The following is a 144,179-nucleotide window of genomic DNA, read 5'->3' on the forward strand; positions in this document are numbered from 1 at the left end:
GCAGACTCCCCACTGAGCAGGGAGCCCAATGGGGGACTCGATCCCAGAACCCTGGGACTATGACCTGAGCTGAAATCAAGAGTCAGATGCTTAACTGACTGAGCCATCCAGGTGCCCTACTGTTAACCTTTGATATATATCCATCCTACATTTATTAGTGTATATACTGAAAAAGATGGCATCATACTACAATAATTTTTTTCTAACAATTTACCATGTTCCATCTTTCCGTGTCTATGAACATTCATCTACAGCATAGCTTTTAAAAGCTAAATGATGTTCCATTTTATGGATGTGCCATAATTTGATCAGTCCCCTTATTCTTGAGCATTTAGGCTATTACCAGTTTTTCACTATTACAAACGGTGTTGTAATAAGCGTCCTTGGCATTAAATCTTTTTTCTTGTCTTTAAAATTTCCCCAATAATGGAGTTGCTTGTTAAAAAGGCTGGCATGCATGTTTGGAAGGCTGCCAGTCTGTCTCCCTGAGCAGCTCCCTCCCCAGGCTTGACAAGAAAACCCTATATCTTTTCGGTTAATGACATTTTGAAGGCAAGAGGGCAAGAGAATTTTCTCTAGAACACTGAGTTGCTCTTTTCCTAGATCTAAAGTGTAGGAGGCACTGGTTTCCTAAGAATGCCAGGTCAGTTAGTAATGCAGAAGCTCAGGCATGAATCATGTTCCTGGGGCAGAGAGGGAGCTGTTGGGTTTCCCAAGGAAGAGATATCTGGACCAAGGAAGGGGAATGTGTATCTGTGAGAGGGAAAGTGCTAACTAGGTGAGTCAGACAGTCCAGAGGGATCTCTTAGGTGAGGTCTGTTAAAAGGGTTTGGGGAATAACAGATCATTAGTTCTTGGCTGCTGTTAGGACTATAATCCATATCCCCAACAGCCTGCCTGTTAACCTCCATTTAAGTGGGCTGTTTTCTCTGTGGGAAAGAGAATAAATGTCTGGAAGCAGATAGAAGGACTTGTGCCCCTGCCCACTCCTTTGTTGAGCACTCTACAGAGAGGGGGGGCTTATAGAAAGAAGCTGATAGAGCAATTCAAGATGGACACCCCAAGATTCAGGGCAAAACAGAACCACTTAAGGGCCCAGGTGATCTGTTGTAGCTTAGAAGCAGCCAATTCCGTCCCCAACCCCCAGGAAACACTCTGCCCCGGGGGCCTCTCACGATGATTGATGTGGAGGTGATGCTTTCCCAAGGGGATTCAGGAGCCACAGTCAGAAAGTGGTGCTAAAAAGCAAAAAAAGGCAAGTAGCTGCCTAGTGACCACAGAGGGAGGCTGGTTTGTGTGCCCTTGTGAGGCTCCTCTCAGCACCTCCCAGAAGGACCTGGGGCACTCTGAGGGGGGCAGAGATTCCTCTGTTGCACATGTGGGGGCTAAGGAGGCTGGTAGCTGCCCTGCTCTAAAGTGGGCAATCCAAGAAAGAGCGAGAAGCAAGCTGCATGTCTCTTATGACCCGGCCTCATGAGTCACAAACCAGCACTTACACCAACCATTATACTTGGTTATGTTACTGAGTCCAGCTGACACTCAAGGGGAGAGGAATTAAATTCCACCTCTTGAATGGGACAGTGTCATGGATATGCACATATTTTAAAACAACAGCAACCAACGGTACATCCTCACAGTCTGTACCTCTAGAAAACATTACTGGGAGTGGGGAAGAGAGTTATTAGTTAATAACTGTTGTTATGAGAACTGATTAACCATTTGGAAAAAAACACAACAAGAAAACAGAAACTTAGATCCTTACCTCACATTTTACACTAAAATAAATTCCAGATAGTTGAAATATTTAATTGTGCAAAAGTATTGGAAGAAAATTTAGATAAATCGAAGTAGGATGGGTGTGGGAGTCCTTAATTCTGTCATGTTCAAATTACTGCAAACTCAAGCTTTTAAGGGACGTGTTGATGGATTTATAAGAAATGACTTTCATTGGTTAAAAAAATGAAGTAGAGGAAGATATTGAATCATTGAATCATGGCATCCAAGCTTAGGCAACACAAAAGAGATGATTAGTCAATAGGATCACATGTGAAAATTAAACACATCAAAGGAGAAAAACCAAGCAAAAGACAAAGGAAAGCTGGACAGAAATTTTTGCCAGTTATAAGGCAGACAAGAACTAAACCCTTAGTAGAAAGAGCTTGTACAAATTCATGTGGGGGAAAAAAAAGGCTCTAAAACATGTCCCAGAAGTATGTCTCTTCTCCTGGGTGTGTGGCTAGGAAGTGTGCAGGGAGAAGGCGAGTGTCTGCACTTCCACGGGCCATTACACGGGGCCGGGATGCAGGGACAGTGAGTCCGTTGATTACAGCTCTTTATTTCAGTTCCAAAAATGTCTGCACATTATTTCTGTGCCTCACCCTTCAGTTCTCTCCTCTCTCGCTCAGAGAAAGCTCGTTCAGATACTTCCTGTGCAGTTTGTGACTCACAGCTAGATTATGGCCCAAGTAGTGCTGATTTCAGCAAGAAATCCTCCCACAGCATAAATTGGGTCCCTGTGATGCCCAAAGAGTGAATTGGAACTAGAAAGCCTGGGCTCCGTTCAGCACCTCCTTCTTATGCCCTTACTATGAATCTGGAGCCCTTTTTCTTTTTTTAAGATTTTATTCATTTATTTGAGAGAGAGAGAGAGAGCACGAGTGGGGGAGGAGGGGGAGAGGGAAAAGCAGACATCCAAGCTTAGGCAGCACAAAAAAATGATTAATTGATAGGATCCATGTGAGCAAGGAGCCCAATGTGGGGCTGAGCAGGGAGCCCGATGTGGGGCTCAATCCCAGGACTCGGGATCATGACCTGAGCCGAGGGCAGATGCTTAACCGACTGAGCCACCCAGACGCCCCTGGAGCCCCCCCCCCCTTTTTTTTTTTAATCTGAGTGCAGATAAGAAGAAGCTGGACAAGAAGAAAAGGCATGGCCTGGAGATCCAAGTTTGGGGCCAGCTCTGCTACTTTTCATCTCTGTGACCAGACAGGCCCCCCTCCAGCCCTAGACTTCAGTTGCTTCCTGTGTAAAATGAGTCGGGGGACTGGGTGATCCCCACAGGGTCTTCCAGCTGCAACATCCAAGGACTCAGCTCATTTTCTCTTTTTCACATGTGGGCTCTGATAGCTGTTTGACTTTACTTGAGAAATTTTGGAAGTCCCTTGAGAGTCCTTCACCGATTTTGGAACCCATTGAGAGTAAAATAGAAAGTGCTTTCAATTACTGAAGTTTTCCCTCCATTTTCTAAAGAAGATTCCATTCCACTCATTTGGAAAAAGTAGAATTGCAACAGAGCCAAATGACTAAGGAGGCGATAGTTAGGTTAGGTGGTGAGTCTGACAAGGTCCCCATCTTCTGATCTGGCCATGGACGTGGGTGTGGGAGCCGGGGGCAGCCAAGAACTTTAGACTTCATTTTCCTGGACATGTGATTGATACAAGGATGGCATGACATGATTCTGGGAGAGAAGGTGTCTGTCCCTAGGTCTTAAACTATTCGTGGTGCTGTTAAGCTGAGAAGCTGTAGGTCTGAGCACCGGGCAGCCATCATTCTTATACATGGAAAGAACCTGATGCAGAAGGAGGCCAAGCAGAGGCTACTGAGATGAGAGGTGGAGAGAGTGTCATGGAAACAGGACATCAAAGAAATAAGAAACAAGAGGGAGATTCAGAGGGGAATGGAGAGAGAGAAAGAGAGAGAACTTCACCTTGAAGCTGAAGCCTTGGTTCCTATAACTTCCCCTTACAGTTTGTAAGCTACCTATCTTCCTAGCTACGTGAGTAAATACATCCTCTCTTTTCTTCAGATAGTTTGAATTTAGAAGTGTCCTGAATAACGTACTTGTGTATCTCCAGGAAGTTCTTCTTAAATTGTAAATGTGTTATCCAGCGGGATGACACATGAAACCAGTAATGTAGGTTAGGTTTTCAGATAAGCTGTGATTACTACATAGAACAGAGATACATTTTGACAAAGAAGATAAAGCAAGAGTATCGCTAGAGAAAAGAGGTATTGCTAGAAAAGGGGGGAATCCTCATACGCTGCTGGGGGGATGGAAAATGGTGCAGCCACTGTGGAAAACAGTTTGATACTTCCTCAAAAAATTGAACATATGGGGCACCTGGGTCGTGTAATCGGTTAAGCACCTGACTCTTGGTTTTGGCTCAGGTCATGATCTCAGGGTCGTGAGACTGAACCCTGAGATAGGCTCCGCGCTGGGTGTGGAGTCTGTTTAGGCTTCTCTCTCTCCCTCTGCCCCTCCACCCCCGTCCCCCGCTCGCACACTCTCTCTCTAAAAAACAAAACAAAAAAACCCTTGAACATATGCTGTGGAATTTAAGAAACAAAACAAATGAGCGAAGGGAAAAAAAAAAGAGAGACAAACCAAAAAACAGACTCTTGAGAACAGACTGATGGTTACCAGAGGAGAGGTGGGCAGGCTGGGGGTAGGGCAGAGTATGGGGAAATAGGTGATGTGTAAAAAGTGCACTTGTTGTGACGAGCACTAGGTGATGAATGAAAGTGTTGAATTACTATACTGTACACCTGAAACTAACATAATGCTATATGTTAGCTACACTGGAATTAAAATAAAAATTAAAAAAAAACCTGAACAAATGTTATCTCACGACCCAGCAATTCCACTCCTAGTTGTATACCTAAGAGAATTAGAAACGTATTCACACAGAAACCTGTACATGAATGTGCATAGTAGGATTATTCATAATAGCCAAAACCAATTTCCATTAATTGATGAATAGATAAACAAAATATATCTGTATGATGGAATATTACTCAGCCATAAAAAGGAATGGAGTTCTGATGCATGCAACAACATGGACGAACTTTGAAAATATGCTAAGCGAAAGAAGCCAGTCACAAAAGGCAACGTATTGCATGATTCCATTTATACGAAATATCCGGAACAGGCAAATCTATGGAGACAAAATAAATTAATGGTTGCCAGGGGCTGGGGTAAAGTGACTTGTACACTTTAAAAGGGTGAATTTTTTCCCAAGAACCCCCCAAAGAAGGTGAATTTTTGAGGTGCCTGGCTGTCTCAGTCAGTAGAGCATGCGACTCTTGTTCTTGCGGTTGTAGGTTTGAGCCTCCCGTTGGGTGTAAAGATTACTTAAAAATAAAATCTTTAATAAAAAAATAAAAATAAAAAATAAAAGGATGAATTTTTGGTGTGTGAATTACATCTCAATTTTTATAGAAGGATTACTCTTATCCTGGTCATTCCCATCTTTATATCGTACCGTGGTTTGATACACATTTTGTGGTTTGACTCTGATTCTCCCCCAGACATCCCTCTTCTAGTCCCCCATCCCACTTCAAATCCTCCACAATATTTAGAACCCCTGGAACACTCCCTGGTATGAATAGGAACTGGGGCTTGCTTCCCTTTCAAAAGAGCTACAACCTTTTGCTTGCACAGTTATTTTGTTGGGTAAAGGACCAGTCTTATCAACTCAAAGGGGATAGACAGCAGGGGACTGAAACTAATTCACAATTTTGTTTAAATTTATTTGTCAAAGGCAGAAATATTCAATTTCATGCATACTCCCAATCCCCTGCCCTGGGAGCAGATTTCCAGGAAGCAATTATGTAGAACAAAATGTAATGGGTAACAGGGGGTGCCTGTGAATTATTCATAATCCCATAATGATTTTAACCCATTTTTAACATTACCTGCTATTGGTGTTAGCTTCTGGAAAGTTCCCAAAGTAAGCAGCAGAGAAGCTTCCTTTAGCTCTGCTTCTATAACCATAAACCTCCTGCCTTTCCCCAAACCACCTGAATACTTAAAATTAAAGGAGGCCTGGGATCCCTTTCCTCCCTGAGTCTACAAAGCAAAGGTAAATGCTGCGTTACAGACTCCATCTTGCTCACCCATCAATCCTCCTTCCTATCTTCCAGGATGGTCGGCGTGGCATAACGCCCAGCAGAGTGCCTCGCTCCGAGAAGGCACCCAATATTTACTTGGTTTGGATTACTGGAATGAATGAACGATGGAAAAGAATGAGATATTTGTAGTAAAGAATACCTGGGCTAAGTAGTTTTGCGATTTACCAGCTGTGTGATTTAGGCAAGTGTCCTGCCCTCATTTTTTTTGTTGTTGTTTTCATCTGTAAAATGGAGAAAATAATACCCGCTTTGTGCAGAGTTCTTGGAAGAATTTGAGAGCATGATAATAAGTGTTCAGTAAGCAGTAGCTGTTATTTTAGTCTTTCTTTCTACTAGCAGTCCTGTAACTTCCCCACCTCTGGTAAACAATAGGGAATCAGCCAAAGCTTTCTTAGGATCCAAAGGTTACCACACCTGAGTGTGTATTGGAATCACCTGCAAAGGTTTTTTAAAATATACATTTCCAGATTCTGCCTCTGGAGATTCTGATTTAGTAGGAATAGGACGGGGCCAGAGAATATATATTTTTGGTTTTTTGTTTTTGTTTTTTAAGATTTATTCATCCATTTGAGAGAGAGAGAACACGCATGCGCAAGCAGGGGAGGGAGAGGGACAGGCACACTCTGGGCTGAGCATTGACTCCGACGTGGGGCTTGATCTCATGACCCTGAGATCATGACCTGAGCCAAAACCAAGAGTTGGATGCTCAACCGACTGAGCCACCTAGGTGCACCTTGGTTTCTTTTCTTTCTTTTTTTTTTTTTTTAATTTGAGAGAGAGAGAAAGAGAGAGAGCACATGAGAGGGGGGAGGGTCAGAGGGAGAAGCAGACTCCCTGCCGAGCAGGGAGCCCGATGCGGGACTCGATCCTGGGACTCCAGGATCATGACCTGAGCCGAAGGCAGTCGCTTAACCAACTGAGCCACCCAGGCGCCCCTTATCAAATATTTTAAATACAAAAAGATAGAAACTTTAAAGATTTTTTTTTTTATTATTTATTTGAGAGAGAGAATGAGATAGAGAGAGCATGAGAGGGGGAAGGGCCAGAGGGAGAAGCAGACTCCCTGCTGAGCAGGGAGCCCGATGCGGGACTCGATCCAGGGACTCCAGGATCATGACCTGAGCTGAAGGCAGTCGCTTAACCAACTGAGCCACCCAGGCGCCCTCTTTTTTTAAATTAAGGTAAAATTTACCTACAGGGAAACGCACAAGATCTTCAGAGTATAACTGGGAAAGTTCTGGCAAATGTACGCGTACAGAACATTTCCATGGCCTCAAAAAGTTAAATCAATCCCCATCCTGCATAGATCACCACTCTTTTGATTTCTATCGCCATAGATGGGTCTTTCCTGTTCTTGAATGTCATATCAATGGATGTGTCTTGTTTCTTTTTTTCTTTTGCTTCTCATAAAGTTTTTGGGATTTATCCGTGTTGTTGCATGTATCATATTCATAGTTCATTACTTTTTATTGCTGAGTAGTATTCCACCCTGTGGCTGTACCTCAGTTTGTTTCTCTCTTTACCTACTGATGGGGCTTTTGGCTATTATGAATAAAGCTGCCATAAATATATTTTCATTTATTTTTTAAAAGATTTATTTATTTATTTTAAAGTGAGAGAGAGAGAGAGCAAGCGAGCGAGCAGGGGGTGGGGTGGGCAGAGGGAGAGAGAATCTCCAGCAGACTCCCTGCTGAGTCCGGAGTCTGAAGCAGGGCTCTATCCCACTACCCCAAGATCATGACTTGAGCTGAAATCAAGAATCAGCTGCTCAACTGACTGAGCCACCTAGGTGCCCCTGGTGTTTTTATTTATTATGGTCAAATACCAAGGAGTGCGATCGCTGCATAATAGCACAGGGATGTGTTTAATTCTACTTATAAAAGCCTTTCTTTTTTTTTTAAAAGATTTTATTTATTTATTCATGAGAGACAGAGAGAGAGAGAGAGGCAGAGGGAGAAGCAGGCTCCCAAGGAGCAGAGAGCCCGATGCGGGACTCGATCCTAGGACCCTGGGATCATGACCTGAGCCGAAGGCAGACGCTTAATGACTGAGCCACCCAGGCGCCCCATAAAAGCCTTTCATGTGATGCTGATGATCACCCAGATTGGGGAATTCCTGAGGTAGGAGAGGATCAACCCTGATGACTGATGTTTTGTTCAGTTTTTATTTCATTATACAGGTGTCCTTCTTTTACCAGGGAAACGTTATCTATTCTCTCTCTCTCTCCTGAGGAGCCCAACCCTCCTCTCTCTTGCTTGCCAGTACCTTACCAGAGAAGAGAGTTCCTAGCCAAGGATCCCCATGAGTCTCTTGAATTGTGTCATCCAAATAGTTCCAGGAGGCGGTGGGGGTGAACGGAATCAGAGGAGGCTGCCCACTGACAAAACTTGCTCTAACCTTGGGATTGCTTGCTTAGGATGAAAGGCCAACCCTCCAGTCACTTGGAAGGGTTATCTGTTTCCAGGGGGCCACAGCAGTTCCCCCACCTGATACAGGGGCAGGCCTGGGGCACTTTGGAACCGAGGTCTTTGGTAGAGCATGTGCAACTCCAAGGGAAGAGACGTGGCAGAGTCCTGTAGGCTGGTCAGGCTCAAGAAATTGGAATCAGAGTTGGGAAAGAAGAAGTTGTCAAAACACAACCATTTTGGGGGTGCCTGGGTGGCTCAGTTGTTAAACGTCTGCCTTCGGCTCAGGTCATGATTCCAGGGTCCTGGGATCGAGCCCCGCATCGGGCTCCCTGCTCGGCCGGGAGCCTGCTTCTCCCTCTCCCACTCCCCCTGCTTGCGTTCCCCTCTCTCACTGTGTCTCTCTCTGTCACATAAATAAAAAAAAAATCTAAAAAAAAAAAAACACAACCATTTTGTTCCAAGGGTCATGCTGGTTCTTGGCTCAGGAATGATATATATATTTGTTCTTTCTGAAATTGCTTTTCCTTTGGGGGATTATTAGAATTTCACAATAGGGGTGAGGACATTTGGGAACCAAAGTGATGCTCTAATTCAATGTTTCCCAAAGGGTGGCAGATGTGTATGGTACTCAGGACGGTTTCAGGGATTATACAGATGAGTAAAATTAAAAATAAGTATTTGTGGGGCGCCTGGGTGGCTCAGTCATTAAGCGTCTGCCTTCGGCTCAGGTCATGATCTCAGGGTCCTGGGAATGAGCCCCGCATCGGGCTCCCTGCTCAGTGGGAAGCCTGCTTCTCCCTCTCCCACTCCCCTTGCTTGTGTTCCCTCTCTCGCTGTGTCTCTCTCTGTCAAATAAATAAAATCTTAAAAAAATATATTTGTAGAAAAAATAAAACTAGCACATTAAATATGTGATTTCATGGATATGTTGCTTATTGTGAAGCCAAGTTAAAAAGGTAATTCAATTTTCAGAAAAATGTTAAGTATATAATAGTATGGGTGATACACAGGGGTGTTTGGAGGTAGAGATGAGAGGCCAGGGTTTAGAAAACTGCCTTTGTTGAACCATATCTTTGATGGATGGAAACCCAAGGCCCCAGGATGCAAGTGACTTGCACGAAGTCACACTTCATCAGAGCTAGGACCAGATCCCCAAACTTACCTGGTCCCTGGCCCAGGGCTCATTCCACTAACCTATTACTTCCCTTTTGTAAGAACGGGAAGGGATGTCAATGACCATGTAGCCTAGCCCCTAGATTCAAAGGCAAATACATTTGCAGAAATAGCCTACAGTTTGATCAGACCACAAAGGCAGAAGGAGTGCATTAATAGGTCCAGGCTCCAGGAAATCTGAGGTAATGAGAAGGAACCAGACTTCTAAGGAACAAACACCAAGATCTTTGTAACTCTCCTCACGTGAAATCTTTGGGGGCAGAAGGGGACAGAAGCAGAAGGACAGCTCTTTTCCCCATCTCTGCCTCCCATCCCTCCAGAACATTGAAAACGGCCTCTAATAGAAGGTGCTAGAGCCATGCTGTGTGAGTGCCCTACGTGGGCAGTTTACCCGTGCACAGGTTTTTAGAGGCCATAGAAAAAGAGCTCTGATTGTTCACTGAAATAGCTTCAGGCATCAGGCAACGTGTAAGGGCATGGCTTCCCAGATGACCGTCATCTTTGAGTCTTTACAATCCAGCAGGGAGATTCAGAGGCGGCAACTCTGTCAGAATTCTAGCATTTGCTGACCCCCACCCCAGTGAGAGTGAAAAGGGCAGGCGCTGGGAATGCAAGCACAGATTCGAGCTTTCTCAGCTGGAAAATATAACCGACAGTGGGCGTGGCCGAGAGGGTCCACCTTACCCTTTCTCTTCTCAGAATGAGATCTTGTGTCCCTTGCTGAGGCATCCCCGACCTCTATAGTCTGGGAGCCGTTCATTCTTCCTCTGTGTCACCCTCAGGGTGTTGGACTAGTATGTGACCTGCGGAGCCGATCCCTCAAAAGAAGTCTCAGGGATCCAAGCATGAGACCCCATCTAACGTCAGAAGAGATGTAGTGGGATATACCATGTGCAAGTTGTCCTGACTTACAAGATCTCAGCACCGAGGGGGACAGCACTTATCCTGGGGCCAGAGAGGAATCTGTGCATGGACCCCTCTAACCCCACCTCCTGTCCTCGCTCTGGCCGGTGGAAATAGGAGCCCTAAGAATTTGATAGTGGGTAAGTTAAGCAAGTAATAAATACAGTACCATAGCTTCTCCTGACTTCTGTAGGCTCAGAATGAAGGTTCTTTTATTTAGCAAAGCACCTTTATGTGTTTTTAGGATATGCCAGGGTAGGCTCAGGAATCTGATTTGAGTGGAGGTGGAAAGCTGAATACCTCTGCATTAGAAAGTAACAAGGAATTTCACGGTTCCTGCTGGGAGCTCCAAGAGAAAGGTCAAGGAGGGAGGGAAATCATGTGATTTCCTTACAGTGAGCACTAAGGATAGAAAGCAGTGAGAACTGTTTCTATTTGTGGAACATACCATGGCCTTCTTCTGAGCTATGGCGTGTTCCCCATCTGTTACCCCCTAGATCTTCATAAAACCTGCTGTACCCAACAACTTTGAGTCATGCATGGGGTGGGTGGGACTACACATGAGGGTGACAAAGGTGAGGTGGGCAGAGAAGCCTCCAGAGCAGAGGGTGACCTTGAGCTGGGACTGAACTGGGGCATAGGGCCAGGTCTCAGGAACAGAACTGAGACCATAAAAGTAAGAAAGCAGAAGTGCAGGTGGGTCAGGATGAGGGTGAGGAGTGGAGGGGCACACACTTAGATGGGTCTCCCTCTGTAAGGGGGGTCTGGACCCTGGAACTTCCTGCCTTTCCCCACCACAAAGAACTAATGGGGAACTCAGGAGCCTCCTTATTAGTCCTCTGATCCCATCCCCAGCCTTTGCTGGTGAGTCGAGCTGGGAACTTTTGACCTGGGCCAACAAGTGGCTTCCTTTGGAGTTATGGTCTTAGAATGGGAGAATGCTTGAGATCAGGCTGGCTTCCATGACTGCGGCTCGGAAAAATAAAACTCACAGGGTCTGTCAGCAGCCACACTGCCTGTCTTGTGGGAAAAGCCACTGGAAGGAGAAGGAGGGAAGCTGACTGCTGGGGAGAGGGAAGAGATGGTGATGGAGTCCAGACGACTATCAGGCCTCAGACCCCCAGCGGCGTCACTGCCTGAAGATCCTTTTCCCTTAAGTTTAGCCTCTGCCACTTGCATACAGAAGTGCCCACTGGGCACAAAGCATCACTCCCTGCCCCCCTTCCTGCTGTGTGGAGTGAGGTGAGGAACTTGGATGAAGACAGAGGAAAATGTCCCTCCTAGGATCAGAGCTCCTCAGCTCCTTTATCTTCACCACACTTACCACTCCCCAAATCATGTTTATCTGTTTACTTTTATCACCCATCTCCACTAGGAAAATAAAGTTCCATGCTGGCTTAGTAGGTTCCATGCTGGAACATAGTAGGTGCTCATGAGTCACTGAACGACTAAATCAGGCTTAAAATCGGGCCACCGTAGAGCCCCTCCAAGGTCACAATTACAGCAAAAAGATCTCAGTGCCAGACACTGAGTCCCGGATGTCCGAAATGTGCGTGTCCAAGTTATCTGCCCATCAGGGTGCCCGAGTATGCTGGGGGCAAGGCTGGATACACAATCGGTGCTTCAGAAAGCACAGATAAAGAGCCAGCAGCCGAGGGGGACGAGGGGCTGCTGGGAGGGGAAGTTCGAAGCAGATTACAAAGGCTTCATCAGGAGCGGGGCACTGGAAGGCAGCTGTAATGAGAAAGCGTGGGCATTCGCAGTTGCCCGGAGGTCAGAAGGGCGGCCCGGGCCGGCGGCGAGCGCGGCCGGAAATGGGCGCGGAGGCGCTGCGGTCCTGGCCTGACATAATTGGACGGAGACCGCAGCCCGTTGCCATGGTAGCAGCCAATCCGAGGAGCAGCTTCTGCGGGCGAGGACTCAAGGTTCCTAAAGAAGGGGCTAAAAGAGCCGCCTTTGTTCCCACTCTGAGCTACTTGCTGTCAGACCCCGGTGGGGGCGAGGTGGCGCCGCGCCAGAGCCAGCAACTGCGGGCCACGGTGGCCAGGAAGGGGGGCCGCGTGAGGACTCGCGGGGCTGGCTGGCCTTGGGGAAGCAAAACGTGTCGCTCCATGTAGCGGTCTGTGCCTCCCGGGGCAGAGCAGCGGCCAGTGGCTTGCGTGTCAGAGCCTGAGAGCGCGGCTCGGCCTCCTGGCAGCGGTGTGGCCCCGGGAACGACCAGGCCTCCGGCTCCCTACGTGGCCAGAGGGACTGTGCTAACTTTCAGGGTGGTCGTCCGGGTGGAGACAAGGATGCGCGCCACGTACTCAGAGAGTGGCAAATACTCTCGCCGTTGTTTTGACAAATGATACAAACGGCTTCCCAGCAGCTCCCTCAAAGGGCTCTTAGCTCCCGGGGATTAAAAGCCAGGTTTCGCTTCTCTAAGGGGACCAAGAAGATAGCCAGCAGAGACTCAAAACCTCCAGGAGGTGACCGTTCGGACTAACAGAGTTGTATTTAAAAAGAAAACATTCTTCAGACTGTTTTGAGAGCTGTGCGCCATCAGAGAATCCTTCTCCTTTGTTCTTCTGGCCAATTTTGTGGGCCTGGCCAGGATACAGAGATGAGGCTTTCCTTCCACAGCGGGAGAGAGAAAACAGAGGAGAGGACTCTGAAGGGAGAGCTTCCTCCGATGCTCCCGGGAGGTGGGGCTGCAGGGGCCAAGGAGGGCGCTTTGCTTGCCCCGGGACAGGCCAGAGGCAGACAGAGCAAGGGCACGGCTCCGAACCGAGCCTCCCCTTTTCCTCGCCCTCGCAGAAGTGCTGGGAGATGCAGACATCCCTATTCGGACTCTGGTGCAGTCCTCTGTTGCTATGGCAACTCAGTGGGCTCTCTGGTGGGTGGAAGAAGGGCAGCGGCTCTGCCCCTTTGCTGTGGCAATCAAGGCATTTCTGAGACATCCCCTCTCCCATCTCCAGCGGCCCTGGGAAGCCCTGGGGCCCTGGGGGCCTCCCTCCTTGCTCCAGCCTATACCCGTCTCATTGAGGAACCAGGCTCCTGTATGGAGAGACAGCTTCCTTGGGACCCTCACTCAGAGTGCGTCTTCCAATCACACGTTCATCTGGAGGTTTCCTCTCCATTTTCTTTGTAGATGTGGTCTGTTCATTCCTTCAGCCAACTGGGGACTGTGGGCCTCCTGCGCAAGGCGCCGGCTGCAGAGCAGTGAACGAGACCAAGTGCCTGCCCATGTGGAGCTCACGGTTTTGTGGGGCACAGACAGGAAACACATGCACACAGAGAGAGACTTGGGGAGGTAATACACAGGGTGGTACGAGCCGGAGAAATTGGAGGGGTGGGCTGATTGGCGTGGGGTGCTCCAGGAAGGCCTTTCCTGCCCTGCAGTGGGCAAGCTGAGAAGGAGCCACTTCTCCTTCTCCTTGTGGGTGTGAGGAGTGTTCCAGGGAACAGCCAGCGCAGAGGCCCAGGGCGGGTGGCATGGTAGTTAGAGGAGGAGAAGGGGGGTGAGTTGTGAGGCCACAGAAGATGCAGCTGGAGAAGCAGCAGGAGGGAATTGGACAGAGTCTTACCGGCTTTGCCATGGAGGCTGGGTTTCACTCTGAAGGCAATGGGAAGCACTGATGGGTTTTAAGCAGGAGAGGGAAGTGATCTGGTTTGTTTTCCAAGGCCTCTGCTAGCGTGGTGGCTGATGGACTTTGGGAAGGCAGGCGTGGAAGCAGGGGGCCAGCTGGGAGACTGCCGCAGTGCCCTGGGGGGGAGCTCATGGTGGCCTGGCCCAGAGTACTGGAGTGGTAGAATTTGTAGGTAATCCCAACTGGACTTGCTGGGCATCTAAGGGTGGGGTAAGGGAAGGGTGCTGTGACCCCTCTCCTTCACCCACCAATCTCAGTGAAATCGTTGGTTTTGGAAGAATATAGAAAGAATAGTTGAAATGATGAGCGTGGAGAGAGAGGTGAGAATAGAGAAGCCCCTAGTGGATTTGAGAACAAGACAGGGACAGGACGTGACCAGGAAAACAACCTTGGAATCTACAGAAATCTTGAGGAGGGAGCTGCCTTGCCATGTGCTGTGAAGGGGAAAAGAAGCCAGTTATTTGAATGTTGAAAGATTAGGAACAACCTCAATGCTCATCAAGAGGAAGATCCTTGCATAAGCTATGGTACATCCATACAACAGAATCGTAATGTGATGGATATAAAGGACAAAGTGCCCACTCCATACCCTGAAGTGGAAATAGGGCCAAGGCAAAATGTTAAATGAGCAAGCAAGTTGTACAGTACAAAGAATATGATCCCACGTAGGAAAACACAACAATCTTCCCCACAAAGCAAAAGGCTTAAAACACCCAAGCTACGGTAGACACTTCCGGGTAGAGAGTTGACATGGGTTTGGGGAATCAAAGGGGATTTTTTTACTTCAAATGATTTAGTCAACCTTTTTTTTTTTTTTCTGCAGAAATATACTCATGTATTTTCTATGCAATTAAAAATGACTTAAAAGCTCTAAAAAGAAACAAGGGTCCTGAGTGATGTGCAGAGGAAGCCTGGTGCTGATTGTCTGACCGCAGGTACTGCCCAGTTGGCCCCGGACACCAGCTGCCCTTCCCCAGGTGATGAGCTCCAGGGTCAGTAAATATGAATAAATATGGGCCCAACTCCCCAGCCCCAAGTCAGACAGTTTTGTTTTAGCGGGGACAAAACCCCTCAGGCCCATGAAGAATCCCAGGGACACAGCCCAGCCATGGTTCGTGACAGTCACATGTAATGAACCTGGACCTCAGGATAAATTGTTCATTGAAAAAGCAAGGTGGGGGTGGGGCGAAGCAAGGCAAAGGACACTGGGAATTAATTCCACTATTTGAATGAAAAGAAAAACTGAATATGCAGGCTTATGTATGCATAGACTACTTTTAGAAATTAGTGATTGCTTCTCAAGAGGGCAGCAGGGTAGCTGAAAGACAGGGGTGGAAAGGAGCCTTAATTACAGGTATTTTTGTACCTTTGGAACTTTGAAATATTATGTGTTGCCTAATTTAAAGTAAGTGCTTTTTTTTTTTTTCCTGAAAGTTTGTACCTCTTGACCCCCTTCACCATTTCGCCTGACCTCCCACCCCCCACCTCTGGCAATGATCATTCTTCTTTATCTGTGAACTTATTTTCTTTTTTTGTTCTGTTTTGTTTAGATTCCATCTATAAATGAGAGCATATGGTATTTGTCTTTCTCTGACTGGCTTATTTCACTTAGCATAATGCCCTCAAGGTCCATTCATATTGTTGTAAATGGCAAGATTTCGTTCTTTCTTATGGTTGAATAATATTCCACACAAACGCATTCTTTTTCTCTATCCACTCATCCATCCATAGACACTTGGGTTGTTTCCGTGTCTTGGCTATTGCAAATAATACTTGCAATGGACACGAGTTAGTGTTTTCATTTTCTTCTGATAAATACCCAGAAGTGGAATTGCTAGGTCCTATGGTGGTTCTATTTTTAATTTTTTGAGGAACTCCCACACTGTTTTCTTTAGTGGCTGCTCCCATTTTCATTTCTACCAACAGTGCACAAGGGTTCCCTTTTTCCCACATCCTTGTCAACACTATTTCTTGTTTTTTTGATAATAGCCCTTCTAACACGTATGAGGTGATATCCCACTGTGGCTTTGATTTGCGTTTCCCTGATGATGAGTGATGTTGAGCACGTTTTCATGGACCTGTTGGCCATCTGTATGTCTTCTTTGGAAAATGTTTATTCAGATCCTCTGCCCATTTCTTTCTTTCCTTTTTTCTTTTTTCCTCTGCCCATTTCTTAATCTGATTTTTTTTTTTTTTGCTATTGAGTTACATGTATTCTTTATATGTTTTGGATATTAATCCTTTATCAGATATATGATTTGCAAATATTTTCTCCCATTCAGTGAGTCGCCTTTCCATTTTCTTGATGATTTCTTTTGCTGTACAGAGGCTTTTCAATTTGATGTTGTCCCACTTGTTTATTTTTGTTTTTGTTGACTTTGCTTTTGGTGTCAGGTCCAAAACATCACTAACACTAACGCCAAGCACTTACTGCCTGTGTTTTCTTGTAAGAGTTTTATGGTTTCAGGTCTTACGTTTAAGTCTTTAATTCATTTTGAATTAATTTTTGAGTATAATGTAAGATAGCCGCCCAGTTTCATTCTTTTGCATGTGGCTGTCCAGTTTTCCCAACAGGATTTATTGAAGAGACTGTCTTTTCCCCTTTGTATGTCTTGGGTCTTTTATTGTAAATTAATTGACCATATACATGTGGGTTTATTTCTGGGCTCTCTCTTCTGTTTGATTAATCTAAAAGCCTTTTTTTCCTTCCTGTATATCTGTTTTAATGCCAATACCATACTATTTTGATTATTATAGCTTTATAATATAGTTTAAAATCAAGGAGGGGCGCCTGGGTGGCTCAGCTGGTTAAGCATTTGCCTTCACCTCAGGTCATGATCCCAGGACCCTGGGATGGAGTCCCACGTTGGGCTCTCTGCTCAGCGGGGAGTCTGCTTCTCCCTCTCTCTCTGCCCCTCCCCCTACTTGTGAGCTCTCTCTCTCTCTCAAAATAAATAAATAAAATCTTAAAATAAAATATAAATACATAAATGCATAAAGAATAAAATCAGGGAACATGATGCCTCTGGCTTTGTTTTTCTTTCTCAAAAAAATAATTACTTAAAATACATATTTTTAAGTTTTTTATTTATTTTAATTTTTTAAAAAGTAATCTCTGCCACCAGTGAGGGGCTGGAACTCATGATTCTGAGATCAAGAGTCATATGCTCTACCAACTAAGCCAATCAGGTACCCCAAAATACATAAAAAAAAATAAAAAATAAAAAGAAGTATATTAAACCACGAAGGAAAAGCGATCAGAAAGGGCCTTTTTTTCTAAATTGTGAGGACATGATTGGGGGAAGCCCCCTTGACTTAGGACCTAGGGGCCAGTGCTGGGGTAATATTGACACACAGGCTACTGTGTTAGGTAATGACTCAGTTTCTCCTAATGCACCTGGGAATGCCCTTTCAGTGATCCAGAAATCGTCTTGATGCTGTGGAAGAGCACCTCTGCCGGCATCTGTGCCTCAGTTTCCTTTCAGAGTTTTTAGGATAATAAAACGCTCTTTTTATTTTACACTGTGGTTGGTTCACACCACAGGACTGATGCTTCCAAGACATAGCTGGGAAAGCATGCTGCCGCCGCTTGCCCAGGAGACATACCCTATAGACCCGGCCACGGCGGCTCCTTTGTGGAATGAGGCAGGACCTGAGCAAATACACCTTGCTGTGTATCACGGGGAGCCCATAGTACTGTCCTGTTCCAGTTTAAAGATGGTCGTAAGCCACCCTCCTTTGGGAGAGTGTCCGCACACACGGCCACACGCGCCCACACACACTTCCTCGCCATTAAGTGCTCCTTCCTTCGGGAACTAAGGACAATGGGGAGCTGTTGGAGGGTTTCCAGCCGAGCAGTGACCTGATCGGACCTGCGTTATTCAAAGATGGCTTCCTGCAGTGGGGAGAGTAGAGGGGAACAGGGTGAGGCCGGAGCTGAGCAGGGGAGAAGAGGTGGGGGGGGGGGGGTTGCTGCCGCAGCGGGCCAGGCTGCAAGCGGTGGTGGTGCGGAGCAGCGGGGCGGGTGGGCTTGGTGAGGTGACAGAAGCGCCGCGGACTTCGTAAGGTGCCTCCGTGCAGACGCCCTGTGACCACCGTACCTCAGGCCCCGGCCGCTCAGTGCAGGCAGAGGCGACAGGTCCCCCTTGGAAAGAGCTGAGGAGGGCGCCTGGGTGGCTCAGTTGGTTGAGCAACTGCCTTCGGCTCAGGTCATGATCCTGGAGTCCCGGGATCGAGTCCCGCATCGGGCTCCCTGCTCGGCGGGGAGCCTGCTTCTCCCTCTGACCCTCCCCCTCTCATGCTCTCTCTCTCAGTCTCTCTCTCTCAAATAAATAAAATCTTTAAAAAAGAAAGAAAGAAAGAAAGAGCTGAGGAGCGAGGAGGAGGGGTCACGCTCAGGTTGCCCCCTCTCCTGCAAGTCTCAGGGCGCCAGGAGGAAAACCTGAGTCCCCGGCACCTCTAATGTGTCGCTGACAACAGGGCTTGTGGAAAAGCTGTGTAGGGGAGGGCGCAGCGGGGCAGAATTTCAGACGGAGAGCGCTTCTTCGTGCTTGTTTGAGCCCCGACCTCACGCAGCGCTCCTCTGGAGGAGTCCCCGGCGAAGGCCCCGGGCAAGCTCTGCGGGGCGCTGGAGCGGCAGCGCTGGGGGCTGCGACACCCCGCCCCGCAAGCAGGGGGGACGGGGTGGGGGCGGGGGAGGCCGGCTTCTAGGCTTGACTTCCTCCTCCACCTTCTGTAGGCAGCCTTATCAGGCCTGTCAGGCTTGTCACTGAACTTCTTGGGACCTCAGTCTTTGTGTCTGGGAAAGAGGCATTATCATCCTTCTTGTGGAATTGAACATGAACCAAACAAATTATTAAATGCCGTTCTTGCAACACGGAAAGCAACAGTCTCATATAGACTTTTTTTTTTTTTAAGATTTTATTTATTCATTTGAAACAGAGAGATAGAGAGAGCGAGGGAGAGCATGAGCAGGGGAGAGGCAGAGGGCAAGGGAGAAGCAGGCTCCCCGCGGAGTCAGGAGCTAGACGTGGGGCTCGATCCCGGGACCCCGGGATCATGACCTGAGCCGAAGGCAGATGCTTAACCATCTGAGCCACCCAGGCGCCCCAGCAACAGTCTCATAAAGTGATGATTTTCGGGGTGTGCTCCTGGGGCCACTGTAAGGAGGCGGTGGGGTGGGGGGTGGGACTCCAGACATCCCACTTCCCTGTTCAACAGGACAGCTCCACTCTTCAAAATGTTGGAATTTGAGTAAGATTTCATTTGAACAAATGAGGGGTCTTGCTGCTAAAACAGTTTAAAAACCACTATGGTGGGGCGCCTGGGTGGTTCAGTCAGTTAAGCACCTGGTCATGATCTCAGAGTCCTGGGATCAAGCCCACAGTGGAGCCCCCAGTGGAGCCCTCCTCCAGCTGAGGCTCAGTAGGGAGTCTGCTAGTCCCTTTCCCCTTCGCTCTACCCCTCCTCCTCCCCCACCCCCTGCTCATACCCACATGTACTGGCACTCTCTCAAATAAATAAATCAATAAAATCTTTTTTAAAAAAGATTTTATTGATTTATTTGACAGAGAGAGAGCAGGAGAGTATAGGCAGGGGGAGCGGCAGAGGGAGAGGGAGAGGGAGAAGCAGGCTCCCCGCTGAGCAGGGAGCTTGATGCAGGACTCAATCCCAGGACTCTGGGATCATGACCTGAGCCAAGGCAGTCGCTTAACCAACTGAGCCACCCAGGTGCCCCATAAATAAAATCTTAAAAACAAAAAACTCACAATGACACAGCATTCCTCCCTGGGCACTTCAGATGTCTGACCTTAATCCAGGGATGGCAAATAAATCACCCACCACATATGAAGCCTGTGCCTGTGGCAGACATAACTAATGGATCACAGGCCCTTTCCTGCTGGACTTTAATGAAACCTCAGAATTATTTGCAACGCAACACTTGGAGCTACCAGTTCCATCCATAAGCATGTGAGATGAAACTGATTTTCCACTCTCTTGAATTTTCATTGTAGGTTGACCTTGAGCATCCAGTTGAACTGAAGACAATAGCTGCTCTAAACTTCATTTAGATAAAAAAAGTTTGAATACAAAGTTTGCTTTTGTCTTAGTCAGTTCGGGCTGCTATAACAAGATACCACAGACGAGGTGGCTTAAGCATCCGTCATTTACTTCTCAGAGTTCTGGAAGCTTCAGGTCCAGGATCAGGGTGCAGGCAGGGTAGGGTTCTGGTGCAAGCCCTCTTCCTGGTTTACAGATGACACCTTCTTGCTGTATCCTCATGTGGCAGAGAGAGAGATTGTCTCTCTTGACTCTACTTGTAAAGGCACGAATCCTATCATTAGGGTTCTACTTTCACGACCTAATTACCTCCCAAAGGCCCCACCTCCAGTACCACTGGGGATTAGAGTTTCAACATACGAATTCTGGGGAGACACGAACGCTCAATCCATAGCAGCTTTCAGAGATTTGTCTTACCAATGTGTATTTAAGAAACTAAGATGTTCCTTTTGATCATTTACAGAGGGCCCTTCATCCTCACGTGCCCCACCTACGTCTCATTTTACATGTGCAAATCATACTCGTCCTTTAAATTCTTTTTCTTTCTTTCTTTCTTTCTTTCTTTCTTTCTTTCTTTCTTTCTTTCTTTCTTTCTCTCTCTCTCTCTTTCTTTCTCTCTCTCTCTCCCTCCCTCTCTCTCTCTCTCTCTTTCTTTCTTTTTAGAGAGGGAGGTGGGGAGGGGCAGAGGAAAAGAGAATCTTAAACCAGATCCACACCCAGGGCAGAGCCCAACTCCGGGCTCCATCTCACAACCCTGAGATCATGACCTGAGCCGAAATCAAAAGTCAGATGCTTAACCAACTGAGCCACCCCCTCTTCCTTTAAAATCCTAAATCAGATGCCTCCTAGTTACCTTCTCCCTGAAGGTGAATTTTCTTCTCTGAATTTTCACAGCATTCTATTTGCTTTGCTCATGGCATTTAATACCTTGTAGTGTTGGGTTTTTGTTGTTGTTGTTGTTGTTGTTGTTGCTGCTGTTGCTGTAAATGCCTTGTGTTTCCATTTAGACAGTGAGCTCTGTTGAAAACATGACTGCCATCTGGATAGATATTTGTATTGTTTCAGAGTAGCCCAGTAGATAGTATTTGCTGAAAGAATGAATTGACATGAGGAAGTCTGAGGGCTAGCCCAAAAGGCTATTTCATTTTGTTAAACTACAACTTGAAGCATACTTGAGGTCTATTGGGAACTGAAAGCAGTTGCTGAAATGTAGATTCTAGGGGCGCCTGGGTGGCTCAGTTGGTTAAGCATCTGCCTTTGGCTCAGGTCAGGGTCCTTGCTCAGCGGGAAGCCTGCTTCTGCCTCTGCCTGCCGATCCCCCTGCTTGTGCTCTCTCTCTCTCTCTCTGACAAATAAACAAATAAAATCTTAAAAAATAAGTAAATAAAAAATAAATAAAATGTAGATTCAGGAGGATAGGTGATCTTGGTTTGTTTATGGCTGCTTGCTTCACTCATGGCTGGAACAATGCCTGGCATAGAGTAAGCCCTCCCCTCAATTTATTTTAGTAGAATGAATAAAAGAATGAACAAATTAGGGTTTGAGAAAATACTGTAGCCTGGCAGTGACTTCTCTTGTGTTTATCTCACATGAGGTAAGGTATTAAATGATTAACAGGGCTTAGCCACTTTTGAAACCAGCTGGACAATTGCCTGGTTATTTCTATGGAAACGTGCACATTTCACATTTTTCCACACAGGTAGGAACTGACAGGAGGATGTTATGTAATTGAGATTGACTTCCACCTCTAACTGGGAACTTATATACTCTTGCCTTGTGGAAATCTGAGTAGATGCGGTCCTTTAAAGGATGAAAATATTCTGCATATTTAAAAATTTATAGTTGTTATCAAAATGGCTCCTGAAAATTCTCTTATTTTTCCTGCAAATGAAGAGTTCTATCTTTCAGGACCATTCTGCCAAGAGAGATACTATTGAATTTTCAATTTCTCTTTGCTATGAGAAATTTTTGGGTAATTTGCTGTCAAGTAGGATTGTTGAGTACTTTGATAGTTTGCTTTACTGCTGATTGTGCAGAAACTCACTGATGGAGAAATCCACATTCGGCGTGATATGGTAACATTCCCAATCTCCAGGCAAAATACTGTCATCAGAAAGGTGGCTTTTTTTTTTTAAGTTCTCCTGGTTTTATGAGCTCTCACTTTTTTTTTTTTTAATTAACATATAATGTATTATTTGTTTCAGGGGTACCGGTCTGTGATTCATCAGTCTTACACAATACACAGCGCTCAAGAAAGGTGGCTTTTTAAAGCCTGATATTTGCAATCCACTGTTTGGCACATAGTAGGTGCTTGAGTAAACATCAAATTTGTGCACTTAGTAATTCAACAAATATTTATCCAATGCCAGCCCTCCACTTGAGGTTACCAACATTAAATTCAGGTCCTAAGAACATTATTGGTGTTGTCTCTCAGAGTCAAGTTGGCTAATTAATGTGGGCACGCTATTATTTTCTTGACTGGCCTAGTACTGCCAAATGGCTCAATTAAAGCAATAAAACTGAAGAGGGCTTGATCTTCCTTTAACATGTATCATCAACAGGGGCTCAGTTCTGTGCTAAAAAGGCTTGAGTAAAGATTTTATTGGGCCCTCTGCCTACTCAAACTAGTCTATAACCATTAACTAGTTAATCCAAATAGGCCCTCAGGGAGGCCTGGCAGAGCCATTATCTTTACATTACTGAAAGCCAGGTGGCTTGTTCAAGGCTGCGGAATAAAGTCAGAGCTGGTTTACACTGGGGGCAGAGGAGAGTCCAGCCCTTCTTTGTCAGGGTTGGTCAACTGCTTCCTCCCTAGGCATTTGCACATCTGTCTTTATTTTTCCCACTTAAAAGGAGCTCCATTTTTGCCACCTTGCTCCCTTGCCCTCATTTCACTATCCTCTCTTCTCAGACACCTTGCCCCAAGAAGTCTTCACGTGAAAGTTCTGGTCCCTGGAGACTCGGATGGCCTTCTATTTCAGAAATTACCCCAAACTGATATGCAGACCTTAGCAGCTAAAGCTTTGGTGTCAGGCAACTTAGGTTCAAATCTTAGATTTATTGCTTAGTAACCATGTGACTTCAAGGCAAGTCACTTAACATTTGTCAAACCTCAGTTTCCTCCTTTACAAGATGGGGGTGTTAATTATAGTACTAACCTATGATGTTGCTACAAAAATTGAATAACGTAATGTCTGTAAGCACTTAGCACATTGCCTGGCACACAAGAAATGCCCGATGTATAAGTAGCTATCAATGTACTAGGCAGCCATCACAAATTGCCTCTAGACAAAAAAATAAGACTTCTAAACCAGTCACATCTTGTCTTTTCAACCAAAGTCATCTGAAAAATCAATAACCAGAATAGAAACCAGCTCTCCAAGTGAGATGGAGTAGATCTAACCTGTATACAACTGTGTTGGCTAGAACTTGGGGGAAAAAAATGAAAAAGAAATACGCCTTGTACTGCTTATTTACCTGGATGCAGCGAACTGAAGAGAAAGCAGATACTCTTTGGAGAGATGCATTTATTACCTTTGGGAGGCTGAGCTGAAGTGCAGCTGAGCAGCCAGGATTTTGACATTTATCTGTTTTCCCGATGCTTTATGGACTCTCTATAAAACCAGTCTAATGACCTTCCTACCAAGGCTGAACAATTTGCTGATGGAGCTGTAGGTTTCTGTGGGCCTTTTGTGTGTGTGTGTGTGTGTGTGTGTGAGAGAGAGAGAGAGAGAGAGAGGCTTTAATTTCATTTCTGGAATAAAGGAAGTGCAAAGACATTAAACTCTGGATCCATCAAAGAAAGAACTCTGTAATTGCAATTTGGCAGCAAAAGTGCTTGTGCTATGTGCACTTTGAAAGCCAGTGATGATTAATCCTGCACATTTATCAGAGCCCAAGAGCAGATGCGCAGGAATGACAACTGCGTCAGGCGAGAGAATGTTGTTTGATCATTACGGACTTGGACCTGCTGGGATGTACATGAGTAGCAGCCTCAACCAGATCTCAGCCAAGAAGTCTCAACCTGCCTGTCCAGCATGGCAGCCACTAGCTGCCCTTGAAATGTGGCTGGCCCGCATTGAGATGTGCCGTAAATAGAGATTTTCAAAGCTGGATTTCAAAGACTTTGTATGTAGAAAAGAATGTAAGATATTTGTCAATTGCATATGTTAAAGTAATAATATTTTGGATATGTTGAGTTCAGTAAAATAGATTATGAAAATTAATCTCATCTGTTTCTTTGTATTCCTGTAATGCATCTGCTGGAAAATGGTAAATGACATATGCGGCTCACATTTGTGCGTCACGTCATATTTCTGTTGGACGGCGCTGCTCTAGTCAGAGACTAGCAGGTGAGGCAGACACATCTCCGGTTTGCTCCCCCCGCTCACAAAAATTCCTCTTTTTCAGGCGACTGCCTTTGTCCCCATCGCACAGTTGAGTGGTCTCCTCATTGCCATCATGCTGGGGTTTTTTGACTCAAGCATGGATGCCTGACTCAAGTCTGTCAGTCAGACTGCTTCCCTGGGAAGCTGGCCTGGGAGCTGGTGCTGGGAGCTGCAGCATGTCACATGGGCGGCCATGGTTTCTTGCTCCATGTGTCAGAAAAGCACACGGAGCTGATCTTCAAGGAGAAAGTTAAGAATGAAGCACATGTGAGGGCGCCTGGGTGGCTCAGTCGGTTAAGCGGCTGCCTTCGGCTCAGGTCATGATCCCAGGGTCCTGGGATCGAGTCCCGCATCGGGCTCCCCGTTCTGCGGGGAGCCTGCTTCTCCCTCTCCCTCTGCCTACTTGTGTTCTCTCTCTATCTCTCTGTCAAATAAATAACTAAAATCTTAAAAAAAAAAAAAAAAGAATGAAACACATGTGTAGGTTTAGAAAGAGACAAAACACGGGGAGTCCTGCTTGGGTTTGAGACTCTGGTTGCAGTGTATATTTGGCCCAGCTAGGTTCTCATCCCTGGGTCCTATGAGATATCCCAGATCCTTCTCATAAATGTCAACTTTTTCACTCCCTCTACCTCAGGTGGGTCTCTGACTCCCAAAAGAGTCTGTATGTCAAATCTACTTTTCTCTATCACCCCAGGTCCAACCTGAAATAGATTTCCTCTGAAGTTCGTGAAGCTTAAGCCTTAGAGCCACTCACCTCCCTTGCAAAGCTTCCTTCCAAAGCCCCATGTTATATATGTACGTTAATATTCTTTTCCTTAAAGAGGGCCCCCCAAACTGTATATGTCTCAGGCAGTATAAAATGTAGATTTACCCTCTGTATGCATTCCTCTCTGTGCTTGCAAATTTAACCCTTTGGGGATTTCAGGAACATTATTCCTTCATAACAACAACTCATACCTACCTTCTTAGGACCTTTGACAATCCTCCCTTTGCCAGCCTTGTTCTTCCCCAGACCTTTGTGGAGTTGGCTCCTTCTTATGGATCAGGTCTTACCTTCAGTGTTACCTCCTCCAAGATGCTTTCCTTGGATAGCCCACCCAGGGAACTCTGTGTCTCTATCACATCATCCTCTTTTATTTTCATGAAATTTCTTGTGTATTCATTTATTTGCTTATTGTTCATTTCCTCCTGTTCTTTCTAAAATGCAAGTGCTTTAAGAGCAGGAATACCATCCTGTTCACTGCTGTAATCCCAGCATCTAGAACAGTGCCTGACACATTGTGGACATTCAGTAAACATTTGTTAGGATTTTATTTATTTATCAAATATTTATAAAGTGCTTCTTTTTAAAAAAAAAAGATTTTATTTATTTATTTGACAGAGAGAGACACAGCGAGAGAGGGAACACAAGCAGGGGGAGTGGTAGAGGGAGAAGCAGGCTTCCTGCCGAGCAGGGAGCCCAATGCAGGGCTCAATCCCAGGACCCCGGGATCATGACCTGAGCCGAAGGCAGATGTTTAACGACTGAGCCACCCAGGCGCCCCTATAAAGTGCTTCTTGTCTGCTGGGCATGATTCTAAGAACTTTACAAATGAATGAATAAGTAAAGTTCCCAACTCTCTGTTACAGTCTGTGCCATAGACTATATTTTCGATTTCTGATTCCCTCTTACTAGGAAGAAAATTAGAATTCATCAACAAATAATTCATTAAGTTATTCCTATGTTCCAGGCACTAGGCTAAGTGCTTAACAAACATCTTATTTTAGTCCTCACAGCAACCATATAAAGTAGTATATTCACTTGGGATTGCATTTGGCTGCATGTAACAGAATCCAGACAACAGTGGATTGACCTGGTAAAGATTTCTTTTTCTCATGTAACAGGGAGTCTAGGGTATGTGGCCCAGGATATGTATAGCATTTCCGTGAAGTCATCAAAGACCTGACTTCTTCTGCTTTCTTGCTCTGTCATTCGTGGTGGGTGGTTCTTATAATTGCAAAAATGGCTACTGACTCTAAGTGTCCTTGTCTTCTTTAGGCAGGAACAGGGGAAAGGGTTAAGGACAAAAATATATGAAAGTTGAACGTATCCTTTGTGATCAGGGATACACCAGTTTTCTTGGAAGCCTCTTGTAATATATAAGAATACTGCTTATATTTCATTGGTCAGGCTGGACCACATGACCACCCTTAACTGCAAGGAAGTCTGGGAGGTGAGTGTTTTTAATTGGGCACATTGCTGTCTTGCATAAAATTTAAATTCTGTTGGTAAGGAGAGAGGAAAGAATAGATATTGTGTAGGGAATTAGCTGTGTTGGCTGTGACAGGATTCCATGATTATATCCAGGACCCTAAGAAATGACCAAGTCTGCAAGTATTCCAGGAATTCCATGCGTTCAGGACAGCCGGAAACACTGAAGGCTCTGAAGGTTGTGTAGGATTTGGGTGATTGGATGACGGAAAAAGCATTTCATTTTACAGATGGAGGAATCAAAACTATAAGTGATAAAGTGTTTTGCTCAAGATGTGGCATCTAAAAAAGATTGACAAGGGAAAAAAAGATACAGAACTGGAATTTAAACCCAGAACTATCTGATTTCGAAGACCATATTCTTTTTTTTTTTAAGATTTTATTTACTTATTTGACAGAGAGAGAGTTAGCGAGAGCAAGAACGCAAGCAGGGGGAGTGGGAGAGGGAGAAGCAGGCCTCCTGCTGAGCAGGGAGCCCAACACAGGGCTTGATACCAGAACCCTGGGATCATGATCTGAGCTGAAGGCAGATGCCCAACGACTGAGCGACCCAGGCGCCCCTCAAAGACCATATTCTTAAGGATTGGGCTTTGTGGGTCTAAAATATAGTTAAATGGTGATTTTCTGGGATCGAAAGGCCCATCTTTTCATGATAAGTTTTTTTTTTCTTTTTTTTTTTTTTCAAGATTTTATTTATTTATTTGAGAGAGAGAGAATGAGAGAGAGCACATGAGAGAGGGGAGGGTCAGAGGGAGAAGCAGACTCCCCGCCGAGCAGGGAGCCCGATGCGGGACTCGATCCAGGGACTCCAGGATCATGACCTGAGCTGAAGGCAGTCGCTTAACCAACTGAGCCACCCAGGCGCCCCTCATGATAAGTTTTCACAGTAATAACATTTACTGCTGATTGAGCACTTACTGTGTGTGATTTTCTTTATATACATTGTCTCATTTTGAAAATGGCTTTATGTTTTTTGTAAAAGTCTTTCCTGATCATTGTAAAAAATTTTTAAATCCCCCGAATAAACAAACCAAGCAGTATGGAAAAAACCAAGGAAAAAAACCTCCAGGGCACCTGGGTGGCTCAGTCAGTTAAGCGGCTGCCTTCGGCTCAGGTCATGATCCCGGGGTCCTGGGATCGAGCCCCATGTCCAGCTCCCTGCTCAGTGGAGAGCCTGCTTCTCCCTCTCCCTCTGCCTGCTGCTCTACCTACTTGTGCTTTCTCTCTCTCTGTCAATAAATAAATAAAATCTTAAAAAGAAAAAAAGAAAAACCCTCCAGAAATCCCACCTTGGAGAAAACCAGGATTATCATTTTGGTGAACATCTTCTCAGGCATCTCTCTTTGCAGATTAACATATTAGATATGTGTCTAAATACACAAGTGGGAGCATGCCCTGTGTTTCCTGTGGACATATACTGTCCAGCTAATCATTCCAACAACCCTGTGGGGTAGGCATCCTTAGTGCCATTTTATAGGCTTAGAAAAGTTAGGTGACGGGGCGCCTGGGTGGCTCAGTGGTTAAGCATCTGCCTTCGGCTCAGGTCATGATCCCAGGGTCCTGGGATTGAGCCCTGCATCGGGCTCCCTGCTCAGCCAGGAGCCTGCTTCTCCCTCTCTCACTCCCCCTGCTTGTGTTCCCTCTCTCGCTGTGTCTCTCTCTGTCAAATAAATAAAATCTTTGAAAAAAAAAAAAAGAATAGTTAGGTGACATGCCTAGGACACGCAGTTAACAAGTGGTCAAATGAGGCTACTTTCATTTTTACCTGAAATGATCACCCCAGTTCCCTGGTAGAATTAGAATTGGACAAAACAAAGGTCTCTTTCCCTGGAGAATTAAAACACACACACACACACACACACATAAATAAATAAAAGATGGTCCTACTATCAAGACACCTTGGTGATAGGAAAGCATAGCTGGCTCTGTGGACTCAGCAGCTCTAGAGATTATACCCATTCTGAATAAAATAAAGGCATTTTTAGTGCTGTAGGGCTTCTGAGACACTGTTCATCTGAAGTCTGTGTGAAGCGATGCTGAATCGATGTCACCCAGCCCTGGCCCCATCACATGACTGAGGCTCCGAGAACTGTCAGTGTTTACATCATTACAAGTGATCTTCATTCTGATGCACTGCAAATGACTTTTTTTATACCACACTTCCACCCCCAACTCTGCTGATGCTTTGCTTTGTAGTTCTATTTGCCAGATATTGTGGACCAAGCTGAATAATCTTTGGAGCTGTAGGCTTTTGAGTGAATGAATGAAGTAGGGGTCTCTACTCTCTTACTGGTGAATGGTATATTAACTGCCAAGGCCCCTTATAGTCTTTTTAAAGTGCTTTGCCATTAATAGGGTACTGATTAAATAAATTATGGCACCTCCCTATGTTGAAAACCCATGTGCTGATAAAATGAATGAGGTGGATCAGGGAAGAACTCCAAGATGTATTATTTGGTAGTAAGAAGAAACGCAAGGTGTGGAACATGATGTAGAGCATGATCTCCCTCTCTTTTCTTGGTAAATTTTTTTTTTTTGGTGAGTTTTATTTTATTTATGTTTTTTAAAGATTATTTATTTGGGGGGTGGAGGGGCAGAGGGAGGGAGAGAGAGAGATTCAAGCAGACTCCATGCTCAGTGTGGCGCCCCATGTGGGGCTTGATCTCACAACCCATGAGATCATGACCTGAGCCAAAACCAAGAGTCAGGTGCTTAACTGACTGTACTACCCAGGGACCCCTTTTTTGGTAAATTTTAAAAGAATGTGTATATACATAGATATACTTCTTCTGGGAGGACCCATAAAAAATGACTAATAAATAGTAGTTGTTACCATTCAGAAGGGCAGGAACAGAAGTTATCACTTGTTATTTTATACTTTAATGATTAAAATTTCGAACTTTCTACATGTACTACTATTCTAATGTTAAAATTATTATCTAATATTGACAGGAGTGATCTGGGCAGGGAGAGCATGGGCCATTAAATGTTTTCTTTTCTGTACTTCTCCATGCTTTAAAAACGTTAAGATTTATTTTTAAAAGATGTTTTCAGAGAGATTCCCTTCCTCCTTAAAAGAACAAGGGGTCCTCCCACCTTATAGACTTCTGGTGCTGAAATAGCCCTCTGTACACTGGGAACATGATCTGAGCAACAGTATAACCGAATCCAGTTTGAGGACAGATTTATTTCTTCTTTTTCAATTATTGTAATAAATCAAGCAGGACTGCCAAATAGTGCCAATTAAGTTCAGTTGGCGATGGCCGCCCGGAATGCTGTTGAGAAGAGCCGGGAGGCGGTTTCCGGGCTTAGCTGTGATTGCTGAGCCATGGCTGTCCCCAAGGGAGGGTGGGGAGTCTGGAGAGCAAGCTTCATGTGGGTTGGTGTCACCGAGGGACAAGTTCCCTTCAAGTTAGTCCTGGCCTCCCTGCAACCCCCAGCATGCTAGCACATGACAATATGCTACTCACAATGTTCCAGCATCCCAGAGGGGGAAATAAGGTTTAATGGAAGAAACATGAAAGGACACAAATCCTGATGGTGCATGAAATTAGCAACCAACACTGGGAAGCATAAGTCACAGCTCTGTTTGTTCTGGGACAGGGTGAAAATCACAATCATTTCATCAGAGTAGAAGATAAAACCAGAGGAAAAAAATCAAAAGACTAACGAACTGATCAAAAGAACCACCACCACCACCCTTTCAGATGGCCCCTTCATCCTTAGTGAGCTTCTGTGGCTAAGGAGAGAGAACTGGGGCACTGTGTGGGCTGAGACTGAGAGTAGCTTCATCTTTAGGGCCTCAAGGTCTTTGTGAAGGGCCAGGGTAGTCCCCTCTGGGGAGATGACATCTGAACTGCTTATCGAGTAATACCAAGGAGCCAGCCGTAGGCACGTCTGCAAACGGCTGCTTCTGGTCGGGCCTGAGTTTCTCCAAGCCCCGTGGAATTTTCTAGGAACTTCCAGGTAAAACGTGTCCCCTCTGGTGTGGCATGTCTGGCAAGGTTTAAGTAAGGAGGAGCAAAGAGGTCTTCGCCCGAAAGGGGCTTTCTGGATGTCCCGGCAGTTTGCCGTCCGAGTGTCTGGCGGAATCCATGTCTGTCTGGGCCGGGAAGGTGCTTCTTGCATCACGTGGGCTACCAGCATTGACTACCTGGACTTGGTGCCAAAAATAGCAGCACTGAAAGGTCTGCTTGTTCTTTTTGTCCCAGAGCTGCGATGAAATGCTTCCGAGGGGTCAGGAGGGTGTGAGGCTTAAGACGCAAGGTCTCTTCCCTTCCACAGCCACCTTTGGGATTTGGTCGAGTCAACGTGATTTAGTATTTAAACTCTTTTCTGTTTGTTTTTGTTTCTTGGTACAAAGTCCAAAGTATGAAGAAATTTCTCTCCTTTCAAAATTGGCAGATAAAGGACGTGACCAAACAGGATCCATTTGGTTTTCTAGTTGATGTGGCCCCCCTCCCTTCCTCAAAATGCCAACTGTGCCTGCCTTAGATAACTCCTGATATGTCCCTTAGCACTGGGTGAAGCCTGGATCTCGGGGGGAGCATAAACACCAGAGTGAGAGCAGGTGGGTGGGGCAAAGGCTAGAAATCTGATTCTGGACACACCTTCCCTCATTCCTTTGATAAACAAATACAGTATATTTATGGTGTGCCTACCACAAACAAAGACGCAGCCTTTGTTCTCAAGAGCTTAGAGTCTAGCTGGGGAGTAGGGTCTGTTAAACTGTGTCTGTTTGTTTTGCTTTGCTTTATTTCACTGAAACTTGTCAGTGGTAATTCCACTAATGGCAGGATTAACAGGGAAAATTTATGAAATGTTTAAGCTAGTTTAAAAACTGAACCTCGGAGCGCCTGGGTGGCTCAGCCAGTTAAATGACAGACTCTTGATTTCAGCTCAGGTCATGATCTCAGGGTGGTGAGACTGAGCCCCGCATCAGGCTCCTGCTCAGCGTGGAGTCTGCTCCAGATTCTCTCTTCCTCTGCCCTTCCCCCTTCTCTAAAATAAATAAATAGGATTTTTTTTTTTTTTAAGATTTTACTTATTTATTTGACAGAGAGAGACATAGCGAGAGAGGGAACACAAGCAGAGGGACTGGTAGAGGGAGAAGCAAGCTTCCTGCTGAGCAGGGAGCCCGATGCGGGGCTCGATACCAGGACCCTGGGATCATGACCTGAGCCGAAGGCAGATGCTTAACGACTGAGCCACCCAGGCGCCCCTATTTATTTATTTTAGAGAGAGAAGGACAGAGAGAGAGAGAGATCACGAGCAGGGGGAGGGGCAGAGGGAGAGGCAGAGAATCCCAAACTCCCTTCTGAGCGGAACCCCACATGGGGTTCAATCCCACGACCCTGAGATCATGACCTGAGCTGAAACCGAGAGTTGGATACTTAACTGACTGAGACACCCAGGTGCCCCTATTATTTATTTAAGTAAGCTCTCCCCCCTCCAATGTTAAGATTTGAACACACAGCTCCAAGATCCAGAGTTGCATGCTCTACCAGACTGAGCCAGCCAAGCGCCCCCTAAAGAGAAGAACTTTAAAAAGTGATATTAGGGGCACCTGGGTGGCTCAGTCGTTGGGTGTCTGCCTTCGGCTCAGGTCATGATCCCAGGGTCCTGGCATCGAGCCCCGCATCAGGCTCCCTGCTCGGCGGGAGGCCTGTTTCTCTCTCTCCCACTCCCCCTCCTTGTGTTCTGCTCTCGCTATGTCTCTCTGTCAAATAAATAAATAAAATATTTTTTAAAAATTAAAAAAAAAAGATATTAGTGATTTTGTACATTGCACTTCAGCACCACCTCCATCTTAATCACTGGATCCTTTGCAACACCCACCAGTCGTATTCTTTAACAGATTGCTGTTTTCTTAATTAATTTCTCCATTAACTTGATTTCATGGTGGTTCAAATTAGCATAAACTGACAGGATGAAGACCTTCACAAATAAAATTACATGTGGCTTTAAAGAAGAAAGAGTATAAGGAAATAAACTTTAAAAAAATTTTTTTAAAGGTCTTATTTATTTACTTGACAGAGAGAGACACAGAGAGGGAACACAAGCAGGGGGAGTGGGAGAGGGAGAAGCAGACTCCCTGCTGAGCAGGGAGCCCAATGCAGGGCTCAATCCCAGGACCCTGGGATCATGACCGGAGCTGAAGTCAGATGCTTCATGACTGAGCCACCCAGGTGCCCAGAAATAAACTTTTTAATTATCCTAAAAAGATGGCTCACAGGCCTAGTCCTGCAAAGAAGTATATGACTTTTTGCAAAAGATAATGCTCCTTTTTATTTTATTTTTTAAGGTAATTTTCCTTTTAAAAGGAGTGTATAATTCACACAAAAACTTGTACATGAATGTTCATGGCAACATTATTCGTGATATCCCAAAAGTGGAAATGACCAAAATATCCTTCAACTGGTGAGTGGTTACACAAAGTACGGTATATCTATACCACGGATTCTTCAACAATAGAAAGAAATGAAGTATGTCTATACATGCTATTATACAGATGAACTTCGAAAAAATTCTGCTAAGTGAAAGAAGCCAAACACAAAAGGTCACACATCGTATGATTCTATTTATATGAAATGACCAAACTAGGCAAATCTGTAGAGACAGAAAGTTGATTAGTGGTTGCCAGGGGGCTGGCAGGGGCAGCAGTTGGGAGGAAATGAGGAATGACTACTAATGGATGCAGGGTTTCTTTTTTGGGGTGAGGAAAATATTCTAAAATTGATTGTGGCACATTGCAAATAGAAAGACCACTGAATTGTGCATTTTAAATGGATTAATTGTATAGAATAAAAGTTATATGTCAATAAAGCTGTTATATATATATATATAAAAAGGTATATAGGGGTGCCTAGGTGAGTCTGTCCGTTAAGTGCCCAACTCTTGAGTTTAGCTCAGGTCCTGATCTTGGGGTCGTGGGATGGAGTCCCCGGTTGGGCTCTGCACTAAGCATGGAACCTGCTTAAGATTCTCTCTCCCTCTCTGCACCCCCAACATGTGAGTACACGTGCGCGTGCTCTCTCTCTCTCTCAAAAAAGGTATATATGTGTGTGTGTTTAAATGTATATATATATTTAAGTTTTTGAAAAATTGAGTCATTTTAGGACAGTTAGGGCAGCAGCCTGAAGAATTCTATTTCCTTAGATCGAATTTGTATGTGAGGATTTTGTTAATTAAGTTTTCTAAAAAGCAGGACTCACAATATACATTTGAACAGATGAGTGAAAAAAAAAATCAGAGTTCCAGAAATAAGCTGATATATATAAAAGGAGATTTTGTATATGATGGACACTTTTTAAATAATTATTCAACAAATGGTATGAGATCTAGCTAGCCATTAAAAAAAAACCCAAAATCCTGGATTCCTACCATGTTCCTTACCCAAAATAAACTGAACTTGATCAAATATGTCCATGTAAGAAAGAAAAGTACTAGGAAAAAATATATGTAAATGTTTTCATGATCTTGGGGATGAGGAGGATCTTCGTAAATTAAAGGCAGAAGTCATTAAAAAAAAGAGAGAGAGAGACATAGATTTGACTACATTTTTTTAAAAGTGCACAAAACTAAATAAAATCTTTAAAAAAAAAATGGGGCGCCTGGGTGGCTCAGTTGGTTAAGCGACTGCCTTCGGCTTAGGTCACGATCCTGGAGTCCCTGGATCGAGTCCCGCATCGGGCTCCCTGCTCAGCAGGGAGTCTGCTTCTCCCTCTGACCCTCCCCCCTCTCATGTGCTCTCTCTCATTCTCTCTCTCTCAAATAAATAAACAAAATCTTTAAAAAAAAAAAAAGTGCACAAATCTTCAGCACAGCCAATATTCTTCCTCTCTCCTCTTCCCTATGTGCCCACTCTACCCAAATTTGATGGATCCTTCAGGATAAAGCTAAAATTGCCTTTCCCTGTGGCATCTTTCCCAACCACTCCTGCACCTATGACCATTTATCCTTTCCTGAACATCTCTTGAACTTGGTCAAAAATACACAGATGGAAAGAGGAGGTGGATGGATTATAATTTACCTGCCAGATCCAGACACACAGCAGTGACTTCTCAGAGCCCTGTGTTAGAATTCTTACCTGCTTCTGACCTCAGGGGGATTACTACTCTCTGTCCTGCACATGGGAAAGGTAACATGAGTCACATGCATCTCCCCTGTCTTTGGGCATCTCATTACAAGCACCCAAAGCCCTGAAATGAGTGATTTCCAGGAGCACAATAGTTCCCAGGATCAGAAAGTATCCCAAAAGTGACCTCTAGTTTATGGTGTGGGGCAAGGAGAGTGGCAGGGAGGGGATGCAATGGAAAATGGTCCTCCTTTACTTTTCTTCTTTAAACAAAACCTATTTACCTCCAAGCTATACTCACTGTACATGGGCTTTACATGTGGGCAGAAAATAGAGGAGTTTTTTTTTTAAATAGAAAGCTGCCCATGGAGTAAGAATTAAATATGCATTTACTGAATGAGTGATTGCATGAATAAAATCAAAGACCTGCAAACACCTCTAACATGACAAGATGTTCCACGGAGCTCAAGTAGCACATGCACCCGGTAAGAAGCTAGTAAACATGCCTTTGTTTAAGACAAGCTCCAGGTCAACACAATGGCAGAGACTCAACTAGGAGATGCTCCCACAGCCAGAAGAGGCTGTCTTCCTGTCTCCTCGGTTCTGCTGGCTGATTGCAACTCTTCCTGCCTCATTCACAAAACTTGCAGCCTCCTGGAGCCAGCATGAACTCAGCCTCAGAGAGGCTTTTGCAGTCATCCTAACCTCATGTCAGCACACAAGGAGTTATCCACAGAGAGCCCTGGCCGGGAAAACTTCCTGGTGCTCTGTGGCTGGAAAATCTGTGTCACCAGAGGTATCGCTAGATAATTCATCCGTTCCGCTCCCTGGATTTTGAAGATTCGGGGAACACATGCAAAGGCACGTGATAGTTCTTGGTATTCGCAGTTTGCAAAGTGCTTTTACCTGCATTGTTCCATTGAGTTGGTCTTCCAGAGGTCAGAGACTAGACTTTTTGCTTGAAATCAATCTGTCTCAGAAGAACAATTGTTGCCAAAGATCCTATGAAAGGTCTTTTTTTCCTACTGACAATTGGCATTTCTCTCCCCTCCCCAAGAAGGAAGTCTAGTCTCCAGGTGGGAGGAAAGCTTATCCTTAGGCAGCTGCCAAGTTGGGAAAGAAGGGCTACCCCCCAGGGCAGTGATGTATGTTTAGAAAGGGAGAGGGAGTGACATTTTTAGGCTGCAAGTCTCTTCTGGGAGACAGACCTATTTTTGGATATGTTCTGTGCCACCCATGAAACACTCGAAAGGTAACCAAGAACCTGGTGTGTTTCCTGTGGGGAAAGTTGTGAAGGGCCAAGAGCTTCAGCCTGTTCTGAGTCATTAAGTTTGACTTCATCATCAGTTGGTTGCAGAGAGAGCACAATACCGCCCCTCCCCTTTCTTCTGAACCATAGTTTGGTTGCATGAGGACAGCACAATGGGGATGGCACAAATCCTCGAATCATAAAAGGTTGGGCCACATGCTATCAGAGTACAGAAGGCCAGGGTGACGTGTGTTAACCCAAAGTGGTAGATTGTTTGTTTCAGGGATGGAAGGAACCTTATGTTCCATAGCCTCTCTGCCACTTCCTGGCTGTGTGATCACGGGCGTGTGACCTAACGCCTCTGAGCTCAGTTTCCTCATCTGTCAAATAAAGGATCAAACCAAATGATTTCAAAAGCCCTTTTAGCTCTTGTCTTCTATGACATACACACAAAGGCAAGATAATTATCTTCATGCAACTTGTTCCCTCATCCAGAGGATAGAGATAAAATAGATTCTACCTCATGTGTTTCTTTTTCTTTTTTTTTTTTTTAAGATTTTATTTATTTATTTGACAGAGAGAGACACAGCGAGAGAGGGAACACAAACAGGGGGAGTGGGAGAGGGAGAAGCAGGCTTTCCCGCTGAGCAGGGAGCCCGATGTGGGGCTCGATCCCAGGACCCTGAGATCATGACCTGAGCCGAAGGCAGACGCTTAATGACTGAGCCACCCAGGTGCCCCTATCTCATGTGTTTCTTATCAACAGTAGAAAAGATAAAAAAATGTAAATTGCTTGGTACAAGTCCTGGCATAAAGTAAGTGCTCAGTACGTGTGATAATTAAAGTAGTGGTCTTGGGGGCAGTGATATCAGACGCATCTTTTTTAGGACAGTGAACAATAAAAAATGCATCTTTAATTTTTTATGGTGAGAAACATCAGTGGCAATTTAAGCCAATGTTCTGGATGACCTGTAGACTAGTATATCGGCCATGTTTGCTTACAGAGTGACTAACAGGTAAAGGAAAGTCAAGGCAAGAGAATGGTGTTTCAAAAGCGAACACAACTTTCATTCGACCCCTGAGCCGGTGGCCAATTACTATTTAAAATTGAAATCTGTTTTGTCACCATCAGCTCTGGAAAGGCTGCGTGCCAGGTGCCAACCCACCTTGTACCATTACTCTATCACTGCATGGCTGACTCCAGGGGAGGAATTTGGCATAGAAGGGGGCTTGTCTTTGCTCCATCTGTGGGCTTCAGTTACCGAAGATGTGAATGAGGAAGAGCCCCACACAGGGATAATGTTAGAGGAGCTCCTGAGTAATTTGGCCAGGATTTCAACACTGCTTTAAAACTATGGTACGGGGGCGCCTGGGTGGCTCAGTCCGTTAAGCATCTGCCTTCGGCTCAGGTTATGATCCCAGGGTCCTGGGATCGAGCCCCACATTGGTCTCCCTGCTTAGCAAGGAGCCTGCTTCTCCCTCTGCCTCTCTCCCTGCTTGTGCTCTCTCTCTCTCTGTCAAATAAATAAATAAAATCTTTAAAAATAATAATAATAAAAAAAAACCCCCAAAACTAAGGTGTGATTTCCTGGTCCTCATGTAATCTTATTTAAAACTAGAGAGTCTCCCTTGTCCTTTCCTTAAAGCCTGCTCTAAGTCACCCAGGCAGAGTTTCTTGGTGACCTGTGAGCAACCAGCATGTGTGCCCACAAGCTGCTGCTGAGTTTAAGCCAACATCAGCTTCTTCCAGTGGGGGACCCTGCGGGGGGCTCGTCTTTGTTGTCATAATTAGCACAAGTAGTATGTCCCCTGACACAGTGCAGACAGTGCAGATCCCTGAGCTTTAGTATTTCCCTCGTGTAATCCTGTTTCTTTTCTTTCTTTCTTTTTTTTTTTTTTTTTTGTAATCCTGTTTCTTACGATACTTCCTGAACACAGGGAGAAAATTACCCACTGGGGAAATGGGAGAAAACCTTTTCTTGTCTTAGGAATCAGCCTGAGGGGTGGAGAGCCAGGCACTTTCCCTACTCACCTTGTTCTTGTGTTCAAGACACTTAGTTAAAGCAACTGGTTGGTATGCTGGGTCCAAAGATGAGAATCAGACGCTTGATTTCCTTGTGGACACTTCGCTGTTCTTCATTCCTCATTCCTTTGTCACCCAGAACACCCCTAAATATATTGTGAGCCATTTGTCAGGGGTGGGATCATGTAAAGATTTTATGGGGATGCCTCTTATGGTTGCATACGTTGTATATTGCCCAGATCAGGGTGGAGGGTGTCGTTTGCGTAGACTATAATGGCCTGGCTCTCCCTGGACTGTGTCAATGCACTATTTACACAATCAAATGTGGCAGTCAATACATGGAGGACCAAGTTGCAGCATCTCTCCTGGCAGGGGGGGGTCCCCAAAATTTAAAGCATGTATTCTATTTAGGACAGATAGATCAGTTCAGCATCTTTCTAATTAAATGTTACTGAGGACTCTTGGAAGAAATTTCTCTATCGGTCTTGGTACCCTGTTTTATTTAGCTCAGGTTCCCTATCAGTTGTATAACCAGTCAGGTCTCCACTTTTTTGGTGCGTTTGTAACATGTATAACTTCATTTTTGTGTTAAACTCATTCCTGATGCTATTTCAATCCTACAAGGGCCTATTATATGCCAGGCTCTGTTCATATGGAGATAACGGTGAACAAGAAGGCGAGGTCTGTTTCATGTTGCTATTTTTGTTTTGCTTTTTCTTTTCTCATCTACTTCTAATCTATGATTTCTTTACTATACTGCAATCACTTAAATCCTTTTTGGATCGAGAGAGTGTATAAAATAAGTAAATACTATAAATGTATATGTACCTAACAATAAAGCACTAAACTATATGAAGCAAAACTGACACCAGTGAAGGAAGAAATAGACAATTCTACAATTATAAGTGGGAGACTTTAACAATCTACTTTCAATAATGGTTAGCCAGAAGATCAACTAGCCAGAAGAGCAGCAAGGAAATAGAAGACTTGAACTACACTATAAGCCAACTAGACCCAATAGACACACCTAGAGAACATGCCACCCAACAATAGCAGAATAGACATTCTTTTCAGGTGAACATGGAACATTCTCCAGGGTAGACCATAGGCTAGGGCATAAAGCCAACCTCTATAAATTTAAAAGGATTGAAAAAATACAAAGTACGGGCAACCCCCTGTGGTCCCTTCCCTCCTCGGGAGTTTCATAAGATCACTCTGCTATTGTTCAATAAACCTTGCTTTGCTGTCCACCAAAAAAAAAAAAAAGAAGAAAAGAAAAAGAAAAAAAATACAAAGTATGTTCTCCAATCACAATGGAATGAAATTAGCAATCAACGACAGAAAGAAATTAGGGGAATGCACAGATAGGTCAAAATTAGGCCACACACTGCTAAGTAACCAATGGGTCTAAGAAATCACAAGTGAAATTAGAAAATAGTTGGAAATGAATAAAAATAAAGACATAACATACCAAATCTTACGGTATGTTAATACCCACACTTAGCATTTCTTAATTTCATTTTGGAGAATAAATGAGAAACTATTCTTTTGTAGTTTCAGGTTTTAGGCAGAAAGCCACAGCAATTGCCCATATTGGTGCTCAATTAATATCTGTTGAATAAATAAATCAATTGCATTGCAGGGGCAAGAAGATAAGCCAGGGAATCAGGAATCTCATGATGGATCCCTAACTGACTAACACTTTTCCTCTGGCTTACATTTTTGCAGAAGCCATTTGTAGTTTAAGATCTTTTATAAATACCCATCCTCTTCTCTCTTTCCCTTGCCTCTCCATTAGGCCTTCTGCATTACTCTGTGGTTTAAAATTCCTACTCAAGCTCTTATCACATAAACTTTTTTTTTTTTTTTTGTCCTGCTAGGAAGCTAGGGGCTGGCCATCTACTGCCTGGGGGCCAAATCGCACACACTACCTGTTTTTGTATGAACTGAGAGTTAACCATAATTTTTACCTTCTTTTACATAGTTGAGAAAAATCAGAAGAAACATAATATTTCATGACATGTGAAAATAAGAAGTTCAAATTTCAGTGACGATAAATAAAGTGCTATTGGAACACAGCCATCCAATTTGCTTGACATGGTCTATGGCCATGTTGATGATACAGTGGCAAAGTAGAGTAGTTGTGACAGAAAACTTGTGGCCCACAAAGTCCAAAATATTTCCAGTACTGTCTATCCCTTTACATAAAAGTTGCTGCCCCCCTGTTCTAAGCTTTTTACAAGCATACTCCTGACTGGATGTGCCTTCCAATTCATGGCAAAGCCTTTTTTCTCATTCAGAACCCTCTCTCTTTAATCCTTACCTGATTATCACACATGATCACATAATTCTCTTCACCATCTCTAGTTAATATAGCCCAAGACAGCTGTAATTAACTTGCAGTTTTTATATTTGAAAAAATGTCTTGAATCTGTGTTCACTATCTTCTCTATTTCACTGCAGACTCCAAGGATGAGACTGGTTCTTCTGTGTCTTCTACTCTCCTCTACTCTCTTCTACTCTCCTCTACTAACTTCTGCACTCTTCTACAGAGCAGTGCTCAAGTTTTGTTATCAGACAGATCTAAATTTGCATCCTGGTTCCACTGTCACTAACTGAGCAAGTGATGTACATCTCCTGAATCTCTTTTACCTGCAGACTGGGTTTGTTATGAGGATTAAGGAGAAGACCTGTGGAAGGGTCCAAGATCAAGAAGGTGCTCCACAAACAGTAGTAATTATCAGTAGATAATTTCTTTATTTGTAATATGAAGATATCACCTTTGCCTTTAATGGAACTCATAGTAATGTAATGAGAATTAAAAGAAGGAGTAAGTAAGTGGAAATGGAAAAGCATGGTTCAGTGGGAGCTCTGTAAAGATTAGCTAGAGACATTCAAGGTCTGAAATGAGATATTAGACCAATGAGGCTTTGTTTAAAATTTAACAAACCCTTCTTGGTTACTTATTGAGCTCAGTGCTGCCTAGGACAGGCCTCAGGTGGATGTGAAAGACAGAAGACCACATCTATTCTGGAGGAGTTTTTATCTAAATGGGGGGGGGTAGGGTAGAGAAACAGACATGAGCTATGCTTGTACTTGTCCATAATATTTCTCTTCTGTCTCAGGATGGATGATTCAGAGTCAGCAATTCACATAAAAAGTATTGCACGTGGAAAGTATTACTGCTGTTCTGTGGGGAAATAAGTTTCTAAGTGCAGCAATCTGAAATTAATAACTTTCTCTGTGGAAACTCTTTGACAACATCTCCAGATGAAGCCAAAGAGTGCAATTTTTATAGCCTTGGATTATCTTTGCTGTCTGCTTGGCTTGCAGCAGGCATGGATCCGTGAGTCAGAAATTCGGTTTTCCCCTTCACTGTACACTTTGCTTGCCAACGGGAGACCTTGTACAGCGGTGACTCAGTTTCTCAACTTCCCAATTTACCCATCCATTGAATCAACACAAATCACCTCCATTTACTTATTAAAGGCTTTGGGCGGGGCGGGGTGGGGCGGGGAATTCAGAGAAAAAACAAACAAACCACCAAGACTTCCTGTGAACGTAAAACATTTTGGTTCAGGGTATCAGAAAAGGAGTAGGAAAGGGAGACTGGAAGCTACAGATGAACTTTTTTTTTTTTCCCTTTGGAGAGACAATATTCCAGGGAGAAAGCCCAGTATTTATATTACGTTCCTATGCAGGGAGTGTATCGCTATTGGGGGAGAAAGTAATTCAGGAAAGAAGAAGACGGGAAGGGGAGCAACATCTTCTCCGCAGACTTCACGGCGCCGCGGACGTGGGTAAAGATGGCAGGTGTTGCTCCCAGAAGCCATATGCGGCAGCACAGACATCTTTTTTATTCCTTCTTACAAGTAAATTTAGATAATCTGGGCAAAGAAATCTGGGTTTCTACTTTTATTGGTGAGATTTTAAAGCATTTCAAATTAGACATTTTTTTCCCTTATATAAGACCACAAGGTAGGACATTAGGTGTAGAACGATTCACTGTACCTTATTACATTTAAAGGTGGTTTTTCTGGATTAAAAGCAACTAAGGGACAGAGTAAAGAGTGTACCATTTCGAGACTCTCAGCTTGGCATCTTGCTGGATTTGTTCACTTCTCAAAAGTGTAAATATGTGAGGCTAACGCTTGGATGTTGGGACAGACATGCAGGAGTTTGGAAACTGGTGGAGAACTTAAAGTGAGGAAGATAAATATCTAGAATTTTTATTGATTACAATTGGCTCGTATATGTAGAAACCTCAGGGTAGGTTCAAAACACAGCTATGGTCAAAAAATACGTAGTTAGGGCGCCTGGGTGGCTCAGTTGGCTAAGCGACTGCCTTCAGCTCAGGTCATGATCCTGGAGTCCCTGGATCGAGTCCCGCATCGGGCTCCCTGCTCGGCGGGGGGTCTGCTTCTCCCTCTGACCCTCTTCCCTCTCGTGCTGTCTGTCTCTCATTCTCTCTCTCAAATAAATAAATAAAATCTTTAAAAAAAAAAAAGGAAAAAAAAAAAAAGAAAAAATACGTAGTTAACTAAATTTGAAAATCAGAGGCTAAAACAATGATCATATTAATGCCAACCTTAGATGACTAAGTTGGAAAGGCAATCAAAAAGAAATGGGAATTGCAACAAGCTTCAAAGATCCATTTTTTCCCCGTGTTGGACATGTGTGTAGAAGCAATTCCAGGTGGCTGAGTATGACAGAAGGAAATAGCAGATTAAATGCCTGCTATATAGCTATGCTGTGCTATGGGAAATATCAAAATATTTAAGAGATATATACTTTCATCTTCACAGAGTTTATAATTTAGTTGCATGATAATGGTTAACAATGCTGGTTTAATGGGTTTACATTCCAGCTTTTCCCCTCACTAGCTCTGTGTTCTTGGGTAGGATATTTAATCTCTTCAAGCTTAATTTCCTCATCTGGGAAACATTGGTAATTGTATCTCATATGTGTCAGTTCTGCCTGCCTCCTTTCAGTTCTTCCACAAGGCAAGCTCTCACTCCTCTCAGAGACTTTGCACATGTTACCGTTATCAGGAAAGCTCTCAGCATGGCTGAATATTTGGAGTTTGGCCATTCATGTCACCTCCTCAGAGAGCTTTGGTTCAGAAAAATACCATGGGGTAGGGGGCAACCCTCTGGGGTCCCCTCCCTCTTCCGGAGCTTTGTACTATCACTTTGCTATCACTCAATAAACTTTGCTTTGCCGCCCACCAAAAAAGAAAAATCTCATGTTGGGGTTCCTGTGTGCCTCAGTGGGTTAAGAGCCCAACTCTTGCTTTCAGCTTGGTGTTGATCTCAGGGTCCTGAGTTCAAGCCCCCAGTTGGGCTCCATGCTGGGTGGAGCCTACTTTATATATATAATATATATAAAACAGAAAAATATGTCTATATCTACAGGGGAGGCTGTTAAAATACTAAAGGGCTGCATAAAAAGGAGGATGCTATTACGATCATCCATCCTAACTAGGGTTTGTTCGAGATCTAAGGAATTCTGGAGGATGTAGGCTCAGGAAACTTCTCTGTAATGGGCCAAATAACAAGTACTAGGATTTACTGGCCATACCCAAAAACGGGAGCGGCTGCGTTCCAGTAAAACTTAATTTATGGACAATGAAACGTCCATTTCTTATACTTTCCACCACCACTGGACCGGATTTGGCCTCTGCCCTGCGGTAGCAGACCCCTGCTCTACGAAGATGGCAGACAAGAAGGGACTTGGAAAAGAACCGAGATTGTGCAGCAGGTACCAGGGATCAGATCGCTGCTGGGCCAGGTTGTCAACCTCCCTGGACGCCAGCGACCTCTTAAATGGGGCGGTGGCCCCCACGTCGGGGTGTACGATGAGGGTTAGAAGAGAACACACGGGGAAAGCTCGGAGCTCGTACGAGGTGCTCCTCAGAGGGTAATTCTTTCTCAGCGGCCTCGCCTCGGAAAGGCGGACCCCACCGCGGGCGGCGGCTCCGCGGGGCCAAGGCGGCGGCGCGGGGTGAGGCCTGGCCCGGCCGCGCGGCGCGAGTCGGGGGCGGGGCGGCGGCGCAGCGTCGTCGGCGGCGTCCCCGCCTCCTCCCCAGGGGCCGCGTCGGAGCCTCGGCGGCGGCGGCGCTCACAGCCTGAGGAGAGCGGCTTGCCTGGAAGCGGCGGCGGCCATCCAGACCCACCCGAGGCGCGTCCCCCTCGGCCTCCCCGCGCTCCCAGGCCGCAGCGCCCGCGCCCCTTTAGCTCGCTCGCTCGCTCGCCTTCCTTCCCTGCGGCCGGCTGCGCCATGGCGTTGGCGTTGGCGGCGCTGGCGGCGGTGGAGCCGGCCTGCGGCAGCCGGTACCAGCAGGTGAGCGACGCCGAGTCCCGCCCCGGCCCCCCGGCCTCCAGCCCTCGGTCCCGGCCCCTGCCCCGCCGGCCGGCCGCTTCAGGCGTCTCTGGCCCCAGCCTGTGGCCGACGCGACGCCGCGGCTTAGCAGGCCGCGCCCGGCCTCACAGGGCCGGGCGGGCCCCGCGCTCGGATTCGAGGCCGCCGCGAGCCCGGCCCATCCCTCCGCGACCTGGGGCGGCACTCGGGCGGTGGAAAACCTCTGCCCCGCAGCGTTTCCCGCAGTTCCCGCGGCGGGCGGGTCCCCGAGGCAGAACCCGCGACCCTCGGGAGGCGGCGACCCGGGGGCATTCAGTTTTCCTTGCTCCTCTCTTGGTTTGATGTCATTGGAAAGAAGGAAAAAAAAAAAAAAAGCAAGCGTGAGACGGGAAAGGAAACGAGGTGGAGAGAAAAGATTAAAATCGCTGCTACTGCGGCCGACAGCTCCCCGCGAGATGCGATTGCTCAGGGTTTCAGAGCCTAGTCTGTCGAAACCCATCCCCCTCGCCTCTGGTTTTAAGACAAAAAGTCAAAAAATGAGACGAGAGGCAAGTCCGCAGTTTGCAGTAGGTTTGGGAAAGGCGATGTTTTATTGGGGCGATGCCCCAAGATGTCGAGCTTCATGGAAGCCTGCAGGGCGTGTGCCTGGGTGTGTGTTTTAAAAGCTTGGAAATGACGTTTAAGGAGATTTAATAGCATGGCTGGGGAGGAGATGTATAGGGGTTGATTGGAGTATTATCCCGGTTATAATTTCTAAATTGAGGCCCTAGGGAAAAGAGCTGCTTGTTTTACTCGCCCGTCTCTGTAGCTGGGTTCCCCTCGGAAATTCAGAGACAATCTGCAGGGTTTTTAGTGGTATTTAACCTAACATATCATAATTGTGGGAATTAAGCCAGGTAGGAACTGGTGTTGATTGGAACCGCAGATAACTGCTTGCGTTTTGTCATTTCAGATGTTTTTGATATAATTTGCATACAAATGTCAGTCGTGCTTTTATGATATTAAGTGTCCTATCATTGATGAGCTACAGTTTTGCGTTTTAGAAATAAGGAAGACCAGTATGATTAAAACATCTAGATTAACCCAACGCAGCCAGTTACCAGTTTGTTTTGCTGTCATCAGGGCTGTGTTGTAATTTCCTCCCTCCTCCAGCCAGACTTCTGAAATGACTGGTTAAGAATTTAGCTTCTTGGTTTCATAAACACGCCCAAACTGTGGCAGTGTAGTCTAGTCCTCAGATCTCTCACAGCCTGGGGTCTGGCACATGCTTTTTTGTATGACCTTGGGCAAGGCTCTGGGTTCCTCCCTGCTTTAATAAAATACAAACGACAAGTGTCACTTAACTGTCTACACAGTGTTCAAAAATCACATGTACCCCACAGTGTGATCTAATTCATTCTTTTCATCCTGCTTTGGATAAGGCAAACAAGCAAAAAGCTGTGGCTTTTCTTTGTATTGCCATCTTCTTGAGCTATTAGGTAATGCTGACATATTGCTGGAATACAAAAAATTTGGTGGAGTATCAAAACTATGCATTCCTTGGTGTAGTAGTTAATAGCTTTAAAGATGCCGAATTGAGCTATGTCAGGGAGAGGCCTCATCTTTTATTTTATTTTTAAAAATCATTATGTTTCAGAAATAACCTCCAAAAACCATGAAAAAAAAAAAAGAATCTTCCTAGAAAAATTGCAAAATATGAAAGCCAGCCCCCCCAAAACCCCACAATAAAAATCTATCACCCATAGGTAACCAAAGTTAATATTTTGATGTGTATCTTTGTGGACTTATAAGTATGTAAATATACGTAAGTATAAATCAGTATACATGTGTGCAGATAAGGAAAGCTAATATTGACTGAGCATTTACTACATGCCAGTCATGGTACTAAGTGCGTTACATCCATAATTTCACTAATCCTCATAAAACCTGCATGAGGCAGGGTTTGGTATTATTGTATAGATGACAAAGTCAGGACTCCAGGAGGCTCATTAACTTAAGGTCACAGGCTCTAAGTAGTGATTACAAGGATAAATACACACTCACCTACTTAAAACAGGCTCACATTCCAAATATAGGCATGTGCATTTAGCAGATGTATATGTGCGTATGTATTTTTCTCTTGTACCCATACATATATACAGGCACATCTTTGTACACGTGTACCATTCCATGGGCTACTGATTATACTTGCACACATTTGGTGAATATGTGCACATGTGTATGTTTACACACGCACTGTGCCCATGTGTATCATGTTCTCAGACACGTGCATTCACAAATTTGCAGGTACATGTATTTGTTTACATGTATGTACAGAGGCACACAATATAGCTATATAGGGTGGTTTAATATTTTCATGTCGGCATAGCATGTAACTGTGGTTGTACCATAGTTCAAGTCAGTTGCCTATTGGTCACTAAGTATGTTCATAATTTTTTTTATTCACTGAAGTTTCATTTACATACATCTTCATCTCTTTTCCTTAGTATAAATTTTCAGATGTGGAAACGCTTGGTCAGAGAGTATACATATTTAAAAGGCTTTTGCATTATAGAATATCGGTGAATTGTCCAGGCAACCTGATAGGAGCATGATACTCTGGTTGTCACAAAAGGCAGTTCTGAGTTCTGTTCGATCTGGTTAATCAGATAGAGCTGGTTCTCTAGTAAAGTAAATGCAGTGGAAGACTGTATGATTCATTACTAAAGACAAACACAAGTTTGCCTTTATGGGTTTCTTATTGGGAGTGCACTATGTGCACAACTTGAATTTAGTGTTATGACAGACTGCGCAGAAAGCCTGGGCTCGTAGGTTCCCCATGGCTTTATTTTTTTCCCCCTTTTTGCATTTTGAAGCTGAGATTGTATATCCAAACATTCAGAAGAATTGTTTCAGAAAGGTGTAGGGAGGCCCAGTGTTGTGAAATTTGTAATACATCGCTCTCTCTGCAGGTGTTTATTCCTGTTCATCCATTCCAGTCCCTCTTTGCCTCACTGGACTGTATCTTTGCCTGTTTTATGAATTTTGCCAAATACTTCCTGAAATGTTTTCAGCTCTTTTGATTTGAATCTAATCTAAGGAAGCAACAATGACACTGCCATCTAGGCTTAAAAATAGACTGTGAAATGTTTAGTTTCAGACTTACTGCCTGCTGCAGAAGTTGCCCACTTGTAAGCATCACTAATAGGCTTGTAATGCAGTCTGATGACATTGTAGAGCTGCTTTGGGAATGATACCTTTTTGTATAAATTCTCTCAGGATTGTGGAGGAAGGTTTTGATAGATCAGGGAAAGAATTTCATCTCTGCCAAGCCAAACCATATTTATGCTGAAGTGTTAGATGAAGTCACGATCCTGGAGGAAGGGGCAGAAAGTGCCCATGTGGTTTTATTTTTTTAGTTTGAAAAGTTGTAATTATATCTTGGAATGCCCCTTAGAATGTTACGTCAAGATTTTAAGGTTATTTTGCTGTATTTGTGGCCCATATGTGCAATGATCAAAGAAAACTTTTCAAAAAATATTGAGATGGGTAGAATTGTTTTTTTAAAAACTTTTAAAAATTGTAGTAAAAAAATACATATAATTTACCATTTCGACCATTTTTAAGTGTACAGTTCAGTGGCATTAAATACATTCACATTGTTGGGCAACCATCACCACCATCCATTTACAGAACTTTTCCATCTTCTCCAGCTGAAACTCCATACCCATTGAACAATAACTCCTTTCTTTCCCTTTTCCCGGCCCCCACAACCATCATTCTATTTTCTGTGAATTTGATTACTCTTAATACCTCATGTTAGTGGAATTATATAGTATTTGTCCTTTTGTGGCTGGCTTATTTCACTTAGCTTCATATCCCCCAGGTTTATCCACGTTGTACAGTCAGAATTTCCTCCCATTTTAAGGCTGAATAGTACTGTATGCATAGAGCATATTTTGTTTATCCTTTCATCCAAAGGTGCCCATTTGGGGTGCTTCTGCCTTTTGACCAGTGTGAATAATGCTGCTGTGAATATGGGTGTACAACTATCTTTTGAGTGCCAGCTTTCAGTTCCTTTGGGTATATACTCAGAAGTAAAATTGCTGGTTCATATGGTAATGCTTTTTTAAATTTTTTGATTAAAAAAATAGTTTTCCATAGTACCTACACCATTTTACATTCCTACCAGCAGTGCATAAGAGTCCCAATTTTTTTTTGAAGAGTTCCAATTTTTAACATCCTCATCAACACTTGTTATTTTTTGATAAAGCCATCCTAATGGGCATGAAGTTGTATCTCACTGTAGTTTTGATTTACATTTCCCTAATGATTAGTGGTATTGAGAATTTTTTTATGTGCTTTTGGCATCTGTAAATCTTTGGAGAAATGCATGTTCAAGTCCTTTACCCACTTTCGAATTGGGTTCTTTGCTTTTTGTTGAGTTGTAGGAGTAGAGTCATTTCTTAGTAATATTTACATTTTCACCTTTTTACTATGAAAATTCCAAACATATACTAAAATGTATAATAAATCTAACAAAAGTAATCAACAAATGGGTATTGTTGTTTCATTTATACTCCCCACCATTATTTTGAAGCAAACCTTAGAAATCATGTTATTACATCCATAAATATTTTTGTGCGTAACTCTAAAAGATGTTGTAAGCAGTTCGTATGTGAGAAATAAATCATGAGAGCCCTTTTGTCATCTGTTATGAATATGGAAACAGAATTTGTGTCAGGAGCTGTAGATCTACAACTGTGATTCTTTTTTTTTTTTTTTTTTAAAGATTTTATTTATTTATTTGACAGAGACACAGCGAGAGAGGGAACACAAGCAGGGGGAGTGGGAGAGGGAGAAGCAGGCTCCCTGCAGAGCCCGGAGCCCGATGCGGATTCGATCCCAGGACCCTGGGATCATGACCTGAGCCGAAGGCAGTCGCTTAACCAACTGAGCCACCCAGGCGCCCTACAACTGTGATTCTTATTTGACTTCCTCTTAGTAAGCAGTGACTGTTTTTTTGTAGTGGTGATGGATACTTGCTGATTCATTCTTAATTTTCTTGCCTGCTTCTACTGGTGACCACTTGTTAGGGGAGATTTAATTGGTTTTATCATTCTCTCTTTGCACTGAGGGACTAAGGCCCAATTGAGGAAATCCTGGCATCATCTCAACTGACACCAACCCCTGGTTTGCCTGCCTGTAACTTCAAATTACTTTATGCTAGACACCGATTGTATCATATTACTTTACATAAAATTATATTATAAAATAAATCCTTCTGTGAGAGTGACTTTGTATTCTTACTAATAAAAAAAAAAAAGGAAAGGCTTGAAGAGGTTCAAGTGCCATCTTCTGATTTATCTGTTTTTAGGGCTTTAAAATAATTACTTTGGTTTCTTAATAATTTACTTTTATGTTGTCTTTGAACAAGTACAGCTGTTTATGGGGTGCCTGGGTGGCTCAGTCGGTTAAGTGTCTGCCTTCAGCTCAGGTGTCCTGGGATCGAGCCCTGTGTTGGGCTCCCTGATCAGTGGAGAGCCCGCTTCTTCCTCTCCCTCTGCCCCTCCCCCCCTTGTGCTCTCTCTCACTCTCTCTTGCTCGCTCTCTCTAGCTCAAATAAATAAATAATAAAAAGTACAGATGTTTAATGGAACATATTCTCGTAGTAGTGGATGGTGCCCATTTAGATAAAGCAGCTCCTAACAATTTAATTAGAGATTGATGCTGATAATAAGCTTGATGGTCTTTGTTCTCAAATCATTTTTGCCAATATAGGCAGTTGGTAAATACCATACATTGAATTTGTTGAGCTTTATATACTCCAGTTGTAATTGATCCTAGTGGCTGTCTAGATAGATGTGCAGGATGTGTTATTTTGCCTTCACCAAGTGTAGTAATAAAGTGAGTGTTAATAGACATCATTTAGCACTTCCTGCTGTTAAAATTAGGATGACTCATTTTTTTTCCCTGAATAACACAATTTATTATATTAAAAGTTATACATACTGGGTCTAAATACTGATCAAATTTAAGAATGTTTCTGGTGAAATATTTTCTTACTGATAAAAGCAGTTTGTTTCACATGTATGTTTTTTATGCCCCTTAGCAATTGAATATTGACATTTTTTCGTTTAAATTCACATATTGCACTAATATCAGTTACTAGTTAATGAGATGTTTGAATGTGATTTGGAGGTTTTTCTGGAAATTGGATAGTTTATGAATAGAAATACATGGCTTTAGGGAGTGACTTCTGTTTAAGTTTGATTTTATGTATTATTCAGTGCTTAAATGTGGCATTAAAATTAAGCATTTCTTGTTAGGCATTAGTACGCAGATATTCTTCATAGCCTCGAGTCAGACAGTACACTTGTAAAGGAAAGCTTGATTTCCCTTCCCTTCCAGTCTCTTCTCAGAGGTAAGTGCTCAAATTGCATTCTTCAGGCTTTAATAATTTTTTTTCCTTTCCTTTTTTTAAAACAAGTTTAAAAAAAAATTTTTTTAAATAACCTTTAATTTTTGTAACATTTAAAAAATTTCAGAAACATTGAGAAAATGTAGTTTCCATGTACCTCAAGATCCAGTTTTCCCTATTAACATCTTACATTAGTGTGATACATTTATGACATTAATAAACCAATACTGATACATTATTATTAACTAAACTCCATACTTTATTCAGAATTTTGTTTTTTAATCTAATGTCCTTTTTTGTGTCCCACAATCCCATACAGGTTACCATATTACATTTGGTTGTCATGTTACCTTAGGGTCCTCTTGGCTGTGATTTTCCTTGTTTCTGGTGACCTTGACAGTTTCGAGGAGTTTTGGTCAGGTGTTTGTAGACTGTCCCTCAAATGGGATTTTTTTTTTTTCTGCAGTTTTATTGAGAAAATTGACATACATCACTGAATAAGGTTTACAGCATCGTGGTTTGATTCACATATATTGTGAACTGATTACAGTAGGTTTACCTAACATCCATCTGCTCATATAGTCAGTTGGATTTGTCTGAATCTTTTTTCATGATCAAACTGGGGTTGTGGGTTTTAGTGAGGAAGACCACAGAGGTAAAGTGCCATTTCTATCACACCATACCAAGAATGCGTACAACCAATGTGACTTAACACTGTTGATGTTGACCTTGATCACCTGGTTGAAGTAGTATTTATGAGGTTTCTCTTTTGTAAAATTATCCCCCCCTGCCCCCCCCCCCCCCCGGCTTTTCATACTCTGCCCTTTGGAAGGAAGTCACTATCTATGTACAATATGCACTTAAGTATTGAAGAGTTATGCTCCACCTTGTGGAGGGCAGGGTATTTACATAAATTACTCAGAATTTTTCTGCACAGGATAGTTGTCTCATCCTATTAATTTATTCAGTGATATCAGGATGGACTCATTTATTTTATTCTTTGGGTTATAATCCAGTACTAATTTATTTTGTGGCTCAGATATTTGCAGTTTTGGCCATTGGAACTCTTTCAGTTGGCACTTGTGTCCCTCTAACATAATTCCATCATTTTGGGTTTTTTGAAGCACTTCCTTCCTTTCTGGCATGAGGCTCATTGTGAATATTTCCTGTCCCATCCTGGAATCAGCTATTTCTCCAAGGAGCCTGGTTCCTTTTATTGGACAGTGATACTAGAAACCAAGATCTGTGCACATTGCTACTAGGGGGCCATTGTTTCTAGGCCTTCTAAGTTAACAGAGTAAAGAAATAGATGTGTGTATATGTATCTATAAGTATTTCTATATGTAATCACCTGTATCTATATGAAACTAACCAACTCTAACCAATTACTACATGGATCACTGTAGCCTCCTGCCCTGGCCTGTCTGGAAACTCCCACTTTAGCAGTGAGAAATCTTGCTCCCACCACCCACCATCCATTTACTTAATTCTTCAATTCTAACATACGTGTGTAGTGGTATCAGAATTGGTAACCTACACCTCTGTGAGAAACACTTCTATCAACTAGAGGACAGGGCATTTATACAGTTTCTTTTGCTGTTAGACTTACAGACTGCTAGTTTCCAAAGTTGCTTAGGTACTTAGGTCAGCACCTTTCCCCTCACCTTCTTTAGTGGGGTTGTTTGATACATTTATAATAGTTAGGTTGTTAAGAAAAATGGTAGGAGTGATTACTCTTTTTTCCCAAAGTTTCTGTTAATAATCATGTTTTGCTTTTTAAAAAATTCATGTAACAAACTTACTTGGAAATAGTTTCAACTTACAAGTGTCAAGTATAGAATAAAGTAACACCCATGTATTTATTGCTCACAGTCACCTCAAACATTAAGGTCTGATTAACAATGAAATACAGTGCTATAAAAATTGAAAGCACTATAGGTAAAGCCCAAGTCCCTTTAACCTCACAATCCTCTCTCTATAGAATTCTAGGCTTATTTTGCAATTTACTTTGTTATTAAATTATTTTTAAGTTATTTTGTCCTTGTGAAATTTAAATGAGATTTTATGGACTAGGGAATCAGGAATGTGGTGTTCTTAGTATTTTGAAGCTCTTTTAGGAGTTTTATTTTATAGCATCCAGACTTTTCATATAACTTTACGTTAATAAGCAGGGTTGTTGTTTTGTTTTGTTTTTTTTTTACAGTAATCTCTGTACCCAGCGTGGGGCTTGCACTCAAAACCCCGAGATCAAGAATTGCATGCTCTACCAACTGAGCCAACCAGGTGTCCCAATAAGCAGTTTTTGAAGCTTGTAATGTAGACTTCAGTATCTGGAAGGTTCACTTTGGACATTAAGTAGAGACTGATTGAGGAGAAGGTAAAAGGACTTTATTAAAACATCTAATCAGTAATAGTCCAACTTCTGTCATGAAGTAAGAGGTTATGTGACTATAGGTGAGAATTTTAATCTCCTTCTAGCCTTATTTTCTCTTTTGTAAAATGAAGTAGTTGGACTATATCACTTTGACTCTTTCCAGCTTATAGTTGTTTTTGTATGTAGAAGCTGGTGGCTTTGATCCAAAGAGATGGCATTCTCTTGATGATTTAGCAAACTTCTTTCATGATGAATAACTATTTTTAAAAGTGATGTCATTAAATATAGATGGTGAGTTTATGCTAAAAGATAAAAGAAATTATGCATTGTTCAAAAATATAGAAAATGTCTCCTTAATAGTATATTTTCAAAAAAAATGGGTCACTGAGTACAGAATACCATTTTGTCATTTTTCAGTACTAGTTTTAAGTCTTTCCCTTCTTGTCAGCTTCAAACATTATATATCATAGCAAAAAATTAATAATGCTTTTAGAAATCAGGAAAAGTAATAATTACAACTTTTCCAAATACATTTTTTTAGAGGGGGTGGGGCAGAGGGAGGGGGAGAGAGAGAATCCCAAGCAGGCTCCACGCCCAGCATGGAGCCTGACATGGGGCTCGATCCCACGACCCTGAGATTTACAACCCAATCCAAAGTCAAGAGTGGGACGCTTAACTGACTGAGCCACCCAGGCATCGCAATAAACTTTATTTTTTTAAGAGCAGTTTTAGGTTCACAAAATCATCACCCACTGTCATATAATTTTATTACTTCATGATAGAAGCTGGACTATTACTGGTTAGATGGATTTTTTTGTTTGTTTTTAAAGATTTTATTTTTAAGTAACCTCTATACCCAATGTGGGGCTGAAACTCACAACCCCAAGATCTAGAGTCACACACTCCACCAACTGGGCCAGCTGGGTGTCCCTGATTAGATGTTTTAATAAAGTCCTTGTAAAAGTGAGAAAATAGTAATTTTAAAAGTTCTGTAGCTTTTTTTTTTTAAATTAAGCTGGCTCTTTGAGTTCTAGTATTCTCATTCACTGCTTTTAGTAGTTACATTTTGACAAGTTTTGAAATTCTCATGTAACTCTTGAAACAGAATAAGAAGTTTGATTTGAGGGTAATCTGCAGTTGAGCATCTTATACATGATTGATGGTTGATACTAGAGTCTTTTCAGCAGTTTGTCCTCTTGTAGCTGAATTGCGTTTTCAGATGTAGTATTTTAAACTGTGCTTAAAATCAGTTCTCCTCAGTCATGTATGTGAGGGTAGGCAGCATTAATTATCTTTGACATGTTGACCCAGTTTCATTTTAGGTGGCTAAGTGAGGTGATCAGAGTTTTGTGATCTTGTGAGTTTCACAGCCAGCTTGCCACCTTTCAGCTGTGGCCAAAATGACCAGCTGAGTAGAAGGGGAGAAAGTTTATGGGGGGCATGAAAGGTAATCATTGGCATATTATATTAGCATCTGCTATTATTTGGAAGGTTAAAATATCTTTTCATGTATCAGGTTTAATGTAATCCAAATGCCATTTTAAGTTTAATTTCTCATTTCAGTGAAATATTAAAGTAAGAATCTGTAACTGTTTAAAAGGATCTCAACAATTACTGGGGCATACCTTCTTTTTTATTGTTAATGTTAATCACCATACATTACATCATTAGTTTTTGATGTAGTGTTCCATGATTCATTGTTTGCGTATAACACCCAGTGCTCCATGCAGTATGTGCCCTCTTTAATACCCATCACCGGGCTAACCAATCCCCCCTCCTCCCTCCCCTCTAGAACCCTCAGTTTGTTTCTCAGAGTCCATAGTCTCTCATGGTTCATCTCCCCCTCCGATTTCCCCCTCTTCATTCTTCCTGGGGCATACCTTCTAACACTGATTTTGTATTTCTCTTAGCAGATTGCTTTATTATTTAATTGTCCCTGGTTAATGCTGTAGTTATTTCTGAGAAAAGAACTTTTTTTTTCCCTTTAAAAAATTAAGACTGACTTTCAGATACTGCAGTGGTACTACAAAAGGTTATTTAATGAAGGAAAATTCCACCATGCAGTTAGTGAAAAGTTTATTCAATTATTTGTATTTGCTCAAAAGTCTAGAAGGATAGCTGAAAGATCAGATTGGTGGTTTTTATTTTCTTCTGTATATTTTTGCCTATTGAGTGATTCAAGAGAATGTATTATGGTCTTGATATAGTACTAATTATATTAATACAGAGAATGAGATTGTAGATAAAAGACATCATTTTAAGATGGAAGAGCTCACCTGGTTCCAGGTAGGAAGCTTCTGAGAGGATGAAACTTAGCTTGGCCTTGAAGGATGAGCAAGATGTAGTGAGGGAGACAAAGATTTGGGGGAAGGAGTGGACTCTCATGACTTGTTGTTTCCAATGGGAAATGTGTTTCAGGGCCAGGGCCTAGAGTGCATCACCCTCTCTGGTCTGGAGGCCTCCTCTTACTCGTCCTCTCCCTGGAATGCTCTTTCCCTCTTAGCCCCCCATCTTAATTTAGGTAGTCTGTCTTAAGGGGAGTTTGAGTAACCCCCCCCCCATTAGGTTAGTTTCCCCTGACCATAGTGAGATTCCTTTTTTGTGACACATTTTGTAATCACATTTTATCTTTTTTAACTTTCAATTTAGTTTTTATATCAAAATTATACATGCATATAGGTTAGAGTCAAATCTTACAGGCTTATTACTAAAGACAGTAGTCTCCTGTTTACTTGCCTGCTTCTTAGCTCTTTTAGCTGTTTCTTTTACTGTTTTGTTATTATCCTTGTAGCTAAAGAACATTTTATAGTGTGCTATTTCTTGATTTTTCAGTTTTCACTGTTGAAAAAAAATTGACTTCACCGCTATGGGGTGTAAGGATTTGTCTTTTACCTCCCTCCCACAGTCGCGTATACTCCTACTTCCTGTCTCTTCACTTTTCTGATATAGTTGTATCCATTATGTGGTTAGATCAATATTCAGCATTTACAATAATTGAAAGTAATAAATACTGTTCACAGCTGAGATATTTGGTATTCTGTGGTTTCTTGTCCTTGCCTGAACAGTACTTTATTTTCCCTGAAGTTAATAATTATTTTGGGGGGTGGGGAGATGGGTAAAATAGTGATGGGGATTAAGGAGTGCACTTGTGATGAGCACGGGGTCATGTATGGAAGTTTTGAATCACTATATTGTACTCCTGAAACTAATACTACACTGTATGTTAACTCTACTGGAATTAAACTTTAAAAAGTAATTATTTTTTGTTTTCTTAATTTCTGTGTACATATCATAAATTGCTAATAGCACTAATTCATCCTCAGGCTCTTAACTAATACAACCTCATAGTTTTTTTGATATGTTCAGATACATCAGGTATTTTATTGATATCATTGAGGGTGGGAAGGGGTCTTTCCTGGCCTTTTGACCCATTCTAGAAGATTGCTCCCAAGGTCTGCTGTTCAGTTGTCATCCTGGGGGTTTCCTTTCCCAGGGTTTTTAATTGAAGCCCCTTTCCTTGATTCACTTTTCTCTCTTGGTTTATTGCCTCGTTTTCCTAGAACACAGCCTTCAGTATCTTTCTGAGGAAGAATGCATGGGAAGTTAAGCCCTCCCTCCCTTTTTTGAGACTTTGTACATTGAAGACTCTTTTATGTTACTTAGACTTTTGGTCTAGAAACATTTTCCTTTAGAATTTTGAAGGCATTTACTCCATTGCCTTCTAAGTTCAACTGTTTTGCTTTTAGGAAGCATGAAGTCAGTTTTGGTGTCTGATTCTTCAAATGGGACCTACTTTCTCTAGCTCTCGGTCTCGTACTCTCAGAAGTTTTTAGGAGCGGGCGCCTGGGCGGCTCAGTTGGTTAAGCAACTGCCTTCGGCTCAGGTCATGATCCTGGAGTCCCGGGATCGAGTCCCGCATCGGGCTCCCTGCTCGGCAGGGAGTCTGCTTCTCCCTCTGACCCTCCTCCCTCTCATGCTCTCTGTCTCTCATTCTATCTGTCTTAAATAAATAAATAAAATCTTTAAAAAAAAAAGTTTTTAGGAGCTTCTTTTTGTTTCTAGTATTCTTAAATACTGTGTTGTACCTTGAGAGCTACTTTCATCCATTGTGCCAGGCATTCAGGGGGGTCCTTTTGGTCTGGAAGCCCATGTCCATCAGTTCTGGTAAATTTAAAAAAGTTTTTGTGTCCAAACTGTGGAGAGAGTCCAGATGTCCTTCGACTGATGAATGGATAAAGAAGAGGTGGTATATATACACAATGCAATATTACTCAGCCATTAAAAAGAATGAAATCTTGCCATTTGCAAAGACGTGGATGGAGCTAGAGTATATTATGCTAAGTGAAATAAGTCAGTCAGAGAAAGACAAATACTGTATGATTTCACTCATATGTAGAATTTAAGAAACAAAACAGATGAACATATGTGATGGGGGAAGAGAGAAACTATAAGAGATTCTGAATGATAGAGAACAAACTGAGGTGTGATGGAAGGAGGTGGGTGGGGGGTGGGCATTAAGGAGGGCACTTGTGAGAGCACTGGGTGTTATATGTAAATGATGAATCACTCATTTCTACTCCTGAAACCAACATTGCACTATATATTAACTAACTAGAATTTAAATAAAAACTTGAAAAGAAAAAAAATTAAGTTTTTGTTTGATTTTTCTCTGCTTTGGTTTTTTTTTCTCCTCTCTTTGGATCTAGAACCTCTTGTAGTGATTTAAAAATTATTTAGCCTCATCTCATATTTTTCATCTTTGTCTTTTTTTCTACTTTCTGTGAGATTTCTCAATTTTAATCTTCTTTTAAAAGTTTTATTTATTTATCTCTGCCTAACAGGGGGTCAAACTTATGACCCCAAGATTAAGAGTCACGTGCTCTTCCAACTGAGCCAGCCAAGCGCCCCGAGATTTCTCAATTTTAGATTCTTTTTGATAAATTTTTAATCTGTTAGTTTTAATTTTCAAAAACTCTCTAATCCCCCCTTTTTTCTTTATAGCACACCATCCTTGTTTTATGGTTCTGATTTTTTTCTCCTCAGATTATTGAAAACTTTTTCCTTTCTTTAAGTTTTCATCTTCCTGCCTACTTGTTTCCTCCACATTGCATGTATTCTCTTTGTTTTGGTCTTTTATGACCTTTAGAAGCTTTCATTAGGTGTGTGGTGATCTTCGCCTGCATGGTTCAGAGTGTACAACCAGTAAAGCCGTTTGGAAGCTCAGTATGCTTGATGGAGTTTATTGCTTTGAGTGACAGTGTCATTAGGTCTATTCTCTTGGGTTGCTGCATTTCCCAGAGAATAGGCCTGGCTGCTAGTAGGAAGGGAGCTGAATGGGAGGAAGAAGGCTGGGAGAGCTCAACATTTAGTACGTAAGCGTCTCACTTCATCACTCTTTTCTGATATGCTACCCTTTCTCCTAAACTGTGTCTCCAGCCCAAAACTCTGTTTTACACTCTCCAGAGAATAAATTTCTAGTCCTCTAATGGGGATCTTGGGAGCTGTGTGTTTCTGGCTGCGTCTACAACCTTTCTGCTTTTAAATCTCATTGTCATTCCTACTTCCACCAGTACCTGCTGCCACTGCTTGAGCCTTTTGAGGATATAGTGCAAGACAGATTGCTTTTCTGCCTTCTGGGTTAGGCTTCAGTTTTCCTGGGTCTGCTGTGGTAGTTGACAGCTGTCATCCTGCTTCTGGCTTTCAGGATTTTACTGCTGCTTCCTTTCCTGGCACTCGGCTCTGTAGTTTTTTGCCTTAAAATTAAAACTTTACTGACATTTACATTTAAGATGGTTTTGGAAGGGATAAGAAGAAGTACATGTGTGTGTTTAGTCTTTAAGTGGAGTATTAAAATTGCACTTAATTCTTTTGTCTTTTCTTTGATAAACTACAGACTTAGGCTAAAAACACCAGTCACCTTTACTGTTGAGTCCTTTACCCCACACCAGTCATGGCCTAACTTGTTCATTGAATGGTGTTAAATTAATCTAGCAGTTAAACGCTTGCATAATGGAACATTTCTGTGATGGTGGAATGGAGGGAAAGGTATGTAATGCTTAATGCATCTCTCTGTTTCTCGGCTCTCATTGTTCTTGGAGGAGAAGGGGACCTCATGATCAAACCTAAGTTAAGGCAGACTCTCTTGAATACCTTTTCCCATCCATAATCTCTGCCCTCGTATGCTCTACTCCAGGCATAATAATAATAATACAGTAATAAGCAAGCATAGCTTTTGGAACTTCTCAGCCTGAGAGAGTTCTGGTTGTTCACAGGGCTACCAGAGCCAAGCAGGCTGCAGTCAGCGCTAGTCCCTGGCTTCTAGGCATGTCTGTCACTTTTGGTATCTGGACTTTGACTTTACTGTGTTTTTAATGTAGAATATTCCATTTCTTGGATATACCATTTGGTTGTTTTTATTTTTATTTTTTAAAATATTATTTATTTATTTATTTGACAGAGAGAGAGAGAGTACAAACAGGGGGAGTGGCAGGCAGAGGGAGAGGGAGAAGCAGGCTCCCCACTGAGCAGGGAGCCTGATGTGGGGCTCGATCCCAGGACCCTGAGATCATGATCTGACCTGAAGGCAGATGCTTATCCGACTGAGCCACCCAGGTGTCCCTTTATTTATTTTTTTTAAACTTTTTTTTTCCTTTAATATTTTATTTCTCCATTTGAGAGAGAAAGAGAGCACGGCAGGGTGGGCCGGGGTGGGGAGCACAGAGGGAGAGGGAGAAGCAGACTCTCTGCTGAGCAGGGAGTCCAACTCAGGGCTTGATCCTAGGATCCCAGGACAATGGGATCACGACCCAAGCCAAAGGCAGACACCCAACCAATTGAACCACCCAGGTGCCCCCATTTGGTTGTTTTTGGAAGAAAAAAACATTCTAGGAATGACAGTGTGATTAAAATAGTAATTTTTCTTCATATGTACCACCTTTATTGAACACCTGTTTATACCTAGTGTACTGTGCTAAGTGTTATAGGTTGAATACCAAATGTTAAACGTTTCTTATTTCTCAGGAGATAAATGTTGAAGAAGTCTGTTTCTCCTTTATGTTTCTTAAGCTTTTGTTGCCATTTATTTGAATATTGGTAATTATAGAATCATAATGTTCTTTTTTTTTAAAAGATTTTATTTATTTATTTGACAGAGAGAGACACAGCGAGAGAGAGAACACAAGCAGGGGGAGTGGGAGAGGGAGAAGCAGGCTCCCCACTGAGCAGGGAGCCCGATGCGGGGCTCCATCCCAGGACCCTGGGATCATGACCTGAGCCGAAGGCAGACACCCAACGACTGAGCCACCCAGGCGCCCATCATAATGTTCTTTTAATTTTTGTTATGAAATACACAATACATATACAAGGAATACATGTAATGCATAAGTTTATAAAGCCTGCAAATAAATCAAACACCTTTGAGTTTATAATCCAGGTCACAGCAATCTTCTGAAAGTTTCTTTTGTTTCTCGCACCTCCCTTGCTTTTGGACCAGTCAGTAAGAAAGAGTAAGCTTTGTCTTTGTTGCTTTGTAAAGCCTGGTTTCTCATCAGTTTTCTTCATGTTTATGTGCTCCTGGTGCTAAGTAGTCATAGGGATGCCACCGGCTGCTGATGCTCACTCACGGACCTGTCACCACTGTCCCTTCCACAGATTCGGCACTCATCTGCATGTGGCTGCATGCCTTGCCTGTACATGTATTTGGTAATTTGTAAAATAATGTGAATACTTGAGATAAATGTGAACTGGTAGGTTAAGATGGCATTAAGATAAGCCACCGCTTTTTCAGGTAGATTTCTATTGAAGCTACACCTCCATGCCTGCTTTAGTCAGCATGTGCTAAGAAAGTACCCCTGATGTGCCACTCACCGTGCAGTGCTGAGGTGAATACAGTGATGAACCATGCAAAGGTCCCTGTCTGCGTCATGGATACTCTTCCAGTCTCCTTTTCTCCCCTTCCTGAATTGTTAGGAAAGTATAATTTACGTACAGAACCATACACAAATCATAAATTGCACAGCTTAGTGTTCAGAAGGTGAACATGCACTTCTAACTAGTACCCAAATCAAGAAACAACATTACAGCACTCAGAAAGCCCCCTTCAAGTGCCCTTCCAGTTACCCCAGGGTAACCACTGACTGGCATATGAGGTTTGCCTGGCTTTGATCTTTATATAAATATAATCATACAGAAAATGCTCTTGTTTCTGGCTTTGGCTCAACATTATTTTTGTGAGATTCACCCATGCATTGTATATTGTCATAGTTTATTCACATTGCTGTGTATGGAGATACCACATTTAGTTATTAAATTTTTTTTAAAGCATTTTTTAAGATTTTATTTATTTATTTGACAGGGAGAGACACAGCGAGAGCAGGAGCACAAGCAGGGGGAGTGGGAGAGGGAGAAGCAGGCTTCCCGCGGAGCAGGGAGCCTGATGTGGGGCTCTATCCCAGGACCCTGGGATCATGACCTGAGCCTAAGGCAGTCGCTTAACCGACTGAGCCACCCAGGCGCCCTAGTTATTCATTCTGCTGCTGTTGATGGGCATTTAGGTAGTTTCCAATTTTATAAGTAGTGATGCTTTAAACATCCTGGTGTGTCTTTTGGTGAACATATATGTTTCTGTTGGATATGTAACTAGAATGGAATTGCTAAGTCATAGAGTATGTATAAATTCATCTTTAATAGATAAGTGCCAAACAGTTTTCTAAAGTGGTTGTACAAACTACAATCCCAGTTGGAGAGTTCTGGTCATTATATGCCTTCATCAACATTTGGTATTTTCTGCTTTTAAAAAACCATCTGTGGTTTTAGTTTGCGTCTCTGTGCTGACCAGTGAAATGGAGCACTTTTTAATAAGTTTATTGGCCATTTGGATAACTTATTTTGTGAAATGTCTATTTAAGTCTTTTGCCTGTTTTTCAGTTGGGTGGTTTCCTTTTTCTTTTTTTCCTTTTTCCCCACTGGTTTTTTAGAAGTTCTTTATGTATGCTGGTTATGAGTCCTTTGTCTGAAAAATATATCTTTTCCCACTCTGGGTTGTGTTCATTCTCTTAATGGTGTCTTTTGAATGAATAAAATTTCTTAATATGAGAAACAAATGTGGGTGGACAGCTTCATGTCCTTGGACACAAAACAACTAACCATGAAGGAAGAAATTGATAGTCTACTTTTGAAGAACAGCAGTAAGATGAATATCTACTACAATTGCTGATAAAAATATGCCATCCCCTGTGATGACCCAAACACGAAGCTAATCACAGGGTAGAGAATACTGACATAACAAAACAAGTAGAGCCCAGAAGAAAGCAGTTACTGTACCTAAGAAACGACTTCCTTTGGTATTTTAGTGTAATGGTATGTAGGAATAGTTCTTCTGTCAACAGATTTAATGAAACAGTTATTTTGTCCTTGTTGATCTTGATCTTAATAATTGTACATAAAACATCATTTAACAAATATCAGATTAACTTTTTAACATCCAAAATTATCAGCCTAAATATTATTATGGCTTGTACTAAAACCAGTTTTCCTAGTAAATGGAAAAAATGGAAGTGTTCTTTCAGGAGCATTAGGGGGAAAATAATAAAAAATTGACGTCATCCTGGCATGTGTTAGTGCCTGGTAAAATTTTATTGAATGAAATATTCAAATTTCTGACTATCCATGAGAAAAGTTGTTGTGGGCTATGGCAGAAGAAAAGGCAATGGAGAGAAGGGAAAGCTTGAATCACAATATATTTACATTTGATTATACTCCTCTAAGTTATATATCCACATTAATAGGAGAGGGAGAGTGCGAGAGCATGAGCAGTGAGAGAGGGAGAATCTCAAGCAGACTCCACACTGAGCATGAAGCCCCACGCGGGGCTCAGTCCCATGATGCCAAGAGCATGACCTGAGCTGGAACCAAGAGTTGGTCACTTAACTGACTGAGCCACCCAGGCACCCTGATAGGCATATAGTTTTTTTATTTATTATTTATTTTTTAAAGATTTTATTATTTATTTTTGCAAGAGAGAGGGCATGAGTGGAGAGGGCAGAGGGAGAAGCAGACTCCCCTCTGAGCAGGGAGTCCGACGCGGGACTCAATCCCAGGACCCTGGGATCATGACCAGAGCCAAAAGCAGATGCTTAACTGGCTGAGCCACCCAGGTGCCCAGGATGTAGTTTTAATAATAATTTTGCATTGGACTGATTTAAAAGGGTTGAGTTCTTTTGTAATTTTAATATTACATTATATAATTGTTTTACAAGTCAGGATTTGGGGAGACCTAGTATGTATGTTATACGTATCCTTAATGTGTGTATCTTGGTACATACATCTTTATATACACACCTGTGTGTATTAATGTATATGTGTATGTGAAAATCTTAATAGAGGCTAGAAGTGTTCTCTATGCCAAATCCAGAAATTGGACTTGTTCTTAAGTCTAAAAGAATCCTTGAATAGATGATGCCATGTTCTGTTGGGACAACTTCCTTTTTTTTTTTTCCCCCCAGAAAGCATTGCTTAATATAGCATTTTAAATGGTGAATATAATTAAGAGGTTGTTTTTGCTTCCATGTTGGTATTTTATAGCTTTAACATTTCTTAGATGAATACAACATACAGGGTTTTAAAAAAAAAGCACAAACAGTATTTATCACTCTTGCATTTAAATTATGGACTAGACTTTATATATATATATAAATTATTTAAAAGTGAGTCTGTCTAGCTACTATTTTTATGTTGTTGGAGTGATTTCTGCGAGTACCTTGGTTTCTTAGGAAAGTTGAAGTTGGAGATGAGTGGCTACTATCTTGCCTTCCTCCTTTCTCTCTGGATGGTATTCCTTGTTACTTGTATCTCAAGTGAAGAAATAAGAAAACTTATCAAGCTGGTAATCATACTTCATAGCATTTGCTCTCATTTCTAAGGACTAAGATAAATACTGTGAGTATTTTCTCTCCTTCCAAACCAAATTTTATTCATCAGTTTTATTTATGTGTGTAGCAGTGATAACCACAAAAATCTTTAAAAAGCTTTATAAACTGATGGCCTTTCTAAGGGGATTTGCTGTGGTATTAGGATTTTCTTTTCATCTGTTACTGCATTGACTTTTTAAGGCATTATTCTGATTTCTTTTGCTTTGGTGAAGTTTGACTTTTAATCGTGTTTTTATTTTGGTATTAAGAGGATTTGCATTTAATTTTTTCTTCTGACATGAGACATATTGTTGGGGATAGTCTAATTCTGGTGTTTATTTTTAAAATTATCTTTAGGGAAGCTCTTGAAGTAGAAAAATTTAAATTAATGCTGCTCATCCTCAGCTCTTAAAATAGGTTGTTAGCCAAACTATTTTGATTTCTTGATCCTAATATTTTTGTCAGGAGGGGAGAATATTAAGGAATTTTTTTTTTTTTACTACAATTAGTTTGCAGCTCAGTGTGTTATTTTTCTTTATTTTTGTCCATTTGCAAGTATGTGTTCCATGTTAAGCCCTGAGGATACTGATGGGATCAGGACCGTTCGCTCCTATTAAGGGGCATAGACATGGATTTAGCAAGAGAATGATGATTTGGAGCAGTTAATTTTCAGGGCTTTTTCTCCCCACCGTAAAAATGCCTTAAAGGTAGTGTCTTGTACAGTGTGACGTTATAACAGGACAAAGAGCAAGTGCGCGCAGAGACATGGCTATCCGAGAACAGCTTGTGAGTGAATAAGGAGCTCACACAGCTTCCATGCTTTACTGGCTCACAGCTCTAGGCTACCTCTTCCTCTGCCTCCTCCTAGGACTCGCCCTCCTCCTTGGCTGTGGTGTCCTGGTCCTGCTGGTAGTCGGACACCAGGTCATTGATGTTGCTCTCGGCCTTGGTGAAGTCCGTCTCGTCCCTGCCCTCGCCTGTGTGCCAGTGCAGGAGGGGCTTGCGCTGGAACCTGGCTGTGAACTGCTCTGAGATACGCTTGAGCAGCTCCTGCGTGGCCGTGCTGTTGCTGATGAAGGTGGCAGACAGTTTTACCTCCCGGGGTGGGATGTCACAGCTGTTCGCATGTTGTTGGGGATCCACTCCACCAAGTAGCTGCTGGTCTTATTTGGGATGTTAAGCACCTGTTCGTCCACCTCCTTCATGGACAAGGAGCCCCTGAACCCTGGGGCCACAGTCAGGGAGTGGCCACAGTCGGGGAGATGGCGTCACAGGCAGCCATCACGTTCTTGGCCTCAGATATCTGCTGGCTGAGGTCTGGCACCATCAGGGCCCGGTACTGTGGCTGCCTCCGCTTGTCAGCGGGACAAAGCTGGGCCTGAAGAAGTGCAGGTGGGGGAAGGGGGACCGTGCTGACAGCCAGCTTGTGCAGGTCAGCATTGAGCTGGCCAGGAAAGTCCAGGCAGCTGGTGACCCCACTCATAATGGCTGACACCAGGTGGTTGAGGTCCCCATAGGTGGGTGTGGTCGGTTTTAGGGTTCTGAAGCAGATGTCATAGAGGGCCCTGTTATCCGTGCAGTAGGTTTCATCTGTGTTTCTTACGATTTAGTGGACTGGGAGGGTGACATTGTAGGGTTCTACCACTGTGTCTGACACTTTGGGCAAGGACACCACACTGAATGTGTTCATGATCCTGTCTCAGTACTCCTCCTGGATCTTGCTGGGGAGGGGGGTACCCATCCCAGACCCAGGTCCTCCACCCAGGGAGTGGGTCCGCTGGAAGCCCTGCAGGCAGTCACAGCTTTCAGCTTCCTTCCTCAAAATATCCAGCGCCCAGTCGACCAGCCCTGTACCTTCCGTGTAGTGCCCCTCGGTCCAGGTGTTCCCAGCACCACTTTGACATAAGACGAAGTTGTCTGGCCCGAAGATTTGCCCAGAGGGTCCCGAGTGCACACAGTCCATGGTGCCCAGCTCCAGGCTCACGAGCACAGGCGGGGAAGTACCTGCCACCCTTGGCCTGGTTGTAGCACCCGTTGATCCATTCCAGCTGCAGGTCGCTGTCGCTGTGGTAAGTGCCTGTAGTGTCGCTGCCCTGCTATCTGATGACTCCCAGAACTTGGTGACGGTCTGGTTGCTGCAATGGCTGGCCTGGTGGTGGTGGCATGGGTGGAAGGATACACCAATGCAAGAGCTGAGGAGCAGGTGCACAGAGTGCTCTTCAGTTTGGTTTTTTGAGTTTTTTTGGTGTGTTTTTTGTTTTTTGAAGTAGGCTCCACACCCACCATGGAGCCCAACACAGGGCTTGAACTCACAACCCTGAGATCAAGACCGGAGATGAGATCAAGAGTCTCACGCCTAACTGACTGAGCCACCCAGGCACCCATCTTCAGTTTTGTTTTAACTAAAATTCACATTATGTAGGTTTGTGTTTTCAAAATTAGAAAATACTTTTTTTGAGATGTAATTCACATACTGTAAAATTCACCCTTTTAGAGTACACAGTTGAGTAATTTTTACTGTACTCACAAGGTTTGGAACTATTACCAGTATATAACTGCAGAACATTTTTATCACCCCCCAAAAGAAACCTGGGTCCTTTATAGCAGTCAGTTACTCTCTCCTCTTCCCTTCTCCAGCACCTGGCAACTACCAATCTTTCTGTCTCTTCTTGGATTTGCTGTTTCTGGTTATTTTGTATAAACAGAATCATAAAATATGTGGTCTTTTGTGACTGGTTTCTTTCACTTAGCATACTGCTTTCAAGTTTCATCTGCAATGTAGCATGTATCAGTACTTCTTTCCTTTTTTTTTTTTTTTTGATAGGATGGATTATTCTTAGCCATCCTTTTGTATGGATATACCATATTTTGTTTATTCATTCATCAGTTGATGAACATTTTGACTATTATAAGTAATGCTGCCATGAACATTCACGTGCAAGTTTTTCTGTGAAACTATGTTTTCGCTTCTCTTGAGTATATACTTAGGAGTGGAATTGCTGGGTCTTTTTATAACTCTCTGTTTAACTTGTTTTTGAGGAACTGCCAAACTTTTCCACAGTCACAGTTTTATATTCCTGCTGGCAATGTATGAAGGTTCCAGTTTCTCTGCATACTCAAAAACACTTTTTATTTTCCTTTTTTATTTTCTTATGGCCATATTAGTGGGTTTGAAGTGATAGCTCTTGGTTTGATTTTGCATTTCTGTGATGACTACTGATGTTGAGCATCTTGTGTATACTGCCCATTTGTAGATCTTCTTTGGAGAAATGTCTATTTGCTCATTTTTATTTTTTTTTTAAGATTTTATTTATTTGAGAGAGAGAGACCAAGAGAAAGCAGAGGGAGAGGACACAGAGGGAGAGGGAGAGGGAGAAGCAGACTCCCCACTGAGCAGGGAGCCTGCCACGGGGCATGATCCCAGGACCCTGAGATCATGACCTGAGCCCAAGGCAGATTTTAACTGACTGAGTCACCCGGGTGCCTCTCTTTGCCCATTATTAAATTAGATTTTTTTTTTTATTGGTGAGTTTTTCTCTGTCAGAATTATTTACCTTATTTTATTTTATTTTATTTAAAGATTTTATTTATTTATTTGAGAGAGAGAATGAGAGCGAGCACATGAGAGGGGGGAGGGTCAGAGGGAGAAGCAGACCCCCTGCTGAGCAAGGAGCCCGATATGGACTCGATCCAGGGACTCCAGGATCATGACCTGAGCCGAAGGCAGTCGCTTAACCAACTGAGCCACCCAGGCGCCCTATTTACCTTATTTTAAATGTCACCCTCTAATTAATAGCAATATAATAGAAAATTGTTCTTGGATGTAAAGAATTTGGTGATGTTAGAATAACTCAATTTACAGTTAGTATACAATTAAAAACCTACAGGTTATATACAGTAGAAAATACACAGTCTTCGGGGCACCTGGGTGGCTCAGTAGGGCTCTCTGCTCAGCGGGGAGCCTGCTCCCCCCTGTGTGTGTGCGTGTGTGCTCTCTCTCTCTCTGTCAAGTAAAATAAATAAAATCTTTTAAAAAAAATGAAGCCCCATATAAATAAAGATTACTATTCAAAAACAAAAAAGAAAATACACAGTCCTCACAAACTTTGGTTATTTCTGAGTAACAGAGTAAAATGCACACTCGGTTGTTTACCTAAGGAAATGTGCTTGTTTACTTTCTGGTAATTATACTGTCTCTTTTGGTAGGATTTAAAGAGTATACAGAAGTCGTGGGTTGGTAAAGAGAGGTTTAAAAATTGCATTGTAAGGTAAAAGATTTATGATTTAACTCTAAAATTATAAGTGGTAAAATAACATTTAAAGCTAGAGTTTAGGCATTGATCCAGGATTTTTTGAGACTTATTGTTAATAACTAAAGAAGGGATTTAAAACTTACAAGATCTCTTGCTGCTCAAATAGGACCTAACCAAGATAAAAATGAATAGTGTGAATACTTGTAACTTTAAGGATTTATTGGATAGTTCAGCGTTATTTTCCACATGCTTGTTGTGTTTGTGTGAATTAAGAGGTATATTTTGGTACCTCTTTTTTTTTTTTTTAAGATTTTATTTATTTGAGAGAGAGAGAATGAGAGACAGCATGAGAGGGAGGAGGGTCAGAGGGAGAAGCAGACTCCCTGCTGAGCAGGGAGCCTGATGCGGGACTCGATCCCAGGACTCCAGGATCATGACCTGAGCCGAAGGCAGTTGCTTAACCATCTGAGCCACCCAGGCGCCCCCCCCCCCTTTTTTTTTTTTAAGATGTTATTTATTTGACAGACAGAGAGTCAGTGAGAGAGGGAACACAGCAGGGGGAGTAGGAGAGGGAGAAGCAGGCTTCCCACTCGCCCAATGCAGGGCTCGATGCCAGGACCCCAGGATCATGACCTGAGCCAAAGGCAGACCCTTAACGACTGAGCCACCCAGGCGCCCCTATTTTGGTACCTCTTGTCATGTATAAGGCTTTATGGATTTTTTTTTTCTCTTAGTTGTTTAGTAGGGTTTTTTGTTCTCCCATTCTTTTTTTTTTTTTTTTTTTATCTGACAGAGACACAGCGAGAGAGGGAACACAAGCAGGGGAAGTGGGAGAGGGGGAAGCAGGCTTCCCACTGAGCAGGGAGCCCGATGCGGGGCTCCATCCCAGGACCCTGGGATCATGACCTGAGCCGAAGGCAGGCGCTTAACGACTGAGCCACCCAGGTGCCCCTTGTTCTCCCATTCTTAGTAAATAGAATCCAAGAGTGACTTTTAAGAGCCTTAGGTACTGCCATCCAACAGTTGTAAATGTTGGCCCTTAATTTGGGCCTAATCCTAGTCCTGGCTCCGTTCTTGATTAAAAACAGCTCATTTCTAAATGGAAGACCATCTTTAGAACTTCTTAGGGGAGAGGAGTGAGGAGGCCTTCTTCATGGAGTGGGAACTCAAGTTTAAGAATTTAAACCTGCAGGGTATAGTATCTGTAAACTTGTTAAAATCTAGTTTGCGGGGCGCCTGGGTGGCTCAGTCGTTAAGGGTCTGCCTTCGGCTCGGGTCATGATCCCAGGGTCCTGGGATCGAGCCCCGCGTCGGGCTCCCCGCTCAGCGGGAAGCCTGCTTCTCCCTCTCCCACTCCCCTGCTTGTGTTCCCTCTCTTGCTGTGTCTCTCTCTGTCAAATAAATAAAATAAAATCTTTAAAAAAAAAAAATCTAGTTTGCTTCTGTTAGAACTAGAACTATGTATGATTTCTGTATGGGAGATTTGTTAAACTGTTGTTTAGGTAAAATGTCATGTATATAATTCTAAGAGCAACAATATAGATAGGACACAGAGGAAGGTAGTAAGGAGTCACATTCTTTATTTTAGATATGCTGCCTTTCTCTGGCTAAATCTAGAGGACAAAACATTATTAACATCTGTTTACAGTAAATAATAAAAAAAATAGAAAGTGATCAAGGCCAACAGGTACCATAGCAGACTGTGATATGCAAAGTGGAAACGTGGGAGAGTTCTAGGGTTCTTCTAGGGAGCCATAACAGTGTCTACTCAGAGTATAGAGTGGAACATGGGTAATCAGGAAAGTGGGGGCGAGAACGCAGTGGGGATGTGGTAAAGAGAAAGGCCAGACGGATTTTCAGATGACTGGATTATTCCTATCTCAGGGATGGAGACCTGGGTAATTTTAGGTAGTTTTGTACTAAACTCAGTACTCTATATGGCATGCATAGGTAATTGTGTAATTAATTACTATTTTGAAAAAAAAAATGCCATTTAAATAGATAAGTGAAATTGATCAGAATTGTTAAGGAAAGTTATATGACAGAAAAAGAATCAGTCCCCAGTGGGTATTTATTATCTGTCATAGATACAATCAAAGGATTCTCCCCACCCACCACACCTAATACCACAGCAGGGAGAGAGCAGCAGGTCTCCCCATGTTCCAACCCTGCCTCTCACAGTGTCCCCTGCAGCCAGGATTCTGTGACAGGTTGGACTCATGCTCCCACTGACCTTGTTGATGGAAGACACTGGACATCTTTCCAACACCAGCCCCAAAGTGACAATGACCCTAATTCTCTGAGAGAGTGTCTGAAGAGAGCCTTAAGATCCCTGAGCCTCAGAGATGTGGCAGGGAGGGCTGCACAGGAAAGATTCCCAGGGACAGAAGAGGGAACATTAAAAATACATTCGAAAGTATCCAACTTTATAAAGTAACCAACTTTATAGCCTTATAGATATGTCCAACTGTAGTTCTAGTGTGCATTCTTTCCAACCCCCCCCTTTGTTAGTGAATACCTGATTTGTTTGGCTAGCAGAGCCAAATTAACGGCCATAGATGACCCCCAAGTGTAAAAAGATACATACTTAGGGATTCTGTTGTTTAGCACTTACTGTTCACACAGATGGTGGTCACTAGATACTTGCTGCCCGTGGTTGCCCCTTTCTTTTTTCCCCGCCTGGTAGTATTTTATTTTAAACACATTTCTTGGTGGAGCCTAAACTTACCACCAGCATATAGAAAATAGGCCAGTGTTGGGAAGCCTGTAGAGTGAGGTCCTGGGATCGATCATCCCAGCATGTGGAGCCTCCAAAGTCATAGTGGGTGTTTTTTATCACCTTTGTTTTTGTTTTCAGTTGGAAATAGTATTAGTACACGATTCTAAAGTGGTGAAGTTTAATGGAGGGGAAAAACTTCACCTGGAAATGTTTGTTTTTTCCCTCACTGAAGAGAAAATGGGGGTTTCTGAGACAGTTGGAATTTCTTTGCTCTGTTATCTCGTACCTTGGTGTGGGATGATCAAATTGCACATCTCCAGGTTGCTAGGAGACCGGCAACCTATCTCATAGATACTGGCATGTAAGACCTCTTTATTCTCTGGACTTGTGTATTTTTCAGAATTGTCATGCTTCCTTTCTAAACCCTAAATTATGCAGAGGTGACATGTTTATTTGACCAAGCTCAGGAAATCTAAAACGGGTCAAAAATTCCAGGCTTGGTTTAGATAAAGAACATGACTGGCCACAGTATATTGAGGTAATATTCTTGTAAAATCCATATTTGCCTCTGTTTTTGCTGCTGACTCTTTTGTGACATTCTCAGGGCAAAAGTGGTTAGGTGGGGGCAGGTTGAGAATACCCTGTCTAGAGCTTCTTATAATGTTGAAAGAATTACAAATGAACCATGGCTCTAGGAACTCTGTTTAAATAATTTACTGTCTCAGGAATATGTGGCTTTACTGTAGCTATTTTGACCTATATGCCTTCTTTAAAAGGAAATTCATCTTAGGTTACAATACAGTTCTTTTGGGGGTGCCCTAAGTTTAACATTAGAGTTCTAGGGTTCAGAAAAATGTGCCCAGATGGGAGATGTTGATGATAATTTGGCACAAGAATTCCTTTGAAATTGAATACGTTGCAGTGTTCATCAGAAAAGTTTTGTTGGCTTCTGATTTTGAATAGCATAATAGCATAGGGAGTAGAGACTGAGATGGTTAATTAAAAATTTAAGGAATTAGGGAGCTCTACTCTATGTTACTGGAGGTCGGGCTCTCAGTTTTCCTGTCTCAATTCAAGATGGAGTTCTCCGTTGCAGTCAGTTTAGAGAGGTGTGTATTTTACAAGTGGCTCATGTGGCTCCGTATATTACGAAGGCATATAGTAGGACCCGGACCCCCAAGTTATTTACATCGATAAATATATTCTCTGTTATTACTTTACAGATTGACTCCCATTCTCAGCCAGTTAATCTTTTTAAATGAACTGTAGTTAATTGTCACACTAGAAAAATTAAATCCGACGTTCTATGAAGATGAGTTGGGTAGACTATCCAGACTGGCAATGGCAGAAAGACCCACTTTTCAGTGTGAGTTATTTAAAGTAACTGGGGCTGTAGATTTTACAGAGAAAATGGCTGAGATAGGAAGAGGGAGATTTATTAACAGAGGCTGTATATGTAGAATTATGTAGAATTTTATGGGTTTTTTTTAGAATTTTATGTTTTTGTAAATGTCTCAGTTATTTAAGATTTAATTTCCTGTGCACACTGAATAAATATAGTGGCAAACCTTGGTTTGCTGTGATTTATCTTGAACAGATTATTATTAGATTCTTTTTCTTTTTTTTTTTTTAAGATTTTCTTTATTTATTTGACAGAGAGACAAAGCGAGAGAAGGAACACAAGTAGGGGGAGTGGGAGAAGGAGAAGCAGGGTTCCCGCTGAGCAGGGAGCCCGATGCGGGGCTCATTCCCAGGACCCTGGGATCATGCCTGAGCCCAAGGCAGATGCTTAATGACTGAGCCACCCAGGCGCCCCTAGATTATTTTTCTAACTTAAAAAGTTATACAAGTGCTAAATGTTCATTACAAAAAATTCAAATATACATATAAGCAACAAAAAGGAAAAATACCCTTATGATTGTATCAGCTAGAGATAAACATTGTAAACTGTAGATGTCTCTCATTCTAGACCTTCACGTATCTGTCTTTCACAACCAAATTATATTATGCATACTCTTTGGGAAATTTTGCTTTTGTCATATAACAGTACAGCATAAATATCTGTCCAAGCTATCACATTTTCTTTATTTTCGTTTTTATGGATGCTTAGTGATCCTTTGTGAGATGAACTATAATTTTTTTAGTAAGTCCCCTGTGAGTGGAATTTAGGTTGTTTCTATTTTTTGCTGCAGTAACTTTTATATGTACCCTTTTTTGCCTCTTTGACTATTTCCTTAGGATAAATTCCTGAGAGCAGAATACTTTGTAAAAGATTTACACATTTTAAGGCTTTTGAAATATGTTACCAGATAGATTTCCAGAAGGGCTATTCCAGTTTTCAGGTTCTTCTCTAAGTGGCTTTGTACTTGGATTAAAATGTGGAATTTTTATTTAGTTGCAGAATGAGGAAGAGCCTGGAGAGCCAGAACAGGCAGTAGGGGACGCTCCTCCACCTTACAGCAGCATCTCTGCAGAGAGTGCAGGTAGGTAACTGGGCAAGGTGACTCTTGAACTCTTGAAATGCACTTGGCTAGAGGCTTGTCCAGTATGTGTCTATTCGTCTTTGCCTTTACTTCAGCTTTCCCTAAGAAGTCTGACATTATTTGTAGTTTATTGCCAAAAGTGAAAAAACCACAAAACTCATGTTACTCTTCTGGAAAACACTTAAAACTCCATTTCAGTGTGGCTTTTTTATGGAACTCAATTTCATTCCAACAGAATATAAAGGAAGTAGAAATTAAGCAACCAGGTGATCATCTGATTTTTATTCTTTTTGTAGTTTCCTCATTAATTGTTTTGCTCTTTGTGATTCTAGTGCCTGTGGCCTGGAACATAGTACGTTTGATTTCTTTTGTGCTAGTAAATTCTTTTTTTTTTTTTTTTTTTTTTAGATTTTATTTATTTATTTGATGAGAGAGGAGAGACAGCACAAGTAGGCAGAGTGGCAGGCAGAGGGAGAGGGAGAAGCAGGCTTCCCGCTGAGCAGGGAGCCCGATGCGGGGCTCGATCCCAGGACCCTGGGATCATGACCTGAGCCGAAGGCAGATGCTTAACGACTGAGCCACCCAGGCGCCCCCCCCCCCTTTTTTTAAGATGTTATTTATTTGACAGAGAGTCAGTGAGAGAGGGAACACAGCAGGGGGAGTAGGAGAGGGAGAAGCAGGCTTCCTGCAGAGCAGGGAGCCCGATGCGGGGCTCCATCTCAGGACCCTGGGATCATGACCTGAGCCGAAGGCAGCCGCTTAGCCAACTGAGCCACCCAGGTGCCCCTGTGCTAGTAAATTCTTAATAAAAAAAAAACTGGAAGTCTCTCAGCTCTTTCATGATGTTTCTCATAGTTTAAGCCCTCCTTAAGTAATCTTTCATCTTCACATCTTATGCCAGACTGTCTTTTACAATCTTACCTGTTTATATAGAAGGGATGGGGAAGAGAAAGAAAACCTTGACAGTTGAGGACTTTGGGTAGCTTAAAGCTGCCTGATGAGCAGCTCTCCTTTAGTTGCTGAAAATCGACCAGTTTTGATGGAACATCTTCCATTTTCTCTAACAGAGAAGTGTGGCAGTGTGGCAAGTATATGGCCCATGGTGCCACCACTGAACCCATCCTCTTCCCAGGGTAGATAGGCAAATTGAAGACAGCATTTATCCCAAACACAGCCTCAGAATCCTTTTCTATACAGCACTTGGGGCAGCTATTGTCCGTTGATGTGGGATTAAATTTGTTGGTCTCTGTGACCCTGAGGCTGCCATTATAATGAAGAAGAACATGGGTCAGAAAGTTTTTTACCTCCACTCTGGCTTCAAATTTTGAACCCTGTCTCCTTGTATTAATTTTATTTATAAGCATCGAAAACTAACAATGCTAAGTTAAAGTTTTTTGAGGAATTCTAGGGTGTCTCATGGAATCGAATGAGAACACCAAGACTTGAGAAAGAATCACAGTGCCATGCCATATTTACTCATTTCTACCCAGACTCTAAGTACTGGTTTTCCATTAGAAAGACATCCAGTGAAAATTGTAGCTGGTTAATAAGAAAGTTGGATCCCGCTCTTATTAATGATAAAAGTCCTTTGTATTTAAGTACCCAGAATCATTAGGAGGTAATTTTTTCCTGAATATCTGAGTTTCTGCTCTCTGTAGTTGTAAAATCTTACAACCATTTTCAATAGAAATCTTTCTCAAACACTTCTCTCTCTTATTCACTTACATGTCATATTCTTTGTTTAAATTTTTCCTTACGATTTGGGTTATAATCAGAAACATTCTCTAGAAGGTATTCTATCCTATACTGTAGTGATACCTTTATTCACTGAGATTTGTAGAACTTTGGTTAAAGAATCAAATTCTCCCTTTGCTGTTAGATGGTATTTCCTATAGCTGTCCTTATGAAGTCCCTTTAATCTCTTTCTCCTTTGTTTTTGTTAATCTTACTGTGGGCCCCACAGCAAATAACAAAGATTCTTAAGATTGGGTATAAAGGTAGAGGTAAACTATTTCTAGAATAGAGCCTGAAGAATACTCTCTCAAATAAAGTCTTTGGGTTTTGTGGCATTTCATCTAAATACACAGAGGCCTTAAAAATAAATAAACAACCAAACTTTAAAAGAAAAATTTTTTAAATTTTTAAGTAGGCTTCACACCCAGTGTGGGCCTTGAACTCATGACACTGAGATCAAGAGTCTCTTGCTGTACTGACTGAGCCAGACTTTTATTTTATTTTATTTTATTTTTAAAGATTTTATTTATTTATTTGTCAGAAAGAGCACACACAAGCAGGGGAAGCTGAAGGCAGAGGGAGAAGCAGGCTCCCCGCTGAGCAGGGAGCCCGATGATGCGGGGCTCAGTCCCAGGACCCTGGGATCATGACCTGAGCCAAAGGCAGACGCTTAACGACTGAGCCACCCAGGCGCCCCTACAGCTTTAGTTTCAATAACACATTTTCATATATTTTCTTCTAAAGGCTGTGATATTTTATTTTTCACATTTAGATTTCTTTTCCATCTGGTATTGTTTTTTTCTGTGTAGTGTAAGGTAGTGGTCAAGACTAATTTGTTTCTCCTTATGGGTAGCCATTTCGTACAGTGCTGTTTATTAAATCTTTCTTCACTGCTCCGCAGTGTCACCTTTATTGTAAATCAGGTGACCATATATGAGTGGGTCTGTTTTTGGATTCATTTATTGTTCTTTGGTCTGTTTGTTTATTTTTATGCCCATCCCCTACTGTTTTAATTATAGAGCTTTATAATCTTGATATCTGGTAATGTAGGTCATTCAGACTTTTTTTTTTTAAGATTTTATTTATTTATTTGACAGAGAGAGACACAGCGAGAGAGGGACCACAACGCAGGGGGAGTGGGAGAGGGAGAAGCCGGCTTCCTGCTGAGCAGGGACCCTGATGTGGGGCTCGATCCCAGGACCCTGGGATCATGACCTGAGCCGAAGGCAGACACTTAACAACTGAGCCACCCAGGCGCCCCCAGACTTTCTGTTCTTCAAGATTGCTTTGGTTTTTCTTGGCCTTTTACATTTCCATATGCATTTTACAATTAGCTTGTCAATTTCCATAAAATGTAACAAAACAAAAACTGGAATTGTAGTTGGAATTGCACTGAATCTGGGGGTCAGTTTGAAGAGAATTAACATCTTTATAATACTGCTTCCAGTTTACAAACATGATATATCTCTCCATCTAATTAAGATCTTCTTTAATCCTCTCAATAGTATTTTGTAGGTTTCAATATTGAGGACTTGCATGTTTATTACTAAATTTATTCCTCATGCTGTTGTAAAAAATGTTCCATATATAATTTTATTTTCTATTTGTTGGTAGTATATGGAAATACAGTTGATGGTTTATATCCATCCAGAGACTTTGTATGCAGAGACTTTGCTAAAATTCATATATTAATTCTTGTCTATAGATACTCTTGGGTTTGATACATCTATAATCATGTCATCCATGATTAAGGACAGTTATTTTCTTCCCTTCTAATACTTACGTCTTACATTTCCTTTTCTTGCTATATTATATCAACTAGTAGGACCTTTAAGGTAATGTTTGATAAGAAGTAGTGAGAGTAGGCACTTTTGTCTAAATCTCTAATTTTAGGGGAGAAAACTTAAAAATTTACAATTATGATATTTACTCTAGGTTTTTCATAGAGACTTATGATCAGATTAAGGATGTTTTCCCTTATTCCTCATTTGCTAAGGGTTTTTATTATCAGCAAGTTGAATTTTATAAAATGCTTTTTCTGCCCATGTGAGTACAATAGACTTTTTCTTCTTTTTTTGTTAATGAAGTGAACTGTATTGATTCATGATTTCAGTAATACGTTACAGTAAAATTGGAAGTTAATTACAATTAACCAGAGGGAAAAAAGAAAGAAAAATGTTAATCTTGATGAACTATAAGACTTTTTTTTTTCAAAATCCTTGTTTTTTAAAAATTGTGCAGAAATTTAATACATTTTTAAATAGCTCTTTTCTAATAAATATTGAGTTTCTTGTAATAGGAGTTAATGAGAATGAAGATGCAACATTAAAAAGAGGAAATGAAAGATTTAATTCAAATAAATAATGGCTCTGTAACTGAATTAGTTACCTTAGGCACATCATAGAAAACAGTACATGGTAAAACTAATGTGAAGAATCAAAATGCTAAAACAAACCTGTGAGAAATGAATTTTAACTTCTTTATTAAGTTGGTTTTCCTGTTTATAAATAGGAGGAAACCATGGTACAGCTTACACACACACAGGTGAGGTATTTTTGGCTTAAATGCTGTCTTTATACCACTATTAATATTAAATACCTTTCGTGAACATACCATATAACAGTTGAAATGTGTTTAAAGGCACTTGGAAGGGAAGGCAGAGTGATTTAAATGAATAAATTTAAATAATTGAAAGGTGGATAAATTTAAAAATCATTCTCAATCTCATATTCATATATAAACATTTCGATTCAATTATTCTATATGTACTCTTAGAGGAACAGCTGTTTTTTTGTTTGCCAGAGTTAGTGGAAATCTTATTTTTCCTTAGTTTAGCTAATGGTCATATATTTGTGACTTCCTTTTTATTCTGCAGCATATTTTGACTACAAAGATGAGTGTGGATTTCCAAAGCCTCCATCTTATAATGTGGCAACAACACTGCCCAGCTACGATGAAGCTGAGAGAACCAAGGCTGAAGCTACTATCCCCTTGGTTCCTGGAAGAGTAAGTCCAATTTACCATGTTACTTGCTGGCTGCTTGATGGGAATTAGGTTCTTTTCGTTATTCACTTTTGATGTATTCCTTATGATTGTACTGATTAGTAGAAGTACATTAATTTTTAAAAACAAGTACATTTTCTTTTGGGATAACAAACTCTTACCTCTTCCGGAAAATGATGCATTAAAAGGTACAAATCAGCAGAAAATCACTAGTCAGGCCAGCTTATTTTCCCTGTATCTCTACTATTACAACCATTTTCTCAACTTTCCTGCCGTGACTGAAATGTCTTAGAGCAGTGTCTGATTTAGCAAATACACTGTTTGCCTTGATTCTGCACACTTATTTTGGTATTAGGTAGATAGCTGCTGGGGAGATCTATAGAGAGAATAAGTTCAACTTTGTAGAATTAAACTTATAAAAGGGCCCCAGCAATTGTCTCGATGAACCTCATGCCAGCAGCATTCTAGACCACTCCATCTGTGGGGACATAGTGAATTCAGATCCCATCTGGCCTGATGTTGATTCATGGGAGGGGGCACTGGGTGTGATGAAAGCCAGGAGGAGACTTTGGGGCACTCTTTGTTCTTGATGTCAGATCTGCAAGTGACTGGATGTGGTTTCATAAATACTCATCCAGGTTGAAGGGGATGTAGGTAGGGCCTTAGGCCAGATAGTGGGAAAAGATGCAGTAGGATCCATTCCCTAGGAATGTGGGGCAGTCAGGGTTCCAGACTCGAGTCCTGGCAGGAAACCAGAGTGAATGATAAGAACAAAAACAGAAGATTAGCCTGGGCAGTGCAATGGTGTAGGCCCCAGAAGTTCAGGCCTTATGGTAATAGACTGTTTACAGACCACACCTACTATGAGTGATGGGGCTTCTGAAACCACTGCTTGGCAGAAATAATAGTTTATAAGCCCAGTTTAGGCTGATCCTATATGGTGGTGTGTGCTCAGTTCTTGGAGGTGCCAGGGAGAAACTAGCAACCTTCAAGGAGCTTATGGCCTAAGGGCAAAACAGTTTTAATGTAATAACCATGTATTGGGAGCAAATGACATGCTTGGTACTGTGCTCAGTTTCTAATATATTGTTTGAAGTCTTCACAATAGCCTTGCAAGGTAGAGATTATATTATCCCCATTTTACAGATGCAAAAATTGAGGGCCAGAGAGATTAAATAATTGGCCCAAACTCATACAGCTAATAGGTAGCATAGGTGAGAGTCACACCCAGATATTCCAGACTCCATAATCCTGTGTGTATTCTGTAGTCTTGTTAGACTATATGGTAACTGTCCCATGGAAATAGACGAAGTGATCAGCTCTGATTAATAGCAGAACTCTGACAAGTATACATATTTAGGAACCTGTTAAACATTATTTAGCAAACATGTGTAGACCACTTTTTTATACAGTGTGCTATGTGCTTTGCAATGGATAGGTAGAAAACTTTGAGTGAGGCAATACTCCTACATACAAGCACTTAAATATAGCTGGGGAAAAGGCCCACAAATACCAATACCTAAGCAGCAGTACAAGTGCAGTGAGCATTAAGAGCTGTGACTTTTTACTGTGTGATTGTGGGGAAGATGGGATTTGAAGTGGGCCCTGAGTTTTGATGGATAAGAACATTCCAGAGGGAAAAGGGCAGAAAGCAGATGTGAATCCAGTCCTGTGTGGGGTAGGGTCTGTGAATGTAGTAATTGATTTTGCTTGAGCAAGGAGTTTGTGACCAGACTATAGGTTGTAGAATGTTGTGAATGCAAGGCTGAGGCAATTAGACTTACATGTAGGTCACACAGACTCAAAGTTTTTGAGCAGGGGTAAGACAAATATGGTATTTTAGAAACATTAACCGAGCAACAATTTGTAGGAGTAATCCAGTAGTAGAGATACCAAGGACAGGAAGAACAGTTAGAAGGCACCTGCAGTATAACTAGAAATTACTTCCATGTCCTTTTGTAGTATATCTTTGAGTATTTATGCAAAAAACCAATTAGTGTCTAATTAGGCAAAGCCTTGTTTTTCCTAATATGAAGTCAGAAACTGGGTATATAGTATTTTAAAAAACATAAAAAAAACACATTCTTATAAGAATTTTCTATCAGGAGAAGAAATGTGTTAAGTTAGAGATGGAAGCTGCCACTGACACTTTCCTATCTCTAGTACCCCCTCCCCAGACCTGTTATGGCCTTCCCAGCCCCCTTTCTGTCTGTGTAGGGAGAGTTTGGACTGTCCCTAAAGTTGTTTTTTTTCTTTTTTTTTTCATTTGGGGAATCTTCACTGGACTGTGTACAAATCTCACTTTTACTTGTGAGTGTATATTCATATATTTTTCAGTATTTCAACACATAACCTACATCAGTTGAAAAGGTGAGCCACATATGTGGGTGTTAATGTTGGTGAGGATCATGTTCCTTCTAGACTTGGAGTATTATGTTTTCAAGTTAGGATGGAAAGGATCCTATCTGCTAATAAGCTTGGAAGTGAGGTTGTTTCAGACCTATATGCTAATGTGAACAAATGGTTATGGAGTTGAGCAGTGGGTAGCCCTATAGCCTCTTCATGTGTGATCATGCTGTCCTTTTTCTCATAAAGCATTTGAGCTCCTTCATAGGTCCTGGATTACTAATATTCTGGGCCCCCAGCAGGCTCTGGGTTAGTGATTTTAGAACATAAGCCAAATATATATCTTTGCTTTAGATATATATGAGTTAATACTTCCCATTGAATCTTATAATTTTTGAAGCTCATTGTTAAAGAACTTGGGTTATAAAATGAACAATTTGTTTAGAAAACTGTAGAGATGGAAGAAAGATTTTTTTTTCTCTAATTAGATCTTTTACTTAAAAGATAAAATGAAATTTTTAACACATACTGAGCCTCAGTGCTCATAGTTTTGAATTGAGCCAAAGCAGTAAATTTTCTCCTTGGTACTCATTTTTATCCCCTGCCTTACTTTTTTTGATGCCTTTCATTTGCCTATGAATAATTCATTGTGAATTTACCTTATTCTTTTTTCTTTTCACTTAGGATGAGGATTTTGTGGGTCGGGATGACTTTGATGATGCTGACCAGCTGAGGATAGGAAATGATGGGATTTTCATGTTAACTTTTTTCAGTAAGTAAATACACATAGCAGAGCCACCTCCCACAAACTGGAGTGCTTTGAATTATGGGTGAATCTGACTGAATTAAAATTGACTAGGTGAGCTAACATTTTAATACATTGTGCTTATTTGATGCCTTTTACTGAGATGTTCAGAGCTTAGTTCACTTTTATCTTATTATCCCTTCTGTTTGTCTTCTATTTCTACAACTATCTATAGAAAATGTAATTGAAGCAGTTTTGGGGATGCTATATTTTTACATGAACTGAGCCTCATCTTTTAGGTCTGCAGAGATCCTTAGCATTGCTCCTACTCATACCTGACCTGTAGAGTAGGATTAAAGGCCTTAGTCTGATGGAATTTTTTTTTTTTGCATGCTTCTATTTTCTGACAGATCAGAGTCAACTGAATTTTTTTTGCCTTCTCGGCGTTATTTTGCATTCATCTTTCCATGTGTGTCACTTAGAAGTGAGCAGCCATTTTTTAATTTCCTATATTAAAAAGATAAGATATAAAGGAAACGTAGTACTTTAGTGGTAACATTATGTAAGCTGTCAGAATTCATAGAAGTAGGGGGATGAATAACTTGAATCAGATTTTATTTACTGAAGTGTAGCATATAAAGGGTACAAGTCATAAGTATACAGTTTGGTGAATGTTAAGGCATTTTTGAAAGTAAATAGCAGACATAATAGTGTAATACCTGATATTCAGAGCAGATGGTTTCTTGTTTGTTTTTGGGAAGAAGACAGAAAATGGATGTTTTGGGGAGGTAGGGCAAGGGTTATGGTGGGTGGGCTGGGCTGGGCTCTCTTTTATCCTTGGAAAAGCCATTTAAGCAGAAGCAAGTGTAGAGATCACTCTTCCTTCTTGGGTAACAGGACATGTCTGACATGGTTTTTTTCTTCTCTGCCTTTACAGTGGCATTCCTCTTTAACTGGATTGGATTTTTTCTGTCTTTTTGCCTGACCACCTCAGCTGCAGGAAGGTATGGGGCCATTTCAGGATTTGGTCTCTCTCTAATTAAGTGGATCCTGATTGTCAGGGTAAGTTGTATACCAGAAAAGATAGACCCTGTAGAGAAACAATAAGTAGAATAACTTTGACTATTTGGTTTTTTGGTTTTTTTTTTTACATTAGTTTTATGTTTAAAATGATTTTAGGTTTGTCTTTGTTCTGGTTTCATGAAGTTGAACCTAAATCATTTGCAGGTGGTTCATGCATGTTTATAGTTAAATCCAGTGACTGTTGGTCGTCCCAAGGTATCTATCCTACAGGTTGTTCCCAAGTTGCTTTCTCTGCTTTTAATGCTTATGATATGATAATATGTGTTTGTTCTGAAATTAGTTGTTTTTGTAAAAAAAGGAAAGATATCACTTCTTTGGTGTCTCATCAAAAACAGGCATTCCTCACATTAATTCTATTAAAGTTTTGGTCTTTCTTCTTCCCTCTTTCTTTTTCTTTGTCCCCCCCCCCCCCCCTCCTTTCCAGGGTTGTTTATCAGTAGTATCACTGGTTATGCCAAAATGTTTGGAAGCTGAAACTGTTTAACCAATTGCTATTTCATTAGGGGGCCTTATCTCTAAGGTGTATTAGAAATCTTCAGCGATTTGGGAATTATCAGGTAGTCAGAATTGCTGAAGTAATTTATACTTTAAAAGATCTAGTCTCTTAAAGTGTACTGTGATTTCAGGTAAGTTTATTGCTTTTGTCAACTTAATAGATAAAAATCAATGTATTCATCATATGTTGGCATTATTAACTAATTAGTGGGTGTTGACTGACCACTGGACTTTCTCAGATTTATTTATTTATTTATTTACTTACTTACTTATTTATTTTAACCAGTTGTTAACATTGTTAACACATAGGATTCTGAGTTCCTTTGAGAATCTGTTAAAAGTTATGGGCTTTTCCCCCAGGCAGCTAATACATACTCATCTAAGCCATGGACTTAGGTAAGGAACCCAAGCCCTAAAGAGGTTTTTCATTCCTTCTCTAAATCTTAAATTGTTATTCTATTAAGAAATAATATACTGTATTTTAGTGCACAAACTGTGTTAAACTCTTGGATATCAAAGCCCCCAATAGAAAACAGATAACATTAGTTACCAGTCTTTTTTTTTTTTTTTAAAGATTTTATTTATTTGACAGAGAGAGACACAGCGAGAGAGGGAACACAAGCAAGGGGAGTGGGAGAGGGAGAAGCAGGCTTCCTGCAGAGCAGGGAGCCCAATGCAGGGCTCAATCCCAGGACCCTGGGATCATGACCCGAGCCGAAGGCAGACGCTTAATGACTGAGCCACCCAGGCGCCCCACCAGTCTTTTTTTTTAATTAAAATTTTCACTAAGCTGACTAAAATGTTAAAACTGAATTGAATGAATCAACTCGTATCAGGATGCCTTTGTCTGGGAGTAACAGAAAACTGAGCTCAAAATGGCTTAGAAAACAGTGGGGAAAATTTATTTCCCATGGAAACCAGTCCTGCCGTGGAGGATAGAAATCAGTGTTTCATTGACATCATTAGGGACAATCGACGCCTCTGCTCAGCAGGTTGGTACAGCTGCCCCTCCGGCAGGGTTCTAACGCCTATGGCAGTTTCAGGCATCACGGCAGAAGCACAGCCGTGCTCAACAGAAGAAAGAAAACAATTTCTTCTCTTCCTTTGCTCTCCAAGTGCAGGAAAGCCTCAGCAGCCCTCACTTGCCATTGGCCAGAATGTGCCATTATTTGGCAAAGGAATGGGATTATTGTGATGTACATGATAAAGCTTCCGAGGTCAAGGCGTACCTGGAACAACGGGACAAAATAATTGGTTTTGGCACTGGGCAACCAAAGTAAAAGTATCATCAAAACATAGTTCTAAGGGCACCTGGGTGGTTCAGTCGTTAAGCGTCTGCTTTCGGCTCAGGTCATGATCCCAGAGTCCTGGGATGGAGCCCCGCATCGGGCTCCCTGCTCAGTGGGGAGCCTGCTTCTCCCTCTCCCTCTGCCTGTAGCTCCCCCTGCTTGTGTTCTCTCTCCCTCTCTGGCAAATAAATTTAAATAAAATCTTTAAGTAACAAAACCCGTATTTCTAGAAGGATGAATATTATGTGGGTAAGACTATCTTTAAAAAAAATAAATAAATAGATCAGAGAACTTCAAAACAAAGAGTCTATAAAGCCAGAATTGTATTTTGAGATTGACTTTCCACGAAAGGAAATACATCTGCATATATGATAATCATTTCAAGTCAGTAATATATAAAATATTTCCACTTAAAAAAATTGTGAGAGCTAAATGACAGCATTGGTGTATGGAAGTCTTGTGTTTTATGTGCCCTTAAGTTAAAATGTGAATTTCTACCCGCTAAACTACTATAAACTAATTTGCTTTATTTTTCAGTTTTCCACCTATTTCCCTGGATATTTTGATGGTCAGTACTGGCTCTGGTGGGTGTTCCTGGTTTTAGGTAAGTGCTTTTAACATAGACAAAGGAGAGAAAAGATAATTGTTAAATTTTAGAAGTAAAATTACTTTTAATCATCCCTCATCTTGCTTATGATACAGTAAGAGATTAGCAATATAAGTATGATTTTTAAAATATTTCTTAAAGATTAGTTTGTCATCACCATTAGAATAACGTGCATGTTAATGAAACGTCTCATAGTGGTGGTCGAATTTTTCCTAACCCATTCATATATACTTCTCAGGTTTCCCATGTGAGCAGCGGGACCACACTAATAAGATGACTTTATAGTCTATGAGTTTTTTTCCCCTGGAGAATTATTGCCACAGAAGTGTTCACAAACTCCACCCCAAATTGTTCATAGGTATATTTTAACCAATTGAACTAGTCAGGAGTGTATGCGGCCAATCTTCAGTTGGATCTGTTAGCAGGAAACAAAATGTATAGCCTTGCTAGAAATAACTTCTGGGAGGATCATTATTGGGCTTCCAGAATTCTTTAGTTCAATACTGATGAGAATAAGAATGATTTTGCAATGAGGAGGAGGCCTTTTTTTAAAAAAAAATATGCTAGGCATTTCAGGTTGTTCATCTTAAGATTATCTTTTTTGCTCTAAGTATTTATTTTAAAATCTCTTCTTTCAAGACATGTTAAAGCAAAGAAATGAACATTGGGGTGGATAGTGTTGGCTTCTTCATTCTTTGTATAGAAAATCTATATGGTACAATAACAGACCACCATCCCTGCTGCCATTTCTATGGAATTATAGCAGGGCCAACCTGTAGCTGTTAAAGATGGTATAATTGCTTCGCCCCGCTTCTGTGATATCACTTGCTCCTGTCTCCAGTTTTGGGCCTTCTTGTTGCCTCCATAATTAAGATCTCTGGTGGCAATGCTGCTAATTGGGTCTAGTTAGTACAGTGTAGACCTACCTGCTTTGCCTATGGTGATAGACTGAACCTAAATTTTACTTGGAAAATACAAGTCTTAAATCACACCACCCCCAACCGCTCCAACAACATCATCTACTCTGCTGATAGTCATTGGAATTCCACGGAAAGAGAAATCATGATTTCCCCCCTCCTTAATTATTGAGACACTTAATAATAAAAATGCCCCAAAGAAGAGTTACTTTGGAGGAATAGTTTCTTGGTTTGCTTATTCTCAAAATTGTATCTTTAAGAAAAAGGCTGACTCCTTCCCCACCACCCCTAGCGTAAATCCAAGCAAATCCTGAGTGGACCAAAGGAGAGCCATTTAAGCATATTTTCAGGTTGATTGTTGACAGCACAGATTATTTAAAGAAACTTAATGAATTGTCTTCCTATATTGAAGTTTCATGGGAAATTATAATACTCATTATTAATTGATCTTTCTGTCTTACTGTTTACTAGTAAGCAAAAAAACAGGCTTTGGATATCATTTGTGCATTTGGACCCAGTGTTTGGGTCATTTTTGGGATTTCTCTTGCAGAAAGAACCAATTTTGGGGTGTTTTGTTGCAAGGAACAGGGCCACACAGAGCTCTCAAGCTGGCAGCCTGTGAGCTACATTTAGCCGGGAGTTGTGGTTAGTTTGTTCCACAGTTATTTTCAGAGGTTTTTTTTTATTAGCTGCCATCATTTAAAAATCAAGAGTTTCCACATAAAATGTCTGAATTTTTTTTTACTTTTCTTAAAAATTGGAACATCTAGCAAAACAGGCCTCTATTTCCACATGGCACCCACCCTTTGACTAGAGCTAAGTTGTAGGTGTCCCCTCCATACAGGTTATGTGTTCTCTATTTCACTAGGATTCCCCAACCCAGCACTTAACGGGGTGACCCCTGCTCTATAGTCACTTACTGCTTTTGGTACCAAACAGAGTGGGAATGAGGAGTGATCGCTGAATGGGTACCGATTTTTTTAGGGGTGGTAAAAATGTTCTAAAATAAAGATAATAGTTTTGGTTGTACAGCTCCATACCTATACTAAAATTAAACCCAGTAAACTGTATACATTAAATGAGTGAACTTCATGGTATGTGAGTTACATCACCATGAAGGTGTTTTTAAAAAGCCCTCTTAAGACTCAGACACCAGCTCTAAAGGAGGAGGACCAGGAGCATGTGAGCTATCTTTGGAGGGGGCGCATCACCTTCCCCACAGATTGTTAGAAGAGGTGCCAACTGTGAATGTGTGTAGCTTCTGGCATAGATACACAAAATTAGTCTTAACTCCCTTAGTGTCTGGTAAATAAATGGCCAAGTGTACCCTACTTGTCTATATTTTTTAAAAATAGAGAAATAGAGTTCAGAGTTGAGAATATACGAATTGGTGCTAAAGGAAAAAAAAAAAAGAATTGTAATGGATAAGGGGATCCTGACATCTAGTGGACAGCTTATGTACAGTTGACAGAAAAAAAATACCGTGACCAGAAGGGATGGTGCACTTGTTTTTTTTTTTTTTTTTGACTTGAGAAAAGTATTTTATAACCTGTCCTTTATTTATTTATTTATTTGGAGTTAATTATCTTGAAATACTTTTTTGGAACCCAGAAGGTAGGTTTTGATAATGCTTCTCAGGTTGCCAAATGTACATGTTTAACTCCATCTTATTTTTTATTTCCCTTTTAGATCAATTAGATTCTTAATGTGCAAAAAGAGTTTCATTTGGGCTCTTGAGATTATGTCTTCTCATTGAGAAATGGAAATCCTTTGGAAGTTTTGGAGAAAATTACTCATGTTTTGATAGCTTTTAGCAGAAAAATGATAAAGTAGTGCTATCAAGAGGGATGTTTTTGGGGAGGGGACTTAATACGGAAACTATAAATTCATTCTTGACTTTTCTTTTTTAAATCAGGCTTTCTCCTGTTTCTCAGAGGATTTATCAATTATGCAAAAGTTCGGAAGATGCCAGAAACTTTCTCAAATCTCCCCAGGACCAGAGTTCTCTTTATTTATTAAAGGTATTAAAAAAAACAAAACTTGGGGCGCCTGGTGGCTCAGTCATTAAGGATCTGCCTTTGGCTCAGGTCATGATCCCAGAGTCCTGGGATCAAGCCCTGCATTGGGCTCCCTGCTCAGTAGGGAGCCTGTTTCTCCCTCTCCCACTCCCCCTGCTTGTTTCCCTCTCTCGCTGTATTTCTCTCTGTCAAATAAATAAAAATCTTTTAAAAAATAAAATAAAATGAAAAATCAAAACTTTATTCTAGTCCTAGTATAATCACGTGATACATTGCAGATTGCTGTTCAGGTTCAGAGTAGAGTATACCTCCTGTGGTAGGAAATACAGAGAAGGTAAAGAAGCCTTCTTAAGGTCTTTGCCTTTTAGCAGTTTCTAGTTTAGTAAGGGGTGTTTTCATGAAAAGCTGTTGAAAAGGGCAAGTTAGAAAAACTGCCATAGGAGAAAACGTTTTCTCATGTTCTGGCAATACAGAAGACGCAGGAGTCTTAGTGTAGTCATCAGGGAGCTAGGATATTTGGCTGCAACTATGGGGTCCTAGATCTTTGAATCTTGAATCCTGAAGCCACTGCTTACTGTACCAGTTCCGGAGGAAAGATTGGGAAGGAGCCTTTCAGGCCTCATCACTGAGCTTTAATTAGATCCCCTAAACCCCAGAGCTCCAAAGTGAAGAAACCATTGGGTGCTTTAGAAACTCCTTTTGTCGAGGCGCCTGGGTGGCTCATCGGTTAAGCGTCTGCCTTTGGCTCAGGTCATGATCCCAGGGTCCTGGGATCAAGCCCCACATTGGTCTCCCTGCTCCACGGGAAGCCTGCTTCTCCCTCTCCCACTCCCCCTGCTTGTGTTCCCTCTCTCGCTGTCTCTCTCTCTCTCTCTCTGTCAAATAAATAAAAAGAAACTCCTTTTGTCTAGTTTACTTACAAGCCCACCAAGGCTTCCATCTCTTAGAATTAGTCAGGGAGACTTTCCTGGTGCCCTTCTTCAGGTTCATAACCTGATATTACCACTCTGGTGGTAATGAGGGTCAAACTCAAGGAAAGGAAGGGGAAAGGGCCTTTTCCCCTGCCTCGCTAGAACAGAAGTCTAAGCCCTGATTTTATTCCTAGGTGGTTTTCCCCAGAGCTGGTTTCATCTTATATCACTGGCTACAAAAAGGAAGAGCTCTAGCCTGATGCGGGGTTCAATTCCAGGACCCTGGGATCATGACCTGAGCCAAAGGCAGACACTTAACCGACTGAGCCACCTAGGCGCGCCTAAGATTTTATTTTTAAGTAATCTCTACACCCAATGTGGGGCTCAAACTCACAATCCCGAGATCAAGAGTCGCATGCTCTACTGACTGAGCCAGCCAGACACCCCCCAAAGATCAGACAAGGTTTTGTAAAGGGTGTACCAGCTGCGATGAAGGTTAAGTGGTGGGTAGAATTTCTACTAATGAAAATTGGATAGGGTGGGGAAGATTTCAGAATCACCTGAAGCAGAGTGAAGAGTGTAAATAGAGGCAAGGAAGAATGGAGCTTGCTCAAGGGACAGCAATTTGATTGTAGCATAAAGGAGTGTTGAAGGTCAAGGCTGGAAAAGCCAGGTTGAGACAGTGTTTTCAAATATCTAAGTACTAAGTATCTAAGTACTGAGTACTAAGCCCATTTGCAATGGAACTACAGAATTCATAGAGCAGCCCTAAAAATCCAGTGACATGTTGGCTCATTGCAAGGCTTGACCCTTCATGAACATTAATTTGTTCTGTATTTTCTGCTGGGTAGTCAAGAGTTTGTGTAGGTAATCATATGCTAAGAGTGGAGTTCTCAGTTTTGAAGATTCGTGGTGGTATCAGGATGTGTGCTTCTAGGAAAGAAAGTAGCCGCCATATATAATTTGCCAGGTGATGGGGGACAGCATTAAAAGTTTGTAAGCAACAGAATAATATGATGAGAACTTCTCGAATATGACAAAAAATTTTTTCAAGCATGGTATGATAATATTTTTCAGCACTCATTTAAGCACTTTATATGTATAATTAAATATTCTTATGTAAGTAACAGAAGGTTATAATGATAGATGAGCTCAGATACCCACATAGTGGAGTATATTCATAAGGCGTTTCTTATAAAAGTTAAAGCATACAAAGAACTTAGGCTTGTGTTGGTTAAAGTTAAGTTTCTTCAAGGGAGTATGTATTTTATTTGAAAGAAAAGTTTAGTCATCAAGATTACCACACCTGTTGATGTTTTTTTTTTTTTTTTTGAGAAGGGGAATGTTTTTATTGCATGTTTAAAAGTGTGTGGCATATCCTGAATTTGAATTAGGACACAGGTGGACATTGATATTGCTGGCCTAGCCCCTAATGCCCATGATGTGTCTTTGTGTCTAGGACATCCTAACTTTAATAAGAGACTTATCCGATGTTCTCTGCAGTTTTATGCAGTTACTGTTGTCATCCTTTTTCTTTCCTCTCCATATCTGATTATAATTGGTAATTATTTCTAAGCCTCAGGTTTAACTCTTACCTACCAGAAATTCAAAAGTTAATTCTTTTGGGTTGCCATGGTTCCCCTTCTTACAAAGGGTACCAAAATCACCTATAGATTTCCCCTAATACATTGGTGCCCAAAAATATCCTGAGGGACAGATTTCTTTCTCTCTCTCTCTTTTTTAATATCTTAAAATTATTTTTAAGTAATCTCTGCAATGTAGGGCTCGAACTTAGAACCCCAAGATCAAGAGTCACATGCTCTACGGACTGAGCCAGCCAGGTGCCCCTTCTTTCTCTTTTTAAAAAATAATAGATTCCCTTATCTAGTCAAGTGGTAGCTTTGAATTTCTCAATGGACTGAGATCACACCTCTGTCTATTCATTCTTCAGTTAGAAGGAAGTTTTGATGTTTACTAGGGGATTGCACACCTTCCTCATCTTGTTTCTTTCTTTTCGTTTTTTTTTTTTTTTTTTTTTTTTTAAGATTTTATTTATTTATTTGTCAGAGAGAGAGAGAGCACGCGCACAAGAGTGCGCACAAGCAGGGGGAGTGGCAGGCAGAGGGAGAAGCAGTCTCCCCGCTGAGCAGGGAGCCCGATGCGGGACTCGACCCTGGAATCACGACCTGAGCTGAAGGCAGACGTTTAACCAACTGAGCCATCCAGGCATCACTTTGTCATCTTGTTTCTAATACATAACAAATAATAGCCAGGTTGGGAGAAAGCCTGAACTTCTCAGTTTTCCTATACTGTTAGAGACTGTATTGAGGGGCTTTTGTTTATAAAAATTGTTATTTTTTGTTTGGATTTTTAAAAATTCTGAAATGTCTTTATTTGGGGTTATGATTTGAAGTAGGCAGTCCTTAGTACTAATGCTCATGGAGCTGTGGAGGGACATTATAGGCCTGTGATTCTCTGTATTTTGGAGTCAGAAGGCTTATTGTGCTTTAGGAGTTGTCAGAAATTTCGAGCATCCCCAGTGGAGAGCATAGTTTTCTTTCCTTTTCTGTCTGACTTTGGTATTCTAGTTGATTTGAAATAATTTCTGACATGCCCAGAGGATTCAGCGCTCTAAATTAGGGGTTTGGGGACTTAGAGCAGCATTTAGAATTTTAATGACTTCCTTACTAATTGTCAGTATCCCCAGAGTGAATCTGAAAAACCATAATATCCCATGGGACTGATTTTCCTTTGTCCATTGACAGGGGTAAGAACTGTTCATCTAGATCCAAATGTAGAATGTTTCTCTAAGTCAGAGGAAACTTAATTGAGTTTGAAGTTGTGCTAACCAACCATCTTATAAGGAATGAAGATTTTATTTTCTTTTATAGAGACTTCTTACTTCATTTAATGTAGTTGTCACTAGTTAAAAGCTAGCTGTAGGCTTACTTTTTGCCAGAAAGACACAGGTGTAGGGACTTTTAAAATAGCTTTGCCATAACAGAAAAATAACTTAATTCCCATGCTGTCCTACGATCTGGCATTTTACTGGAAAGAGGTCTGAGAATAGTGACTTTTCTTTTCAGGTGACCCAAAATACAGTACACACAAACCAACCTTGAAATGACCCAAAAGCCCTCTTTCTAATCAGCTAAAGTAGTTGTTACAAAAGCCAAACACTAAAGCTCATGTACTACTATCTTAGGGGCCGCTTTCAGGTTCCCTTTCGGGAGCTCATTTAAGCTTAAAAAGGAAATCGGGTTTCCTATCCCACAGCAAGAAGAGCCAAAAGGAACTGCTAGAGGTGGGCCCGGCAGCATCAGGAAGTGTGTGACTGGGAGGAAACAGAAGAACAAAATGCAAATGCTCCTTCTGTATTGTTTAGAAGAAACGGATCCCTTTTAGAAACCTCTTTATCTGAAATGGTCAAGATGTAAAGTGTTCATACTTTTTCTTATTTACCAGCTAACTGGAAAGTAAATGTACGTGAGTACCACTTCCTCTGATGCTGCCAAGTAATTGAGGGTTTAGCTGCAGCGGCTGGAGCGTGGTGTCCAGCACTACTCCGAAAGTACTTGCACCTAGGAAGCACAGTAGATTTTAAATTCTGTTATTTTAACTACCTGTGAAAGAGGAGGAAAGAAAGTTTTGGGGTGTTTTTTGTTTGTTTTGTTTTTGATAGAGAAAGAGCAAGCGCTTGCACGCTGGGGCTGAGGGGCAAAGGGAGAGGGAGAAGGAAGCTACCCGCTGAACAGGGAGCCTGCTGTGGGGCTTGATCCCAGGAACCTGGGACCATGACCTGAGCCACTCAGGCGCCCTGAGGAAAGAAAGTTTTTTAAGCCCTGACGTTAATGAGATAGGGCCCTTCATAATTAAATGATTCCTCTGACCTGGTGAGCTGTACCTAATAGACACCAGATACTTAAATTTTTCCCCCATATGGTGATAAATGCTTTGATTTTTCCCGTTCTATAATCTTCCCCCTCCTAATACCTCTCAATTTATTAAAGGAAGTTCACCTCAAGTTAGTTTGATTTATTGGACTGTGTTATAAAGTAGCTAGGTAGTAGAAATGTTTTCAGTGGAATTTTTGCTTTAAAAATTCACATAACGTTCAGGAAGACATGGTTGTCTTCCTCTTGAAATTAAATGATCTCTGGGCTCCTGGTTCCTTTTGTTTCTGAAGTGATCTGATCTACAGTTTACTAATGAAGCCTACAGTCCCTAAAACCCTTCTGTCCTCCGTTGTGTGCCTCCATTGTTTTTGTAACAATTTGTGAGTCAAGTCCATCTGAACAGGCCTCCAGGTCTTAGAGAGAAGTGAGCGCCTCTCTAGCAGTCGTTTTCCCCTGGAGTCTGTACAGTGATTGAGATCACCCATTACTCACTTGTCTAGGTGCTCTTAATGGAATTTTAATGTTCGCTGGGTGGCTCTTACTTTGAGGGATCTATTAAAGCTAATTCACCGCCGGGGAAGCAGCATGGTCTAAGGAAAGTGGCCAGATAGTTTTCTGGACTGCATCATATGTTCGTGCAAATTTTAGTGTTTTGCTGAATAGGAACAATTACATCAGTTTTCTTCTGTTCATGGAAACGGCTAAAATTGAAGTTACTTAAGTTTGTAATTAAGTCTAGCCTTCTGGCAGAAACCTCCATCTGACATCGGTCTGCCAATACTCTTTTTGCTTCTTGGTTTTTCAAGTTCCTTGTGTTTGCATGTCTTTGTCCCTGCACATCCTGAGGTCTCTCAATCTAAACAAAAGTTGCTCTTGTGTCAGTGGTACTGGATTTGGTAGAATATTAACAGTTTAAGAAAGCATATGTTGATTTCCTCTTTTGTTGTAGCTCCTCTGCGTTTTGTCAGCCTTTTAAAGATTGATGCAGTTGTCTAATCAGAAAAGTTAGAAGAGGTTTGCTTGGAGCTTACAGGAATTTGGAAAGGCAGAAAAGTAAGCTCAGGGCCTGCGTAGTAGCCCATCCACCTACATAGTAGTAGGTGCAGGGTACCACAAGGTAGTTTCTCAAATATTTATTAAGTAGTATGTATCTCCTTAGTGGTTTTCTTTAGCATGAATATCAGGAGTTCCTTATACTTTTCCCCATTATTTCCATGAACACCAAAACAATTATACCAATACAGAAATGCCTCAAAGTATTGGAGTGAAAACTGGACTTTACAATATATGGACATTATAACTTTTTTTCTGAGATACATGTCCCAAAATACAGACTTTTCCCCTAGTTGATTAAAAAGAAGTATTGGGGGCGCCTGGGTGGCTCAGTTGGTTAAGCGACTGCCTTCAGCTCAGGTCGATCCTGGAGTCCCGGGATTGAGTCCCACGTTGGGCTCCCTGCTCGGTGGGGAGTCTGCCTCTCTCTCTGACCCTCCCCCCTCTCATGCTCTCTATCTCATTCTCTCTCAAATAAATAAATAAAATCTTAAAAAAAAAAAAAAAGTATTGGGGCACCCGGGTGGCTCATCGGTTAAGTGTCTGCCTTTGGCTCAGATCATGATCCCAGCATTCTGGGATCGAGCCCCACATCAGGCTCCCTGCTCAGCGGGGAGTCTGCTTCTCCCTTTCCCTCTGAGCTCTCCCTGCTTATTCTCTCACTCAAATAAATAAAATCTTTAAAAAAAAAGAAGAAGTTTTATGTGTGGGCACCTCGGTGGCTCAGTCGGTTAGGGGTCTGCCATCTGCTTGGGTTGTGATCCCAGGGTCCTGGGATTGAGTCCCGCATCTGGCTTCCTGTTTAGTGAGGAGCCTGCTTCTCCCTCTCCCTCTGCCCTGTCCCCCCATACCACTCATCTCCCCTCCCCCGTCTCAAATAAGTAAAATCTTTAAAAAAAAAAAAAAAATCTGTGATACCTATGAGTTTACAGTTGTCTTTTAACTTTGCCATGTTCTGAGTACAGCATGACATCATTGGCATCCTTATTGGAAATCATCTTTGTGTGAAATCTGACAGAATTGGCAGGGTAAACAGTAGCTTCGGGTGTATCAGGAAAATTACTTGTGCACTTGGATTCTACTGTGTCATAGCCCCCAAGTTACAGTCATTGCTGTGAAGGTTAAGTGTAGAGTAAAGGAAGTGGTATTTGCATTTCATTCTTTTGTGAGGAAGTTTGGAGAGAGAGACTCCTGGCCTCATGGGTTTTAGAGAAAGCATTCAAGTTCTTCCTAGTTCTAGAGTCCTTGGTAACTTTAAGAACTGAAATTTTGATGTTTATTGAATAGTATGATGTCAGTGTATAGTAATCTTAAAGCTATGTTAAAATGTACTTGTGTCTCCAAACATCCTGCTTTCTTTTGTGACTACATCCTTCTCTTGGCCAAAATAACAAGCTAACTAGAGTTTCAATATTCAATATCCTTCTCTGGCAGATGTTTTCTGGCAAAGGCCTTCCTGCGTTTATGAATTCTCTCTGAAGAAGCAAGAGAACACCTGCAGGAAGTGAATCAAGATGCAGAACACAGAGGAATAATCACCTGCTTTAAAAAAATAAAAGTACTGTTGAAAAAGATCATTTCTCTTTATTTGTTCCTAGGTGTAAAATTTTAATAGTTAACGCAAAATTCTGTAGTCATTGAATCATTAGTGGTTAATGTTTGAAAAAGCTCTCGCAATCAAGTATGTGATGTATTAATAATGCCTTATCTATTGTTTGTAGTCATTTTAAATAGCATGAGCCTTGTCCCTGTAGTCAGTAGGGGGCAGTCTTGCTTTATTCATCCTCCATCTCAAAATGAACTTGGAATTAAGTATTTTAGTGTAAGATATGTATAATGCTGGCCATTTTAAAGGGGTTTTCTCAAAAGTTAAAACTTTTGTTTTGACTGCATTTCTGCACATAATTCATACTTGCTGTTAAAATTAACCTGGAAATTTATTCAGTTGTACTGTGAACACCTGGAAGCAAAATCATAGTGCAAAATACATTTAAGGTGTGGTCAAGAATTTGTTCTTAATTGGTAAATAATAAGCATTAATTTTTTATAGTCTGTATTCTAAATTTTGCAGTACCTTATTGTTCTGTGTTATGAATCTAAAAAATTGTAAAGGCGTTGTCACTGTATAAAATAAAAAGGACAAGGGCAAATGCAGCTTAATTACTAAAATGCAGTTCTTGACATTTTCTGTGTGATTAGAGTCCCTACCCCCCTTTTTCCCCCTTTTTTGGGGGGGGGGCTGGTCTCCTGATGATTAGGCCAAGGGCTGGAGTAGGGAGGGGAATAGGTACTTAGGAGCAAAGAAAGAATTAGTTTGGAACTTTTGAGATGATCCCTAACATACTGTAGTACTACTTGCTTTTACTATGTGTTAGCAGAAACCGATGAGTTATAAACGTAGAATAATGTGCTTTCTGCCAAGTGGTAATTCACCTTGGTTTGCTATGTTAAAACTGTAAATACAACAGAACATTAATAAACGTCTCTTGTGTAGCAACTTTTGCTGTAGATTAGTGTTTAATTTCTTGGTTTGCATTTGTTCATTGCCAAGGCAATTTTTTCTAATCTTTATTCATACAGATTCATGCAGAATTACTCACTAAATAAAAAAAAATTGGTTTGGGGCCAATTTTTTCTTTCTTTTTTTTTTTTCTTCTTCAGCACAGGAAGTTCCCTTCTCTTATACTCAATATGTTCCTGAAGATGTATGTGAAAATTAGTTCTGCAAAACATAATGGACTAAATGGGGAGGAGTTGTAGAGATCTTAAATTATTCCAGAATTCCTAATCATGCTTCATTTTTCAGACATAATCTTAGATAATTTATTTCCAGTATTTTCTGCATGTTCCTTGCCTTTGCTCTTTTTCTCATTCAAACACAATCCCCCGGTTTAAGTCTTTTGAGCACCCTTTGAGGTGAAAGATTACTCATTCCTTCTGATTTCTCTTCTTGTCCCAGTTGTGTTAAAGACCAGTGGTTCCTATAATGTCAGTCGTTTGATTTTTTTTTCTTACCTTCTCCACTTAAATAAAATATAAAGCAGCAAGATGGTCAAATAACTACACAAACCAGCACCAGTGAGGTATGATCGCTGCAAATGTTACTTATCTCTTGCATGTAAGTATCTGGAATCAGCTTAGGAAGTCTCTTTAGGGGTGTCAGTATGTAGTGCACAGAAGTATATAGGTTGTTTGAAAGCCAAATAGGAAAATTGAGGGCCTCCTGGATGGATGTTTGAATGATCATTCTAACTTACTTATTATAACTAATAGTATATGTTCTTGTTCATATTTCAAGTTATATTTTGCAGTTAGGTAAGCAGGGGGTTTTAATGAAAGTGTCTGAAGACTTACATTTTGAATTAGATTATGCCAACAATAGAGTTTGGAAAATTTTATAGCCTATTCTGTTCTAAAGTTTCAGAATGAATATATCTCTAACAATCTGAATAAATTTGGGCAGTGCAACAGCGAGAACTATTTAAACTATCTTACAGGACAAAATATAAGGGCCCTAGATCACATAAACTGAAACATTTTAAACTCACTTTGGATTTATTACTTAGGTCCTTGTGCCTTATTTGGTTTGGTATATTCAGAAACTGAAATATTTGGAATTCCTATTTCTACATATTTGGTGGTCCTTAAGACTTTCTCACATGTAACCCTACAGTGTGACATGCTTTCAAAATACTCAGAAGGGTGATTTCTCTTTTTTCTTTTAAATGTTCTACATATGAAAGTCTTTTCAGACATGTAAAGTTGATACCATTTGTTAACTGTTAGGATGGAGATATTTATACTGTACTGTTACTTTTCATTTTTGTCTCTTATTCTTTTCTGTTTCCCTTTGGTAGATTCATAATTAAGAATAATAGTTTATTTGAAAGGGTATGTTGAGGAACCACTGTTACTCGCCTGAAGTTAAACTGGCCTTGATCCTGAGCTAAGGGACAACTAGGGCTTATCCATGACCAGAGGTCCCTCACACCTCTTGCCTGTTCATTTGGAATTATACAAACTATGTTTAAAGGATTCTGTGTAGCAGTTTCTTTTTTCAGAAAATTAGATTGTGTGGGAATAAAAGGTTATTAAAATTTACTTGTTAAAAAATTGTAAGAGTGAATATCTTTACTAATGGGATCAATTTTGTTTAGGGTTTTAAAGCAACAAGATTTTTAATGAAGTAAATGTAAGTTACCTGACTTGGGCTGTGGCCCACCATGAGTCATTGGCAGCACATAGGAAATGTCTTTTGACCTTCACTATTTTCTTAAACTAGAAGGTATCCCACAGCTATAAATGGTTTAAAGGAAGATATAATTACTGAAAGGGAGTTCCAGGGCCAATAAAAGTGATAATTCAGTTGAAGTAGCTGCTGAGGTGGCAAGATTCTGAAGTCAGAATCAACAAAAACGGAGTGTTCTTTAGTTTTGAATCCAACCCTACCACCTCTTCTGTGTCCAACCTTGAAGGTTAACATGGTAGAAACCAGAGAAGCACTTGGCCCTGATTCCATTAAATACCGATAATCGAATTTTAACTTCAAACATGCCAAGGCTAGACACAGACCTATGCATTTATGTAAAGTATGCGGGAGTGTTTTGTGAACAAGGAGCTGGGGCCCTTGTGCCCTACGTTGAATCTGGTTCTTGGTGAAATCTCAGTGATGAACACAGGTAAGTTGTGTGTAACATGTAGTTTAATAATTTTCAGAATCGCTGTTTTTCAGCTATTTAGATTTTCACCTTTTTAGGCTTTAAGAGATGATGAGAGGTGTAACAAAATGCAAAGAAGCTTCTGTAAATAGTTTGTGCATTTTTAAAATTTTGTGCATTTTTAATGCCAATACTATTTGTAGTCTGTATGGTATTTAAAGTGGATTGAGTGTGTTTGCTAAACCAATACTGACGTGCTCTTGGTTTAACTCTTCCTTTTGCATATAGCTATGTACCTTTGCATATGTGTATGGTTGTAGTCATTTAGAGCACCCACAGAGTGAAAAAGTGCTTTTGGCAGATAGCCTCTTAATAAAAAACAGGTTTTGGTGGGCTGTGCTACTAAAGTGGAGAACAACTCCCAGAAATACACCAGGAACTCCCAAAAGGGAGAGCAGGTTTGAGAGTAAAAGGTTTCCAGAAGGAAACTGATTGTGTATCCTCTTTATTCTAAAAAGAGGCTATCTGATAACCCAGTTCATTGTCTCACCTACAACTTGGTAGCCTATAGAAAGACCTGCTCTTATGGGAAATCTGTGAATTGAGAGCTGTCCTCCTGAGGATAGTTTCCCTAGCTATAAATTTGAAATACCATCTAATGCATGGCATTTTAATCCCCTCAGACCCTCCAGTTATTCTCAGAATTTGAAACTCTTAAAATGTATTACAAGTTTTTGTTTAATACCTGTTCCTACCAAAAAGCATTGTTTGCTGATTTTTGAGAGTTTTAACTCTTACGTTCAATTGGTGAATTAGATATAAACTTAAATGCAAATCTATTAAATCACTATAGAATATATGAAACATAGAGAATTCTCTTGGATTTTGCAGGATTTCATCCAGGTCAGAAACTGAGATGCAGTTGTATAAAATAGACCTCTCCCAATCCTGCTTTGTATGTTGTCCATCGTGCTCTAAAAGTGATTCATTTTTACTATTTATATGGGAAATGAAATGTTTCACAAACTTGTCCCCATCCATATGTGATTGTGGGTTTACAGACAACAAAAGTGAGAAAAATGGTCCTTTAAGTCTTAGAAAGATGCGTGCTAGGCTCTGAGAAGACAGTATTCATTGTTATTCATTGGGACGTTCAAGAGTGGTATTGGTATATGCAGCCTGGGAAGCAAGAAAATGGGTCAAAAACCTAAAAGGAATCTCAAATAGAAAAGGTGATTTCCTGACGCTTTGTATCAGCTAAACGATCCAGCTAGGGAAGTGCTGCCTTCTGGCCATGAAACAGCCTGACTCTTCTGAAATTTATCCAGAGCTGCAGTGATTTTCCACCTTGCAGTCAGGGTTTGCATTCATGTCCCCTACTGAGAGCTGCTTTCCCCCATTTAAGCCAGTTACTTCCTGAGCCAAGTGGAGGATTGGAACAACCTATTATCATAACTTGGCTAGAGTTAACGCTTGGTGAAACATCCTTCTTTTCTTTTGCACAACAGTCAGAAATGCCTAAAATGTCCCCTTATGTGAGGTTTTAGAAAGAATTGTGCCATCTGCTTCCTGATTTCACATCTTTATTTTGATGGGACATCTCATAGACTGTGTTTGGCAGTCGCTGGGTTTAGATGTCATTCTGGTCATTTGGGCATGTTCATTTCTTGAGTATCAACCTTAAGGATTTTTATATCGATTTATTTCTAGTTCATATTTTAACTGGATTTGCAGATAATAAATTGGTAAGGGAGCCACTTGGTTTGTTAGATCAATATTTTTACGAACCCTTTTATTGCTAGCATCATTTGGTACTATGTAGTTTTTTTTTTTTTATTCTTAATGTTAATTCCCATACATTACATCATTAGTTTTAGATGAAGTGTTTCATGATTCATTGTTTGTGCATAACACCCAGTGCTCTATGCAGAATGTGCCCTCCTCAATACCCACCACCAGGCTAACCCATCCTCCCACCCCCCTCCTCTCTAGAACCCTCAGTTTTTCAGAGTCCATTGTCTCTCATGGTTCATTTGGTACTATGTAGTTTTTAAAAAGTGGAGACTGGTGGCCTAAAGAAGCAAAATTAGTCCATGTATTTCTAGGTTTGACTCAGTGACTCTCAAATTCTGGGTCTGTGTGTCCATCATGTATATAAGAAAAACGTTTTGGGGGGATTGTTACATATGTTATATATGTTTTCCCTGAGACTACATTTGTGAAATGGGGTTTAATCTGTGTGTAGTTCTCCCACCTGTATTCGGCCTTAAGCCCTTCTGTGATTTAGCAGTTCACTAGATTTAGTATTGAAACAAAACCTTGTTTTTCTAGGTTGTTTCTAGGCTCAGTTGGTTAAGTGTCTGCCTTTGGCTCAGGTCAGGAACCCAGGATCCCCGGGTCCTGGGATCGAGCCCCGCGTCAGGCTCCCTGCTCAGCGGGGAGCCTGCTTTTCCCTGCCTCCCCCCGCCCCCAACTCGTGCTCGAACAAAAAAAAAAAACGTTTTTCTGACATCCGTCCTGTAGAATTATAGTCAGATTTGGTTTCTGTAGCAGTTCCACAGAGCTTCTAAATAAGGATAATAATGTAAGAACTCATCTCAAGTCTTGACTTTCCACAGAAGGTTGGATAGAAGAAATTTGTAGAGTTGTATACCTACACCTAAAATTAGGAGGTAATTTTTTTTCATTAGAATATTTTCAGGGCATTGTTTGCTGGGTAAAATTAATTATTTTGTCTTCAAAATAGGTCTGTAGGTCTTCTCAAAGGTCATGACTACAATACTTCCTCTTTATAGCAGGACTATGGAAAGGAGTGTGTTTGCAGAGCAACAGGGAAAGGCCATAGGGAAATTAATTTCTAAATATTTGGCTAAGAATGATTGTGGACTCTTCCTTGGAGGTCTTTAAAAATAGAGTGGATCCTCATCTGTTTGAAATGGTTTAAGGATAAAGGAAAAGGAATGGATTAGCAGGCTCCTTAAAATCCCCAGAAACTCTAGAGGTTTGTATGTGGCCCACATCCTGACAGATTTGGAACAGTAAGTTCGACAGATGTCATGTCTGCCGTTCCCAGGCGGTGCTCGTTTCAATGTGGTGACCTTATGAGAGCACTGTCCTAAATAGTCTGCAAGAGGGGAAGGAGTGTGTCCAGACTTCTGGTAAACCTAACTAGGGAGGCTTATTACCTACAACTACATTTGTTTTAAGATCCAATGACCAAAAAAGTTACACTTCGCTCAGAGTTCCAAAATGAGAAAACAAAAAAGCACCCTCTAGTTTCTGAAGCCATTTTCAAACCTTTGTATATTCTGAAGGAATTTTGTTTAGGTGGCATTAGCTAATGTTACCTTTCCGAATCCTTCCCCTAAGGGACCATGGGAGGAAGAAAGAAAGCAGATTAGGTGGGTAAGGAGGGCCCTAGAGGAAATGAAGTCTGATTTGTTAAGAAAGGACTGATGGAAGAGGGTAGCAAATCGGTTCCTTTTGTTCTTTGGTCCTGCTTTAATCCTTTAGACTCACAGGATAAAATTGCTAGCTAATTGCTAGGAGCTCCCCATAAAAGAGGATTGGCCTAAATTGAAGAATAAACTTAAAAGAGTGACTAAGGATTTTTTTTTTTTAATTCCTCCTTTATTCAGGTCACTTTTCTTTACATATGATTATGTCTCCAAGAAGTGGTTGGATACCCTCTTGAGAGGTCTTTTTACAAAAAAGAAAGACAAATGTCCCTGAAATTCCAAAGACTCTTTCCCCCCACTGTAGCCTTTTTTTTTTTAAGAGTGTGATGAACTAAATTCACTAGACTGTAGTTTACATTAAAAAGAAAAACAAAAAGCCAAAAAGACTAATGTGTTTTGTAGTAGCATTTTTGTACAAGTGACTCATTGGTAGAAATATATTGACCATTTTAAAGTGCAGTCTGATCTTACAGGGGGAGACATAATTTAAATGTCAAGAGTTTTTTTTTTTAAAGATTTTATTTCTTTATTGGAGAGCGAGCCAGAGAGAAACAGCATGAGAGAGGAGAGGGTCAGAGGGAGAAGCAGGCTCCCTGCTGAGCCGGGAGCCTGATGTGGGACTCGATCCCAGGACCCTGGGATCATGACCTGAGCTGAAGGCAGTCGCTTAACCAACTGAGCCACCCAGGCACCCTAAATGTCAAGAGATTTTTAACCTGAGTACAGACACTGTACTTAGTTTAGGACAGATTATTGTGTTTGTATCTCGGTGCCAATCTCAATCATTACCTAATTAGGTGCTTTTTTTCAAATAATACCTGATCCATCCAAAACCAGTATACTAAAAGTTGTCATTAAAACATATCAAGTTTTAATAGCAAGCCATGGATACTTTTACTGCCTTTTATTTATTGCCAGGTGTATTTTATTAGAAGGAAAGGTAACTAAGTATGTTCTGCAGAAAATACGTAGTGTAAGTCAGTCCCAGTAGCAGTTATTATTTTTTAACTAGATGGTGAAGCATTTACACACTTAGTTTATTAGTGACATTCCCATAAAATTTTTAGGAACACAAGGCCAAATAGAGGTCATAAGTTTCTCTAAGCTGGCCCTCCAGAGCACTGCTTTGGGTGATATGAGACAGCTGAAGAGAAGCCAAGACACCCTCTGTGCATCTTCACTTTCTAAGCGGCAATGGCTTCACCTCTGTCTATGGTGTTCTCGCCCCTCCGAGAGAATGATGCATGAAATTCAGTCCCCTGGGTCTGAGGTGATAAAGCTGTACTTTTGAAAGAAAAGTTCTACTTTTATAAAGTAAATACTTGCGCCTTGGCTTTTTCGTTGTAAACCACTTTATTGAGATATGATTGACATACAAAAAGCTGTACATATTTAATGTATACAACTTGAGTTTGGAGAGAAGTCATTCAGACGCCATAAACATCCGTTACTTCCAAAAGTTTCTTCCTGCCCTGCTATTATTATAATCTATAATCTATATTTAAATATATCCAGCACCTCCCAAAATTTCTTTTTGCCCTCTTTATCATCATCATCTTTTTGTTTTGGGGGGGTTTTTTTTTTCTTCCCTTTTTTTGGTGATAACACTTAACATAAGATCTACCTTCTTAGCAAAATTTTAAGTGCACAATACAGTGTTGTTGACTCCGGGCCCTATGCTGTATAGTAGACTGCTAGGACTTAGTCATCTTGCATAGCTGTACTGTTCCAGTTTCTCAGATATAGATGTTTTAGACCTTCATTGGCTAAAAAGTTACTAGCTGATTATGATATGTATGACCTTGTACCGGCTGTCACGCATGCAGGCTTTGTAGAAGAGAGCCCCTGGCTGCGGGGAGCTTCTGGTCGAGGGTGAGGGCTGGGTGGGATATAAGACAGTGCTTTCCTGTCCAGGAATCTCAATACATCATCATTTTCTCTGGCTTACTTGCATAGTGGTGGAAGAAGTTTTTTTACACTTTCCAAGTTACATTTACCTGCCTCTAATTTTATTTTTACCAGAAGGGCACTAAAGATCTTTGTAAAACCAAATACCCTCCAAGGAAAGAGAGATTGCTGCCACCTGGGGAAGTCCCTGCTGCCCAAAGAGCCAACAAGGATGGGGTGGGGGGTGCATTTCAGGGACCTGGTAAACCAGCTGCAAAGGGAGGTGCAGGCCCAAATCCACTGGGCCAGGGCTTGAACCCTCACTCCCCACTTCCTAGCTGTGCAATCTAGGTCATTCAGTTGCCCTAGCCAAACTTTGTTTTCCTAACCTGCGTTCCAGAATATTTTCTCACGGAGCTGTTTTTAATTTTAAATGGGATAATGTAGGTAAAGTGCCTGGCAGCTCTGCAACCAGCTACAGCACTGGATCCAAGGGCAGGACACAAAAAACCCAAACCTATAATTCAAACCAAGGGCATTCATTCCCTTCTCAGGACCACGTGGCTTCCCTAAGTTCTGCCTTTCCTCACTCTTTCTTTCCTCAAGGCTGTCATTAGACCATCCCTGATAAATCAGACCACTCTTTTCCTTCCTAAATTCCTGCTGCCCAGATGAGAATATGGCTTACCCTTGCTTTTCTGGTAATATCATCATGTGTTTATGTAGGACGTTCTATTTGTATACATGTTCATTTGATCCTCACAGATTACCATAAAAGGGATTATTGAGCCTTCTTTGCCACCAAGCAACCAAAACTTCCCTCCCCCTGGCAAATAATCTTTCAACACTCAGTCACATCAAAACACTCTATAAATCCAATAAACTCTGATTCTCGTTTCCTTTCCTGAGTTCTACAGGCTGAGATTCTGGCCTCCTTTTTTCTTGGGCCATTTGTATTATATTTCAAGATTTCCCATACACTATCTTTGTGTGGATTTAGGTCTTCAAAGCGTCCTTTGAACTTCTTATCCTTCTCCTTGTTTCTTTCTGCACTTGCCTTAAATTCTTCGCTACTTTCCCCACTCTTCACATATCCTCTGTGCCTGCCTCCCTGCACCTCCCCCTACAAGCTTTCCAGTACTTCCTCGATGACTCTACTTCTTTTGGCCTTTTCCGGTCCTAAATTCCTACATATCTCTTTTCTACGACCATAGTTAGGGCCATTTTCTCTGTAGCCGCCTTCTGCCTCCTTTTCTCTGCTTCACCCGGGCCACGCCAACCCTAGTTACTTTCTGCCTTCCTTGGCCATTGACCTCTACCCCACCTAACCAGAAAGTCACGGGTTTTGATTTACTTCCTGAATGCCCGTGAGTAGTAGAGGTACGACCTGTCTGTCTTTTCCTCTTATTTGGGATTTGGGGAGTTTCTTATCAAAATCTTATCAATAAGATTTTGTTTACAAAATATTGTCTAGGTGAAAGAAAAGGTTGGAAAACCACTGCCCTGGGTGAGCGCCCCAACTCATCCCTCACTTTGCCTGACGCTGTTGGACCATCGTACTGTTTTTTCTCCCTTGATCTTACAGGGGTTTCAAAAAATACCCTGATTTTGCAAAAAATAGTCAACAAATCTGAAAGTCACCTCTACTCCACTACCCCCCTCCCCAATCAACTGTTTTTTCTTTTTCAGTCTTGTTTTTATATATTTATCAGTTTGACATTTTGGGTAGTCCTAGCCTGGTACAGTCCAGTGGAATGAGGTCGCTTATTAAGCCATTCTGCATATGTCACACGTTAAATTTTTGCTGTCCTGGAGATGCTCTTGCCTTTTCCTGCTTTTCACCTAGTTCTAATGAATCTGACATGGCGGTGTTTTTTAAGCCAACTTCTTTTTTTTTTTAAAGATTTTATTTATTTATTTGAGACAGAATGAGAGAGAGAGAGCACATGAGAGGGTGGAGGGTCAGAGGCAGAAGCAGGCTCCCTGCCGAGCAGGGAACCCGATGCGGGACTCGATCCAGGGACTCCAGGATCATGACCTGAGCCGAAAGCAGTCGCCTAACCAACTGAGCCACCCAGGCGCCCTAAGCCAACTTCTAATACCTCTTTCCACTGTTCTTTTGCTAAGGAGAATAACTAGGCTTTTGCAACAATTACAATAAAGGCTTCCTATAAGCTTATGGTCTTTCATTGATGGGATGTCTAAAAGAGATCCAGTTCTCTACACATCTGAAAATCACATCAAATCAAATTCTTAGTCTCCAGGGATTAAACTTAGAGTAAATATGTATATTATTGTTGTGCTGCAGGTGCCTATCATAGATAGACAGTAACAGTTCCCATGTATTGAGCATTTACCATGTGCCAAGTAAGCTGCTTCATTCTTTATGCACATTACCTCATTTAATTGCCATCCTAAACCTTTGAGGTAGGTAGTACTATTATCCTTATTTTATTTTATTTCATTTTTTATTTTTTATTTTTTTAAAGATTTTATTTATTTTTTAGAGAGCGAGCGAGAGAGAAATAGCATGAGAGGGGAGAGGGTCAGAGGGAGAAGCAGGCTCCCCGCTGAGCCAGGAGCCCGATGTGGGACTCGATCCCAGGACCCCGGGATCATGACCTGAGCCGAAGGCAGATGCTTAACCATCTGAGCCACCCAGGCGCCCCATCCTTATTTTATACTTTAAAGAAAGGGAGGCTCTTACGTGGGGAGGCCGAGACTAATCTGCTTTGTGCTGTCAGAGCATGAACTCCAAATAGTGATGTAACACCTGCCCCTTCTGTGAGTGCACCTGCTTCCGTCCCCTCTTTTTATTCTTCTGCTCCTTCTTGATCCACTCTTCCTTTCCCTTCCCCCAGGGCTCCTAGCCTGCCAACTCCGCTTCATTGGACGTGGCAGTGGAGGGATTCTGGCCCGGAGGCACAGAACATCCACCCTTCCACAGCTGCCTGAAATGTCCGCTGGTCCTCACACGTTGACGCTGGCCTCGGCCTCCCTAGCTTGTACCAGAGAGTTTTTTATTCTCCCTCTAAGCCAGTGAAGCAGGCCTAGCTGATGATCTGAATCTTTCTAGCCATGGCTCAAATGAAGTGATTTTGCAGGCTCTTAGAACGAGTACTGCACAGAAACAGAACAAGATCCAGGGGTCTTTGCTCTCCCCAGTTAAGCAAAGGGACATCTTGAGACAATATTTCATTACTAACTTCCTATTAATAGCTTACATTTATTCAGCACTTTTGTGTCCAAATGCTCTTAAGTGCTTGTCATGCATTATATCCTTTAATCCTACAAAAATTCAGAAGTTATTCCCATTTTATTATCCTGATTTTATACTGAGGGAGCTGACTCAGAGAGGTCCAGTAAATTGGGTATTGTCACACAGCAGAGAGTGCAAGACACTCTTGGCCAGGAATTGATATTTCTTCCCCCTTCTCCGTTTTTCCCCCCAAAAGGTAATCTGTGTTCATTACAGAACTATTTCAATGCTGATTTTTAAAATTCTGCCTTCTGTCAATAGTGCTAAATCTGGAGTACTTTTTTAACCTCTTAAAATTGCACTAATTCTCATGTGTACAGCTGTGAACCTTCATGGGAGGAGTATGTAGTCTTGGACTGCTAAGAATAATTCTGTCTTCATGTCAGAGAAGGGTGTTTGAAGTTGCCCAAGCAATGTCATATATACTGAAGGATTCGTGAGAAATATTTCTTCACTTAGATTTGAGAACTGATTACTGAAAGCAAAATTTATTATATTAACAGGTTTATTGTTATTAATCTCATCCTTCGAAATTGAACATGAATTTTTATTTATTTATTTTTTAAAGATTTTATTTATTTATTTGAGAAAGAGAGAATGAGAGACAGAGAGCATGAGAGGGAAGAGGGTCAGAGGGAGAAGCAGACTCCCTGCTGAGCAGGGAGCCGATGTGGGACTCGATCCCGGGACTCCAGGATCATGACCTGAGCCGAAGGCAGTCGCTTAACGGACTGAGCCACCCAGGCACCCAGAACGTGAATTTTTAAGACTTGATGTTAAGGTTATGATCTGCCGCAAATGTGAGAGGAAACAATCTATGATCTTTGACTACCCTTTCATAGACCTTTATAGAGGCTTTATAAATACTCTAGCCAGTGCTTCTCAAATTGTAACATGTACATGAACTCCTAAGGATTTTGTTAAAATGTAGATTCTGGTTTAGGAAGTCTAGTCTGGGGCTCAAGATTCTGTATTTATAACAAGCTTCCAGGTGATGGCCAAACTGCTGATCCAGGAGAACGAGGCTTCGAGAAGTAGTGCTCTAATCCCACGTTATATTCAAGAAAGAAATTCAAATTCAACTATTTACGAACTGTTTACTAAATAGCCCAAAACTCAAATGGTTGTTAGAAACAACACCTGTCTGCAGGCTCCATAGCATTCTGATTTTCATGGAGTTTTTTGGGCCTGACCTTGACTCCCTTTTTGGTTTATATTAGTGCATGCAGTAAACTCTCTGGCTTTCCTCTTGTTGCTTCTCTGTAAGCTGAGTTATTCATCTCTTACTCACTTGTGTGATGTGTGTGGGCCATGGCTTGAACCAGCCCATATGTCTTCCTTGAAGGATAAGCAGTAAATTTTCTAGAAAACCACGCTCTCCAGCTCACTTTTTGAGAGGTCTCTGCGAGGTGTGGCAAGGGGCAGGGAGAAAGATTTGGAACCCCAGGAATGAAGATCAGAGTGGTCCTACCTGTGTGCATTTATCTGATAAAGTGCAGGAAAAGTTTGCCTCTTTCCCACCCCCACTCTGCCTACTCTGAGCCTTGGCCATGTCCAGAATGGACTCCGGATGGCAGTTGTGGATGCTCAGAGCACAAAAGGTTTCTTGTTTGCCGAAGGGTCTATCAGTGTTTAAATAGAACAGGCGGAAGCGCAGGCACACCATATCAGCAGCTTATCGGGGCCCACAGTTTTCCATGTACATTTGCTAGTCACTTGAATTTACCCAGCCCCATCAGCGCTGAGTTAAAAATTGCAAGGCCAGGCTGTATAACAAGGAGAACAAGAAAAAGCCAGTTACCGAGTATAGGGGTTTGTGTGGGTTCTCAGGACCTTATTTGCATTCTGCCCGTGTAGAGAATGAAGCTGTGCTGACCTGTGTATTAAGAGGCACCAGAGAGAACCGCAGTCTGCTTTAGAGGACTAGGATGACTCCAGAAGCTAGGACGACTCCAGAAGCTAGGACGACTCCAGGGCGCCCTGCGGCAGACGTAGTGGAGATACTTCCTGTTACCCTGGCTCTCTGTTTCCCAGGGCCGTAGTCAGCTCAGGAAGTGGCTAAAGGTGGTGTCAACTGTGCCTACGTAAAATTGTACGCAGTTTTGGTGTTTGCAAGTGTGTGTGCACACATTTGCCTGGGAGTGGATCCATGACCCAAAGGGCTAAATGTTCCTGTACTTTTTGGGCTACATTTTCACGGAAGGAAACCTTTAGGACAGATATATGGGCAGCCTGCTTTAGAAATGAGTCCTTTCCATTTATAATCATCATTCTTCCCAGGAACTTGCTCTATGCCAAGGGCTCTGCTAGCCACTTTTAAAGGATTACCTCATTTAATTCTTAGAACAATCGCCTAAGAATTGTCATTTCTATTTTACAGATGAAGAAACTGAGGCTTAAAGAGTTGTGATGTGTCCAAGGTCACAGAGCTAACTTAAAGATAGAGCTAGCATCTGAACCTGGGCTTTCCGATTCCAGAGCTCTTAACACGGTGGACAGCTATCCCTAGTGTTTTAATATACATGTCTGAGTTTTTCATACATGTTGGTTAACTCTAACTGGCACAGAATTGTCCCAGACTTCATCCACCTAAAAATCAGCTTCATGCCTGTTGCCATATTTATATATCACCAGTATTATTGAATTCCTATTTAAATTTTTTTATTAAATGTTATTGAATTTATTACTTACCCTCATCCTAATCAATATCCATGAAATAACCACTGATGTGCTTATCTCATTTTTCTTGAGTTCACACTAAAGTAAGTATATAACCATTAACATGAAAAATTTATGTCCCACCAGCATCATTTAAGGCACCATCGGTGTATTCATACTGTACATTCAACAGTCCTGGTGTAAGATGTAAAGGCTGCATGTCCCTACTGCCACGGAATTGTGGGCAAACTAAAATAGCCTCTACATCTCCACCCAGGCGGCCTTCCCGCCCAGGCCCTGGCCTCATGGGGAGTGGTGCTGGGAGCTTCCGGAAGGGGCTGGGCAACCCAATGGAAGGCACTCTTCTGGTGGAGACCACACTCTTTCAGGGCTCTAATAAGACAGCTACAGGGCCAAGAAAAAGACTATTAACTTAGCGAGCCTTGAGGGGGTTGAAGGATTCCAGGGACTGGGGCAAGAATCTGTACTCCATTGCTGAGTGCTCCTGAAGGGATTTCCTGGGATACTGGGGGTTATGAAAGACAGTCTTGCCATGGGCAGAGTTTGGGTGGTAAAGGGTTCCAGTCGAGGATGAAAGAGGCCTCTAACTAAACTCCAGTTGTTCCTATTTCCATCGTAACCAAATGTTCCTCCCTAAATTCCATCGCCCCTGGGGCCTAAATTAAAGGGAGAGTTGGAATCTTATTGTCTGAAATTGTGTGTACATTTGACCTACATCGCTGTGTCTTTAATACAAGCAGCTAAATTTCCTGACTTCACTGTATATACCAAAAATGGAGTAAGGCCCTGAGTAAGCGAGCACCTACAGTTTTTTGCCCCAATAAAGTTGCATTTTATGTGATAAACTTCCCAGTCTTGGAATTTTAGCAATTTTGTAATTTGGCAATCTCTCTAACCAGCCAGTAAGACAAAGGATGGCAGCATACTCATGCCCTGAGGGATGTGCATCCCTGGAGTCTGTCTTCCTTCACTGGCCTGGAGAAATCAGAATGGGAAAGGTTCTTTCTGAGGACCAGCTGGTCCTCCAATCTCTCTAACTAGACCCACCTGTAGCAGAAAAGTGGCCTGTAGCTGCCCTACAGCTGATCTGCTATCTTGATCATCCCAGACACAGTGATTGCCTGCCCATGATGACTGCAGCTGTTAGTATTTCAATACCAAGATGTGGGGGAAAATCAGCAAGAAATAAAGAAAAGTCTGCTCTTGGAATGGGCTGGGCATTTAGCATTGTGACTGTCCTCATCCTTGTGGTTCAGCAGTAGCTGACCCTGGACACTTCTCTGGGAGCTCCAGTATGTCTTGTCCCCAAACCAAAATTTCAGCTTCCTGGGGGTGCAGCTCCCAGTCTTTCTCTACCGTCTGTCCTCCAAAATGGCATGGCTTGACCCAGGACTCCCAGGTAGGGTGCTTTAAAAAATGTCTCTCGCCAGCTTTCAACTTCATATCCCATTCTCCACCCTCACCCCTCCTCCCACCAGAAGCTTGTGGCTTGAGTTTACAGGAACACCAGGCACAAATGGAATGCTGCCAGTCGCAGGAGATTCCGAGGGAGATAAAAAGCACATCTTTGACCACTTCTTTACCAAACAGACCCGAGATGTGTAATTAAAGGCCCCAGGACTCTGCTGGAAATAGGTTTAAACTTGAGGTAATCCCTTCTGGCACTTCCTCTTCCTAATAACCATCAACAAAAATCAAACAAATCCACCTGGCTCCAGCCAGTAAGCCTATAACCAGCAAAGGTCACGGGAGGAGCGATAAGAGAAAAAAGCGGCCCCAAACAGCGTTACTGGAAACACATGTCGGGACGTGCTACAAAGTGCCTCCTGCCAGGACCCTCCTGGCCCTGAGACGCGCCCGCTCTGCTGTCGAGAAACGCATTCTCCGCCACTGAGAAGGAACGGCAGTGGCACGCACGCACGCACGCACGCAGGCACGCAGGCGCGCACGCACGCACATCCGCACGCACGCACGCAGGCGCACGCGCACACATGCAAGCGCGGGGAAAGACGAATGGGGGGGGCTCGGTGGCGGCGTCTGCATTTGGCTCTTCTAAGGTGTGACCCAGCCAGAGAGAGACTAGAGTTGAGGCCATTCTTAATGTCCTTTAACTTCCTCCTCTTTCCAGATGTCAGGCATGGGCGTTATTGAAAATACTGTTGATAAGAAAAACCAAGAACGAGATGCTTGCCCCTAATTCCACCACGCACGGTTTGCCCCTGCGAACATCTTGGTCTGTCTTCTTTCATGCTTTTGATGTCGGATACAGAAACACATATGCACGGAAAAGGATTTTTTTTTTAAACTTTCAAACCGCATTACATGGTACAAACGATTTTTCGCCGGGTTTTTGTGTCAGTCTATCTTGAGCATCTTTTTTCATCGTTTTGAGTTAGTCGTTGTAAGTGGCTGAATTGTATTCCATCACCTGACAGCATCACAGTTTAAGCATCTCCGGTTGTTGAATGTGTCGGCTGCGTCCCGGTTCCTGTTGCTCCCCTCTCCCATTAGCGCGGACTATTGGGTTTGAAAGGGCGGGTGTCAGTTGGTTGGAGACGGCCCAGGTGAGCTCAGCAGCGCCTACCCCCGCTTTGGAGGGGAGGAGACTTTAGGTTTCTCACGGACAGTCGCCCCCTTAGCGGGTAGGCACCTTGAGGACAACAGAGAGAGTAGCCCTCTGGTAAGGGCAAAGCTGGTCCTTCCCTGGTGCTGAGATGTTGGCCGTGGAAGCTGAGGCTAATTCGGGATGACGTGGCTTTCAAGGTGGTGTTTTGCTGAGGGCAGTGAAACGTCGAGCTGCATGAGAGCTTTGAAGAAGAGTTTTCATTCCCTGCGTGGGTGTCTGTGATCCTCTGGGCCTAAGTGGTGGGTCCATGCCAAATCAAAGTTTGTGATGCTAAAATATAGTCCGATCACCAGTGAAGTTGGCCCCCAAGGTTATGCTGACTGCTTAACCATTTGTTCTGCCCATGTGTTCTCTCTCTGTGATATTTGCAGCAGGGGATTGCAATTAGGGAAAACCTCAAGGTCAGGACAAACAGAACAAAATAAGCAATGCATGTGTCCGGAGCACCTACTGGGTATCGGGCTGAGGCACATTATTGTCTCCACTTTCCAGGAGAGGAACCTCATGTAGAGAAACGTTCAGTCGCTGGCCCAAGGCTGTACAGCTGGGAAGATAGAGCTGGGATTCCAGCCCAGGTCTGACTCTCGAACCTGCCCCAAACCATTACGCCACACTGCCTCATTATGATGCATTTATAAAAGCTTTCTAGCTAGGCAGGTTTATATATATAACTTAATTATAGTTGACAGGCAGGACAAAATAAGGTCATTGTAACAAATGCTATTGTATTTAGACAACTAGCTTTGCAAAAAGCTGGGGGTGCAAGGGTGGGTGGAGAGGGCAAGTCCTGGTAGCATCTTTGTCAGCATGGTTTTGTATGAATTTGTCACAACAGGAAGAACTAAGGGGTCTACGTTGAGTGTGTGTATCTTGGGGTAGTATGCAGTTTCAAATGTGTACTGTTCTGAACTGAATCTCTTAGTTCGAATATCTTGAGTGAATGTAAATACATAACCTCCAATTAAAAATTTGAGTATGCATTCCAAAGAGTTGAAGTATAGTTATAAAATCACACTAGGACAGGGGTGCCTGGGTGGCTCAGTTGGTTGGGCATCTGACTCTTGATTTTGGCTCAGATCATGATCTCACAGTTGTGAGATCGAGCCCCAAGCTGGGTGGGAGCCTGCTTAAGATTCTGTCTCCCCTCCACCTCAAAAACAAAAAACAAAACATATGCACACACACACACAAGGTTGGAATTCCAGTTTTGTACTTTTCAAAATTTTTTTCAGCCTTCAAATTCTGCCTGTGATGCTAATCATTTTGATCTAATTGACCAAAATGAAAAAAGGCTTTGGAAGGCAAGAACATACTTGGCAGTATATGCATGTGTAGGATCTAAAAACTGTGTCAATGAGTAGCATACAGTAAGAAAACTGTGGAGTCATTACAGCCACGTTGGACCCTGGAAATCATGCATTTTCAGTGCCATCTTTGGAAAGGAAGGAGGAAAATGTGGCAATGAGCATGCTGCCCACACTGAAAAATCCCAGCCCACAGAGACACAGACGTTGGGGGTGGATGTTTCCTTGGGAGCAGCTGCTATTACTAAGACTCCGGTTTGCCCAGTCAACTCCTAGTCAGAAGGACAGTTGTACCAGGGCTGCAACGGGTTATTTGCCTCCTAGGAACACTTGGGGAAACCCATGTACTTGGCACCTGAACCCATGTACTGGCGCAGCTTTGTGTCCCAGGGGACTTGCTAAGAAAGCAGGCTTGACCCAGGAGGTCAAGGAGGAGCTGCTCCTCCTTGCAGGAGCACTGCTAAGTGCTGCTATGCCTACAGACGAAGCTTTATCTCTGATTTGGGGGGCGTTCTGGTGCTATTGTTGTCCCCTTCCCCAGGTCTCAGGGTTGGATTGTAGGCAGCGGATGCCTTCTGCCTCATGATTCGCCATCACGCATGAAGAAAATTGGTTGACTAGAAGCCAGGGACTGGGGAAAATAGGGACTAGCACTGCTAAGATACCCACCTGCCTACGGAGGTGCAGCTAGGCAGGCCAGGACCTGCAGATTATTATTATTTTTTAAAGATCTTATTTATTAATTTGACAGAGAGAGACACAGCGAGAGAGGGAACACAAGCAGGGGGAGTGGGAGAGGGAGAAGCAGGCTTCCCTCTGAGCAGGGAGCCTGATGCGGGGCTTGATCCCAGGACCCTGGGATCATGACCTGGGCCGAAGGCAGACGCTTAACGACTGAGCCACCCAGGCGCCCCAGACCTGCAGATTCTAGTAGGGCCCTTAGCATCTGTGTGCATGGCTCTGTCAGGAGTAATAGCACCTCTCCCACAGCTGGGGAGGTGGAGGGAACCCAGGTCATCTGGAGGGATTCCAGAATGATTGGGATGCAGGGAGGGCAGAGAGGAAAGAATAGGTCTTGGCAGATAAGGTGGGGATTGGGATGATTTCCTCTGCACACCTAGTCACTCTCTTTCCCTCCTGCATTCAGTATTGCCCACACCCTGTCTACCCTGGGCAGCATTGTAGGTGTTGAGTGTATAAAAACAATATAAGGTCTTGAGCTTGAGGAGCCCATAGTCACTAAACAGCAGAGGTAGAAGATCCTCTTTAAGTAGGTCATCACGGTGCAGTGTGAGTATCGTGGCAGGAGGAACCACGTGCAAAAGGAGTGTTGGGGTAGGAGCCATACAATCTGTTATTTCTGCTAGTTATGCTTCTCAGTGTTGTCGTCATAAATGGATTGTATGTGCTTTTAGGCCAGAGACCAGGTTTCTTTCTCTGATTCCTGCATGAGCCTCACCCAGTTCAGAGATCGTGGTTAAGTAGTGATCAGTGCCTTTAGATTGATCAATCAACCAGCCTTGAACCCTGCGGCAGGAGTGGTGGTGGGGCTGATAGGTTTGGATATTACAGCCCCACCCTCTTTTTAGGGAAGGAGACAGAAAAGCCTGGGGGTTGCAGGGAGGATGGTTAACCCAGGCTCTGCTTTCTAAAATGCCTGTTAAAAATGTATTGCATATCAGCTGAGCAGCTTTGGGTAAGTTACTTAACTTCTCTGAGGCTGTTTCCCTAGCTGTAAGAGTGGATGCTGCTGCTGACCTCACCATATCTGGAGAGCTGCCCTAGAATCCTGCCGGACTTCAGTGAGCACTCAGAACAAGGTGTGACTTCTCAGGACTCCAGCCACATAAGTACCTTTATCTTCTTTAATCAGGCACTGGTTCTTTCTCAAACCGACCTTCTCCATTCTGCTCTGAGCCAGACTCTGTGGAGGTCCAGAAAGGGATTAGTCCTTCAAATTTACTTTTTTTTTTTTTTTTCCAGATTTACTTCTAAGTAATAAAGGAGGATTTTTAAAATAAGTGCTTTGGCCTTCTGCTGGCTTTTTGAAAGCCTTAGCATAAAACTAGGAGTACAAAAAAGACAAGGTGACATTAGAGTCACCAGAGGGGTATTTAGCCTTTTTTAATTTTTTTTTTTTTAGAGTTGGGGGGGCAGAAAGAGAGGGAGAGAAATCCTCAAGCAGACTCCCCAGCGAGTGCAGAGCCTGAGGTGAGGCTCGATCCCAGGACTCCTAGATCACGACTTGAGCTGAAATCAAGAGTCGGGTGCTCAACCAACTGAGCCACCGAGGCGCCCCAGTATTTAGTCTTTTTAAAAAAATTATTCATTATGCATTGGGCTCCCTGCCTGGCAGGGAGCCTGCTTCTCTCTCTTCAGCTCCCTGTGCTTGTTTCCCTCTCTTGCTATATCTCTCTGTCAAATAAAAAATAAAAATCTTAAAAAAAAAAAAAAAAGGAGCGCCTGGGGGACTCAGTCATTAAGCATCTGCCTTTGGCTCAGGTCGTGATCCCAGGGTCCTGGGATCGAGCCCCGTGTCGGGCTCCCTGCTCAGCGGGGAGCCTGCTTCTCCCTCTCCCTCTGCTGCTCCCCCTGCTTGTGCACTCTCACTCTGTGTCAAATAAATAAATAAAATCTTTAAAAAAAATTATTCATTATGAAAAGGTGGAAAGAATAGTAGTAGTAAAATGAACACCCACAACCTAAGTTTTTTTTATTGTGACATCAGCCACAGCAACTTCTTTCAAGGCATGTCTCCAAAGGCAAGGGAAACAAAAGCAAAAATGAACTATTGGGACTTCATCAAGATAAAAAGCTTCTGTACAGCAAAGGAAACAGTCAATAAAACCAAAAGACAACTGACAGAATGGGAGAAGATATTTGCAAATGACGTATCAGAAAGGGCTAGCATCCAAAATCTAAAAAGAACATAATCAAACTCAACACCCAAAAACCAAATAATCCAATCAAAAAATGGGCAGAAGACATGAACAGACATTTCTACAGAGAAGACATCCAAATGGCCAACAGACACATGAAAAACTGGTCAGCATCACTCGGCATCAGGGAAATACAAATCAAAACCACAACGAGATACCACCTCACACCAGTTAGAATGGCAAAAATTAACAAGGCAGGAAACAACAAATGTTGGCGAGGATGTGGAGAAAGGGGAACCCTCTTACACTGTTGGTGGGAATGCAAGCTGGTGCAGCCACTCTGGAAAATAGTAGAGTTTCTTCAGACGTTGAAGATAGAGCTACCCTACGACCCAGCAACTGCACTACTAGGTATTTACTAGTACCAAAGACACAGATGTAGTGAAAAGAAGGGGCACACGCACCCCAATGTTCATAGCAGCAATGTCCACAATAATCAAACTGTGGAAGGAGCCGAGATGCCCTTCAACAGACGAATGGATGAAGAAGATGTGGTACATATATACAATGGAATATTACTCAGCCATCAGAAAGGATGAATACCCACCATTTGCATTGACATGGATGGAACTGGAGGGGATTATGCTATGCTAGTGAAATAGGTCAAGCAGAGAAAAACAATTATCATATGGTTTCACTCATATGTGGAACATAAGGAATAGCACGGAGGACCATAGGGGAAGGGAGGGAAAACTGAATAGGAAGAAATCAGAGAGGGAGATGAACCATGAGAGACTCTGGGCTCCAGGAAACAAACAGGGTTACAGAAGGGAGGGGGTGGGGGGATGGGGTAACGGGGTGAGGGGTATTAAGAAGGGCATGTGTTGTGATGAGCACTAGGTGTTATACGCAACTGATGAATCATTGAACACTACATCAAAAACTAATGATGTACTATATGTTGGCTAACTGAACATAATAAAGTACGCAAAACATAAAATCGGCCATTTTACCATTTTTAAGTGTACAGTTCAGTGGCATTAAGTACATTCCCAATGTTGTGTAACCACTGGCCCCCTCCATCTTCAGAATGTTTTCATCATCCGTACTATAATTCTGTGCTCATTAAACACTAACTCCCCATTCCCCACCCCACCCCTAGCCCTGGTAACCACCCTTCTACTTACTGTCATTATGAAACCAGCTATTCTAGGTACATTATATATGTTCACCACCTAAACTGAACAATCATTGATTTTTGGTCATCTTTGCTGGATCTTTTTTTACTGATGTGTTTTAAAGTATATTGGAAACATCACGACATTTCTCTAAATATTGCATCTCTAAGAAATGTATTCCCAAATAACCTCAACACTGTATATAACAACTTTAAAAAATTGTGTTAATACCTTAATATCATCTAATTCCAATCCACATTCAAATGTCCCCAGTTGTCCTAACAATATCTCTTATAGCTGGTTTATTCAAATCAGGACCACATACCGTATCTGGTTGTTAAGTCTTTTGAGACACTTTTATTTTAGAACTTCCTCTTCACCTCTCCTCATCCTCATGAGAGGGGCTTATCGAAGAAACCAGGTAGGTTGCCCATAAACCCACCTTCTGGGATGGTCTGATTGTTGACTTGCGGTGTTTAACCTCTTCCCTATCAGCTACATTTCCCATAAGCCGAAGTTAGACGTAGGACTTGATTAGCTTCAGGTGTGGTGACACTGCACACCTTTTATTGCCCCAAATCAGAGAGTTCATCTTGTCTGGTGGTCTCACCATGGGTCCCTCTGTGTCTGGGGCCGAGGTTGATCTGGGGGTAAGGGGTTCCTACCTGATCCTGCCAGTGTCAGTTTACATTCTCCTTTTCTGCACTGCTACCAGCGAACAATTTGTGAGGTGATATTTTGGTCCCATGTAGAGTATCCAGTTCCCCCCAAACCAGTGCACCCATTGATGTTCCTTGCCTGAGTCCGTTATTTCATCGGGGTTGCAAAAAGGTGATTTTCTAATTTTTGTTTCTTCCACATTTACTATCTAGAATTTATACAGAGTTATCCCTCCTTGCCTGGGACCGATTACCCTGAAACATAGGGCCAGAGGGAAAGAAGAAAGGGAAGCCATGAGCCTGGGCTCACATTCTGGGCTGGGGAAAGGACATTAAGCACTACTCCCTTACTCTGACTCCCATCTTCCTGGGGCATGGAGGGGCACCCCAAAGGATGTTATCCAAAGGGGCTCTACTTGGTGTTCAGTAGCTAGACTCCTTCCCCTTTCCCGCGTGGGAAAGTTAGTTAGCAGCCCTGCCTCCCCCTAGCTCTCCCCCTCCCCTTTAGAAGGGGTGCACTGCTCTCAACCATTCAGTAGAGCAAGCCATTTAGTGTTATCTCATCCTCTCCTTTGGGAGCATCTGCTCTGCTCAGAGGAGGCCCCAGGCATGTACCTCTGTGCCTAGCATCCACAGGAGAAACCAGAAGACGTTAGGCAAAAGAGAGATTATATTATGACTTATGATGTATCTTATTATGTTACTCAGAGAAGTGGTTTCCTAAAATCTCTTTGAGATGTGGCCATTTCTTTTGGAAAAGTTTGAAGCTTTGCAAACCTGAACTCTGGGGAAGTGTACCCTGTCCTCAGCCCTGTAGGTTGAGAGACAGACATCTCAGTTTGCCTGGGGCAGGCCCAGTTTATGCCTATTTGACCCTTCTTCATTTTACATCTTGGTCTGGACAATAAATTATGGCTACCAGAGCCGCAGGTCCATATACTCAGTCTCTAGAAAGAACATAGAATTTGGGGTCTGGAAAGGATTTCCAGATGTCTCTTTGTTCATTCTCCTGCTGGAAGGCAATAAGCAGAACTCGCCCACCTTTCATCCCCATCCCCACCATCCAGGAAGATCTCAGCGCCTCTCTCACAGGCCCTGGGTCCAGCCCTTCCAGGTTCTGTCAGTGGGAGGATGTTCCTCACCATCCTCCCCTTCTCTCTGCTCAGAATTACTTGATAAGATAAGAAAAACTAGGACTTCTGGGGGAATGGCCTTTGTTCTCACAGGGAGAAAGCCCTTGGGCCTGAAGACAAGCCCAGGACGTAACTTGTTCTCCTGGCTCCCTTGTGAAAAGAAGGAATGGGATCCTGGAGAGCCCACAGAAGTGGCAGAGCTGGGTGGTGACCCCCAGAGCCCAGATGGCCTTTAACCATCTGAGCTTGACTGGCAACTTATCCACCACAAGGCCTGCGGAGGGAAGGTGAGGCTGCCTGCTGGCTCATGCTGGGCCTGGACCCTGCCCAGGGCTGTTTGGGGAATGTCATTCTAACTCTTATCTGCTTTCTGCCCCCATCCCCACCCTGTTGGTCAGCTACTTCCTGGGGAGCAGACGGGGGACCAAAATGGCTATGTCCCCGGGTTGGGAGTTTACGTCTCTGTTTTGTTATTTGGGGAAGGATGTGCTTCATTTTACTTAATTATGGGACATTTGTTGTGTTCCTACTGTGTGGCAGGCAGGTGTCCATGCTAGGTGCCGGAGGTGCCATGGCCCTGGACCCTGACCTGCCCCAAGAGTGCTGTGGGTTTGTGGCATGGTGCTCTGAACTGAGGGCACAGAGAGGGGAGCCGTTGTTCTGCCTTGGCAGTGGGGGTTGGCGGGGGAGACTTCAGAAAGGAAGAGTATTTGAGCAGAGTCTTGGAGGGTGAGGGAGGCCTTTACATGGTGGGTAAGTCAAGAAGGGCTTTCCAGGCCAAGGAAAGTGCCTGAACAAAGGTCAGAGGTGTTTGAAGAATGGACACAGTTGGGTGGGATAGGAAGCTCGTGGACTTCGTAGTTGGTCAATGCTGAGAGGTGGGCTGAGGGAGCCTTCTGGAGACTCACAGACGGGCTATGTGGCTGTGGGCAAGTAAGTTCACTTTTATCAGCCATAGTTGCTTTTTCCTTACAATGGGGATAATTTAACCTACTTCATAGGCTTGTTGTGAGAATTAAAGGGTATATTGAATATAAACCATCCAGCTCGGGGTCTGGCATCTACATGCTCACATAGTGTAAATTATGGCACTGCTCTCCTACTAATAAAAGTGGACTGTTCTTTTCTACAACATACGGCGTGAATCGCCAGAGTGAGTCAACAGTGCTGCACTTCCAAAGCAGGTCTGGACCTGTGATCTCATTTAGGAGGAAACGGCCCGGAACGGGATGCCGAGGGAAGAAAACTCTAAGGTTGCCGTGCACGGGGCTCTGCCACCATCTTTCTCTGACAGTTGTGTTGGGCTGGCAGTGTGGCTCTTGATCGCAGTAAATGCATTTAATTAGTTTTTATTCCACAAATAATTATTGCGAACCTGCTATGTGCCAGGTCTTAGATCCAATGTCTTAGTAAGAATATGTGACTAAAGGCGACAGGGAGGCAGAGAGAGGAGAGAAGAAAACTCAGTTCTTTCCAAAACTAATTTTATAAAATCAGAAATTTATTTGGAGGCCATAATGTAACTGCTTTTTATTATTCCATGATGTCCCTGTATCTGAAAGCTTGGTAAGGTGTGGGGGGTGATTTGTTTGTTTCTAGCTCCGTCATTGGAGTGCAAGTGCCTCAAGAGTAGCCACTGTGGGGGACCGGGTCACATTTATCCATCTGGCCACTCAACAGAGCTCCTGAGCGGCTACTATCGGCCGAGCACTGTTCTGTGCACTCGCTGTTGAAGTGGTCTTGGAGATCTGAGGAGCCCTGTCCTGATTATGATGATTACTTTTAAGTGATCTTTTTTGTATTAGAAAGAAACAAGCCCCCTTTTTCCTGCTCACATAGACTTGTAAAGAGAAAAGTGGAAATCCAGGGACCGGTATTGTTGTCTGTGCTGAAATCAAATGAGGCTTAGGGCAGTGATGGGTGGGGACAGGGCTGGGGGAAGGGACCGGGGCTGTTTCCTAAAGGACAGCCTACCGGACTCTCCCACTCAGGAGGCCACATCTCACTCTTAGCGAAGGTGATGGGGTGGGAGTGGGGGGTTTGATCTGTTTATGAAATGAGCAACTGCTTATTCCCCTCTCATGCCTCCCACACTTTGCAATCAATCTCTGCAGGCTGAAGCTTAGTCCCTTGTGTTTTATTGGAGGAAATGGCTGCCTCACCCAGCGTAAGGTGACTAAAGAGTTATAATACGATTAATTGAATAGTAGCAGTCACTACTATCCACTTACTGCTGCTAGTAGTAGTTTTTGAGTACCTAGAATATTCCAGGCAAACCAGTGCTTGTCATACATCTCGTTTAATCCTGCAACCACCCTATTGCGTCTTCTCCACTTGCTGGACAAAGAAAATTGAAACCAAGAGAACGAGTGTAAGCAGGTCCACAGTCACGCAGCCGTCGAATAGAAGAGCTAGGAGTCGAACCCATTTCTCTCAACCTGCAGGTGCCTTCACCCATACACTGTCCAGCTTTTCCCTTTGACCTCGACCTTGACCTCCTCAACCTCTCTTTTCCTTCCCCCGCCCCCTCCTCTTCTTCCTTGTTTTTCTTCATGATTCTTGAGTTAACCAAGCCAGGCTTAGAAAACCCTGATGGGCTAGCAGGGGCCTTTTATAGCATGGCACCCGACCCTGGGGCTGCAATGGCTGACTCTGGCCTGGCGCTGCAGAGATGAACGCCCCGGCCTTGGGAGGCGGCTGTTAGCCCTCTTTCTTTCTTTCTTTTTTTTTTTTTTTTAAGATTTTTTATTTATTTATCTGAGAGAGAGAATGGGAGACAGAGAGCATGAGAGGGAGGAGGGTCAGAGGGAGAAGCAGACTCCCTGCCGAGCAGGGAGCCCGATTGTTAGCCCTCTTTCTAATTAACAGTCACCACCACTGGCTTTCATCCCCGTGCTAACTAGAGGAGTGTGTGTGTTTGTGTGTGTGTGCGCGTGCATGCGCGCGCACAGCTCTTTATCTCCATTTCCTGTTTCATATTTAATTCGACATTTTTTCCAGCTTGTGGATGTGGAACACGTGTAAGGTTGGGACATGGTCTGTTAGTAATCGTTCCTACATTCTGGGGCTCGTTTGCTCCCATTGAGCCCAACCAAAGGCTCGTGGGTCCTAATCTTCTGGCCTCCCATAAGTTACTTTGCTCTCATCACCTCGGTTTCTGAAGGGGCTGCCTTTGGGGCAGTGGTTTTGTCTTACATGCTGCTCTCTGGCAGGTCTGGGATGGTTCTTGTGGAGCTGTGCCAGGGCAGGTGGCACGGACTGCTGATTGATAAAGACGGAAGGCTCAGGGAAAGACCATCCCCCATCATGGCCCATTGGGTTGGGCTGAAACACAGCTCCAGACCTTTGTTCTTAATCAAGACTGGATGAGCGTCACAGTGAGTGTTGTATGTTCGCTTTCTGCCATTTCTCTGAGGTCGAGGGGACCCAAGCAGCCCTCTCAGGTGGGGCTGGCCCTGCTCAGCAGCTCAGGCTTGCAGACCTGCATCATGGAGTGTGGGGGTCCAAGCTACTGGAGAGGAGCGGGCACTGGGGACTAGGGAAACTTCCTCCTCAGTGGCTCCTCCTGAGCCTGGCAGTGGGTCTCTGAGGCAGATGGAAATCCTATTGAGCCTCACGTGTCCCAGGGATCCCTCCCCCATGTCGTAGCTGGGAGTTGGGGTTCAGAGCCGCTGTGGGGGGCCTGCCTGAGGGCCCTGGTCCGCCTGGTGCTAACAGTCCTCACCTTGCTAACCTGAGCTTTGCCAGTCTCTTGGCGGTCACTGAGGGTTTTTTGTTACTAGGAGCCTCTGATTGCTAAGGATTCCCTCGTGTATAGAATGAAGTCAGAGCGGTTGTAGAGTTAAAAGGAAGCTTACCAGTCGGCCTGATCTGGGAAGGACAGAAGCTGGGGCTGTTGGAGCCTTAGAATATGCTTGGGGGGCAGGGGAGTCTGGGACCCCTGAAGCTGCACAGTTCTCTGTGGTTTGCACACACGCGTTTTTCTAGGGAGAGGGTGCAGGGCCTTCATGAGCTTCCCGAGGTGTCTGGATTTCTCCAAAACGTTAATCACTTGTCTAATCCCTTCCTCACTTCACCACAGGGTGCTCTAGAGAAAGTTCCAGTGGAATATGGTGGGGAATGAGGTTCAGAGGACGCAAAGGGGCTTGTCTAAACATTTGTAGATCTCATACTTGAAGGTAACTTTTGATGATAGGTGGGGAGACACTCTTAGAAGAGTAGGTAAGGTAGAAATAAAATAGTGTGTATTTCTTTGCAGACAGAAGCAATCCGTTTTTATTATTCACTCTTTGCTTTGAGGATGTACAGTGAGGAGTCTTAAGTATAAAGAATTATAACCAGCCCAGACTCCCTGACTTTGAATAATCCATTATAAAAGTACAGTTCTTTTTATCATAATATTCTTATCTTCTGTTTGTTTCTGAGCTGAACAGAAATGCCCCAAGCTACACCCCAGCTGTAGAGTTTCTAGACCAAAGGCTACTGTTTTCTTCCTGCAGGAACCCTGGGGTGTTTGGGGGTTAAAAGGCCTGGCCCAGCCATGTGTGTTTAAAAAACAAGGCTGATTCCGCAGCCGGCGGCTCCAGCCTGACTCCATCCTGCTGTTAATGGAGGACAGAGGACCACTTATAGCTTCCTCTTCACCCCATAACAAATAACCCGGTGCTCCCCCAGGCCTTCCTGCGCCCCCACCCCCACTGCCCTCACAGTGGTGGCAGCAGCAGGCTTATTCCCAGCCTGGTTTCTCTGCAGGCTGTGCGGTCAGCCCCTACCAAGTGGCTGAGGCCCAGCTCCTCTCTGCGATTAAGGCCCTAACTAACTGCGTTAGTAGAGGGCCAGGCAGGTCACCTTGCCTCTCGGTCTTCTTGGCCACTCCAGTGCCTCCAGGGTGGGGTGGAGGCATTTGTCCTGCAAACAAAGCTTGGTCCACCCTTGAGCACAATCCCCTGTGGCACCTCCTCTGGGAAGGCCTCCTTGACTGCTCTAGCCCAGTGGGTTGTCTCTGTTCCATTCATTTATTATTTTTTTATTTTTTTATTTTATTTTATTTTATTTTATTTTTTTTTAAAGATTTTATTTATTTATTTGAGAGAGAGAACAGGAGAGGGGGGAGGGTCTTGAGGGAGAAGCAGACTCCCTGCCGAGCAGGGAGCCCGATGCGGGACTCGATCCCGGGACTCCAGGATCATGACCTGAGCCGAAGGCAGTCGCTTAACCAACTGAGCCACCCAGGCGCCCCTATTTTTTTATTTTTATTTATTTATTTTTTTTTAAAAGATTTTATTTATTTATTTTGACAGAGAGAGACACAGCGAGAGAGGGAACACAAGCAGGGGGAGTGGGAGAGGGAGAAGCAGGCTTCCCGCAGAGCAGGGAGCCCGATGCGGGGCTCGATCCCAGGACCCCGGGATCATGACCTGAGCCGAAGGCAGACGCTTAACGACTAAGCCACCCAGGCGCCCCAAATTTTTAATTTTTTTAAAAAAGATTTTATTGGGGCGCCTGGGTGGCTCAGTCGGTTAAGCATCTGCCTTCGGCTCGGGTCATGATCCCAGGGTCCTGGGATCGAGTCCCATATCAGGCTACCTGCTCAGCGGGAAGTCTGCTTCTTCCTCTCCCACTCCCCCTGCTTGTGTTCCCTCTCTCGCTGTGTCTCTCTCTGTCAAATAAATAAAATCTTAAAAAAAAAAAGATTTTATTTATTTATTTGAGAGAGCGCGTGCACGTGCTCACAAGCAGGGGGAGTGGCAGAGGGAGAGGGAGAAGCAGGCTCCCCACGGAGCAGGGATCGATCCCATGGACTCGATCCCAGGACCCCTGGGGCTTGATCCCAGGACCCTGGGACCATGACCTGAGCTGAAGGCAGATGCTTAACCGACTAAATCACCCAGGTGCCCCTGTTCCATTCATTTAACACGTATTTGGCATGCACCCATTTGGCATACACCCTTTATCACAACCTACATCACAATTTAGCATATAATAATAAATAATTCCCATTTATTGGAATTCACTATGCATTCAGCTTGGCAGTAAGCATCTTAAATGAAATGTTTTATTCGGCACATGAGTTCTGTGGACTTGGCACCCACTGGTATCCCATTTTATAGACATGGAAATTGAGGCATTTCACTGTTTCCTTTTCTTAGCTTTTATCACTCTCTGTGGTCACATTATGTGTTTATTTAGTAATTTGTTTTACATATGGCTCCCTTATTATATCCTAAGCTCCAGGAGGGCAGGGATTTCCCTTCTGAAGTGCTAGAGACCTGGGCTGAGCAGTACCTCGCACCCAGGAGGTGTTTAGTAGGTGCTTGTTTCGAAGGTTGAGACACAGCAGGCTGTCACTTGTCCGCGGCTTCACAGCTGGTCAAGAGTGAAGCTGGGATTTGAACCCGGGTCCAGGAGTGCTTCTTAAATGCGTGAGTTCTGTTCCCCAGCCAGACCTTCAACTCACTGGGGCCAAATCCAGTCTTACCTGAAAAGGTACACAGGCTTTAGAGTGGGATACCCCCTAGGTCCACACACTGGCTCTGCCATTTACTTGAGTGACACTTGGAAAGCTGCTTATCCATTCTGAACCTCTGTGTCCACATATCAGAAATGGGAAAAATAATGCCCACCTGCCTGGGTTGTTTAGAAATTTAGAGATAATACAATACATGGGTTGCCTGGTTTATTGTAGGTGCCCAGTGAAACGACAGCTAGCAGGAATCTGGGCTCCTCCTAAATTCTCAGGAAGTCAGTGGACTGGGTTGAAAAGGCTTTAAAGTCCATTTTTAATCTTTTATTGGATTATAAAATGAATACATGAGTACATGCTCAATCAAAAAAGAAAAAGAAATCCATGCAAAAATCAAAAAGTAGAAGTTTCACATCCTTCTTTGCCACCAAACCCATGGTTCTCTCTGGAAGTAACCACTGTTAATGGTTTGGTGTCTATGCATTTACCTAAATAATACCTGTTTTACATAAAAGTATACTTGTGTATTATTCTAAAATTTGCTTTTTTTCATTAACCTACTTGGGGACGTTTCCCTGTTACATTCAGAATTACTTTGATTTTCTTCTTGATGGTTGCACAGCGTTCCCGGTGTGGCTGGACCATCACTTTTGTAACCATTGTCCTCTTGATGGCCTTTGAAGTTGTTTCCAGTTTTTCTTTATTTCAAACAAGATGGGAATGAATATTATTTCTCTTACTTACTGTTGAGCAACAAAGCCCTTAAAGCTTAGTGGCTTAAAATAACAATTTATTATTTATCACGTTTCCTTGGATTGTTTGAGTGGTTCTTCGGCCTTGTGTAGTGTTGGCAAAGCTGGAGGTCTGGCAGTTGAGTGACTGGCCCCTGGTGCTGGCTGACTGTCACCAGGAACACCTTGGTGCTCCTCTAACTGCTCTCTACACGTGGCTTGGGTTTCTCATGGGACTGGGTTCTAGAATGTTACTTCTGCCATATTCTGTTGCTCAAATCCAGTCCCACGGCAAGTGCAGATTCAAGGGGGCGGGAGACAAGCTCAACCTTTTGAGGTGGGAGCAGCCTGTGTGCTGGTACAGCGAGGGTAGGAATTGTGGGGGGCCATTTTGGGAGACTGGCTACCTTAAGTGTGTATGAGTGTGTGTGTGTGTGTGTGTGTGTCCATGTGTCTGTCTCCTTGCTCTTCCTACATCTTTATAAACAGGTAAAAATATTTTTGTAGGTTAATTCCTAGGAGTTGTTGGCCCAAAGAGATCTGGATGGCTACTGCAAAATTGCCTTCAACCCCCGCACACCCTCCTCAGTGAGGAACAAGAATGTTCATTTCTCCATACCCTCCCTGGGGTTGGATATCAGCTATTTTCATATTTGTCATTCTGATGGGTGGAAAATTGTATCTTATTTTTATTTTTATTTATTTTATTATTACTATTTTTTAAAGATTTTATTTATTTATTTGACAGAGAGAGACATAGTGAGAGAGGGAACACAAGCAGGGGGAGGGGGAGAGGGAGAAGCAGGCTTCCCGCGGAGCAGGGAGCCCGATGTGGGACTCGATCCCGGGACCCTGGGATCATGACCTGAGCCGAAGGCAGACGCTTAACGACTGAGCCACCCAGGCACCCTGTATCTTATTTTTACTGTGAGAGGTGTTGAGCAATTTTTTTTATTTTTAGTTCTTTTTTTATACTGGAGAGTTCAGTTTGCAGCTATGCTCATGGCACCATCAAAGAAATAGGGTGATGGTTGGGAGGTTGGGAGGGGCAAATACGGTACAGGAGGCCTCTGATTCAGGGCCTCATCCAACAGCTCTGCTGCTTGCCACCTGCCTGTAAGTGAAAGGCTTTCACAGCACTGGTGAGCAAATTATTAACCCTGCACTATCTTCAGGCTCATTACCCACTTAGATGGGTGTCCAGAGGGCTCTGTAATTCCCAGTAAGAGGATGTCTGCACTTCACTGGAATTGTGAGACCAGCTCTGAACTCTGAGCTCAATCGCTGGGCTGGAAAAGCCCATGCAGGAATGAGGAAGGAGTGGGCTGCATCAGGGAGTAAAACGTCCCTTTAATGCCCATCTGTTAACATGCTTTCAGGCTTTTCCTCTTGTATTCCTACTTGCCCGCAAAAGGAAGGTAAGAGGATATAGGAAATGATGCCTTTGATGGAACAGTCCAGGGTTTATTTCAAAGACACTCACTGGTCGAGGTTGGTCTCACTGTTTTTCCAGCTTTGGAACCAAGTTTTGGTCTCCTAGATGTTGCACACTGGCATGTCAGGCAGGACTGTTTTGGTTATAAGAGACAGAAAAGCCAACCCACACTCCGGCTTAAGCAGGAAAATACAAGATATTTAATTGGATCACATACTGAGATTTCTAGGGGCGGAGATAGGAATGGGTTGGGTTCAGGCTAAAAGGTGATGGCTCCTCAACCCTAGACTTTGTCTCTCAGATCTCCTCTTATACCTTACACTCCTTGTGAGGCAAGACTGTGGTGGCCTATGGCCCCTTATCCTTGGAGGTCTGAGTCCAGCGGGACAGAGTGCCTGTCTCTGGCTCTGCATTCCGGCAAGGCCTCTGTGGCCCACTGGCTCTGGCCCCCCACATGGCCATTTTCCCACCTCTGATGCAAGCCCCATGGCCCAGGGAATCTGGCACAGTGACTGGCTCAGGATGTGATGTTGGTTCGACTCTGAGGCTTAGGTTTTGGAACCTCTCCTTGAGCGTGGGGGGAGGGAAGGACCCCAGACAAGCCCTGAGAGCTGTTTCCTAAAGGCAGAGGAAAGGACGTTGGGGATGTCAGGGATGAAAATCACTGTCCCTGGCTTCTCCATGTTGCACAGAACATAGTCATTGATTTAGGATATAAAATCTACAGTGTGTGTGAGGGGGTTGGGGAATTTAACCCATCTTCAGGTAAAGCTAATTCACCTTATCCCAGGACCAGCAGTGGCAAACAGAAGACCCCAGAGAGTCTGAGAACAGTTGCAAACGATTCCAGAGCCTGGCTTTAGTCATGGCTTATATGGTCTGCTTATCTCTGTTCACGGAGTGGGTGACGAACAAGCCAGATGTGACCCCTTCACCGGCCTTCTTGCCCTAAGGGCGAGTGTCTGAGTAGTAAAGAGGCCAAGAAGGGAGGGAGGGCAGGAGCTTGCGGGGAGAGAGGGCTGCCTTTCCCAATCCAGTTACAGAATTTGTCTTTGTAAAGTTGATTATCTCTATTGCAAATGATCTGTGCAGGTTTAGGTCAAGGCTACATGTTTTCTTCAACCACGAACCTGGAGTTGGTAGCAGGAAAATGTCCTCCTTTGCCAGGCTGGGCGAACAACCCTGGGACAGGCTAACAGGTGTGATGGGGTCATGAGCCTCTTGTTAATCCTTTCATGGTTTACTTTTTTGGTTTTGTTTTTTTAGAGGAAACTCAGGTTAAATATTTATTGTAGAGAGAGGGTATGCTGCTTCCCCCCCCCCCGCCCCCCGCCGGCTTCTCCTGCTTTGTCGCTGTTGGCTGTTTCACGGGCAGTGGCGTGCCGAGAGTGTAAAATCTAAAAGACGCAAAACGCTGCGTCGGAAAGTCTGTCTTTCATGAGACCTCTGCCCTGGCCTCCTTACTCACCACCCCACAGGCAGACCCTGTTACTGCTTGCCAGTGCATCCTTCCTGAGAGCCCATACACCATCTCTCTTTCTCTCTCTCTTTTTCTTTTGTAGGTAGGCTCCGTGCCCACAGTGGGGCTTGAACTCACGACCTTCAGATCAAGAGTCACATGCTCTACTGACTGAGCCAGCCAGGCACCGCCCCCCACCATCTCTTTCTTTATTGAAAAATATACCACATACATATTACTGAATGACAACTTGTTCATTGGTTCTTTACAATAAAAGAATTAGAATTTTCGACTATAGTGACTTCAAAGCCCCCAGATTCAGGCCACAGAGTTAAAGAAACAAATCTGGCCTGACCTCCCATCAGTGAACCTGTTGACTGCTGGTGAATGCTCACTGGTTCTGGGGATTACACACATCTGCTTGTCATCCTCCCTTGGGGCTCCTTCCTCCACAGGGCCTGCATGTTGAATGGCTTCCTAGCTCCTTTGACCAAAAATGGGTTCACAACATTATTTAACCAGCTCCCCTTCACCTTATTTGCCATTCAGGCTGCAAATGACCCACACTTTCCAAAACTAAAGCCCATCCTCAGTGTTGAAGACTTGTCATCACTAAGGTTTACACGAAAGCTGCTGGCTCAGAACCTGAAGGCCTTTCTGAAAGAAGTGGCTAAAAACATCCCCAACAAGGGCAAGCCTCCAGTGGGGAGGAATTCATGTAGCCCTTACTGTGTTCCAGGCCTCGTGGTGGGCCTTGGGGATAAAGATGACTAATGCTCGGTTCCGTTGCTGGCATAGCTTAGTGCAGTCCCTGGGCAATGGGCATGGGTGCTGGTGGAACATAATTATTCACTGTGCCTTATGTGGGTCTCAGTCCCGTGGAGATGACTGTGAATGAATGACATTCATCTTAGATATACACGTTCTGTTCTATTTGTTTAAAAAAAGAAAAATCACTCCGCAGTCTTTTGCCTTACAATGCTGCAGAGATATGAGGAGATAATAATAGTATAATCCTTACTGACTCATGAGCACAAATGATGACTGCTTAGATGCTCTGCACAGGGGTGAGGCCCTGGCCCTGTACTTACAGGCTTTACCTTACCAATGCCTCCAAAGGGCCCTGTGAGGTAGAGCTGAGTGTCCTGCTCATTTGACAGGTGAGTACTTGGCTTCAGACACAGGAGGTTAGCTGCTTGAGGTCACAAAGTTGGGGTTCAATGTTCATACCTGGGTCCTTCTAATGAAGGCCCTCTGCAAAACCACTGCCCGCCTCGCACTATGAAGTCACTGACCCATCCTTTGGCAATTTCTTGCAAAATAAAAGTATTTTTGAAAGTGAGCATTTAACTGTTTCTAGAAGAAAATCTTGATTCCTAGTAGACAGGTTGTTGTTACTGAGCCTGATCTGGGTTAGCTCATTGGGTTCCATCAAGAGGTCTCATCATTAATAAAAAAGAAACACCTCCATTCATTGGTGGTGGGAGCATAAATTGTGTTCACACCAGTCTCAGATGTGCAGGGAAAGTAGAGTGTCTTTACTTAAGAGTATAACTGGTAGAAGCCCCTCTCTACCCCCACAGACTGAGTGGCAGGCAAAAAGCCAATGCAGTCCAGTGCATGTTATGACATAGTCTGATCTTCTAAACAGTCTATTGAGGTTTCACTTGATCTCTTCTCTCTGGTTTGAGAGGCTCTGTGGGGAAGGAGCATGGGAGAATTTACAGTCTGGAAGAAGGGTCCCTCTGTCCTTGCACTGGCCCTTGGCTGTGAGCTGGCTGGTATCTCAGAGAATGTTGGCTCATTCCTATCTCTAGGCCATCCTAGTATCTACTGTACATCTGAGTCCATTCTTACTCATCTCAGATGGTATCTGGTAGGACATCCTTGCTGATTTGTTTCCCCCTCAGTGGATCCTCTTATATCTCTGTCTGGTCTTCCCTCTGGCCCCTGGGCAGGAGTTCCACTTGAGGCCTCTGGCTGTGGATAGCACCCCAGACCCTCTTGTCCTGGTCATACCACTTGGCCTGTTGTTTTCCTGCACCTTGTGCCCTGTTGGTACCCTCTGGAGGCCACATCATAAGTGTGGCAAGAATCTCCCCTGTCACGGTCTTCTCTTCCTCTGACTTAGCCCCTACCACCTCTCTGAGAGAAAATTGGGACTTACACACCTACATTCCTCCTCAGTTCTTCTGTTTGCTGTCCTCTTCCCACACTCCTTTGGGTAAGAAGGAGTGGACTTCTCTTCTTCCTCTACATTTTATGTGTTTTCCCAACTCCAGCCTCATAGCTAAATCCTAATGGCCAACAGCAGTCAGAGATGCCTCAGGACACCAGCAATTTTCTCCAGAAGAATGGTCATTTCTAACTTCTTCAGTCTTTTCCTTTTATGCCCTTAAAGTGGATATTTGCCGAGAGTTGTGAGATGATTTTTGATAACCTCCTTTTGAAATCTCACATTGGTGGGTTAGTGCCCCATTTTGGCATGTAGGAATGCTTGGCATCAGTGGCTTTGTTCTCAGCCACTGGACCCTTAGAGAAAACCAAGACATAAGAGTCATCTTTGACCTGTGGTGTCTTGAGCATTGCAGTATATTAAAAGTTTACGTATATGTGCTCCATTCTGAGCCTCTCAACAACCTTATCAGGTGAACAGGTAAACTGAAGCTTAGAGAGCTTAAGTTACTGAATAGATCAAAATGAGCTGGGCTAATAAGAGAAGGTCATGGTCAATATTACTGTGAATTTGAGATGATTTTTCCAATTTTAGATTTTTTTTCTTCTACAGATTTACCACATGTTTCTTTGATGCTGTTTGGCTTGTCATGTTCAATTCTCAATTTAGATAGGTTGGCTTACAGTGATTTTTAAAATGTTTTTAATCACTTAATTTTTCAAGTATTTATGTCTTCATCCTTTTTTGAGATGCAGAGGCCACATTCACTAAGAGAGCCGTAGTTTTCAGGACCACAACGTTCCTGGCTCATGGATGGAACTAAATATGTCCATATTCCGTCCTACCTGAAAGGTCTGTCAGAAGGACCATTTCCTGAAATGTGTCCTCAGAGCTGATGTTACTGAAGAAAGAACAATGACAGGAGGTATATGTTCCATGGTCAGATAGGTTTGTAAAACAGTTTAAACAGAGTTCACTAGACTTCTTAACGGTTGGGCTTTTCACACCTCCACAGTGCACACCATTGTATTAACCCCAGGTTGGGACTATCGTAGATAGTATTGTCCAAACTCAGGTGTTGATGAACGTTTCATGGGACTGATGTTGCATGGAACAGTCTCTGGAAGGTGCTGATCTAGAATGAGCTATGTAGAGGGCAAGAAGGAACTCCTGTTATCTTAGTATTCCCTTGTGAGTGAAATCTGTGGTCACTGAGTCAAAAAGGGAGCCCACAGAACACAGCGATTTCTATGGGTAGCAGTGCTTTATTTTTCTGCTCCAGCAAGTCCTCTCCCACAAACAAACCAGCACAAGCTTCCTTCTGCCCCTGACAGAAGCAAGTCGCTCCTAAGGAAGGTAGTTGGATTGTGCTTCTTGGCTTAGAGGTGGGGGGGTGGGGGGGGTGGGAGTCTGTTCAGCCAGAAGAAGTAAATATACTTCAACAGTGCCTCCTCCAATCCCTACATCAAACACTATAGCTTTCCTCCAGCCAAAGCAGTATTCCAAAAGGAAAAGGTAGGCGGAAAATGAACAGCATTATCAAGAATTTGCATGGCATTTCCTCTTTTGCCCTAGCACCATATTGCTTTAGAGTATAAATATGATTCTAAACATGTAAGATTTGAATGACGGCTGGAATTAGTTGTAACAGGATTCTACTTCTGTTTTGTCATGTAGCCCCTTCAGCCGAGGTCCTAGAGATGGTAGAACTAAGTACAACAGGCGGGTATTAGCGAAATTAGCAAATTGGATTGACTCTCCAAGTCTATGGGCTAACAACAATTGTGTGGCCCAGTGAGCATTTAAGAGCTTCAGGAGGGAGCTAGGTTTCATGTCCCCGCGACACCGGAACTATAGATTGGGTTGGCTTTTTTAGTGAATAAAGATAGGCTGAATGCATGGGAGTAGAGGTGGGGGTCAGATTGAGAGGACTCTGAAAGAATCTATAGATGAGAACCAAATCTCGTCCACCTGGGAAAGACCTCTTGGGCTATATACCACCCTCTAACAGATTTATATGTCTGAGGTATGAAGCCAGCTCTTGGGAGAAGCAATGCTATAAAAACAAAGCCACAGAGGGTATAAATTTGCTGACTGCACAGGCTGTAAATCAGTGGTGAGGGGATCCAAGGTCTTGTTAGAGGCCCACTGCCTGCAGAATCAGAGGACAGCATGGCTCACAGGACCTCTACCAGGCCTGTCATGTCCAGTGCAAAATAACCACAGATTTTTTTCTTCCCTCACTCTTCCCCCACTGGCCTCAGTTCTGGTAACTGAGATGCTGCTGATTAGAGCCTGCGGCGGGGCGGGGGTGGGGGGGGTTGGGGGGTGGCAGGGAGGCTTCCATTTCTGAAGGCCACCGGCGCTTCTCAGAGCTCCTGCCATATGACCTGGGTGTCTTGAATCATTTTCTTATGGTTTCATATCTTAGTTCTCTTTGGAGATTGTTGGCTTGAAGATACGGGTTGTGTCTGACCTGTTTCTGTGTAACTCACAGCAGCTATTAAGTCCTTTGCATTTGATAGATTAATAGGTGACATTTGGGGAGGTGTCTGACCTGCCCATTAACCCTTAATCCCTAAGAAGTCACCCCTTCCCCATCGAGAATAGGTCCAGGAACCAAGTTTTTACGCTGTAACCCTGCTTCCCTGGCCAGAAGAGGTAGAGTGCTGACCCACACTGAACCACTCAGTTTCTTTCCCTGGGAAGTTGGGACTGGGAACCAGACAGTAGTTGGTTCCCACTACTTTTGAATGGGGCATGTGAAACAGGAGCTCGGGATCATCATCACTGTCTTCTGCTGTGTGCGTGGAGAACAGAGGAAGGAGATCTGCCAAGAGAGGAGAATGGAGCAGATGTGCACCGAAGAGCATACACAAATGACCATGTAACTAAAGAGAGAGGAAGTGTGCCTGCCCTGGTTCCAAGTGGCTCTCTAGGTCTTGGTTCCTGCCTGTCATGAGGCCTGGCTGCTTCTTCTGCCTTTGGGTTCTGAGAGATAGACCTAAGAGAGTTCCAATCCTTATAAATCCATCTTCTTTGCTTAAGCTAGTTTGAGTGGGTTTCTGCTTCTTGCAACTAGAGAACCGTGATTAAACAATATGAAAAATAAATACTTGTTTGAGTTCCCAAGTATTTCATCAGCATGTCTTATTGGCTTTGCCTTTAGAATATATCTAGAATATGGTCATTTCTTACCTTCCCCACTGCTACAGAGTCTCCATAATCTCACTTGGATTGTTGTTACAGCCTCTCAACTTGTGTCTCTCCTTCTACTCATGCATCCCTACAGTCTGTTCTTCACCTGGCAGCCAGATGGGCAGAGTCCCCTTCCCTTCCCATCCTGTGTTTTCCCATCCTTTCATGAACAGATTGGTCCTAAAGCCATTAGATGGGAGGCACTTGGGGGAGCTGCTGTGGTTCGCAATGATGTTGGAGTTTGAATGCGGTAAGGAATGTGTCTATGCAGAAAGATTGGCATGGGGAGTCAGAACCCAGAGGCTCAAGAAGGCATCCAAGGAAGAGGGATATCAGAGCCTTTGGAAGGTAAAGAAGGTGTCTAAGTGGTACAGGGAGCACCCAGATGTGAGGAGATGGGAAGACAGAACTTGGGTGGGAAGGGAGGATGCCCATGAGAGGAGAGGCCTATTAGGGGGTATCAGAGTCCAGTTATAGGTGTACCTCATTTTACTATGCTTCACGGCTACTGCATTTTTTGCCCCACAAATTGAAGGTTTGTGGCAGTCCTGCCACTGTTGAACAAGTCTGTTGGCACCATTTTTCCAATAGCATTTGCTCACTTTGTGTCTTTGTGTCACATTTTGGTGATTCTCAAAATATTTCAAACTTTTTCATTATTATTATATTTGTTATGGCGATCCATGATCAGTGGTCTTTGATGTTACTATTGTAATTGTTTTGGGGTTCCCGGAACCACAACCATATAAGGCCTTGAACTTAATGGGTAAATGTGTGTGTTTTGACTGCTCCACCGACCAGCCATTTACCCATCTCTTTCCCTCTCCTCAGGCCTCCCTATTCCCCGATACATAACAATACTGAAATTAGGCCAGTTAATAACCCTGCGATGGCCTCTAAATATTCAAGCGAAGAGAAGAATAGCATGTCTCTCAGTTTAAATCAAAAGCAGGAAAAGATTCAGCTTCATGAGGAAGGCATGACCAAAGCCAAGATAAGTCAAAAGCTAGGCCTCTTACACCAAGCAGGCAAGTTGTGAATGCAAAGGGAGAGTTGTTAAAGGAAATTAAAAGTGCTACTCCCATGAACGTTAACATGATAAGAAAGCGGAACAATTTTATTGCTGATACAGAGGAAGTTTTAGTGGTCTGGAGAAAAGATCAAACCAGCCACAACATGCCGTTAAACCAAAGCCTAACCCAGGGCCAGGCGCTAACTTTGTTCAATCCTATGGAGGCTGAAAGAGGTGCAGAAGCTGCAGGAGAAAAGTTTGAAGCTAGCGGAGGCTGGTCCCGAGGTTTAAGGAAGGAAGTTGTCTCCATAACATGAAAGTACAAGTGAGGGATCCAGTGTGGTTGGAGAAGCCGTAGCCACTTACCAGAAGATCTAGCTGAGACCGTGAAGGTGCGTGTACCAAACAACAGGTTCTTAGTGTAGACCAAACAGCCCTCTCTTGAAAGAAGATGCCATCTAGGACTTTGACAGCTAGAGAGGAGAGAAGTCAACGCGTGACTTCAAAGCCCAGACTGACTCCTAACTGCTAATGCATTTGGTGACTTTAAGGTGAAGCCAGTGCTCATTGACTGTTTCAAAAATCTAGGGCACTTAAGAGTGATGCTAAATCTATTCTGCCTGTGCTGTATAAATTGAACAACAAAGCCTGGATAACAGCACATCTGTTTACAACATGGCTTGCTGAATATTTTAAGCCACTGTTGAGACCTACTGCTCGGAAAAAAAAAGACTTCTTTCAAAGTACTACTGCTCATTGACAGTGCACCTGGTCACCCAAGAGCTCTGATGAGGATGTACAAGGAGATTAACGTTGTGTTTCATGCCTGCTAACACAGCATCCATTCTGCAACCCATGGATCAAGGAGTCATTTTGACTTTCAAGTCTTGTTCGTTAAGAAATAGATTCCATAAGGTTATAGCTGTCCTAGGTAGATTCCTCTGGTGGGTCTGAGCAAAGCAAACGGAAAACCTGCTAGAAAGGATTCACTGTTCTAGATGCCATTTAGAACATTTGCGATTCATGGGGAGAGGTAAAAATATTCACAGGAGTTTGGAAGAGGTTGATTCCAATCATCATGGACAACTGTGAGGGGTTCCTGACTGCAGTGGAGGAAATAACTACAGATGTGGTAGGAATAAATAGCAAGAGAACTAGAATTAGAAGTAGAGCCTGCAGATGTGACTGAATTGGTGTAATCTCATCATAAAACTTTAATAAATGAAGAGCTGTTTCTTTTTTGTTTTAATATATGAGAAAGCCATTCTACAAATGCTAAGTCCTCATCATTGCTTTTCTGTCTTTTTTTTAAGATTTATTTATTTATTTTAGAGAGAGAGCGCATGAGCAGAGGGAAGAGGCAGAGGGAGAGGGAGAAGAGGCTCCCTGCTGAGCAGGGAGCCTGACAGGGCGCTCAATCCCAGGACCCTGGGATCGTGACCTGAGCCCAAGGCAGACGCTTAACGGACTGAGCCACCCAGGTGCCCTGAGGAGCTGCTTCTTATGGATGAGCAGAGAAAGTGGTTTCTTGAGATGGAATCTACTGGTGAAGATGCTGTGGGGATTGTTGAGATAACAACAAAAGATTTAGGGGCAACTGGGTGGCTCAGTCAGTTAAGCATCTGACTCCTAATTTCTCCTCAGGTTATGATCTCAGGGTTGTGAGATCGAGCCCCGCTTTGGGCTCCGTGCTAGGTGTGGAGACTGCCTAAGATTCTCTCTCTCTCTCCTTCTGCACCCCCCAAATATTTAGAATATTACATAAGCTTAGTTGGTAAAGCAGCAGCAAGGTTTGGGACGACTGATGCCAATTTTGAAAGAAATTCTACAGCAAGTAAAATGCTGTCAAACAGCAGTGCACGCTACAGAGGAATCCTTTGTGCAAAGAGGAGTCCATTGATGAAGCAAACTTCATTACTGTCCTATTTGAAGAAATGGCCACAGCCACCCCAACCTTCAGCAGCCACCACCCTGATCAGTCAGCAGCCATCAACATCCAGGCAAGACCCGCCACCAGCAAAAAGATTTTAAGTTGCTGATAGCTCAGATGATGGTTAACATTTTTTAGCAATAATTATTTTCAATTAAGGTATATACATTGCTTTTTTAGACATAATGCTGTTTCATACTTAATAGACTACTGTAAAGTATAAACATAACTTGTATGTATTAGGAAACCAAAGCTTTGATTTGACTTGCTTTATTGTGATATTTACTTTATTGAAGTGGTCTGCCTCCAAACCCTCAATATCTCCAAGGTATGCTTATAGAGTGAGTAAGGTATATATGCAGGGCCTGGGAGGAGAGGTCAGGGTCCCAGCAGAGTGAGGAACATGCTCATGTGGGTGGGGGTTGTCCAGCATGGGAGTCAGAGGGTGAGAAGGGTATCCAGGGGAAAGGATGGTGATGACAGATTGATGATATTGGGGAGAATGATTAAATAAGTAGATACATTAGGACTAATGAGAGCCAGCTTTCTCACTGTGAGAGAAGAGAGTTAGGATTATGCAGAGGGAGAAAATTCAAACCCTGTAGTGTTGGATTGGAATTGGAGTTATCTATCAGAACTCATGGCTTTCAGTACATAGATAGGTAGATGTTAGATAGTTAGATATAAATATCCACAGAGTACTCAGGAATAAGGACACCTCAATAGCAATGAATACACTTAGCACCCAGATCTTGGCTTCTAAATATCATTTTCCACTAGCAGGAACTAGGACTCTTTAGGGAAATGGTGATTCCTGCGTTAGGGCATGGAAAGTACAAGAAGAGCCTGGAACATCGTGTGCCAGAAAGCAAGGCTGTGTCCAAAATATAATGGGGAAATGTCAAGTGGACACAGAAGCCAGCCCAAAAGGGCTCCTATGGGCCAAGTCTGGGACAATATGAACATCAGAATAAATCATGACAGTGAGGGATTATAATCCATTGACTGAATTAGGAAACTATGACTCCATACTAATATAATTTCATAAATGAATATTTACATAGTTTCAAACATTCTCTCCATATTTTTTTTTAAAAGATTTTTTATTTATTTGAGAGAGAGAGAATGAGAGACAGAGAGCATGAGAGGGAGGAGGGTCAGAGGGAGAAGCAGACTCCCTGCCGAGCAGGGAGCCCGAGGCGGGACTCGATCCTGGGACTCCAGGACCATGACCTGAGCCGAAGGCAGTCGCTTAACCAACTGAGCCACCCAGGCGCCCTCCATAAGATATTTTTAAATTCAAAGGAGGAAAAGGGTAACTTTACAGTGCAGTCAGGTAGACATTATATTAATCAAATGATCAAAGTGAACATCATCTGCAATGGGACAAACTGAAATCACACTCCACTGATAGAATGCAATAAGAACGCAGCCTCACTTCTCTGATATTCTTGCCAAAATGCATAATCAGAATGTAATCATAAGGACCAAGTTAACATTCTACAAAATAACTGACCTGTAATCTTCAAAAGCGTTGAGGTCGTGAAGGCTGAGGACCTGTTCCCAATTGAGGAGACTATAAAGGTGTGACACTGTGTGTGATTCTGAACTGTCTGTGGGCTGCCAGGGTTTGGCTGTTCTAAGCGAGGCCCTGCTGGTCTCGGCTCCAGGCTGTGGGTTGAGTCCAGGTCTGTACCACATGTCTCGCATACTCCTGGAATCGGGAGGCGCATTCTTTTCATGGACAGAAAGCAAGTCAAGCTCAACTTCACCATCATATTTGAAATTTTGCTCACTTCACATATGCAATGTCTAATTGGCTAATGCAAGTCACAATACTGAGCCCAAAGTCAAGGGTGGGAGGCACGTTCTGCCTTCCATGAAAACATGGTGGAAGTATGGATATATGCTACTGCTAACGTAGGCTGGGAAAGAATCGAGACTAAGAATCCAACTTGCTACACTTACTGTGTGCCTTTACCTTGTCGTGGCAAACTCTGTGTCCTGGGACTTCCCATGTCGAGTATGTGTCAGTGCCAACCATGCCACTGGACTCCAGGAAGGTCCTTATCAGGACTGATTAATTGCTGCCAGGTGTGTCTCTATCCATGTTGGGGAGGAGACCAAAACTACCATGTCACTATTCTCTACCTATGTTGGTTCCAGGCACAGGTAGCTTCCCTGCTAAAATGTAAAATATGTCAACTTTTGGAGTCCTCAGTTTCATTTCTCTGTCCTGGAGAAATAATCACAGATGTGGCTTAAAAAAGAAAAAAAAAAGAGAGAAAGATTTGAAGAAGGTTTCTTCATATAGCATAGTTTATAAGAGGGACAAAGTGGATCTTCCCAAAGGTCCTTCAATAGGAGAGTTAAGTAAAATGGTATTTCCATCGTAGTTAAAAAGAATGAAGAATGAAGTAGAGTTATGCATTCTTTTTTTTTTTTTTTTAAGATTTTTATTTATTTATTTGAGAGAGAGAATGAGATAGAGAGAGCATGAGAGGGGGAGGGTGAGAGGGAGAAGCAGACTCCTCGCTGAGCAAGGAGCCCGATGCGGGACTCGATCCCGGGACTCCAGGATCATGACCTGAGCCGAAGGCAGTCGCCTAACTGACTGAGCCACCCAGGCGCCCCTAGAGTTATGCATTCTTAACAGTTCAGTTAGAGACGAGGAACCACCAGGAGGTACAATGTATGTGTGCACACGCACGTGTGTGTGTGTGTGTGTGTGTGTGTGATGGGTATTTGAGTCTACACAATTGGAAGAGCTGCTTGAACAGTCTTTGTAAGGCTGTTTTTTCTCATCTGAAGCTGGAGCTTGAGGTCCACAGGTCAGGCAGGTAGAGGAGAGCAATGTAAATGAAGTGGGGGGAGCAAGGACCAGCTGGAACCCACCAAACTCCACATCAGCCTCATTGCCTCCACCTGTGAACCTTCAGGAGACGTTCTCCAGGCCCAGGAGATGGCGGATCTGGCAGAGGACACGGGGGAAGGCGGAGCAGCTGATAAGGGTCGATAAAGGTAACGTGCGTGCCCTGCAAAAGCAACCAGTGACCCTGCTCTCACCTTCCGAGAGTTAAAAGGAACATGGTCGCTGCATCACATCTGCCCTCCACATCTCAGCAGAAATGCCTCCTAGTCCATTCTAACTGGAAACATACAGGGAAGGGAAATCCGGAGACTTCTTGAGCCTTGCCAAATCGCTGCATTACAAAGCCACCATACTGCTGTGAGGGGAAGATTTCCAAGACCTATTGATGTGTGAAAAATGCAAGTTTCGGGGTATTACAGACATATGTTTTTAAAAAATATTTCCACAAAAATTATTTCCATCTGTGCACATCGAGGTATGTGCATGCACAGAGACGGATTTGAGGATAAACACTGACCGTGGTCACCTCTGGAAGGAGATTGGAACCAGGGAAGGTGGTGTCACAAGGACTGAGTGTATCTGGATTCAAGTGTAATTGGAAGCAAACAAAAAGAAAAAGAAAATCCCCTTCTCTATTAGTCTTTTCTCAAATCAGGGGAAGGAGGACTCTTTAGGAGGGACCTAATTTTTAGTACTTTCAGAACAGGCAATGAAGTAGATCTTTCAGGACACTCCAAGGGATATGTAGATGGTCAAAGGGTTATTCTGGTATCCCTTTATTCTCTCTGTGTTAACAGCACAGTGAGGCTTTGCCACCCCAGCTTTGCTTCAGAGCGGTGGGGAGACCCCCAGAGCTCAGGCCTGCGGCCCGTCAGGAGCGGTGACGTGCAATCCGAGTGCCAGGACTTTCTTCAGGGAGTCGAGGGGCATCTCCCTCTGTTTTTTCAGTAGTGATGTGAAATAGCAAAGCCAGCACGGTGTTTGAAAGAGAATTCTCCCAAGAACTTTTGTAGTGTTGCAGGTTCTACCTGGGGAACTTCCGGGAGTCTTCTTTTTGTAGACTGTGCCCACAGAGCTCTGTAGGATTTACTCAAGAACAGTAGTCTGAACTACTTTGCAAAAGAGAGAAACAAATAGATGGTGAGTGTCAAGAGTATCTAGTCCTCTGAAGGTGACTCTGAGCAGGGGACCTCCAGACCATGCCCCAGGCTCGGAGCACAGCTTCTCTCGTGGGGCTACCCCCATCTCCTGTCTTTCGGAAAGCCTTCAAGTGCTTTCTCCCAGAGAAAGTATCTCCCTTCTCTTTTTTCAGTTGAAATCCCAGCCATGCTTCAGCTCTTTGGGGGGAAGTTTGTCATCAGCCAGAATGGGTTTGATTTCTCCTTCATCACCTTCATCTCCCTCCAGGGCAGCACTTGATGCCAGCTCTGGGGCTGTCAGCAGGCAGTGTCCAGCTGTTGACTCCCTCAAAGACCTGTCCCACCCAAGGTTGTGCTCTTGTCAGGGCATCCACATCTGGTGGCCCGGTGAGGTGAGGGTGTAAAGGCGCGGCCATTGCCGTGTGATGAGGACAACTCTGGTACAACATCTGCTCGCTCCAGAGCTCCCTGCTGGGTTGGCCAGGCATTTGAAGGGCCTGCATGCAGCTTGAGTTTTCCCTCTGCCCAGTTCTGCTAACGCCTTCTTCCTTTCACAGGCATTGGGCTCTCATAAACCCTTGTACCCCGAACTTGTTATCAGCGTGTGCTTCTGGAGAACCCAACCTGTGAGAGTTGGTACAGGCAATGGCCATGAAAGCAGGCATTAAGGTAGGGTTTGGAGCTGGATCACTTATCCCAAGACTGACCATCGGTGGGGGTGGAGCACGGACATCCCCTGGGGTGAGGTGGTGGCCCAAATGTTAATTCATCTGTTGGTGAAGTCGGGGGATGCACTGGTAGACACGGGAGATGTTTGAGAGGAATGGAGTTAATAGAACTGTGTGGATAAATATATGGGATAGTTTTACTAAACCCTTCTGATGGTCTCCAGAAAGGTATCGACTGCCATGCATCAGTAACAGGCGACTGAAAGGCTGGTGTGAAAGCCAACAGGCTTCTTCATTACACAGAAAGAAGCACCACTCTCTTTCAGCGAGGGCAGACCCCAAACTAAGCAGTTCTGTTATGTCAGGGTCAAGACCCTGGTGGGAAAAACCCAGGACCCTGACATGTGGGATGGAGACACTTAGTGGCCACCCCAGCATATTGTAAATTTGGACTCCACTGAAACTTCAGAGCACATGGAAATGGCCCAGCCAGTAAGAACTAGCATTCTCCCTGTGCTAGATAACAGTGCAAGGGCCTCTCTCCCAAGGCAACAGGCACCTCTAGGATCAGCCTTTACCTTCCCTTACGTGGCTTGAAATTAAGGTTAAGTCACAGCATAACCCAACTGACAATGTGATAGGCCTTATAGGGGAGGAAAGGAACTGTCCCACAGAGGGCCACATAATAAATGGAATCCTGACCAAGATCCAGCTTACAGTAAGTCTGCCTGGGTGCCACCACTACCAATGGGCATTTCCCCCATCCCACTTCCCTACCCTCTTGATTCATAGTTTCTTGAGAATAGGACCAGTGTCTTTGAATTCCGCATTACTTCCTGGTATGATGCCTGGCATTCATCATGGGATAGGTATTTAATAATTACCCATTGAATTGAAGCTTTTCTTGACCACTCAAGAAAACTGGATGGGAATCATCATATCTCTTCTGGATGCTCAGAGCTTCTAACATTTATTCTGCACTTCTGGAGTTTTAACCTATATTACCCTTACTATTTTTTAAACTTTTGATTTTGGAATTGTAGACTTAAAAGAAGTTGCAAAAATAGTACACAGTGGTCCTGCCGATTCTTTGTACCCTTCATCCAACTTCCCCAATGGTAGCATCTTACATAATTAAAGTATATTAACAGACCAGTAAATAGACATTGCTACAGTACTTTTTATTAGACTCCAGAACTTATTTGGACTTTACCAGTTTTTACGTGCTCTTTTGTACGTGTGTGTAGTTGTATTAAATTTTTATCACCTGTAGAGAGATGTGTGACTACCACCACAATCAGGATACAAACTCTACTATCGCCCCCAAGGAGCTCCCTCAGCTACTCCTTCATGGTCATATCCAGTCCCTGGTGGTAGTCCTTGGTGACCACTGATGTGTTCTCCATCTCTGTAATCTTGTCATGTGAACATAAGTTTTCGTTTCTTTAGTAAATGCTCAGGAGTTTGATTGCTGGGTCATGTGGTTAGTGTGTCTAATTTTATCTGAAACTGCTGAACTGTTTTCCAGAGTGGTTAGACCATTACCATTTTTACTACTAGTGTCTGAGAGCTCCTCATCCTCACAGCACTTGGTCCAGTCTGTATTTAGCTGTTCTAATAGGTGTGGAGGAATGTCTAATAGGAATGTCACCGTGGGCTTTTTTTTTTAATTTTTTCTTTTTTTGAGAGAGAGTATGCGAGTGGGGGGT

General features: G+C 42.9%; 1 protein-coding gene and 1 pseudogene across 1 annotated transcript; one reads left to right on the top strand and one right to left on the bottom strand.

Moving 5' to 3' along the window:
* The first annotated feature begins 44,147 nt into the window (after nucleotides 1-44,147).
* NDFIP1 (Nedd4 family interacting protein 1) lies at nucleotides 44,148-96,164 on the top strand. The gene is made up of 8 exons (XM_045894387.3): nucleotides 44,148-44,416; nucleotides 73,483-73,570; nucleotides 78,180-78,310; nucleotides 81,338-81,425; nucleotides 82,336-82,460; nucleotides 84,803-84,869; nucleotides 87,705-87,810; nucleotides 95,102-96,164. The coding sequence occupies exons 1-7, from the start codon at nucleotides 44,354-44,356 to the stop codon at nucleotides 87,806-87,808; spliced, it is 666 nt and encodes a 221-aa protein (XP_045750343.1). The 5' UTR covers nucleotides 44,148-44,353; the 3' UTR covers nucleotides 87,809-87,810; nucleotides 95,102-96,164.
* On the bottom strand, nucleotides 64,953-66,231 carry LOC123857480 (tubulin beta chain-like; annotated as a pseudogene).
* Nucleotides 96,165-144,179: the final 48,015 nt, after the last annotated feature.

Source organism: Mirounga angustirostris, unplaced genomic scaffold (genome assembly GCF_029215605.1).
Source record: "Mirounga angustirostris isolate CCGP_5_RB_7025 unplaced genomic scaffold, mMirAng1.0.hap1 SCAF_7, whole genome shotgun sequence".
NCBI classification, from domain to species: Eukaryota; Metazoa; Chordata; class Mammalia; order Carnivora; family Phocidae; genus Mirounga; species Mirounga angustirostris.

Bases quoted from the DNA above. Each gene is read 5' to 3' on its own strand.
- NDFIP1 (XM_045894387.3), top strand. From the start codon at position 44,354: ATGGCGTTGGCGTTGGCGGCGCTGGCGGCGGTGGAGCCGGCCTGCGGC. The intron at 44,417-73,482 runs GTGAGCGACGCC...ATTTTTATTTAG, and splicing joins GCGGCAGCCGGTACCAGCAG to TTGCAGAATGAGGAAGAGCC. The intron at 84,870-87,704 runs GTAAGTGCTTTT...TTTTTAAATCAG, and splicing joins GTGGGTGTTCCTGGTTTTAG to GCTTTCTCCTGTTTCTCAGA.